General features: G+C 40.2%; 1 protein-coding gene across 4 annotated transcripts; it reads left to right on the forward strand.

Moving 5' to 3' along the window:
- Positions 1 to 62366: 62366 nt before the first annotated feature.
- On the forward strand, positions 62367 to 117108 carry KDM3A (lysine demethylase 3A). Of its 4 annotated transcripts, none has more exons than XM_043468749.1 (26): positions 62367 to 62488; positions 63104 to 63318; positions 71420 to 71575; positions 72767 to 72877; positions 76455 to 76557; positions 77307 to 77431; positions 78113 to 78185; positions 78288 to 78376; positions 85065 to 85228; positions 87165 to 87679; positions 91412 to 91616; positions 94203 to 94417; positions 97534 to 97686; positions 97825 to 97920; positions 98525 to 98652; positions 100014 to 100209; positions 101456 to 101628; positions 102075 to 102311; positions 104352 to 104523; positions 109300 to 109387; positions 110227 to 110357; positions 113573 to 113692; positions 113777 to 113916; positions 115131 to 115307; positions 115388 to 115522; positions 116393 to 117108. In XM_043468749.1, the coding sequence occupies exons 2-26, from the start codon at positions 63133 to 63135 to the stop codon at positions 116471 to 116473; spliced, it is 3969 nt and encodes a 1322-aa protein (XP_043324684.1). In that variant the 5' UTR covers positions 62367 to 62488; positions 63104 to 63132; the 3' UTR covers positions 116474 to 117108. The 4 variants fall into 4 exon arrangements, with proteins under 4 accessions (XP_043324684.1, XP_043324682.1, XP_043324686.1 ...); XM_043468747.1 differs by having other exon boundaries at positions 62377 to 62532; XM_043468751.1 differs by having other exon boundaries at positions 62377 to 62532; positions 94203 to 94374; positions 97539 to 97686.
- Positions 117109 to 121896: the final 4788 nt, after the last annotated feature.

Genomic DNA, 121896 nt, shown 5'->3' on the forward strand with positions numbered 1-121896 from the left:
GTATTCTAGTTTTTTACTTAATTGATTTTTGGCGACAGTTTAGCAAATTTGGACTCTCAGGTAATCCTGAAGTTCTTTGTTAGTTTAGAAGCAAAAAGATATTTTGTAAAACTAGTTACTCATATTATAATTAGTATGTGATACTAACATATAAAGTGTAATAGAACTTTAGTTGCAGATTTTTAGTATATTTGAATCATTTAAACTTTGATTACTGCGGAGCCAAACATGTAGGGGATTTTTCCATCTTGGTTTGAGGAGAACATATACATTTTGTCAGCATGGTGGCAAACAGTTGAAAGTTACTGTGGGTAGAATGGACTTTTTCCTATACCACTCTTCCACCAACACATTTTACTGAACTCAAATTTTGTCACAAATAATTGCACCGAAAAATTGATGCTTTTGAACTGTGGTGTTGGAGAAGACTCTTGAGAGTCCCTTGGACTGCAAGGAGATCCAAGCAGTCCATCCTAAAGGAGATCAGTCCTGGGTGTTCATTGGAAGGACTGATGCTGAAGCTGAAACTCCAGTACTTGGCCACCTCATGTGAAGAGTTGACTCATTGGAAAAGACCCTGATGCTGGGAGGGATTGGGAGGCAGGAGGAGAAGGGAGACAAGGATGGATGGCTGGATGGCATCACCGACTCGATGGGCATGAGTTTGAGTAAACTCCGGGAGTTGGTGATGGACAGGGAGGCCTGGCGTGCTGTGATTCATGGGGTCGCAAAGAGTCAGACACGACTGAGCGACTGAACTGAACTGAACTGAAGAAAAATGAGATTGCTTTTAATAGGCATCCCTTTTTCTTGCATTGCATTGCTCTATTTTTATCAAATGATAAGTATCAATACTTAATCTTTTTTTTTTGGCTGTGCTGCATGGTGTGTGGGATCTTAGTTTCCCAACCGGGGATCAAACCTGTGCTCCATGAAGTGGAAGCCCCAAGTGCTAACCACTTGATCACCAGGGAAGACCCCTTGGTCCCTTCTATAGGTCACTGTTATTCCTAGTTTTTCTTTGTTTTCTCCAGAAAAATTCTATTTGTATAAAGATACATATTTCCCCACCCACTTAAAAAAATCAATTGACAGTGCTCTTTTCATTTAAAATATCTTGGATATATCAAAGTACACAGCAGTCTGCCTTGTTCTTTCAGTGATTGCCTAGTAATGTGTTTATATAGATGCACTGTAATTTATTCAGTCAGTACTCTATTTGTATACTTTTGAGTTATTTCCCGTGTTTTATGCTATAAACAGTGTTGTGCGCTAATGATAACTGAATTTGCTTGGATTAAGACAGCTTTCTAATACTGAAAGCGTTTTTTTTCCCCCCGACTTGGAGTATTTGTATAAATACTGGTGACCAGCACTGGGTGCGGTAGAGTGAGGGGAGCTGGAGGTGAAGTCCTTGCCACCCCTTCCCCTTTGGTGGCATAGAAGGGGTGGAGGGGACAGAATTCCCAGTCGAGTCTTGGGAGACCGATGTGTCTGAAGATGTCCACAGACTGTAAGGTCTTAATCATGCCTTTAAAGCCCAAGACCTGCGTGTGTGCTGCTTGTTATCAAATTATGTTTGTGATTTAGTTTTGAGAAAACCACAGCAGCATGGATCGACTAACAAATTATTTTACTTTCTGGAAATTTTTAAAAAAACACCTTTTCTAATTTTCTTAAGTGTGTTGGTCTTAGTTGCAGCTCTTGGGTTTAGCTGCCCCGCATGGGAGATCTTAGTTGCCTGACCAAACCCATATCCCGTGCATTGCAAGGCCGATTCTTAACTGCTGGGTCACAAGGGAAGCTCCTGGAAATTTTTTTGTATTCTTTTGTTCATTGGCAGTGGACAGCTAAAATTTTTTCTTGAATTTGCTTTTTATCTGAGCTACTTGATAAGAAATTTTAAACAGAATGCTCTGGTTCCAGTATAGTAAATTCTGAAGAAACTGAATTTGGAATCTTGAGGCATTATGTAGCTGAATCTTAGAGTGGTTATTATATTTCAATAATCTGAGTTTTTAGTTTTCATCCCTTTGCTGAAGAACTTCAGAACATTCCCTTGGAGCATACATTCATACTACACGAGTATCTCCTCTGCGTACTGCTGTTGCCTCTAAAAGCATTGTCCTCAACGTAATAGGGTGATGGGAGGGAGGTTCAAGAAGGAGGGGACATATGTATACCTATGGCTGATTCATGTTGATATTCGTCAGAAAACAACAAAATTCTGTAAAACAATTATCCTTGAGTTAAAAAGTAAATAAAACAACAAAAAAAGAGATGGGTAACAATTGACTGTAATATATCCTAACCCGGGACTGTCACTGCTTGCACAGAGGGCGTGCACACCCAGCCTGCGGTGGGTGGATGGGTGCTGCTGGTCCGCAGGCGCTGCTGCCCTTCCCTGCAGGGACTTGTAGCTGCTAAGTTCATTACTGGGCTTTCCAGAGTCAAGTGTGTTTGCTTTGCTGTGGCATTCTTTCTGCCACAGAAAGAATTTTGTGTTCTAGTGAGTAGTTTTGACTCATGAAGGCAGACAAAAGGATGCAACTTGTAGACTTGGGATTGTGGCAAAGAAACAGTATCACAGAGTGTGGCAGAAAGCAAGTTTTTGTGCATTGATAAGGCCCCTTCAGAAAGTGATCTGAGAAGTGTAGAAATTGGCAATTAGGATTAGTCAAGTTCTTTGTATTGTGAATAGCATTGTGAACAACAGGGAAGCCTGGCAAGTTGCACCGCTTAATGTTTAAAGAACAGGTGTAAGAAAATGGTTCGAAGGCTTATTTTAACGTCAGAGGATTTGAAGAGGATTGTAGAGCAAGCAAATTGCCTGTGGATAGTGCCTAATAAATTCACACAGGAGTTCTGCTTTTACGCCCTCTCAGGTGAAAAAGGCACTCGGGGTTGGCCCTTGTGCACACCAGGACTGTCAGAGGTGCTGGCCTTGAGGCAGATGGTGGGCGCTGAATTTCCTTCCCTTAATGAGAATGACATTACCCCTCCCTGGAGGCAGGAACATTACTGTTGCAGTAGAAAGTTCTGGTGTTTTCCTTTCTAGTGAATTGGAGGTATCATGATCTGTTGACATATAAAGTTATTCAGCAGACTGTATAAAGCAGTGATGCCAGGAGTTTAGGGAATGCAAAGATGAGGGAATTCCCTGCCCTTGAGGAGCTTATAGTACCATGAGATGATGCCACACAAAATAGCTAGTGTTTAAATGCTGTTGGAAAGGTACAGAATGCCTCCTGTGGAAGATAGTTTGACAGGGGTGGGTGAAGGGGCTGACATTTTTGTAGGGTGTTATTTTCAATAGTTTTTGTGGAATAATGTTTGTAGGAGTAAAGGTCAGAGAGAGAGTGATCTTTGAATGCTTACTCATATATCGTTATTGTTAGTGTAAGACTTTCTCAGAGTTAAAATATTTCTGTTTTTAATGGAGAAAAGGCCCAGTGTAAAATAAGAAAAGAACTTTGGACTTTCCTTTTCAAATCCCTTTCTAAGCCTTAATCTTTTAGTGCTACTTCCTCCTAAAGCTGTTTAACTTTGGTGAGGGTCCCACCAACTTTCCTTCTTTGAGAACAGCAGAAGAAGCAAAGAACTAGCTCCAGTGATCTGTCGAATCTTAAGCTGTAGGCAGGCTCATTGGGACCTGCCTGGAACTGCAGTGAGCAGCAGTCAGGATATGGGAAGGGAGGGGGAACTGTTAACTTGTGTCCATAAGCAGGCAGCTTGGCAGGAATGAAAGTATGTCCTCAGTGGGCCCCAAACTTTTTACTTTGTTACCTGTTGAGTGCCCCTGATTTGCTCTTTAATTGCTGAGGGAGGTTATTATGCTGAATTCTTATATGTGAGTCACTTGCTGTTTTGATACATTAAAATTTTTATAAGCCTGGCATCTTATACATTAGTTTTTCCTTTTATTGACTATTGCTGAATGTTAATTTGCAATTATTGTATTTTCTTCAGCCAATTATATTCTCAGTTGGTAGGAGTTTCTATTGATGTGGATTTCAGCAAGATTCAGGGACCAGCCCCTGACTTTTTTTTTTTTTTTGGTATTCCTTTTTGGTGTTGTTGTTGACTTTTTAAGCATCAGATAGGAGTTAAAGATACATTCAGAATTTGCTCAATATCCTTACTGTCATTTCTTTGGTCTTACCTGTCATCTAGTCTCATTTGGATTATTACAGTGGCCTCCTAACTGATTCCCCTCCTTCTGCCCTTGCCTGCTCCAGGCTGCCCATGATATAGTGAGATTCTGTTAACAGGTAAATCAGATGATGTCAGTCTGCTCAGAATTTCCTGCTTTCACTCAAGTCTTCATCCTATCCCACAAGGCTCCCATGGCCTAGCCTTCCCACTTTTTAAGAATTCCTCCCCATTATCTGTTGTCCAACAAGCCCCAGGGGACTCCTTCCTGAGGGCCTTTGCGTGTGTTGCATGTGTTCCTGCCTGGAATCCCTGCGTACAGATTTGTGCATAACTAGGTCTCTCACTTTCTTGGAATCTTTCCCCCAAAATAAGCTCAGTGACCTGTGTGATTGATTTCAGCCCTCCTGTTACGCCCAATGAAATAAGTCCATCAGAGAAAGGCAAATACTGTATGATACTGCTTATACGCAGAATCTAAAAAATAAAACAAACTAGTGAATATAACAAAACAGAAATAGACTCGCAGATATAGAAAACTAGTGATTACCAGTATGGAGTAGGGCAAGATAGAGGTAGGTAAAAAATAAGAGGTAGTGAACCTACCTCTATAGTGGTAGGTACAAATTAAGAGGTACAAACTATTATGCATAAAATAAGCTATAAGGGTATATTGCCCAGCACAGGGAATATAGCCAATATTATACTAACTATAAACTAACAATAATATATACTAACTATATATTATTTTAACTATACCTTTAAAGATTGTGAATCACTGTGTTGTACATCTAAAATGAATTACCTGACATTGTAAATCAAGTATACCTCAATGAAAAAAAGAAAATTTCACCCCTCCTCCACCGTTTCATATCCCTGCCTCTGCTTATTATTTTTCTCCTTCGCGTTCATTATCTAACACTGTGTATTTTACTTCTCCAGCCTGTGTATTATCTCCTTCCTCACTTGAATGCTAGCTCTTTGAGGACAGGGATTTTTGTCTGTGTTGTATCTCCAGCACCTCAAACTGGGTCTTATCTGTAGTAGGTGCTCAGTAAGAAGTTGTTGACTGGATGGATGGATGAATGTTTCATACCATAGCTTCCTGCCCTGGTTTGTGAATTATGTAAATTCTGAATGTGGTAGGCTGTCAGACAATGTCTCATCAAGAAACCTCTCCTAAATCTTCAGTCAAAAGGGGGCTATGATTCTGTGTGTCTAACAGTCATTTTGTTACACTGCACAGATTGGCACAACATTGTGCACAAATCAGCTGTACTTCATTTAAAAAGGGGGGGGGTATAATTCTGAGAATTGGATACAAAAGGAATGGCCGGAGGAGCAAAGGGGAAGGTGCTATTACACAGAATCCGCGCACCACCTTTTCCTAGTTATGCTGCTGGAGTTCGCTAACAGCTGAGCAGAAACCTGTCCGCCTGCCAGGGCTTGTGTCCGAGCGGCGTGAGAGCGCAACTGTCAAGGGGGGTGGCCATGTAAATTCACGCCTGTGATTCAGGGAGAGTCTGCAAGGATAAGTGTGGGGCTGACACACTCACCCACTCATGTGTTAAGTACCAACTAACTATCCAGCACAGGGGGTGTTTATTTAACGCATGTGTGGAGATACACTTAGATGTAGGACAGACTAAATTAATAACATGGGGTAAGATCTGAGATCATGAGTGAAAGATTAGAAAGCTAAGACTTAAATTCCAGCTTAGCCTAGTCACATCCATGTGTTGAACCACAAAACTGAACTCAGCCTCTCGAAATGGAACACGACAGGAAACATGTCTTCACTGTGGCCGTGATCTCTTAGTGTGATTAAGTGCTCATTTCCGTGAGTTCAGTAAATCTGTGTTTAGGCCCAGTTGTGTCCCAGATTAGATCTCTGTCACCTAGAAGATCACAGTGGCCTCTCTTATTCTGATTATAGTCCTTCCTCAGAGCACTGTTGTCACTTAAGATTCCAAGAGGTGACAGGCTTGTGTTTATGGTACCTCTGACCCGAGTGCTCCTCCCTTTGCTGCTCAGATCATTCTCACCTCCCTCACCCGCCCCAGGACACATTGCCAGCATCTTGTTGCTCTTCTTCCTTATGAACAAGGGTACCAAGGTCTAAATATACTTTATTTCAAACTATATTCATGTTCGATGCTCGTTAATATTTATGACTTGAATCTGTTACTCATAAGCTTATTTTTGATTACGAATGACAGCATTTAAATCTCTCAAGATGTGAAGGGAGATCACAGTGGAAATGGTAGGAATTAGTGGGACTTCTGCTCGCCTTGCCCAGTCCTCTGCTTCTCTAGGCCCCAGGTAAAGTTGGCCGAGGGATTAGGTTGAACATCTGTCCCTTGGATGTGAGGTCTGTCACTGATAGATCACAAACTACTACTTCCAGTTACCCCCTCAAAGCGAAAGACAAAATGAAATCCGGTGCAGTGATTACATTTACAGATTTGGAATTCTGTAATTTATTTATTTATGAAATTCACATCCCTTTTTTTTTTTTTTTGGTTAAAACCTGAAATTCTCAGGGCTTTTAATGTTAAAAGTTATCTTCAGGAAATAGTTTATCATGTTTTTGAGGAATTAAATAATTTATGTTCAAATGCTAGCTTATTTCATTCATCAGGTTATTTTGGATTTCTATAATGCTAATTATTTTTCTTAAAAGATGATCCTGTGCTACTTAAAAACTAAATGAGTCTTTCATGTGCCGGTTTGGATCTGTCTTATGTTCATGGATTCACTTGTAAGGATATAATCAGTCTTAAAATGGAACTAGCTCCAGCCCCTTACTTTCTTAATACAATTATTTTCTTCAATCCAAACAAACTAGAAATGAATTTCTGTTATTTTTGTTTTCCCATAGACCATCATATTTCTACAGCAAAAAAGTTAGCTACCACCAGAGCAGCTTACATTTTTCTGTTCTTTGTGCCACCTGATAAATGAGGCCTTCACATAAGCATCTCCACCACCACCAGGAGCAACATTTTACCTGCTGTCGTGGAGAAGGAATCCTGGAGAGGAGGGCTGCTCTGGCTGTGGATGCTGGCCTCTGATGGATTTGCATTTAGTCTTCCGTATGAGCCCCCTTCAGAATCTGAAGCACTCTTTAGAAAGAAATACTGCCTCATCCAGATTCTAGGAGAGAAATATTTAAATTAAAGCAAAAATCATTTATTTTCCCCTTCTGCATGCTTCCACTACTTCCCCCTTTTAAACGGTTTTATCACTTCCATAACGTTTCTCTTTTCAAGCTGTGGTTGTTGAACTCTCGTGGAAAGGTACTGGGCTGGAAGCCTGTGACACCGAGCTGGTGGGAGGGCCCACAGACGCTTCCGAGGAGCTGATGTCTTATGAAAACACCTTTAGAGACTGTTATCAATTCATTTAAATTAAGTTTCCAGTGGGCAACAGAGCGTACTTGAGCCAGGCAAGTATCTGTGACCCAGAGGTACTTACTTGGTTTTGACTTCTTAGAAGCATTTATTTATTTTACTTTTTATTATGGTAAATTTTAAACATACACAAAGGGATAATAACATAATATATCCCATTTACCGATCACCCCTTATTAACATCTTGCTCTTCTAGAGGCATTTTCTAATGCATTTAGGCATAAAATGCCTGCATTTTATAATTATGTTTTTCTCCTTTTGGCATTGTGTTTTAAGCAAAATTTTTTCCTCATTTACATTGGCAAATTGAAATGTGCACTAGTTAACTCTTGAGACTAGTTGTAGAGAAGCAATAATTTGATCTTTCAATAGAAATGCACTGAATATGAAATAAACAGACTGCTGTTAGAGATGTTCTTTACAAATTGGTTAAGTTGTGTGTAAAATATTACTCTTAGTTCAGCCAACAGCGAACCTCTTCTACTTTCACTTAGAACATGGAAAAATCTGTTATTATAAAACTCTGATGGAAACTTGGATATAGATGGGAAATGTTTTCTTCCCTTCTCTCTCCTTCCTCCATCCTTATTTCTTCTTTCTGCTACTCATTCTACAGATATTTTTTGTCACTGCAGATACAAAATAAACAAAGGGATGCTTATATTTGGGGAAAGTAGGAGGAAAATAAACTAGTAAGGAAATAAATAGGAGCTAGTATTTGTGATGGGGACTTGCTGGTAGGCTGAGTGATATGTTAGAGAATAAGATGAGGACATACTCAATAGGGTGATGAGAAAAAAATCTTTCTGGGCTGCTGACTTTTAGATTTACAGTGTGAAGGGTGAGAACCAGCTGGGGCAGAGGGATAGTCCTTAGGAAAGACTCTGTGGTAAGTGGGTTAGGAACCAACAGTGGGAGTATGATTGGAAGGAAGATGGAATGGTATGTAGGGACCAGGATCTTCCAGGGTCTTGTGGATCCTGGTGAGGAGTTTGGAGTGTATTTAGAAAGTTAGTGAAAAGCTTTACATATGCTTGTGACAGGATTTGCTTTGCCTTTTTCGGGGTTGGTGGTGGTGGGGGAGGCCTGCTGCAGGGGCTTGCAGGGTCTTAATTCCTGGGCAGGGACTGAACCCGTGCCCTCTGCAGTGGAAGTGTGAGTCCTAACCACTGGACTGCCAGGTAAGTCCTGATGCAATTTTAAATCACCCTTAATTCTTAGGGGTTACTTTTTGGGGGTAAATTCTTGATTTTTTATTTTTTTGCTGTTTCAAGGTATATATGTAATTAAAAATTCTTCACAAGATTTTTAGAAGTCATGACTATATTCTAAAACAAAAGGTCCTTTTTTTGTTATAGTAGATTGTAGGAATGTTTCTGATCAAGGTACAAGGAAATGATCATAAATACAGTGTTTTATTTTCCATCCTTTTGTTGAAAATCATTAATGTCCTTGATGGAGAAAACTGCTCTTTTTTTCTATAAGGTAAGATGGTATCAAGTCATGCTTTGTAACAAGTGAGGTTTGCATCTTGAATTAATGACTCTATAATACTGTTACACTTTGAAAGGATTTAAGAATCTATAAGGAACCCGTTTTCCAGAATTTATCTGATGGCATAGTTCTTGCATTATGTTTGGTATTATGAAATTCTAAAACAGTGGATTTTAGCAGAACACTGCCTCTGTTCAGCTTTGAACTCATCCATATTTAACACCAAGAGTTGTGTTCATGATGACATATTCTACCTATTCTAACTTTATCTTTTACTTTGGTTCCCTGTGTAGAAGAGCTTATTCTTTAGATGAAGGATTGAAGAATGAGTACTTTTATTATTTTGAGTACAAACTAATGCGCAAATTGTTATTTAGCAAGTTTTGTGGTTGGCTGGGACTATCTCTATGTAAGTCTCCACACTGGAAACAGATGAAAAAATATTTTCCATTGAAGCAGTTTTGCCAACATTATAATCAAATTTTATAGCATTACGATTCCTATAGGAAGTTTCTAGATTATTGTGATTAGCCTTGCCAATGTTTTCTTTATAAAAACATGGTTTAGGATTTCAAATAGGTATGTGAAATACTTTGTAATTTTTTTTTTTTTTGTAGCTTAACAATCTCTTTGTGTTTTTGTTATTGGTCTCCTAGCACTCAAAGCTTTTCAGCTGGAAAGAGGGTGGAATATGTTCCAATCAGTATATGTTAATTTGTTATGTTTATAACTGAACTCTATTAGTTGGTTATGGAATTGAGCTTGCAGAGACTAAAATGTATCTGTCATTTTCCTTTAATTCTAGCACCTTGAATAACAAGACGTGTGGGCCCTAACCTTTGACTTTTGGATTTCTTGGTCAATGTTTTCCTAATTACTTCAGTGAACAAAGGATTGTGAGAACTGCTGGATATTGCTGCCCTTTAAGGGGCCATTAAATCTTGTCTACTTGCTGCTTGTTCATTTTATACCTAAATGTACAGTTGCTTCCCATTCACTGCATTCACTTTGTATCTTCACATTCTCGTCTCTGCCACCCGCGTCACAGCCTCTGCTTCTGCCACAGCTCCCTCACGTGGCCAGTGATCTTTGTATTGGCAAGTCCGGTGCCCTTTTCTCAGTCTTCATTCTCCACTGAACTTCTTTTCATATTTGTTTTTTATTAAAAAAAATTTTAAAGGAGAGTTTTGTTTATTTATTTACTTACTTTTTGGCTGCACCCCATGGCATGTGGGATCTTAGTTCCCTGACCAAGGATTGAACCAACATTCCCTGCATTGGAAGCCAGATTTTTAACCACTGCATCACCAGGGAAGTCCTGTTAGGTTCCGTCTTTCCGCACAGTTCTAAGGTCTGCTTCTCTGAGTCAGGCTCTCAGCCTTTCTTCATCCCTGGGCTCTTTTCTGCCGGTCTCCCTCTAGTCCTCTAACTGGGTACGTGTCTAGTCCTCTAACTGGGTACGTGTCAGCTGACAGACAAACTGGAAAAGGTAGTACTCGTCAAGTCTTTCCTGCTTGGGGCCTTCTGTGTGGTATGTAACTTGCTGTGTATGTGAACACCCTTCTGTGTGGCCTTGTCCTGTACATCAAGTTGAACTCTCCTGCCACCTCACATGCAAGCACAACTTCTCCTAACACACACACACAGGCACACACAACTGTTGCCAGCCTCATGCCTGCCTTGCTGCCTTTTGCATCCTGTTTGCTCTGCTAGCGATGTCTTCTGCTCTTTCCTCTACCTTTCCAAGATTCAGTCTATCCTTCGAGATGAAGTTTCTTTACTCTTTTTCTTTTTTTTAGTTTCTTTTTTTTAGTTTCTTTGCTCTTGAATGCCACTTTTATTATTTTTTTTGTAGCTATCTTGACTCACAGTGAACTTTTCCTTCTCTGTGCAGCTGATTTTCTAATATCTTGCATTTCAGAAATTCCCCCAGTGGCTCTGTCTCTGACTGTAAAATCCTTTAGGGCAGGATTGACCTTTGTATCACGATCTTCCATCCCTAGAGCAGTGCTGGGAATGGAGGAGGTGCTCAGTAGTAGGTGGAGGTCAGTTGCGAGAAAAGTTGAGAAAGTATTGTAAACATGTGGGTTTCTGATTGCGTTGGTAAATATTGGAAGACAGTTCTAAAGATAAAGATATAAAACAGATATTTGTAAGGCTGGTGGTCTTTCCTTCACATGGTTTTTTATCTTTTACCTGGTATTATTTTGTTGATGTGGTATAACCAATATTGTGGAGTTAAAACTTAGTGGGGAAACTTTGAGCCAGGTATTTAAACATTATGTTTTATAAGGTAACTTCTATATACAGAGAGAGACTCATTTGCCATTTTCTCAGCTATTGTAAAGCCAGTACTGTGCTATAAATAAAACGTCATTAGCCAGACAGACTGTATTTTGGTTGTACAAATTAAGTGAATGTCGAGAAGGCGCAGGCACCCGACTGGCGCCAGCGGAAACTGAGACTGGGTCCGCGGAAGGGAGTGAGTGCGCCACACCTGGGGATAGCGCGCCCATCAAGCCCCTCGCTGCCTGGACCGCTCTGACGGGGAAGGCACAGAGAGCAGGCGCAGCTTTCCCTTCCGCGCTTTTGTGTAACACCGGAGGGCTGGAACCTAGCGCAGCGCGGGGCGCGCTCCATATAGAACAGCCGGGAGCCTGAGCAGCGCAGACGGAGAAAGCAGCGTCAGCCACTCCCGGCAGCGCCAGCCCGCCCCCGCAGGGCCAGCCCCTCCCCGCAGCGTCAGCCCCGCCCCGCAGCGCCAGCCCCTCCCCGCAGCGTCAGCCCCTCCCAGCAGCGCAACGGAACTAGCTACTGAATAAGAGTCCACCTCCGCCCGCCTGTGTCAGGGCGGAAATGAGGCTCTGAAGAGACCGGCAAACAGAAGCCAAATAAACAAAGGGAACCGCTTCAGAAGGGACTGGTGCAACAGATTAAAATCTCTGTAGAAAACACCGACTTCACCGGAAGGGCCCTGTAGATATCGAGAAGTGTAAGCTGGAACGAGGAGCTATCTGAAACTGGGCCGAACCCACACTGACCGCAACAGCTCCAGAGAAATTCCTAGATATATTTTTACTTTTTTTTTCTAAGTAAGGAAAAAAAAAAAATTTTTTTTTCTTTTTATATTTTTTCTTTTTTATTTTTTCTCTTTTATTTTCCTTTAAAATTCCCTATTACTCCCCCATTACTCCTTAACTTTCATTTTCATAGATTTTTATGATTTTTTTAATTAGGGGAAAAAAAAATTTTTTCTTTCTTTTTTTTTTTTTTTTTTTTTTTTTTTTTTTTTTTTTTTTTTTTCTTTTTTCTTCTTTTTTTTCTTTCCGTTTTCTCTTTTATTTTCTATTTTTCTTTTTCTCTTATTTCTTTTAAAGTCCTCTAGTACTCCTCTACTACTCTTCATTTTCATTTTCACTACACTATAACCTTACCAAAAAAAAAAAAAAAGAGAAGCCCTATCTTTAAACCGAAGATTATTCTCTCCCAGTCTTGACTCTCTGTTTTCTACCTCAGAACACCTCTATTTCCTCCTTTCCCCTTCTCTTCCCAATCCAATTCTGTGAATCCTTGTAGGTGTCTGAGATACGGAGAACACTCTGGGAACAGACAGCTGCGTAGATCTGTCTCTCTCCTCTTGAGTCCCCCTTTTTCTCCTCCTGCTCATCTCTATCTCCCTCCTCCCTTTTCTCCTGTTCATGTAACTCTGTGAACCTCTCTGGGTGTCCCTAACGGGGGAGAATCTTTTCGCCATTAACCTAGAAGTTTTATTATCAGTGCTGTATAGTTGGAGAAGTCCTGAGACTACAGGAAGAATAAAACTGAAATCCAGAGGCAGGAAACTTAAGCCCAAAACCTGAGAACACCAGAAAACTCCTGACTACATGGAACTTTAAGTAATAAGTGACCGTCCAAAAGCCCCCATACCTACACTGAAACCAACCACCACCCAAGAGCCAATAAGTTATAGAGCAAGACATACCACGCAAATTCTCCAGCAACACAGGAACATAGCCCTGAATGTCAACATACAGGCTGCCCAAGGTCACACCTAACACATAGACCCATCTCAAAACTCATTACTGGGCACTCCATTGCTCTCCCAAAGAGAAGATCAAGTTCCACGCACCAGAACACTGACGCAAGCTTCCCTAACCGGGAAACCTTGACAAGCCAATCGTCTAACCCCACCCACTGGGTAAATCCTCCACAATAAAAAGGAACCACAGACCTCCAGAATACAGAAAGTCCACTCCAGACACAGCAATCTAAACAAAATGAAAAGGCAAAGAAATACCCAACAGGTAAAGGAACATGAAAAATGCCCACCAAGTCAAACAAAAGAGGAGGAGATAGGGAATCTACCTGAAAAAGAATTTAGAATAATGATAATAAAAATGATCCAAAATCTTGAAAACAAAATGGAGTTACAGATAAATAGCCTGGAGACAAAGATTGAAAAGATACAAGAATTGTTTAATAAAGACCTAGAAGAAATAAAAAAGTCAATTAAAAATGAACAATGCAATGAATGAGATCAAAAACACTTTGGAGGGAACCAAGAGTAGAATAACGGAGGCAGAAGATAGGATAAGTGAGGTAGAAGATAAAATGGTGGAAATAAATGAAGCAGAGAGGAAAAAAGAAAAAAGGATCAAAAGAAATGAGGACAACCTCAGGGACCTCTGGGACAATGTGAAACGCCCAAACATTCGAATCATAGGAGTCCCAGAAGAAGAAGACAAAAAGAAAGGCCATGAGAAAATACTCGAGGAGATAATAGCTGAAAACTTCCCTAAAATGGGGAAGGAAATAGCCACCCAAGTCCAAGAAACCCAGAGAGTCCCAAACAGGATAAACCCAAGGCGAAACACACCAAGACACATATTAATCAAACTAACAAAGATCAAACACAAAGAACAAATATTAAAAGCAGCAAGGGAAAAACAACAAATAACACACAAAGGGATTCCCATAAGAATAACAGCTGACCTATCAATAGAAACCCTCCAGGCCAGAAGGGAATGGCAGGACGTCCTGAAAGTAATGAAAGAGAATAACCTACAACCTAGATTACTGTATCCAGCAAGGATCTCATTCAGATATGAAGGAGAACTCAAAAGCTTTACAGATAAGCAAAAGCTGAGAGAATTCAGCACCACCAAACCAGCTCTTCAAACAAATTGCTTAAAGGATCTCTCTAGACAGGAAAATGCCAGAAAGGTTGTATAAACGTGAACCCAAAACAACAAAGTAAATGGCAACGGGACCACGACACCTCAATAATACCCTATTAAAATGTAAATGGGGTTCTGAATTGCCCCAACCAAAAGACAAAGATTGGCTGAAATGGAATACAAAAACAAGACCCCTATATGCTGTCTACAAGAGACCCACCTCAAAACAAGAGACACATACAGACTAAAAGTGAAGGGCTGGAAAAAAATATTTCATGCAAACGGAGACCAAAAGAAAGCAGGAGTCGCAATACTCATATCAGATAAAATAGACTTTCAATAAAAGCTGTGAAAAGAGACAAAGAAGGACACTACATAATGATCAAAGGATCAATCCAAGAAGAAGATATAAAATTATAAATATATATGCACCCAACATAGGAGCACCGCAATATGTACGCAAACACTACGAGTAATGAAAGAGGTAAATTAAATAGTAACCAATAATAGTGGGAGAAACTTTAATACCCCACCATCAACTATGGATAGATCAACCAACGAAAATTAACAAGGAAACACAAACTTTAAATACACATATGGACCAGCTAGACCTTAGATTTGATATCTATTAGACATTTCAACCCCAAAACAATCAAACTTCACCTTTTTCTCAAGTGCACACGGAACCTTCTCCAGAATAGATCACAACCTGGGCCATAAATCTAGTCTTGGAAAATTCAAAAAAATTGAAATCATTCCAGTCATCTTTTCTGACCACAGTGCAGTAAGATTAGATCTCAATTACAGGAAAAAAATTGTTAAAAATTCAAACACCTGGAGGCTAAATAACACGCTTCTGAATAACCAACAAATCATAGAAGAAATCAAAAAAGAAATCAAAATATGTATAGAAATGAGTGAAAATGAAAACACAACAACCCAAAACCTATGGGACACTGTAAAAGCAGTGCTAAGGGGAAGGTTCATAGCATTACAGGCTTACATCAAGAAACAAGAAAAAAGCCAAACAAATAACCTAACTCTACACCTAAAGCAATTAGAGAAGGAAGAAATGAAGAACCCCAGGGTTAGCAGAAGGAAAGAAATCTTAAAAATTAAGGCAGAAATAAATGCAATAGATACTAAAGAGACCATAGCAAAAATCAACAAAGCTAAAAGCTGGTTTTTTTTAAAAATAAACAAAATTGACAAACCATTAGCAAGACTCATTAAGAAACAGAGAAGAACCAAATTAACAAAATTAGAAATGAAAATGGAGAGATCACACACCAACACACCTCGCCCCACACCCACACCCACGCGCGATACATAACGCCCCACAACTTACCAGCAGCTCTATGCCAATAAAATGGACAACTTGGATGAAATGGACAAATTCTTAGAAAAGTATAACTTTCCAAAACTGAACCAGGAAGAAATAGAAGATCTTAACAGACCCATCACAGGCAAGGAAATCGAAACTGTAATCAAAAATCTTCCAGCAAACAAAAGCCCAGGACCAGATGGCTTCACAGCTGAATTCTACCAAAAATTTAGAGAAGAGCTAACACCTACCTTACTCAAACTCTTCCAGAAAATTGCAGAAGAAGGTAAACTTCCAAACTCATTATATGAGGCCACCATCACCCTAATTCCAAAACCTGACAAAGATGCCACAAAAAAAGAAAACTACAGGCCAATATCACTGATGAACATAGATGCAAACATCCTTAACAAAATTCTAGCAAACAGAATCCAACAACATATTAAAAAAATCATACACCATGACCAAGTGGGCTTTATCCCAGGAATGCAAGGATTCTTTAATATCCGCAAATCAATCAATGTAATACACCACATTAACAAATTGAAAGATAAAAACCATATGATTATCTCAATAGATGCAGAGAAAGCCTTTGACAAAATTCAACACTCATTTATGATTAAAACTCTCCAAAAAGCAGGAATAGAAGGAACATACCTCAACATAATAAAAGCTATATATGACAAACCCACAGCAAGCATCACCCTCAATGGTGAAAAATTGAAAGCATTTCCCCTGAAATCAGGAACAAGACAAGGGTGCCCACTCTCACCACTACTGTTCAACATAGTGTTGGAAGTTTTGGCCACAGCAATCAGAGCAGAAAAAGAAGTAAAAGGAATCCAGATAGGAAAAGAAGAAGTGAAACTCTAGCTGTTTGCAGATGACATGATCCTCTACATAGAAAACCCTAAAGACTCTACCAGAAAATTACTAGAGCTAATCAATGAATATAGTAAAGTTGCAGGATATAAAATTAACACACAGAAATCCCTTGCATTCCTATATACTAACAATGAAAAAACAGAAAGAGAAATTAAGGAAACAATACCATTCACCATTGCAATGAAAAGAATAAGATACTTAGGAGTATATCTACCTAAAGAAACAAAAGACCTATACATAGAAAACTATAAAACACTGATGAAAGAAATCAAAGAGGACACAAACAGATGGAGAAATATACCATGCTCATGGATTGGAAGAATAAATATTGTCAAAATGGCTATTCTACCTAAAGCAATCTATAGATTCAAAGCAATCCCTATCAAGCTACCAACGATATTTTTCACAGAACTAGAACAAATAATTTCATAATTTGTATGGAAATACAAAAAACCTCGAATAGCCAAAGTAATATTGAGAAAGAAGAATGGAACTGGAGGAATCAACCTGCCTGACTTCAGACTATATTACAAAGCCACAGTCATCAAGACAGTATGGTACTGGCACAAAGACAGAAATATAGATCAATGGAACAGAATAGAAAGCCCAGAGATAAATCCACGAACCTATGGACACCTTATCTTCGACAAAGGAGGCAAGGATATACAATGGAAAAAAGACAACCTCTTTAACAAGTGGTGCTGGGAAAGCTGGTCAACCACTTGTAAAAGCATGAAACTAGAACACTTTCTAACACCATACACAAAAATAAACTCAAAATGGATTAAAGATCTAAATGTAAGACCAGAAACTATAAAACTCCTAGAGGAGAACATAGGCAAAACACTCTCCGACATAAATCACAGCAGGATCCTCTATGACCCACCTCCCAGAATATTGGAAATAAAAGCAAAATAAACAAATGGGACCTAATGAAACTTAAAAGCTTTTGCACAACAAAGGAAACTATAAGTAAGGTGAAAAGACAGCCCTCAGAATGGGAGAAAATAATAGCAAATGAAGAAACAGACAAAGGATTAATCTCAAAAATATACAAGCAACTCCTGCAGCTCAATTCCAGAAAAATAAATGACCCAATCAAAAAATGGGCCAAAGAACTAAACAGACATTTCTCCAAAGAAGACATACAGATGGCTAACAAACACATGAAAAGATGCTCAACATCACTCATTATCAGAGAAATGCAAATCAAAAACCACAATGGGTACCATCCACACCAGTTCAGGATGGCTGCTATCCAAAAGTCTACAAGCAATAAATGCTGGAGAGGGTGTGGAGAAAAGGGAACCCTCTTACACTGTTGGTGGGATGCAAACTAGTACAGCCGCTATGGAAACAGTGTGGAGATTTCTTAAAAAACTGGAATTAGAACTGCCATATGACCCAGCAATCCCACTTCTGGGCATACACACTGAGGAAACCAGATCTGAAAGAGACACGTGCACCCCAATGTTCATCGCAGCACTGTTTATAATAGCCAGGACATGGAAGCAACCTAGATGCCCATCAGGATAAGGAAGCTGTGGTACATATACACCATGGAATATTACTCAGCCATTAAAAAGAATTCATTTGAATCAGTTCTAATGAGATGGATGAAACTGGAGCCCATTATACAGAGTGAAGTAAGCCAGAAAGATAAAGAACATTACAGCATACTAACACATATATATGGAATTTAGAAAGATGGTAACGATAACCCTATATGCAAAGCAGAAAAAGAGAGACAGAAGTACAGAACAGACTTTTGAACTCTGTGGGAGAAGGCGAGGTTGGGATGTTTCGAAAGAACAGCATGTATATTATCAAGGGTGAAACAGATCACCAGCCCAGGTTGGATGCATGAGACAAGTGCTCGGGCCTGGTGCACTGGGAAGACCCAGAGGAAATGGGTGGAGAGGGAGGTGGGAGGGGGGATCGGGATGGGGAATACGTGTAAATCTATGGCTGATTCATATCAATGTATGACAAAACCCACTGAAAAAATAAATAAATAAATAAAGGAGGAAAAAAAAAAAACAATTTTCTTTCACAGAGTAGAACTTGTTAATGAAATACAGTTTATATTTTCATTTAGTTCAAAATATTTTAAAACTTATATTAAGATTCTTTTTTGGACTTACTTGTTATTTAGAAGCATGTTGTTTAGTCTCCAAATATTTGGAGATTTTCCCAGATATTTTGTTGTTATTGATTTCTAGTTAAATTCCATTGTTATCTGAGCAGATATTATATGATTTCTATACTTTTCACCTTGTTAAGGTGTGTTTTGTGATCCCAAATGTGATCTATCTTGGTGAATATAATACATTTTTTTATTATGTGAAAAGAATAGCATAATGAGTTATATTTTCATCACTCATCTCCAGCTGTTATCCACACATGACCAATCTTATTTCCTTACTGATTTCTCCTGGCCATTGTAAAGCAAATTTTATTTATTTATTTTTAAACATCTATTCATTTGTTTGGCTGCATCTGGTCTTAGTTGCAGCACACAGGATCTTCATCACATCACGTGGGATCTTTCACTGTGGTGCACAAACTTTCTAGTCGTGGCCCATGAGCTCAGTAGTTGCAGCTCTGGGTCTCGGTCACTCTGAGGCATGTGGGATCTTAGTTTCCTACTAGGGATCAAATCTGCATCGCCTGTATTGCAAAGTGGATTCTTAACCACTGGACTACCAGGGAAGTCCTTGTAAAGCAAATTTTAGACAATATTATTTTATCCATAAATACTTCAATATATATCACAGTGTAGTTATCACCACTGAAAATGTGATCCTTCTAAGCTCAACAAAATCAGCCTATGCCCACTGATACTCATTGATTTTCATTGATATCCTACCCTTACCCCCCCCACCCTGTGCCTTCTCTCTTGACCAAAGCTGGATCAATCTAATTTGACTCTTTTCATTGAGAAGACTCCGGAAGCTGATGATGTGTACATGATCTTAGGTAGCTACTTTGGATGGGTAAAGCAATAATGTTGCAGTTGGCAGTTTGAATCCAGATTCCATCACTTTTATTAATTTTTTAAAATTTATTTATCTTTTGGCTATACCATGCAGCATGTGGGATGTTATTCCTCCTTCCACAGATTGAGCCTTTGCCCCCTGCATTGAACCCTTGAAGTCTTAACCACTGAACTATCAGGAAAGCCCCAGGTGTCACCACTTTTGAGCCACTTGAACTTGAGCAGGGCCTTTAACTTCTAGAGCCATGTCTTAGTTTTCCTCTCTGATTAAATAGAGATTATAAAACTACTTCACCAAATTGCTACGAAGCTTAACTAAGGCAATAGAAATGAAAACCATGCTAGTCATTATTATCCTGATTTATGCAACAACAAAACCATGTTAAGGATGGAGGCTTTCAGTTAGCCTTTTTGTACAAGTCCCTCTTTTGCATAGGAAACCCTGTGATCCTAGAGAAGCCTAGAAACTCCATGAACCCACAAGTCCCCAGGCACCAATTATCAGAACAAGGCTGAGTTTGGGCCCGATAGAGATTGAATCTTGAACATGGGACACTAGGCATCCCAAACTCTCCCTCATGAACTGGATGTTATTTGATCCACTGAGACATAAAGTTGGAACAGCATTCAGTGTATAATGGAAATAGTAATCAGAAGACAGGGCTCCAGCAGGTCTAAAAGCTAAAGAAAATTGCATGAGCAGGTCAGCTGTACTCGCATGGTTCTTGCTCCCACTGTTCTACCATTTCTCTCTCAGCACATATCCACAGCCTCATGGGGAATTATTGCTAATTGACAGTGGAAAGAAAAGGGCAGGCTTAATTTACAGATGGGTGTATATGATATGGCCTCAAGTGAACAGATGCTGTTTACCTCTTCCTTCAGAAACAAGTCTGATAGACAGGAAAGGAGGGAAATCCTCCCAATAGACAGTGTTGGGTTTTTTGTTGTTATTGTTGTTGTTTTATTTTATGTATCTATTTATTTCTGGCTGTGCTGGATCTTTGTTGCTGCACAAGCTTCTCTCTAGCTGCAGTGAGCAGGGGCCACTCTCTAGTTGCGAGTACACGGGCTTCTCATTGTAGTGGCGTCTCTTGTTGTGGAGCTTGGGCACTAGGGTGAGCAGTTTCAGTATTTGTGGCATGTGGGCTCAGTAGTTGTGGCTCCTGGGGTCTAGAGCACAGGCTCAATTGTTGTGATGCATGGACTAAGCTACTCGTTGGCATGTGGGCCCTCCCCGGATCAGGGATTGAACCTGAATTGCCTGCATTAGTGGGCAGATTATTTACCACTGAGCTATCAGTGAAGCCCTGAGAGTGTTATAAGTGTACATCTGTCATCCTATTAATGGAAAGATGGCCCAGGGTATACGTATCAATTTACAGTCGATAGTTCATGGGTTGGAAGATAGTCATTGGCTTTTGAAGAACAAAACTATAAGCCTCGGGACAAGGAAGTCTGGGTCTCTGTCTCTCCCTCTCTGCCTTCACCTCTTTCCCCTTTATAACCCTGGTCTTCCCACCGCCCCCAACACTGTCTTCTTCTTTCTGCTCCTCACAGTGCAGCTTCCACAGACTCACTGAGCAAACCAGCCCCAATGCCACAGATACTACTCTACACCCATAAACAGGGTGCCCACCTCTTTCCACGAGGGTGAGTCCCCAGAAGTTGGGTTAGCCTGAAACCTTACCTACATTCCTCTTATGATTCTGGAAAATATGAAGTGTGTTTTCAGAAATGAACTGTTATGTTCTGTTCCAACTCAGAGCGGTTCATAATCCACAAACTATGATCCAAGAGCTTGGAACCAAGCTTTTTTTTTTTTTTTTACTGTGCCACAAAGCATGTGGGATCTTAATTCCCCAACTAGGGATCAAACACATGCCCCCTGCATTAGAATTATGGAATCTTGGACTGCCAGGGAAGTCCGAACCCAGGCTTGGTTCTTGAATTCCAATCTACCTATTAGCTGTGTGGCCTTGAGCTTCATGCCTCTGAGCCTCCAGCTCACTGATCTGTGAAATGGGAATAATATCTACCTGACAGGATTCCATGGACAGCAAATGAAAGGGAGGAGAAAGCAACACAAAGCCCAGTCCTGGAAAAATAAGACTTTAAAAATATACTAATTTTTATTCCATTTATTGAATATAATGCTAGATATATTCCCTAAAAAACTTTACTCTGGCAATTTAGCCTTTGACTGTTTCTGTATGTCCAGAAAACAGCATTTATGTGTGTGTTTGTGTATGCCTGTGTACACATGCAAATATGCTCTAGTTCTGCTAAAAGGGAGAAGGTCAAAATCAGTCTGCTGTGTATGTGAGTATGTTTGTGTGTATTTGCATGCTTATCTTGGCGATCCCAAGAAAATGAATCCGTTAAACCTGACTCAGATCATCGTCTGTTAGTTTTTAAAGTGGGTCATCATTAAGACCTTACTCTATGCTTGCTCTAGATTCCATGAAGCACAAATCAATATGAGATAATGCTTTCTGCCTACAAGGATTTACTAGTCAAGACTCTTCAAACTAGCTTCAGGATGCAGAAATATACTGGCTCAAGTAAAAAGACTACAGAAAGAGTAGAAAACTATCTGTTTTCTGATTCAGCTGGATCCAGGGCTTAAACTCTGTCAGGACTTTCTTCTTGTGTTTGAATCTCTTTTCCTTTCTTCATTCTAACCTTTGCTCTTAGACTGGCTCCTCCATGGGGTAGGATATATGGCCATAGGGCAGCCTCAATCTTGCATCTTCAGAACATACAGCCAGAGAGAAAACAAGGCTCTTTCCCACAAGTTCTAATGAGAGAAGTCCTACAGAAAGGCTCTGATTGTCCAGGCTTAAGTTATGTATTCATTGCTGGCCCAATCACTATGCCTTAGGAATCAATAATGGGTTTTTGTTGTTGTTGTTTTGTTGTTTATTTTGGCCATACCGCACAGCATGTGGGATCTTAGTTCCCTGATCAGAGACAGAACCCTCTGGTATAAGCATGAAGTGCCAACCATTGGACCACCAGGGAAGTCCCAGGAATCGATGTTTTTTGGTTTATTTTTTAATTTTTAAAATCTTAATTAATTAATTTGTTTTTATTTGGCTGTGTTGGATTTCGTTGTAGCACACAGGCATTCACACAGCACACAGGCATTCGCTCCATCATAGGGCATCTTGCATTGTGGCGTATGGATCCTCTAGTTGTGGTGCTCTGGCTCAGTAGTTGCTGTGTACAGGCTTAGTTGCTCAGCAGCATGTGGGATCTTAGGTCCTTAACTAGGGGTCAAACCCTCGTCCCCTAAATTGCAAGACATTCTTAACCACTGAACTCACCAGGGAGATTCCAGGGATCACTAGCATTTGGCTTACACTACCCACTCTGATACTGTAATTTATAAGAAATATGTATTTGGTCATTCAGATAACCAAAATACATTTCTCATATATATTAGGTCTTTATCCACAGTTCCTGGTTCACAGCTTCCCCAAATCTTGGAATTTCCTAAGTGATAAAGCTGTCTTTTTTTTTTTTAATAAGAGAGATGATTTTTAGAAGCAGCTATGGATGGGGGTTGAATGCAAGAGGAACCAGTCATGTGATTAGAGGGTAGAACTTTCAGTCCTTCCCTATTCTCGGACTTCAGGGAGGGAAGAGGGGCTGAAAGTTGAATCACTTCTCATTTGCCAACAATTTAATCAATCATAACTATGGAATGAAGCCTCCATAAAACCCCAAAGGATAACTTTTTGGCCCTTTTTGGAGAGCTTCCACATTGGAGAACAAGAACAGTTACAAGTGCCACCATGCCAGGTTTCAGGCTCCATGAGGAGAGAAGCTCCTTTGTTTGGGATGTCACTCTGAGTATCTCTTCATCTGGCAGTTGACTTGCGATCTTTGATATCCTTTTATTGGGGCTTCCCAAGTGGCGGTAATTGTAAAGAACCCACCTGTTAATGCAGGAGACATAAGAGACACAGGTTCCAAAGATCTCGTGGAGGAAGGTATGGCAACCCACTCCAGTATTCTTGCCCAGAGAATCCCATGAACAGAGGAACCTGGCAGGCTGCAGTTCCATGGGGTTGCAAAGTGTTGCACATGAGTGAGCATGCAGAATAATCCTTGTATAATAACTTGGTAATCTAGTGAGTAAATGGGTTTTCCTGAGTTCTATGAGCCATTCTAGCAAATTAACTGAACCCCAAGAGGAGATCATGGGAACCTCTGATTTATAGCCAATCAGTGAGAAGTACAGGTAGCAACCTGGGCTTGTGATTGGTCTGAAGTGGAGGGTGGTCTTGTGGGACAGAGCCCTGTACCTGTGGAATCTGATTCTATCTCTAGGTAGATAGTGTCAGAACTGAGCTGAAATCTCTGACATCTTGCTGGCATCCAAGAATTACTTATTGGTATGGGGAAGTTCATGTGTGCACACATGAACACATACACGTGTGAGCACGTACACATAGGCACACAAAGACACTCACAGACACACACACACACACACACACACACACTGGAATTGGGTCCAGGAATCCTTAGGATCTATCCTCACTGGTAGCTGGAAGTGCAATGTATCAAGAATGACAGACTTGTGTGTCTGGAGGGCAGGGGCAATTTCCCAGAAGGAAGTTACAGTTATGGGCAGATAATATAAATAATAATCTGTCACATAGATGCATGTTAAATGTTGCTATGGAGGAAATACATGTCAGTGACATAATTAGTGAAAAAGGTCAATATTCTTAAATTCTATTTTGATAGTGTCAGTAATTGTCTTCTACACAATTAGAACAAGGTGTTTGTCTTTTGATAATAGAAACTGACAATGTACTTAAAAGTTTTAGAAAGGGCTTCCCTGGTGGCTGGTGTTAAAGAATCTGCCAGCCAATGCAGGAGACACAGGTTCAATCCCTGGTCCAGGAAGATCCCACATGCCATGGAGCAACTAAGCCTGTGTGCCACAACTACTGAAACCCACACACCCTAGGGCCCATGCTCCACAAGAGAAGCCACTGCAATGAGAAGTTTGTGAACTGCAGCTGGAGAGTAGCCCCTACTCTCTGCAACTTGAGAAAAGTCCGAGAAGCAATGAAGACCCAGCACAGCCAAAAATAAATATATAAAACTAATTTTAAAACACTTAAAATTTTTAGAAAAAAATTTATCGTTATTTTTAGCAAATTACCATAGCTTCCCAATTCAATGCATGTCCGTGAGATAAACGTCTCTCATTTAATCTTTATAGTAACCTTTTATAAAAGGCTTTAGTATGTCATGATTTGGGGTAAACTGAATTATGTTACCTTTCCAGTCTACCCCGTAGTGCAAAGGGATTCTTTCTGTGACCCTAAATGCCTATCAATCCTGATATTAACATTTTCTGACATCAATATCATAATGTGAATCTACTAGATATAAGCAGATACAATAGTCTTTGAATTAATTAATGATGCTTTCAGAGAGAAGTTTGGGATCCTGGGATCTATTCCAACTTTTGTGATGTCTTGGAATAGAACCAGAAGTACCCAAGACCACAGAGAATGTGAGGGGCTCAGACCTGGGTATGAACTTGATTCGCTGACGTGGTGTATGATGGGAAAGGTGGGTTAAGAGTCAAGAATTGTGGAGGCAAGACCAATAGTCCTTGGCAAGTGCTTGGAAAAAGGGGACAAAGTAGAGTGAGGAGCCTGGAATGATACTGAAGTAGGGTGGAGGTACTGGTCCCAGAACTAGGAGACGGGGGGGGGGGGGCAAAGTCTGTTGAAGGAGAGTCCCATTTTATTTATTTATTTTGACTGAGCAGCTTGCAGAATTTAATCTTGGTTTATTGAGTAATGATCAAACCAGTGTCACCTGCAGCTGAAGCACAGAGTCCTAACCACAGGACCCCCAGGGAAATACCAAGAGTCCCATTTTAGACAGTGAGAATGAGCTGCCAGTATCTGGTAGTACCACGAGACTGAAACTCAAGAAAGAAGATGGATTTTGGCAGGCTTCCCTGGTGGCTCAGGTAGTAAAGAATCTGCCTGCAAGGCAGGAAACCCGAGTTTGATCCCTGGGTCGGGAAGACTCCTTGGGGAAGAAAAAGCAACTCACTCCAGTATTCTTGCCGGAGAAGTCCCGAGGACAGAGGAACCAGGCGGGCTACCGTCCATGGTGTCACAAAGAGTTAGACAGGATTGAATAACTAACACACACAGTGTGAAGGTAACAGCTGAACTCTGACAGTACGTGAGTTTGTCAAGCGAGGAAATGTAGAGAGAAAAGACAAAAAGCAAAACTTCTGGGGAACACTCCATTCATGTGTGGAGCAAGTGATCTCAGCCAGAGAGGGAAGCAGAGGAGGCGGCATTAGAGAAGAAATGGAAGGAAGGAGTCAGGACACAGGTTTTAGAGAAGATCTGTGCCTAGGAGAGTGACCAGGGTGTCAATTTTTGAGTAGGGCCTAAGGAGGAGTTCCTGAGGGCACACAGAAAAATCTCTGTTAGGTTGGGGTGTCCCCACTTTGGAGAGATTCCCCAGAAGCAGACCCAGAGAGGAGAATTCCTGTGCAAGAGACTTCCCAAGAAAGAAGTCATCACAGAGCGGGACCAGCAGGACAGGGAAAAGAAGGGGAAGCAAGAGTGTAGTAGCTTCCACCATGTCTCAGGGAGGGGCATTGCAGCCTGATTCTGCCTTGGACGCTTTGGGGGTGATCCTGCAGTGGATTTGCTGGGGAGTCTGTTGTGCTCAGGTCAGAGATGGGCTGAGGACTGTAGCGGGCAGGCGACAGATGCCCAGGAACTTCTGGTCTCCCTAGTGTCCCAGGACCAGCCCACCCTCCTACTCCTAGGCGCACATACTCAGGGAGGGTTGACTGCCATTTGTGATGATTCTAGGCTAGTTTGCAGGATGTCCCTCAATGTATTTGTTTGGCTGTTTTCTCATGATCACATTTAAGCTCAATGTATTTTTAAAATATTTATTTAGCTGTGTTGGGTCTTAGTTGTGGCATGTGGGATTTTCCTTATGGTACACTGACTCCCTTGTCTTGCTCGTGGGCTCAGAAGTTCTGGCACACAGGTTTAGCTGCCCCGCTGCATGTGAGGTCTTAGTTCCCCCACCAGGGATTGAACCTGTGTCCCCTGTATTGTAAGGCAGACTCTCAACCACTGGACCACCAGGGAAGTCGCGGGTTCAATATTTTTAGGAGGAATGTTTCACAGATGATGTCATGTTGCTCTTAGGACAGCATATAAAGAGTTATGACAAAATCCTACAGACTTGGTGGATTACATTAATAATAGCATTAGTTATTAATATTTCTCATAGTTCTGGAGGCTGGGACGTCAAAGGTCAAGCTGTGGACACACTTGGTGTCTGGTGAGAGCTCTCTTACTAGTTCATCAATGTCTGTCTTCTCCCTACAAACTCACATGGCAAAATGGAGCAGGGAGCTCTCCAGAGCCTCTTGTTGTTTAGTTGTTAGGTCATGTCTGACTGTTTTGTGACCCCATGGATTCTAGCCTGCCAGGCTCCTCTGTCTGTGGGATTTCCCAGACAAAAATACTGGAGTGGGTTGCTATGCCCTTCTCCAGGGAATCTTCCCAACCCAGGGATCGAACTTGCATCTCCTGTATCTCCTGCATTGCAGGTGGATTCTTTACCATTGAGCCACCAAAGAAGCCTGGAGCCTTTTCTTAAAAGTGCACTAATCCTATTCATGAGAAGCATGAAGTGAAAGTTGCTCAGTCGTGTTTGACTCTTTGTGACCTCATGGACTATGCAGTCCATGGAATTCTCCAGGCCAGAATACTGGAGTGGGTAGCCTTTCCCTTCCCCAGGGGATCTTCTCAACCCAGGGATTGAACCCAGGTCTCCCGCATTGCAGGTGGATTCTTTATCAGCTGAGTCACAAGGGAAGCCCAAGAATACTGGAGTGGGTAGCCTATTCCTTCTCCAGCAGATCTTCCCAACCCAGGAATTGAACCAGGGTCTCCAGCATTGCAGGCAGATTCTTTACCAATTGAGCTATCAGGGAAGCCCCTATTCATGAGGACTCCACCCAAATTACCCTAATTACCTCCCAAAGGCCCCACTTCCAAGCACCATCACATTGGGATTAGGCTTCAATGGAGGGATGCACATTCAGTTTATAGCACACATTATGGCAATGAGCCCCATTGTTAGTGCCATTAAGTTGAATCATTCAGGCAACTGTGGAAACATACTGTGCAACTTGCCTTAAGACCAGACACGAGGATGAGGGTCCATAGACTCAAGGCCTGGAGAGACTTTGCTAACAACCAGGTGGCTGATAGGCCTGTTTGAGATCCCCTAACTTAGAACAGCATTTCCCTTCTGAGGCTTTAAAGGCTGGGTTGGTTTGAGACTCCTTTTTCAGAGTCCTGCAGCCACTGTAACTGCAGCCCAGAGCCTGGGGTGGTGGGAATAGGAGGCAATGACAGCCCACTGTAGTTTGCTACTGAAAAAGCTTGGGACGTACCTTGTGGTCCAGAGGTTAAGACTGCACTCCTACTGCAAGGGTCTTGGGTTTGATCCCTGGTCAGGGAACTAAGATCCCACATGCAGCTTGGCCAAAACAAACAAACAAAAGATGTTAGACTGGACAGGGGCAGCCAACATGGGTGAGAGGGGCTGAGCCTGGCTCTTCCTTCCCCACTTCTAAGGGTCAGATTATCCTGGCACAGAATTTTCTGGACTCTGGAACAACTGCGATTTGGAATCACTATCTAAGAAAACTCTGCTGTGAGCTAGGTCCAGGCTCACAATGGGGTATGGAGGTAAATGCTGTGTGTCGAGTGCCAAGGCCACATCCCAGGCCCTCTGGCCAGGTGAGAACACGATCCCCATCCACCCCACCCCACCTGTCCCTGGAGTCCAAGGAGTTTCTTTGGAAGGCAGTAACAAACAGAGAAGAAAACATCACCTTGGGGAAGCATTCCTGACTGAGGAAGCAGTGCCATCTTGACTTGCCAGTGAGCGGAGACAGGGAGAGCAGGTGGGATATTTTGCTCTCTTCTGGGCTCCCCTGGTGGCTCAGAAGATAAAGAATCTGCCTGCCGTGTGGGAGACCCAGGTTCGATCCCTGGGTTAGGAAGATCCCCTGGAGAAGGAAATGGCAACCCACTCCAGCATTCTTGCCTGCAGAATCCCATGGACCAAGGAGCCTGGTAGGTTATAGTCCATGGGGTCACCAAGAGTCAGACATGACTAAGTGACTAACACTTTCATTTACTCCCCATCCAAGGGCATCCCACAACCAAAGATTTACTAATTGGGCCAATATGAAAAGAAAGATCTTGGAAAAAGGACTTCTGGAGCTCTGTGGATGCACTCTCTAGTGAAACTGGTAAAAATTTTTTAAAAAATCATTTAAAGTCTCTAGAAATGGCCCCAAAGACATACAGCAAATGAACACATATTTTAAATTTTTATTTCTTTATTTTTGACTGCACTGGGTCTTCATTGCTGCAAGCAGGCTTTCTCTAGTTGCAGTGAGCAGAGGCTACTCTTTAGTTGCAGTGGATGTGCTTCTCATTGCAGTGGCTTCTCTAGGGTGTGTAGGCTTCACTATTTGCGGCTCTTGGGCTCTAGAGCACAGGCTCAGTAGTTGCGACACAAGAATTTAGTAACCCCAAGGCCTGTGGGATCTTCCAGGACCAGGGATAGAACCGATGTCCCCTGCATTGCATTGGCAGGCAGATTCTTAACCACTGGACCACTAGGGAAGTCCTTGAGCAAATATTTATTCATGAAAATATTAAAATTCAATATTTTTTAAAAATCAATATGAATAATTCCAAGGTATTTGAACCCAGATGTGCTCCCTGCCTTCAGCTTTCCAACTTGGCAGGATGGAGACTCTACTCCAGACTGCTTCAGCCAAGAACTCAGGGCTCCCACCTCTTCCTCAGCTCCCAGTTGGAGAACTGTCTTCCTGAAAGGGGCAGTGTGTGGTCAGGCCACTCAAAGTGTCTGTTCTCCTGCTCTCTGTACATTCCTGCTTGACCAGTGTTTACTTCACATATATCCTACTCACAGGACTGAACTTACACATACTTACCCCAGGCACCAGATAATGATTATTCTTATCAAAGAAGCGTTGAGGGGTGTGTTCCTCTGCTGGTTTCCCTGGTAACACATGAACCAACCTGATGGCCATTTCCCTGATAACTGGCAATCTCCACTTCCGCCTGGGAGCAAAGACTGCTGCCATGTCCTGCCTGCTGTCCACCGTACACAGTGGTGTGTCATTCCAGGACCTTGCTTCAGATGTGTAAACTCCTCCATCCATTTAACCATTGATGTCTCTGTCACTGATCTGAGCTCTTTAGGTTTGAAGCTGGCAAGGACAGGCCTTGCAGGCCTGCATGGTGCAGCACAACAGGCAGGACATCAGCATTTCTCATCTGGCCCCCACTTACCTGTGCCAGGTAAGTGGCTGGCTGGTGGAGGCTGCCATTTTTCACCCAGCTGCCACTCATAAGGAGGACGCTCTACCTTGAGCATGGTGCCACTGAGAATACTGGGACCCCAGCTGCCCTTGTCCCAGCTCATAAGGCAGTGATTTCACACCAAGAGAAAGAAGACAAGATCTGAGACTACTGCCCTGATTTCCCACCCACCCTCACCCCACCCATCTACCACATGTCAGACTCCTAAATGGGAGTATCACCCAGAGAGAAGAGGGTCTCTTCTGTCTTTACTCCCAGATCCAGAACTGTGACTCAGAGATTTTTGCCTGAGAAGAGAAATAAGCCATAAAACAAATAGTTCCTAATCTCTTCTCAAGGAACCGATTTTATTAGGAACAGAGCACAGAGAACTTGAGGCCTAAGAGCACCATCAGAAACAGTGGAGGTTGTGGTGAAAGGCAGTTAGGAAGATTAGTGGCCTCACTAGGCATATAGGTTAAATTGGAGGCCAGCTGGTTTTTCCAAAAGTCTGACGGAGAGAAACAGCTGAAAGGAGCTTCTTCTTGTTTTGTCACTAAGTCATGTCCTACTCTTTGCAACCCCATGGACTGCAGCACACCAGGCTTCCCTGTCCTTCGCCATCTCCCATAGTTTGCTCAAACTTATGTCCATTGAGTCTGTGATGCCATCCAACCAGCCTGAGATCAAATCTTAAAAACTGACTTTGCTAACTATCCCTTCTTAGAAGCCAATTTTATTGGTTTAGTCTAAGAAGCAGTTTATGCCCTCAGGACATTGTTGAAAACAATGGAGAAATCAGATGATAGTGGAGCTTAACTGCTGAGTGTGGTCAGGAAAAGAGATAGTCAAAAAGAGCCCTACCAAAACTACCTTCATCCCTGGGGGACTGCAAGAACACCCCAAGGCTGCATCCCCAAGGAACAGCATCAGAAGCTAAACAGTGGGGATGGGTGGGATGTTCTTGTTTAGTTGCTCAGACTCTTTGAGACCCCAGGCACTGTAACCCACCAGGCTCTTCTGTCCATAGGATTTCCCAGGCAAGAATCCTAGAGTGGGTTGCCATTTCCTTCTCTGGGATCAAACCTGAGTCTCCTGCATTGCAGAGAGATTCTTTACCACTGAGCCACCTGGGAAGCCCATGGGCAGGATGCTGCTAAGTCGCTTCAGTTGTGTCCGACTCTGTGCGACCCCATAGACGGCAGCCCACCAGGCTCCCCCGTCCCTGGGATTCTCCAGGCAAGAACACTGGAGTGGGTTGCCATTTCCTTCTCCAATGCATGAAAGTGAAAAGTGAAAGTGATGTCGCTCAGTTGTGTCCAACTCTTCGCGACCCCATGGACCGCAGCCTACCAGGCTCCTCCGTCCATGAGATTTTCCAGGCAAGAGTACTGAAGTGAGTTGCCATTGCCTTCTTAGATGGGCAGGATACACTATATCAAATAATCCAGCTAGTCACTAAACACAAAGTTGCAAATAAATAACAATCCTTAGAGTGGGGAGGTTGCTACAATATCCAGTTTCTTAAAAACATTCTCAGGTGTTGCAAATGACAAAGAATCTGCTTGCCAATGCAAGAGACACAAGAGACACAAGTTTGATTTCTCTGTTGGGAAGATCTCCTGGAGGAGGAAATGGCAACCCACTTCAGGATTCTTGCCTGGAAAATTCAATGGGCAGAGGAGCCTCACGGGCTACAGTCCATGGGGTCGCAAAGAGTCAGACATGACTGAGCTTGCAGCAAAACAACAATAACAACAACAACAACAACAACAAAAGGAAAGTATGACTCATACTCTGGGAAAAAAAGCAGGCAAGAGAAACTACCTGTGAATGAATGTCACATTTTACAAAGATTTCAAAGTAGCTATTATAAGTATGTTCAATAAACTAAAATAAAGTATGATTAAAGAAGTAAGGGAAAATGTTATTACAGTGTCGCATCAAATTGACAGAATCCATAAAGAGATGCAAATTGTGAAAAGAAGCAAATGGAAATTCTGGAGTTTTAAAGTACAATAAACAAAGTAAATGACAGCTTAGTTAGAGGGACTCAACAGAAGATTTGAACTAACAGAAGAAAGAATTAAAGAACTTAAAGCTGTATCAAGTAAAAAAAAAAAAAAAACTATATCAATAGAGATAATGCAGTCAGAAGAACAGCAAGGAAAAAAAGGATGAGGAAAATGAACAGAGCCTTTGAGAAATATGGGGCATTATTAAGTACCAATGTACATGTAATGGAAGTAACAGAAGTAGAGGAGAGAAAGGAATAGAAAACATATTTGAGGAAATAATGGCTAAAAATACTCTCATATTTATTGAAAAACAATAATTTACACATCCAGGAAGCTAAATGAATCCCAAGTACGATAAACATAAAAGGCTCTACAAGCACATCATAATAAAAATGCTGAAAGCCAAAGACAAGGCAAAAATCTTGAAAGCAGCAAGAGAAAAATGATGCATCACCTAAAAGGGAACTAAATAAATAGCTTACTTCTCAGCAGAAACAACAGGGACTAGAAGGCAGGGGGGCATACAAAGATCACATATACAAAGATAAAATAAGCTGTCAGCTAAGGACCCTGTATCCAGCAAAGCCATCTTTTTATTCCCAGATAAACAAAACATTTAGAGAATTTGTCACTAGTAGACCTGCTTTACTAAATACTAAAGGAAGTTCTTCAGGCTGAAAGCAAGTGACCATAGAATTTGAATCCATAAGGTGGGCGTTAAGAGTGGGAGGAAAGAATACCAGTGAAGGTAAGTGATTTATAAAGATGATATAAATGCATGTAGTTTCTTCTTTTCAACTGATTTAAAAAACAATACATATATATATAAATAATATGAATATAATGTATTGTTTGGTCTATAGCATAGAAATACATTTGCCAGTAAAAGCACAAAGGAGGTAGGTGGGAGCAAAACTGCACTGAGCTAAGGAAATGACTCAGATGGTAACTGGAATCCATAAGAACAAATAAAAAGAACCAGAAATGACAAGCAAAAGATTAATATAATGGAAAGTATTAATATATACTTGTTCTTTCTTCTCTGTATAAAACATCAAAGTATATAAAGTAAACATTATAACAGTGTATTATAACAATTATAGATGCAATATGTATAACAATACCACAAAAAGGGGGAAAAGGGAAGAGCTATATAGGAGTAATTATTCTACATCTGATTGGAATTAAGTTAATATAAATTTGAAGCTGTCTCTAATAAGTTAAGATGTATATGATAAGCCAAATTAGGAAACACCTAGAAAACTGTAGTGAAAAATCATTATAGTAATCAAAATGCCACATTAGTAAATATTTGCTTAATACAAAAGAAAGCAGGAAATGAGGGATAGAGGAACAGAAAACAGGAAAGTAAATGGTAAATGTAAATCCAACTATATCAGTAAAAATATTAAATGTGAATGGATGAAACAATCCATTGGAAAGACAGAGATTATCAGACTTGAATTAAAAAAGCCAAATAAGATCTTAACTATATGTTCTCTAGAAAAAAAAATGGGTTAAATTCAAAGATACAATAGATTGAAAGTAGAAGAATGAAAAAATAGCATGCAAGCAACAACCATAAGAAAGCTAGAGTAGCTACACTACTACTAGACAAATGGATTTTAAGTTAAAAAAAAAAAATGTTACTAGAGATTTAAAAAGTCACTTAATAATGCTGAAAGAGTTCATCAGGAAGACAAAACAGTTGTAAACATATAGGCACCAAAATATAAGAGGCAAAAACTGACCGAACTGAAGGGAGAAACGGACAATTAAACAATAGAGCTGGAGACTTCAATACTTCCTTACAATTATGCATAGAACAATTAAACAGAAAATTGAGAAGAAAAAGAAAACAGAAGACCTGAAGAACACTGAAAACCTAAGAGGCATTAATGTAACACTCCACCCAACAACACAAGAATATACATATTTCTCAAGAGCAGATGAAACATTCTCCAGCACAGACATTATACTAGGCCATAAAATAAATTAAAAATGATAGAAATAATATAAACACAAATTATATTCTCCCACCACAGTGGAATGACATTAGAAATCAAAAACAGAAATTTGGGAAACTCATAAATATGTTGAAATTAAAGAACATATTCCTAAATAACCAATGGGTCAAAGAAGTCAAGAGGGAAATTAGATGATACTTTGAGAAGAATAAAAATGAAGATGCAACATTTCAGGATTTATAAAATACAGCCAAAGTAGTACTTGGAGGAAAATTTATAGTTGTAAATATCTATATAAAGAAAGAAAAAAGACCTCAAATCATAACCTCATCTTCCATCTTAACACACTGGAGAGACTTCCCTGGCAGTCTAATAGTTAGGATGTAGTGCTTTCACTGCTGTGGGCCTGGGTTTGAACCCTGGTCAGGGAATTAAGATCCCACAAGCTGTGGAGTGCAGCAAAAAAAAAAAAAAAAAAAGCACATTGGAAAAGGAAGATCAAACTAAACCTAAAGAAAGCAGAAGGAAGGCAATATTGAAGATCAGAGCAGAATTTAATGAAATAGAAAATAGACAAACAACATAGAAAATTAAGTTAAAAGTTGTTTCTCTGAAAGTTCAACAAAGTTGACAAATATTTAGTAAATCTTAGATTTACAGAGAAAAAAAAGAGAAAAGACTTAAGTTGCTAGAAACAAAAGTTAAAGAGGGGACATTGTTACTTACCATACAGAAATAAAAAGGATTATAAAAGAATATTATGAATAATTGAGGGTTTCCCTGGTGACTCCTGCCTGCAATGCAGGAGACCTGGATTCAATTCCTGAGTCAGAAAGATCCCCTGGAGAAGGAAATGGCAACCCACTCCAGTATTATTGCCTGGAGAATCCATGGACAGAGGAGCCTGGTGGGCTAGTCCATGGGGTCACAAAGAGTTGAACACGACTGAATGACTATCATGAAAAATTGTATGCCAATAAAATAGATGACTTAGATAAAATGGACAAATTCCTAGAAAGATAAAAACTACCAAAACTGACTTAAGAAAACATCCTGAATAGGCCTATAACAAGTGAAGAGATTGAATTCATAACAAAAAAACTGCACACAAAGAAAAGTCATCTCTGCTGATTCATCTCTGCTGAATTCTAACAAGCATTTTAAAAAGAAGTGGTACCAGTTTCTCACAAGCTCTTCTAATAAACAGAAGGCAAGATTACACTTCCCAAATCATTCTATGAAGCCAGTAATAACCAGACACCAAAACCAGACGAAGACATCACAAGAGAAAAAAAACAAAACACTATAGACCAATATCTCTAATGAACATGGACACAACAGAATATTACCAAACAGAACCATCAACACATAAAAAGAATTATACACCATGACCATGTGGGATTTATTCCAGGAATGAAATTGATTTAACATCTAAAATCAATTATGTAATATACCATATTAATAGAAAAAAACAAAAACCATGTGATTATCTCAATATACACAGAAAAAATTATTTGACAAAAATGCAACAGCCTTTAGTGGTAAAATGCTAAATAAACTAGGAATGAAAGTGAAAGTGTTAGTCACTCAGTCATGTCCACTCTTTGCAACCCCAAGGACTGTAGCCCACCAGGCTCCTCTATCCATGGAATTCTCCAGGCTCTTAAGAATACTGGAGTGGGTTGCCATTTCATTCTCCAGGGGATCTTCCCAACCCATGGATCAAACCCAGATCTTCTGCATCGCAGGGAGATTCTTTACCATCTGAGCCACTAGGGAAGAAGAAAGTCAATTTTATAAAGGGTATCTACCAAAAAAACCCACTGATAACATCGTACTTAATAGTGAAAGACCAAACACTTTCCCCCTATGACAAGGAGTAAGATAAGGATGCCCACTTTCACCATTTCTGGTGAACATTTTATTGAAGCTTCTAATCAGGGCAATTAGGCAAGAAAAAGAAATAAAAGTCATCCAGATTGTAAAGGAAGAAGCAAAGTCATCTCTATGTACAGATGATACATAGAAAATTGTATGTAGAAAAAAATGTATGTAGAAAATTCTAAGGAATCCACTTAAGAAACTATTAGCACTAAAACAAACTAAGCATGGTTGCAGGACATAAGATCAATATTAAAAAATCAATTATATTTCTATATTCTTACAATGAACAATTTAAAAATGAAATTAAGAAAATAATTCCACTTAAAAAAGAATAAACCAGGTGTAAGTTTAGCAAAAGAAGTGTAAAATTTTGGAGGAATGGATATCCTGTCTTTTTTTCAGTCTTGAAAAGATGCCTCTGTCTTTAGAAGGCATGGAATAGGTGAGCAGAGACTTGGCTCAGATGACTAACGACTGGACAGGATCCAAGCATACTTGTTTCTTAGACCAGAGTAAGGCTCTCAAACCACTATATAACTTTGTGGATGTGGGAGCTTGGCCAGGACTCAAGTTAGATTCTTCTGCTAGGCTGGATATAGAATTTAAGGTGAGTTATAGAAAGTACAGAAGCTCTGGGACTTACCTGGTAGTCCAGGTAAAAGTAACAGATCCTGGCTTCCACTGCAGAGAGCTAAATTCAATCCCTAGTTGGAGAACAAAGATCCCACATACCCTGGGGCATGACACCTCCCCTCCCCCAAAAGCAAAGAAGCTTCAATTTCTTACAGACCTGAGATTCACACCTACTTGCTTGCAGAAAGCATTTTTTCCAGGAGCATAAGGACCAAGTGGCTTCCCAGGTGGCTCAGTGGTAAAGAATCTGCCTACCAATGCAGGAGACATGGGTTTGATCCCTGGGTCAGGAAGATCCCCTGGAATAAGAAATGGCAACCTACTCCAGTATTTTTCCCATGGACAGATGAACCTGGCAGACTACAGTCTATTCGGTCACAAAAGAGTCAGATAGAACTTAGCGATTAAACAACAAAGACCAAGAACAGTGAACATCAGCACAAAACAATCCCAGGTGAAATCTCACCATTTGACTACATGTGTAGTTCTGGCATTTTTTCAGTGGCTGCATTCTGACAAGCTGCTCCCAAGCCCAGTGATGGTGTCTGATAAATCCATGCCCTCCACTGATGCACAGCAAACTCTCCATGGTCAAGAAGGCATTCTTTTCAGGAGGGGTCATTTGTTTCCCTTATTGTTATTTTTTTAATCTTTTGAATAGTGCAGGCACATGTGAAATCTATTAAGAGAAGCCTGAGGGACAGCTGTAGCCAGAGCTGAAATCTTGCCAGCTTGTGATGAGAGTTTTTGTGGAAGCTTTCAACCTCCCAACAACTTCTTGATAACTATTATGAAAACCATCAGGAAAATGTAGAAGTTAAGAAAAGAAGAAACAGATGAAACTATTAGGATAAAGTTATCTTTTTTTAAGGAGATAGAGAAATAAAATGAAAAGAAAAGGGAAAGAATTGTGATTTAAATTCATGAAATAAATTCAAAACAAAGGCAGAAATTTAATAATTGATCTGGTAAAAACAATGGTACAGTTTAAATACAAAATTATTTTTAAAGGAATTTAAAATAATGTAAAATATGAAAATAAATACCAATAAAAAAGTACCAAGTAATCTTTTAATAAATCCTAAAGCTAAAATATAGTGTTCAGGTACAAAGGAGAAATGAGCTTGAGAATAAAAATTTTAAAATAAATCAAAACAAGGAATTTAAAATGTAAAGAACTAAAAAAAAAAGAAAAACAGATTGAAACAAGTAAAACCAGAAGATCAAAAACATTGAAGATAATATAGTGACTGTTAAAGTATAGTAGTGAAATTGAAAGTGTCAGTCACTCAGTCATGTCAGACTCCTTGCGAACCCATGGACTATAGCCCACGAGGCTCCTCTGTCCATGGAATTCTCCAGGTAAGAATACTGGAGTAGGTAGCCATTTGCTTCTCCAGGGGATCTTCCCAACCCAAGAATCGAACCCAGGTCTGCATTGCAGGCAGATTCTTTACTGTCTGAGCCACCAGAAAGTTTGAAGACAAAAGAAGGGGGCGGCAGAGGATGAGATGGTTAGATAGCATCACTGACTCAATGAACATGAACTTGATCCAATTCTGGGAGATAGTGTGCAGGGAAGTCTGTCATGCAGCAGTCCATGTGGTCACAAGGAGCTGGACACGACTTAGTGACTGAACGACAACAAAATATTATGACAAAGTATAGCAGGGCAAAATAATAATAATAAAAGATTAAAGAGAGAAAAACAGCAACAAAAAGATTAAAAATCAAAGACAAAGTTATAGAAGTTATAATTTTTTTAATTGCATAAAAATAAAAGTTTTAAAAGGAAACATCTTAAAGCAACACAAATATGAAAAGATTAAAAAGATAAAATTAGAAAACTGTTAAAGACTTGAGAGGTGAAGAAATAAAATAATACCATTTAAAATATATCAGTGTTGGAGAAGACTCTTGCAAGTCCCCTGGACTGCAAGGAGATCCAACCAGTCCATCCTAAAGGAGATCAGTACTGGGTGTTCATTGGAAGGACTGATGCTGAAGCTGAAACTCCAATACTTTGGCCACCTGATTCGAAGAGTTGACACATTGGAAAAGACCCTGACGCTGGGAGGGATTGGGGCAGGAGGAGAAGAGGATGACAGAGGATGAGATGGCTGGATGGCATCACCAATTCGATGGACAGAAGTCTGAGCAAGCTCCGGGAGTTGATGATGGACAGGGAAGCTTGGCGTGCTGCAGTCCACAGGGTCTCAAAGAGTCAGACACAACTGAGGGACTGAAGTGATGATGAAAATAAGTCAGAGCCATATATACACTACTAATTTATAAAGTAGCTAACTAGTAAGAACCTACTGTATTGCACAGGGAACTCTACTGAATACTCTATAATGAAATATATGGGGAAAGAACTTTAAAAAGTTCTTTTTAAACTTTACAAAGTGGTTATATGTATATTTATAACAGATTCACTTTGCTGTACATCTGAAACTAACCCAACAACTCTATTGGAGTAAATCAACTCTATGCCAATAAAATTTTAAAAATAAGTCAGAGCAACATAAATCAGGATTAAAAAGAACAAAGTACAGAGTTAAAAACATTTCAGACTAATCTCTTAAAAAAGAAAGATATACTTATGAAAAATAATCAGAGGTGAGTATTTAAGAAGGGATTTAGGACTGAAGAGGGACTCCCTGGGGGCTCAGACAGTACGGAGTCTGCCTGTAATGAGGGAGACCCAGGTTCAACCCCTGGGTCAGTGAGATCCCCTGGAGAAGGGAATGGCTACCAATTCCAGTATTCTTGCCTGGAGAATTCCATGGATGGAGGAGCCTGGCAGGCTGCAGTCCATGGGGTTGCAAAGAGTCAGACATGACTGAGAAACTTCAGTTTCTTTCTTAGGCCTGAAGCAGCCCGCAGAGAGGTATCTGAAGTGGGAGGGGCATAGAGGAAGAGAGCAGGACCCCTGTGTTCTGGCTATGGTCCCCAGTGTGAGCCCCTTGCAGGGTGCTCTCCGGCAGAAAGCACACTGCGGTTGTAGGCAGCTGGCAGCCAAATCCGTCAAGCCAACTGTGCTGCCAGGAGGCCCCTCTCAGCCCCCTGCATGCTCTGTCACAGCTGCAGCAGTCACTAATGGTCCACAGCAGAGTCAGGCACCTTTTCACACTCAGGGTCACAAATTGTATAAGACAGATCAGGAATATCCCCTGGAATAGGAAATGGAAACCTGCTCCATTATTCTCGCCTGGGGAATTCCATGGATAGAAGAGCCTGGTGAACTACAGTCCATGGGATTGCAAAGAACTGGACACATTGAGCAACTGAGCATGCATTCACAAAGACACACCAAGACACACCAACTCACCCTTCTTAGCTACATGCTCTTAGGCAAGTTTTCTAATCTTTCAGAACCTCCAGTTGCCTATAAGAAAAGTGATAATAATATACCTACCTTATAGGTCTATCTTGAAGATTCTATGAGATAAAGCTTACATATTATGTAATCAGCAATTAACAAAGGCTACCGTTTGTTAGGGGCTTCCCTGGTAGCTCAGATGGTAAAGCATCTGCCTACAATGCGGGAGACCCGGGTTCGATCCCTGGGTCAGGAAGATCCCCTGGAGAAGGAAATGGCAACCCACTCCAATATTCTTGTCTGGAAAATCCCATGGACAGAGGATCCTGGTAGGCTACAGTTCATGGGGTCACAATAACCCTTTGTTATTAACTCATTAGAAGAAAAAAGGTCATTTTCATCACAGTTATATGGGGGGGGAAGCATTTTTTAAATATTAGGATTTTCTTTTTTTTAATTTATTTTAATTGGAGGCTAATTACTTTACAATATTGTGGTGGTTTTTTGCCATACATTCACATGAATCAGCCTTGGATGTACATATGTTCCCCATCATGACCCTCCCTCCTGTCTCCCTCCCCATCCCATCCCTCAGGGTCATCCCAGTGCACCATCCCTGAGCACCCTGCCTCATGCATCAAACCTGGACTGGCGATCTATTTCACATATGATAATATACATGTTTCAATGCTATTCTCTCAAATCATCCCACCCTTGCCTTCTCCCAGAGCCCAACAGTCTGTTCTTTACATCTGTGTCTCTTTTGCTGTCTCACATATAGGGTTATCATTACCATCTTTATAAATTCCATATATATGCATTAATATACTGTATTAGTGTTTTTGTTTCTGACTTACTTCGCTCTGTGTAATAGGCTCCAGTTTCATCCACCTCATTAGAACTGATTCAAATGCATTCTTTTCAATAGCTGAGTAATATTCCATTGTGTATATGTACCACAGCTTTCTTATCCATTCATCTGCCGATGGACATCTAAGTTGCTTCCATGTCCTGGCTATTGTAAACAGTGCTGCGATGAACATTGGGGTACATGTGTCTCTTTCAATTCTGGTTTCCTCAGTGTGTATGCCCAGCAGTGGGATTGCTGGGTCATATGGCCGTTCTATTTCCAGTTTTTAAAGGAATCACCACAATGTTCTCCATAGTGGCTGTACCAGTTTGCATTCCCACGAACAGTGTAAGAGGGTTCCTTTTTCTCTGCACCCTTTCCAGCGTTTATTGTTTGTAGACTTTTTGATAGCAACCATTCTGACCAGCATGAGATGGTACCTCACTGTGGTTTTGATTTGCATTTCTCTAATAATGAGTGATTTTGAGCATCTTTTCATGTGTTTGTTAGCCATCTTTATGTCTTCTGTGGGGAAATGTCTGTTTAGTTCTTTGACCCATTTTTTGATTGGGTTGCTTACTTTTCTGGGATTGAGCTGCAGAAGTTGCTTGTATATTTTTGAGATTAATTCTTTGTCAGTTGCTTCATTTGCTATTATTTTCTCCCATCTGAAGGCTGTCTTTTCACGTTGCTTATAGTTGCCTTCATTGTGCAAAAGCTTTTAAGTTTATTTAGGTCCCATTTATTTATTTTTGTTTTTATTTCCATTACTCTGGGAGGGGGGTAATAGAGGATCATGCTATGATTTACATCAGAGAGTGTAATGCCTATGTTTTCCTCTAGGTGTTTTATAGTTTCTGGTCTTACATTTGGACCTTTAATCTATTTTGAGTTTATTTTTGTGTATGGTGTTAGAAAGTGTTCTAGTTTCATTCTTTTACATGTGGTTGACCAGTTTCCCCAGCACCACTTGTTAAAGAGATTGTATTTTCTCCATTGTATATTCTTGCCTCCTTTCTCCAAGATATGGTGTTCATAGGTGCGTGGATTTATCTCTGGGCTTTCTATTTTGTTCCATTGATCTATTTTTCTGTCTTTGTGCCAGTACCATACTGTTTTGATGACTGTGGCTTTGTAGTAGAGCCTGAAGTCAGGCAGGTTGATTCCTCCAGTTCCATTCTTCTTTCTCAAGATTGCTTTGGCTATTTGAGGTTTTTTTGTGTTTCCATACAAATTGTGAAATTATTTGTTCTAGTTCTGTGAAAAATACCGTTGGTAGCTTAATAGGGATTGCATTGAATCTATAGATTGCTTTGGGTAGTATAGCCATTTTCACAATATTGAGTCTTCCAATCCATGAACACGGTATATTTCTCCATCTATTTGTGTTATCTTTTATTTCTTTCATCAGTGTTTTATAGTTTTCTGTATATAGGTCTTTTGTTCCTTTAAGTAGATTTATTCCTAAGTGTTTTATTCTTTTCATTGCAATGGTGAATGGAATTGTTTCCTTAATTTCTCTTTCTGTTTTCTCATTTTTAGTGTATAGGAAAGTAAAGGATTCCTGTGTGTTAATTTTGTATACTGCAACTTTGCTATATTCATTGATTAGCTCTAGTAATTTTCTGGTGGAGTCATTAGGATTTTCTATGTAGAGGATCATGTCAGCTGCAAACAGTGAGAGTTTTACTTCTTCTTTTCCAATCCAGATTCCTTTTATTTTTTTTCTTCTCTGGTTGTAGGATTTTCTTGAGGGAGAAAGAGTATAGGTTCAACCATGGACTTTTTGTTTGTTTATTTAAAACACAAATTTATTGTCTTACTGTTCTGAAGATCAGAAGTTCTCAAATCAAAGTGTCAGCAGAGCTAAATTCTTTCCGGAGGCTACAGGGAAGTATCCATTTTCTTACCTTTTCCAGCTCTCCTGAATTCCTGGGTTTATGGTCCCTTCCTCCTCCATTTTCAAAGTTATCAGAATATCTTCAAACTTCTTTCTGTCTCTCATTTCCATCATCATACCTCCTTCTCTGATCCTCCTTTTACATGAAGACTATTGTGGATTATATCAAGCCTACTTGGATAATCCAGGATAATCTCCTCATCTCAAAATCCTTAATTTACTCATATCTACAAAGTCCCTTTGCCATATGTATGTGTGTGCTAAGTCACTTCAGTTGTGTCCATCTCTTTGCAAACCCATGGACTGTAGCCCACCAGGCTCCTCTATCCATGGGATTCTCCAGGCAAGAATACTGGAGTGGGTAGCTATGCCCTTCTGCAGGGGATCTTCCCAACCCAGGGACTGAATTTGCATCTCTTGTAAGAAGTCAAAATAACAATAGTTTGAAAAGAGTTTGTTTTTCACTTATGTAAGAGTCGTGGGGTTAGGAACCCAATTTCTTCTCTCTCTTTAACAGATTCCAAAATGGCTGCTCCACTCTCTACCATCACATCCACACTTAGAGTGACCAGCTTGTTCCAGTTTGCCTTAGGCTTCCCCAGTTTTAGCTCAGAATGCCCTGCAACTCAGGAATCTATACAAACTGGGACCATTGGTCACCCTTTATTACTCCATCCAGCAGGAAGGGGAGGGGAGGCTTGGAGGTCGTACTTTCCCTTTAAAGGCATGGCCTGGAAGTCCACCTTACTGTTTCTGTTCATATCACATTCACCAGCACTTAGTCCTATGGTCACATCTAGTTATAGAGCAGGCTCAGAAATGTAATCTTGACCTGGATGACTATGAGTCAGCTAAAATTTGGGTATTTTCCCCTAAAATAGACAGTAATGGATATGCAGAGATGACTAGCTATCTCTGCCCAAATACGTGGTAAAGAGTGATGTATTACATTATAGGGATACAATGTAAGTATGGCGCTTCTCTGGTAGCTCAGATGGTAAAGAATCAGTCATGTCCAACTCTTTGTGACTCTATGGACTGTAGCTCGCCAGACTCCTCTGTCATGGGGTTCTCCAGACAAGAATACTGGAGTGAGTTGCCATTTCTTTCTCCAGGGGATCTTCCCAACCCCCTGATTAAACCTGGGTTTTCTGCATTGCAGGTAGATTCTTTACTGTCTGAGCCAACAGGAAAGCCTATTTTTACCTTTTAAATTAGCCTTAGTATTACTAAAGGAAATCAGTCCTGAATATTCCTTGGAAGGACTGATACTGAAGCTGAAACTCCAATACTGTGGCTAGCTGATGTGAAGAACTGACTCACTGGAAAAGATACCGATGCTGGGAAAGACTGAAGGCTGGAGGAGAAGGGGACAACAGAGGATGAGATGTTTGGATGGCATCACCAATTCAATGGATATGAATTTGAGTAAGATCTGGGAGTTGGTGATGGACAGGGAAGCCTGATGTGCTACAGTTCATGGGGTTACAGAGTCGGACACAACTGAGTGACTGAACTGAACCAGTATTACTATTTATTATTTGTTTATTATTGGCTATGTCAGGTCTCAGTTGTGGCACACAGGCTCCACTCCAGAGCACGCAGGCCCAGTAGTTGTGATGCATGGGCTTAGTTGTTTCACAGCATGTGGGATCTTAGTTCCCAGACCAGGGGTCAAACTCTCATCCCCTGCATTGGAAGGCAGATTCTTTTTTTTTTTTTTTTTGGTTATGCTGGGTCTCCATTGCTGCATGTGGGCTTTATCTAGTTGCACAAGCGGGGGCTTCTTTTCATTGCCATGAGCAGGCTTCTCATTTTGGTGACTTCTCTTGTCATGGAGCACGGGCTCTAGAGTGCAAGGGCTTCAGTAGTCATGGTGTGAGTGCTCAGTAATTGCTGTTCTCAGGCTTAGTTGCCCCTTGGCATGTGGGATCTTCCCAGAGCAGGAATAAAACCCATGTCCCCTGCATTGCAGATGGATTCTCAATCACTGGACCACCAGGGAAGTCCCTACCCTTAATATTATTAAATGTAGCTTTATCTAATCTTTGTCTCAAATGGAGACATTGATTTTGCAATTCTGTTTGGAATTCACCTTGAGTCTTATTTTGAAGCCTGGGACTCAGACTTCCACTTACCTACCAGACTCACTTTTCCTGTCTGCTTTCAGTAGGATTTCTTCTTCTTCTTTTTTTACACTATTGTGAAAAGTATTTTGTTTATGCCTGCAGTCATCCCCTTGACATAGTTATTAGCTAAGTAGGCACTCTCCCCTCCAATAAAGACAAACAAAACAAAACAAACCGTGTGAGCATGGTTTATCCTGGGCTTGTAGTGAGATATTTTAAAATAGATTTCAAGCTCCCAGTAAGTTACTGATCTTTGAAATTCTACCTGTCTTTGTAAAGAAGACATATAGATCAGTAGCACAAGCACTAACTCTCTAACTTGTCAATGGACGAATAATATAAATAAATGATTTTTAGAAAAAAGAAATGTCCAGCCTTACTAATAATCAAATAAAAGTAGATTTGGGAAACCAGATTTAAATTTGGTTACTAGAATATTAGCAAAAACAGAACTTGTAAATCTCCAATTCTATCAAGGATGCAGGAAAGATGTAAGTTGTCCAGTTTTTTTGGAAGGTATTTTGACAATATGTATCAAGACTGTTTATAATGTTACTAATATTTCCACAATTGGGCATTTCCATGTGCTAAACCCTTTTCCGGGCTTCCCAGTGGTAAAGAATGCCTGCTAAAGCAGGACACATAAGAGACGTGGGTTTGATCCCTGGTTCGGGAAGATCCCCTGGAGAAGGAAATGACAGCTTACTCCAGGACTCTTGCTTGGAGAATACCATGGACAGAGGAAAGTGGTGGGCTATAGTCCATGGGGTTGCAAAGAGTCAGACACGAATTAGCAACTGAGCACACAAGCCCCTTTCCTGCAGTTTTTGGCCAGATTTTCAAGTTTTAGCCAGAATTAACAAGATACACAATAGTTCTTCTCTTTCCTGTGTGTGAAAGAGGGTAACAATGGATAATTAACAAGTAAATAAACCAACAGGATAATTTCAGGTATTCTGAGTTTCAGAAGTAGAATAATTGTGTTAGTGGTGGATGAGGGTGGGGAGAGGGAAGGCAGTGAAGAGAGGGGCTTGCCAGGGAAGGCCTTTTAAAAGGAATAAATGCTGAGTTGAAACTTGCATGAATCTTAATCTTAATCTTCTCTGGGAGAAGAGAGTTCCAGATGTGAGTGCAAGTGGCATGGTCCTAGGTGGGGACCCGCCTAGTGAGTCTAGGAAGTGGCTGAAGCCTCATGCAGATGTGTCAGGAGATCAGAGGGGAGACCAAAGGGGGTCAGGGACACAGCAGGAGGATGTCCATGCCATGGTAAGGGTTTGGATTTTATTCTGGATGTGAAGGAAGTCATTAGATAAGTCTAAACAGGGGAGTGATGGGAATTAAGATCATTCTGTAACTCTGTATCTACTAAGTTAAAAGTATATCCATGATACAGTGTTATAGACCTAACCCTGCACTGAAGCTTATAGCATCTTGACGGAAAAGAGGCTTGAAATAAAAATGAGGTGGCATTATTGAAAAAGTTAATACCTGTTGCTTCCCTAAGCTGCTGTGGGCTGCAACTTTTGGGTTTGTATAAAGAGACAGTGTTATTATACATTTGGTGACTTGTCAACAACTGCAGCCAGACTGTCTAGGTTTGAGCCCCAGAAAAATCCCAGCAACCCTGCTTATCGTGACATGGCCTTAGGTGAGTTTATCAGTCGGGATAGGCTAAATGATGCTGTGGGAACAAATGATCCCCAAATTTCTCTTTACAGCTGCTAAGGTTTGTTTTTTATATGCTTCCCTTGGGCTACGTATTTATTGAGGAGTATGCTGTGTCTCTATTCCATGTTGTTTTCACTTCAGGACCCGTGTTGATGGAGCAGCGTCTATATGAAATATTGTCAGTCATTGTGGCTGAGGGGGAGGAAATGCGGAGAAGCATGATCTAATTCTATTTATTCATTTTTGGCTATGCTGGGTCATCATTACTATGAGGGATTTCTCTAGTTGTGGTGAGTGGGGGCTACTCTTCATTGTGAAGCCCGGGCTCTAGAGCACGGGCTCAGTAGTTGTGGCACACGTGCTTAGTTGCTCTAAGACTTGTGGGATCTTTCCAGACCAGCGATCAAACCCATGTCTCATGCACTAGCAGACAGATTCTTAACCACTGAACCACCAGGGAAGTGTATGGTCTAGTTCTTAAAGCTTCAGCTTCAAAGTGATCCACTTCACTTTTGCCAGCAAATATCACTCCTGAGTTCAACAGGATGGGAGTGAGTGCTTTCGAAGAGGAAAGAGAAAGGGGAACATTCAGGGAGAATCAAAGAATTAAATATGTCCAAACATTATGCAGCACATAACAACAGAAAACACATGCTTCTTGAGGACCATGCTCAGAGGATACAGGACATGGATCAATCATTCTGTGGTGAGGATAAAGACACCATAATTGACACCATCAAGCTCAAATTTTCATGGAAATAGACTTTGTGGTGAACCACAGGAGTCAGTGCAGTCACTGAGGGAATGCCACTCAGGAAGTGTATCTGTGAGCGAGGCCACTGTGTGAACACGGAATGAGATCCTGACTCTTCCCTTCTCTCACCCCTCACATTCAATCAGTCAGCAGGGCCTTCAGAATACATCTATCATCTGACTGCCTCTTGCCACCTCCACTGCTAACCCATCTCCCACCTGGATCACAGCAACAGCCTCATACCTGGACCCCTAACTTCCATTCTTGATCCAAGGAGCATCCTGGGCAAACATATATCAGGTCATTTCTTAGCCTGAAAACCTTCCAGTGGCTTCCCATTTCATTAAGATGAAAATCCATGGTGCTTACAGTAATCGTCAGTTTTTATTTTTATTTTTTTTTAATATTTGCTTATTTGACCATGCAGGTCTTAGTTGCAGCATGCAGGATCTTTAGTTGAGGCATTTGAGATCTTTTAATTGAGGCATGTAAACCCTTAGTTGCAGCAAGTGGGGTCTAGTTCCCTAACCAGGTATGGAACCTGGGCCCCCTGCATTGGGATCGTGGAGTGTTAGCCACGGGACCACCAGGGAAGTCCCAGAATATCCTCAATTTTTATATTTATTTTAAATGGTAATGTGGTCTAAATATTTTGAAAATGCACCTCATGATTTGTTCCTCTACATCCTCAGGTCTCTGCCCAGAGGTCTCACTTAGGACCCTATCCTACTTTTTTTTTGTTTTTCCTTCCTAGAACTTATTGTCTTCTCTTATTCTGTACAGTAAACTAATATTCCTTCCATCTCCCCATTAGCACAAAAGCCCCAGAGGGGTAAGAATTTTTTTCTGTTTTATTTATTACTCTATCCTCAATGCCTAGAACAGGGTCTGGCACATAGCAGATGCTCAGTAAATGTTAAATGTTGAATGACTCCATTGTAGCTGATACCTAAAATATTGAGTGGAATATATATATATATATACAATGGAATATTAATCAGCCATAAAAATAGAATGAAATAACGCTATTTTCAGCAACAGGAATGGACCTAGAGATTGTCACAAGTCAGACAGAGAATGATATTCAATATCATATGATATCATTTATATGTGGAATCTAAAACACAATGGTACAAATCAACCTATTTTCAAAACAGAAATAGACTCACAGATCTGGAAATCAAGCTTACGATTACTACAGGGGAAATTGGAGAGTGATGAATTAAGAGATTAGGATTAATGTATGACAAGTGAAAGCGAAAGTGTTAGTCACTGAGTTGTGTCTGACTCTTTGCAACCCCATGGACTGCAGTCCGCCAGGTTCCTCTGTCCATGGAATTCTCCAGGTAGCAATAGTGGAGTGGATATTCCCTTCTCCAGAGGATCTTCCTGATCTAGAGATCAAAGCCGGGTCTCCTGATTTGCAGGCATTCTTTACAGTCTGAGCCAACAGGAAAGCTCACTAATACATACATACTACTATATATAAAATAAACAACTAATAAAAACATATTATATAGTACAGGGAACTCTACTCAATACTCTGTAATGAGTTATATGGGAATAGGATCTTAAAAAGAGTGGATATACATATATATGTAACTGATTCACTTTGCTATACAGGAGAAACTAATACAACATAGTAAATCAACTGTGCCTGCCTGCCTGCTAAGTCGCTTCAGCTGTGTTCAACTCTTTGCGACCCTACAAACTGTAGCCTGCCAGGCTTCTCTGTCCATGGAATTTTCCAGGAAAGAATACTGGACTGGATTTCCATTTCCTTCTCCAGGTGGTCTTCCTGACCCAGTGATCAAACCTGTGTCTCTTGTGTCTCCTACTTGGCAGGTGAATTCTTTACCACTAGTGCTACCTGGGGAGCCCTGAATGGGACTCAGTAGTCATGGCACATGGGCTTATTGCCCCATTGCATGTTGGATCCTAGTTCCCAGACCAGGGACTGAACCCGTGTCTCCTGCACTGGCAGGCAGATTGCTAACCACTGGACCACCAGGTAAGGCCCCCTCCAAATCTTTTCATGGCTTGATGGCTCATTTGTTTTTTAGCCCTGAATATTATTCCACCATCTGGATAGAGCCATTTATCCATTCACCTGCTGAAAGATATCTTGGTTGCTGTCAAGTTTTGGCAATTATGAATAAATCTTGTGCAAACATCTATTTCCAGGTTTTTACGTAGACATAGTTTTCAACTCCTTTGGGAAATACCAAAGAGCATAACTGTTAGATCCCATGGCAAGAGTGTGTTTAGTTTTGTAAGAAATTGCCAAACTGTCTTCCAAAGTAACTGTACCATTTTGCATTCCCATCAACAATGGTTCTGCGTTTTTGTATCAGCATTTGGTGGTGGTGTTGATTTCGATTTTGGTCATTCTGATAGGTGTGCAGTAGTATGAAATGTGATTTCAAGGATGCCACATGGCAAGTAAGTGGACCAGAGGGGATTTCACTTTTCTAGAGCCAGATCATGGCAACAATATCCTCAAACCAGTCTTGTTATTGGTTCTACCAAACAAGGTCTCTGTTGAGTCAAATAATCAAGCCAACAATATGCTTATGTTTTGGAGGTGATATGTTCATAATAATTTCTCCATTGGAAAATATAGTTAAGGTCTATTTTGAAATGAACCTGTTTATTCATTTTTCATGATACATTCTCAAATTTCCAAGGTTAGGTATTGGATTGGTGTGAAAGTAACTGCTGTTTTTGCATTGTTGAAATTTTCTGTTTGATATGGGAATACATTTTTAAATAAATGTGGTTACATTATATATCATTTTTATGCACATTTCTGGCTTTATTTTTTATTTTTATTTTTTTGCTAATGACATTACTTCTTGCTTATTTTATATTTATTTTAGACTAGGGAAATGATGCTAGACAAAAATCAAATTCAAGCAATTTTCTTATTTGAGTTCAAAATGAGTCCTAAAGCAGTGGAGAAAACTTCAAACATCCACAACACATTTGGCCCAGAAGCTGCCAATGAACACACAGTCAGTGATGGTTCAAGGAGTTTTGCAAAGGAGACAAGAGCCTTGACGATGAGGAGCATAGTGACCAGTCATTGGAAGGTGAAAACGACCAGTTGAGAGCCATCATGGAAGCAGATCCTCTTACAACTACACAAGAAGTTGCTGAGGAACTCAACATCATTCTATGATCGTGCAGCATTTGAAGCAAATTGGAAAGGTGAAAAAGTTCATTAAGTGGGTGTCTCGTGAGCTGACTGAAAATTAAAAAAATCACTGTTTTGAAGTGTTGTCTTCTCTTATTCTGTGCAAAAACAATGAATCATTTCTTGATCAGATTGTGACATACAATGAAAAGTGGACTCTACAGGACAAATGGCAATGACCAGGTCAGTGGTTCAGCTGAGTAGAAGCTCCAAAGCACTTCCCATAGCCAAACTTATACCAAAAATGGTCATGGTCATTGTTTGGTGATCTGCTGCTGGTCAGATCCACTACAGCTTTCTGAATCCCAGCGAAACCATTACATCTGAGAAGTATGCTCAACAAATCGATGAGATGCACTGAAAATTGCAATGACTGCAGCCACCATTGTTCAACAGAAAGGGCCCAATTCTTCTCCATAACAACATCTGACTGCATGTCACACAACCAACAAAAGTTGTTCAACAAAAGTTGAACAAGTTGAGTTACAAAGTTTTGCCTCATTTGCTGTGTTCTCAATAATTTTTTGCAGGCAAAACACTTCCACAACCAGCAGGATGCAGAAAATGCTTTCCAAGAGTTTGTTGAATCCCAAAGCATAGACTTTTATGCTATGGGAATAAACAAACTTATTTCTTGTTGTGAAAATGTGTTGATTGTAATGGTTCCTATTGTAATTAATAAAGATATGCTTAAGCCTAGTTATAATTATTTAAAATTCAGACTGAAAGAACAATTACTTTTGTACCAACCTGATATTACTTCCCTGCAGCTCTTGTTAAACCAGGAACTTCAAAGATGAAACTCGTGTTTCTCCAAATATAGAATGGGTAAAGCCAGTTTTAATTTAGCAGAGCCTTGTAATAAGAAATAAAGGGGATACTTCTCTTATTGTAGGCAAAGGAGGCAGAATTCTGAAAGATTATCAGAGTCTAAAATTAGTGAAATTTTGTGAAAATTAGTGAAACAGTGAAAACCTCTCGCTCCATCTCAATTTTTTTTAACCCCTGATCTTACTAGTTCAAACATGAGCCCCTGGATCTTTAAAAATGTATGACTTATATATGTGTTTCATAGTCCACAATGCAAACCATGTCTTCTTTGATATATTAGAAGGAAAATTTTCCTCATTCTTCAAAGGACAGTGCTATTTTAAAATTGATTTTATATTGTAGTTGAATATGTATGCATAAAAGTTTGCATAACTGGGAACTTTCCTGGTGGTCCAGTGGCTAAGACTCCATGACCCCAATGCAGAGTGCCCAGGTTTGATCCCTGGTCAGGGAACTAGATCCCACATGCTGCAACTAAGACCCAGCACAACCAAATAAATAAATAAATATTTTAAAAAATATGCATAACTAATCATCTCATCTTTCATAAAGATAAGATTGCATATATGTTATTTTTAATCTTGTCCTCATGAATAACTGAGTGTGGTAGGTATTACTGGGGCATTTTTATCTGGGAGGAAACTGAGTTCCCCAGAGATTAGATATCATGCTCAATAATCCAGTAAGTGATGGAGTCAGGGCACAAACCTGGGCTCATGAGTCAAAGCCCTTGCTCTTTCCACTGTACCAGTGCCTCTACTGTGTCTGTTTTTCTATAGTGCAATTAAGAACCTCCAGCAACACTGTTAATAACACCTGAAGAAATGGCCCTCACCTCCAGCTCTCTTAATATTTTTTTTTTTTTTTTTTGCCACAGCACACAGCTTGCAGGACCTTAGTTCCTGAACCAGGGATTGAACTTGGGACCTTTGACAGTAAAAGTGCAGAATCTTAAAGCTAAAGGGACTCTGTTGGATATGTAACTGATGACAAAAATAGACACTCTAGAGGGTGAGACTCAGCACAGTTAATTGGTTGTAGATATTTTGTCAATAAAACTGTGTAGACTCTGAAACACCCGCCCCAGACCCTACTAGTACAGCCTATGCCTAAGGCAGAGCCATTGAGTTGGACTTCTGTTTATTTCACAGGTCATCAGCATTTCATTGGTCTGTTTTAGTGTTTCTGTTATTTTTGCTTTTTTAATTGAAGTATAGTTGATTTACAATGTTGTCTTAATTATACTGTAATTACAGCAGTGATTCAGTTATACACATATATAATTCTTTTTTAAAATATTCTTTCCATTATGGTTTATCATAAGATATTGAATATATTTCACTGTGCTATACAGTAGGACACTGTTTTTAATCCAGTCTATGTGTAAAAACTTACATCTGCTAACCCCACCCTGCCATTCCATCTTTCCCCAAACTCCTCCCCCCTTGGCAACCACAGTCTGTTCTCTATGTCTGTGATTCTCCTTCTGCATTATAGATAGGTTCATTTGGGTCATAGTTTGGATTCCACATATAATGATATCATATGGTATTTTTCTTTTTCTTTCTAACTTACTTCACTTAGTCTGATAATCTCTAGTTGTATTCATGTTGCTGCAAATGACATTATTTCATTCTTTTCAAATTAGATCAATTGTCAGGAGAGAAAACTGTCAGTAGAATCAGACACAGAGCTGTCCCACATGTTGGCAAAATAAAAATTCATATTAAAAATAAGCATGAGATATAAATAAAAGATTTAGTGAGAAAAGTGGACAACATTGTTAACTGATAGGGACTTTTTATGGAGAGAGGAAAACCATAATAAAGGGCCAAGTGGACATGCTAGGTATAAAAAAAATAATATAAGAAATAAGGAATTTTTTAAAAGAGGAGGTTAGATATAGACATTAGTTAACTTCAGGACAAGTCATTAGAAATACCCAAACCAAAATACAAAGAAGAAAAGAGTGAAAACAAAATACCTGAGTGCATAAAACAATGTTGAACAGTTTAATATATGTGTGAATGAATTCTCTCCTAAGGAAAGAGATGGAATAAAAACATTTAAGGAGATATTGGCTAAGAATTTTACTAAAATTAAAGATATTAACATGGATCTAAGAAGCTCAGTAAATCTACAGTAGTTTAAATACAAAGAAAACCACACCTAGGCGCATCAGAGTCAAAATGCTAAAAACCAAAGGTAAAGAGAATATTTTGACAGCAAAGACTATAAGATACATTACATACAAGGGAACAATGATAAGAAAAATATCATTCCTACTTCTTATCAGGAATAATAGAGACCAAAAGATAATGTATTTGGCATCTTTAAAGGTAAAAGGGGGAAATTTTTTTGTCAATCTAGAAGTCTGTATCTAGGAAAAATATCCTTTGAAATGACAGTAAAATTATGACCTTTTTTTCTTTGCCACAAAACTTTCAGGATCTTAGTTCCCTGACCAGGGACTGAACCCAGGCCCCAGCAGTGAGAATGCTGAGTCCTAACCACTGTACCACCAAGAAATTTCCTAAAATTATGGCTTTTTAAACAGACCTGAGAGTATTTATCTCCAGCACATCTGCACACTGTAAGATCTGCTAAAATTAGTTCATCAGTGTGAAAGTGCTGAGCTCTACCTGAACTGCAAAAATTAATGGTTTAGGTAAATTTATAATAAATTTGTTGTTCAGTGCCTAAGTCATGTCTGACTCTTTGCTACCCCATGGACTGCAACATGCCAGGCTTCCTGTCCTTCTCCATCTCCCAGAGTTTGCTCAAACTCTTATCGATTGAGTCAATGACGCCATACAACCATCTCATTCTCTGTCATCCCCTTGTCCTCCTGCTTTCAGTCTTTACCAGTATCAGGGTCTTTTCCAGCAAGTCAGTTTTTTGATAAATTTAATTAAACTTTTTCTACATAGAGAAAAATTAAGATCACTTATTTGAAAATAAAGATGAAGTATTACCTTCCAATTATCCTTCTTATAAATTCTTTCCAGAGTAAATTACTAAATATTATTTTGTACTTTACTTCTTATGTATGTGTTGTACCGTACTAACACTCCCCAAATCATTGAGCTACTCTTAAAACTGAAAAAGAAAAGCAGTTTTATATCAAGTACATAATTTTTGTTGTTGTTGATCAAATCACACACATGGAAACTTGTAATACAACTGGGTGGAATATATAACAGATCCTTGGCTTAGTATTATCAATAGAATTATACAGTGAACAATTATCAGATAATTCCTTTTATTGGTACTCTGGAGTGCTGCAGTCCATGAGGTTGCAAAGAGTCAGACATGAACTGGTGACTGAACAACATGCCATCTAAATGATTGAATACATTGTTAATCCATATTTTAAAAGTTCATTAGAAAAAAAATAAAAGTTCATTAGGCTGGAAGAAAATTGTATGAAATAAAAACTGATTTTACAGGAATGAATGAACAATAGCAGAGTTAAAATATTAGAAAGTATAAAGGCAGGACAGATGAGACAAACAGAAGTCAAACACTAAAATAGTAGACTTAAACCCAAACATATTCATAATTATATTATTCATAATAACTAAGAACTGAAAATAGTTCAGATATTTAACAGAGCATGGACATACAAAATATGGCATATTTAGACAATGGAATATTACCTAGCAATCAAAGGAAAAAAGCATCTTACAGATGTAATCATATGGATGAATCTCAAAGACATGCTGAGTAAAGAAAGATAGAAACAAAGGAATACATACATAATATGCTATTTAAATTAAATTCAAAAACAGGCAAAATCAATTTCTAGTAATAGAAATTGGAACAAAGGCTACTCTGGGCAGGGGTATTGACTAGAATATAACACTTAGGAACATTCAAGAGTCATGAAATGTCCTCTATCAGAGTTTGGCAAACTTTCTGTAAGGGGATAAAGAGCAAATATTTTAGGTTTTGTGGGGTCATACAGTCTGTGTTGTAACATAAAATTAGTCATAGATAAAACAAACAAATGGGTGTGGCTGTGTTCTAAATTTTTGCTAGGCAACTCAAATCATTTAATTATGAAAAGCCAGGACTTATCATCATCAGGATATAAAATGAGTTAATCACTTGTTGGGGAGAGGAGTAAATATTAAGAATCCAAATATGTATAATCTTTTATTTGGAAAACTTCTCAGGAATGATTATTACCCTTTGTTTTCTTAGCGGGGAGACAGAAAGATTTGCAAAAATGAGCTGGTTGTTCAACTTTTATGGAAGGTGAATCTCTTTAGTCCCTACTTTATTTTAGAGACAAGGAAAAGACTCAACCTTTTTTTGGGGTGGGGAGCTGCACCACATGGCTTGTGGGATCTTAGTTCCTCAAATAAGGATTCATCTTGGGCCACTGGCAGTGAAAGTGTAGAGTCCACACCACTGGTGTGATAAATTGCTCAGTCACGTCTGACTCTTTGCAAGCCTATGGACTATAGCCCGCCAGGCTCCTCTATCCATGGGATTCGCCAGGCAAGAATGCTGGAGTGGGTTGCCATGTCCTGCTCCAGGGGATCTTCCTGGCCCAGGGATCGAACCTGCATCTCTTGTGTCTCCTGCATTGGCAGGTGAGTTCTTTACAACTACCACCACCAGGGAAGCCCCCGGACCTCCAAGGAATTCTCCAAACTTCTTAGTTATGAATTATTCATCACCTCTTTCTTTCAGGGAATATTTGAGATCCAAGAATGTTATTCTTCAAACTAAACTCAAAATAATTGGAGAAAGTTGAAAATGGACAGGATTTTAAATTACACTAGATAACAATATTATAGTTTTGTAAGGAAAGATTATTTTTTATTGTATGTTAATGCATATATATGGAATCTAGGAAAATGGCACTGATGAACCCATTTGCAGGGCAGAAACAGAGATGCAGACATAGAGAACAAACTTGTGGATACAGTAGGGAAGGAGATGGTGGGATGAATTGAAAGAGTAGCAATGTATACATTACCATATGTAAAGTATCTAGCTAGTGGGAAGCTGCTATATAGCACAGGGAGCTTAACTTTGTGCTCTGTGATGACCTAGAGGGTTGGGGTGGGGGTGGAGATGGGGAGAAACGCTCCAGAGGGAGGGAGCGTGTGTATATCTACAGCTGATTCACGTTGTTGTGCAGCAGAAACCAACACATTGTAAAGCAATTATACTCAAAATAAAAATTAAAGAAAAAACTATTTTTTAGGAGATGCACACTGGTGTATTTAGTGGTGAATTTCAATGATGTTTACAAATTTGCATGGTTCAGAAAAAATATTATTATATCTACATATATGTGTGCTAAGTTGCTTCAGTCTTCTCCAACTCTTTGCTAGTCAATGGACCGTAGCCTGCCAGGCTCCTCTGTCCATGGGATTTCCCAGACAAGAACACTGGAGCAGGTTACTACACCTTCCTCTGGGGGATCTCCCTGACGCAGGGTTCGAAACCATCTCTGTTATGTTTCCTGCATTGGTAGGCAAGTTCTTTACCACTAGTGTCACCTGGGAAGCCCATCTATATACATATAAATGAAATTGCATAAATAAAACAATCATGGCAAAATGTTAATTGTTGAACTTAGATGGTTATCATATAGATAATATTTAAAATCGTTCATAATAAAGCATTGGGAAGAAAAACGAACAAGAGATTGCATTTAAGAACCTGTCTCATGTGAAATTTTCTGTTTTTCCCTTTTCCATTCACTGTACAGATGGTAGATGTGGGGGTGGCAGAGCAGAAAACAGCTGGAGAAATAGCAATATATTCGGTCATAAGTCAACTAACTAAAAGACAAGTTCAACAAAACTTTGAAACAATGTTATGTCATTTTCAGAGTCATTCAGCCAGATGCTGAGAAGTCAGAAACTGAAATATATGATTTTAAGAAAGAGATTCTTTCATGTGGGGGCTGGAGGGAGTATGAGCCTTTTTGGGAAGTTTAGGGATATTTAGGGATCACATTTTGAAGACATTAAGGCAATTACAGGAGAAAATAAATTATAAGGTCCTTCTGTTTAGAGGCTGTGTTCTAATTTTATTATAGACACTGAAATTTGAATTCTGTATGATTTTCATGGTCATAAAATGTTTTTACACTTCTGGTTTTATTATTATTGTTTTGGGCTGCACTGTATGACTTGCAGGATCTTAGTTTCCTTAGCAGGGACCAACCCCAAGTCTCAACAGTGAAAGCACTGAGTCTTAACCGCTGGACTATCAGGAAAGTATCTAGGCTGTAGAAAACTAGGCTGTTTACCAGATTTGACCTGTAGCCTGTAGTTGGCTGACCCTTGTTCTGTTAATACATCTTGATGGGGATGTGAGTTATACAGATGTTCTCATTTGTATAACTGAAGAAACTGGTCATTTAAGATCTGTCCATTTCTCTGGAAATAAACTATTCCTCAATAGAAAAACGTCTCAAAAAAAGAAAGAGACAAGGAACTCAGTACTGATGTTTTGCTTTATTAACAAAATATTAACAGAAATAACATAAGACATTTAAATTTTCACACAAAACACTATTGTGCTATTTAAACAAAGCAGATTCAGACAGAAAATTGTATTTTAATTGTTCTGCAGGTGAGGAATCAGAGTCCAAATAAACTCCAAATTTCTAGTTGCTAACTTTCTTTTATTTATTTAATTTTGGCTGCACTGGATCTTCATTGCCGGTCATGAACTTTTCTCTAGCTGTGGCAAGCAGGGGCTACTCTCCTGTTGCAGTGCATAGGCTTCTCATTGGGATGGCTTCTCTTGTTCTGGAACACAGGCTTTAGGTGCAAGAGCTCAGTAGTTGCAGCTCGAGGGCTCAGTAGTTGGGGTACAAAGGTTTAGTTGCTCCTTGGCATATAGGATATTCCTGGACCAGGGACCAAACCCATGTCCCTTGCATTAGCAGGTAGATTCTCAAGCACTGTGCCACCAGGGAAGTCCCAATTGCTAAATTTCCTAAGAGATTTTGGAAACTTCTGATGTCCCTTGGGGTAAGTCAGTTCAGTGGCAGGATTTTTACTGTAATTATATGTTGGAATTTGGATGATAGTTTTTATGAACCAACAGAAATGATTTATGGCAATACATCCAGGCTAAAATATATTTGGTGGAAGTGTCAACATCCTGTTTCTCACTTTTCCATTTGCCTTGACTTCAGCTTATCCTTTGACTTCTCTGAATAGTTTCCCATATTGAAATTCCCTTCTGCCTTGTTTCTAGGATATACCTCTGTCCTGGTTCTCCTACTACTTCTAAGATCTTAGTCTTTTCAGTGTCTTTTGCTGATCCCTGAGTGAATGCTCTCATTACTTTCCTCAGCCTCTAATACCAAGTGGCAGGCTCTCCCCCAATGAGGACAGTCTCTTCACCTTGTTTGGACTCTAACGCACCACAACCAGCTGATCCCCATTCATGCATGTCCACCTCACCTCACTTGGGCTCTAGGTATCTCACTCTGGGTTAACCTTCTTGATATCTACTATTGTCATCCCACTTGGGCTCTGACTCCCCCCACCAGGACTAACTTCTAATTAGCTCAAATTTCCATGCCGGACAGCCTCTTCTTATGAAAACCTACCATACTCTGCACTCTAATATCTTTAGGACTGAAATATTCAGGAAGAGGAAGAGAAAGGGACAGAGGAAGGCAATGGGTGGAGAATCTTTAAATATTTTACTCTTTTTTTTTATATTGAGCTCTTTGATCCACCTGTAACTTATTTTTCTGACATTGATGTAGGGATCTGACTTTGTTATTTTTTCTAATAAATGCTGTGCTTAGTTGTTCAGTCATTTCAGACTGTTTGTGACCCCATGGACTGTAGCTCACCAGGCTCCTCTGTCCATGGGGATTCTCCAGGCAAGAATACTGGAGTGGGTTGCTACGCCCTCCTCTTCCTAATAAATAACAAACCCCAAGCATATATTGAATAGTTTATTATTTACATTCATTTGAAATGCTGTGTTAGTCATAAGCTCATTGTTTATATATCCATAGGTCTGTTTCTGTATTCTCTTAATTACTTACATACTGTATTTTGATTCTTTCACTGAAATTTAATTTGAAATTAGTTTAATATGAGACATGACATCTTTATCAAGTAATATAAGGAAATGGAATTTTTCAAATCTTATGTATTCGTTTTATGAATATCTTTCCATTGGTAAAGTCCTACAGTTTTCTTCTTATAGGTTTTGTTCATTTCACATTATGTTTTTTTTCTGTAGTTTTTCCTGTATTCTATGGTTTTCATGATCATAAGTGGTTTCTTTTTCTTCTGTTTTCTGTTCTAATTAATGCTTGTTCAGGAATAGGAATTCCTTTGATCTTTTTGTTGTTTCTGATCTTTTATTGTACCACCTTCTTGATTCTGGTATTAGTTCTAAGAATTTGTCATGAATACTTTTGAGTGTCAATGTAGAAGATCACATTTATAGGATTTTAAATAGAGCTTTAAATTTCAAAAGTAACATGAATACTTTTGTCTTATAAAAGTGGGAGAATTACAATGCTAAATCATCTTTGACCGACACCCCCCAATACTAGAGTGCACTTTGCAATATTAGTAGCCATCATTATGAATTTTAATATATATATTTCATAGAACATATATACTGTAATTTCTGTGTGTGCATTTTCAAATATTGCCAAATGCAACTTTCTTTTTCATTCAAAATATGCTTTGCTAATCTATTCTCATTGGTACATCTAAATATCAATATATTTCATTCCCTTTCAAATGCTCTACTCACTTTTCATTATATGTATCATATTTTATTTACTTATGACCCAACTGAAGAACGTTTAGATTATTTCTAATTTTTCACAGCCACAATATTGTTGTGAAAACAATATTGTTTTTCACAGCCAAATAATATTGAAATGAACAACCTTGTTGATGTCTCCTAGTTCACATTTGTGGGTGTTTTTCTAGCATGGGTGTCTTTCCAGGGTAGGTGTCATATTCCTAGGCTTGTAGGATGTTTAAAAATTTTTAATCATGAATAAACATTAAATATGTGTGTGCTCTTAATATTCCCAGTTTTCTAGGTAGTTCGGAGTTTGTTGTGAGTGAGTATTCTTTTCAGTCTCTACTAAAGTAAACCTGATTTTTCTCTTTTCACCTATTGTGGTGAATTATAGAAAATTTCTAAACTTGAAATACCTCATATTCAAATAATAATCCTAACTAATCATGTGATTACTTTAAAAATAAAGTAATTAATTAGCAAAAATAAAATAAAAGTAAAAATAAAATAAAAGTAAAAATAATTAGCAAGCTGGACTTGCTAATATTTTATTTAAGAATTTTTGTTCTTCGTGTACAAGTGTGGTTGAACTATATAGCTTTCCTTTCTTGTACTCAACTGATTCATATTTGATAATAGGGGTTCACAAGTTTTATAAAATTGGATAAAACATTGAATATCTTTCCATCTTTCCTAAGTTCTGGAACCATAATGTAACCTAGGAATTATATATTATTGGAATTTTATATAATTCTTCCTAGCTATTGCTTTTCAAATTAATAGTTAATTATGTAATCTAAATCCTCTATACCTAATTTAAAAAAATCTGAGATGCCTATTTCTGGGATAGATCTATTTATATCTTCAGTACACTCTACTACAAATTATCAAAAAATTTTTCATGTTTAATCTTAGCGAAGGTTAGAATATGTTCCCACAGTCACAAAAGTTCTAGTGTATGTTATGCTGTCTTTGTAGATTTCATCCTTCATTATTATAAAATCATTTTTGATGCCTTTGCTTTCAACTTTATTAACATTGCTCTATTGCTGTCCACTGATTACCATTAGATTAGAAACTATTTAAGGGCCATTTTCTCATGTTTTGTGCTGCTGTTGAAGTTTGCTCAAGGTCAATTTATAGGTTGTTTTTAATCCAGTGAGTCTTTTTAAAGTCTGATTAAAATTAACCCACTTACATTTATTGTAAATACTGATATTTATACTTACTCCTTTAATTTTAAAAATCAATTTAGCATATTTCTGTCTAGTAGTTGTTTATTTTTCCCCTCCCTTGTTCCCATTCTGACTTATGTTGGACTGGATATGTTTTTTTCCATTTCCCCCCTCTTTAATGGTCTAAAAATTGTAAATCAATCAAACTAATTCTTGTGTTTATTCTTAAAATTTTTTATTTAATGTCAAGTATTCAGAACATACATGTTTAAAATCAACACCTGGATTTAACTTGCATCTATAATTCCTTGAATATGTTTCTGAACTTTTTCTGATTCTCAGTTTTCACACTTATAAAATGTGAGCTTGAGTTCTCCACTTAATCTTATTTAATCTTAAAGATTAAACATGATACCACATCAAGCACCAGCCTTTATAAAATAACAGATCTTCAATTCCTTCATTGCATTTTTTTCTTCATTCAACCCAAAATCTTCAGGTGGAACAGACACAATCACCTTTCAACTCCTTTGTCCTTCAAAGTCACTTCCTCTTCATATCTCTTACATCATTATGACCTTGATCTTGTCTTTCATTTTCTTTGTAAGACTCAGAATATCTTCTCATTCTCCCTTTACATTAAAAAAACATAAAGAAAATAGCCCATTCTTGCATTGTACCAATGGCCTCTTTTGCTTTAGATATAATTAACATCATTTCCCAGTGACTCCATGCCTTTCTTCATTTTTCCTTCAAAATGGCGGACTTCAGACGTTCCATGATCATCACCACGTGCGCCTGCGCCTCCCGCGGCCATTTCGCCCAGCAGCCCAAGCTCCAGCCTCTACTCCGCGAAGCGCCTGCGCACGAACCTCTCGAGCACTGTCGCTCCTCCCTCTAGCTGAGTACGCTTCAAACCGCACGTTCCAGTCCCTTCCCTCCCCCGCTGACTCTGCACCGCCCTCACCCCTTTCCTGTGAGATTCTTCCGCCAAGTGGAAAGCATATCTTCGGTCGACAGCCTACGCACTTGACAAGCAATCCAATAGGCACTTACAGCCCTAGGGTTCGCCATCTAGTCTTATCTGTGCACCACCGTAATTTTCCTCTGGGTCCTAAAGTTGATAACCGATTTCGCGGGACTTTTTTGCATCCGTGAGGCAACAAATGGAAAGAATGGCCCTGGCGGAGGAATCCCTCGCTTACGCTCGGTGTACTTTAACCTAATGGGGGTCGTCCGGGAGTCGGAAGGGGGAGGGGAGAGGGAGGAGGCAGCCAAGGAATTGTTTTTTTCTCTCGCCCCGCCCTCGCTCGGACGGCCAATGGTGATGGGCTCTTTCCCTACTAGTCTCGCCCAGCTCCTCGGACTCAGCCAATGACCGGTGGAAGCGGCTCCGAGGGGGCGGACCCGGGAGGCTGTGCGTGTCTTGTGAGAGCTCTTGAACCAAGTCAGAGCTAGAGTCGGCTGGGCGGCTGGAAACGGCGGCCGCCGCCGGTGACTCAGGGAGGCGGGAGGCGGGGTAAGAGCGCCGCGGCCTCGGCTGAAGGGAGCGGAGGAAGAAAGGTGAAGGCGCCAAGCCCCGCGGCCCCGCCATCCCCGGGCCGGGGCGCCGGCCGGGGCTTCTGCGGCCGGGAAGAAGGGTGTCGGGGCGGGGCGGCGGGGCAAGTGCGGAACCGCGGGCTCGCCCCTCCCGCGGGGCCGCCCGGGGCGGGGACCCGGCCGCCTGGGACAGGCCCTCTGCTTCGGGGCCTTTTCTTTTCCGGGGTGAGGGGCGAACACTTTCAAATCCACTTAAGCCGCAAATAATTCTCCTCACTCAGTCTGCGGTGAGATTTAAGGTTTTGGAAAAGCGAAACTTGGGAGAGCGAGGGTCACGCGGCGCTTGGGGCCAGTGTTTGGGGTGGGGGAGAGATGGGGGGGGCGGGGAAGGCGCGGGTGGAGAGATCGGGTGCTGAGTCTTAACGTCCTCGCACCCGCCGCCCCCGCCGCCGGGGGTCCGGTCCTCAGAGCGGGGTTAGAACCCTCCCTCCTCCCTGGCCTCCTCTCTCCCCCCCCCCCCGCCCCCCACCGCCCTCTTTTCCCGGCCCCCTCCTGCTGGCCGCCTCCGTTGCATTTTGTTTTTGTGTTTTTGCAGGGAGGAGCCCTTCCTGCAGCGTGGAAACCATGGTGCTCACGCTCGGAGAAAGTTGGCCAGTACTGGTGGGGAAGCGATTCCTCAGTCTGTCTGCAGCCGACGGCGGCGACGGCGGCCACGACAGCTGGGACGTGGAGCGCGTCGCCGAGTGGCCCTGGCTCTCCGGGACCATTCGCGCCGTCTCCCACACCGACGTTACCAAGAAGGATCTGAAGGTATAACCGGCTCCCGGGGCTCGGCAGTCGGACGTTTCCTAGTTACCTTGGTAACGAGACAGCCAGCACACCCCCATTCCCCCCCTCCCCTTTTCTGAAAAGGCGACCAGAAAGTTGGCATCTGATCTGAAGGTGCAGAAAACTAGACCTTCAAAGTCTTTGAAATGGTGTGTAGAGCGAGGTGTGTTTGGCCTGGAGTTGCCTGTTTTTAATAAGGGGCTTAGGGGTTGCTCAGACATGCTTAGTTGTTGCCCGCGCTGTGCCTCCTTGCTCAGTTGCTATGTCTTATCCGACTCTTTCAACCCCATGGGCTGTAGCCTGCCAGGCTCCTCTGTCCATGGGGATTCTCCAGGCAGGAATATTGGAGTGGGCTGGCATTTCCTTCTCCAGTGCTTCCTCAGGATAGTACGGTTCCTTCTAGGAAGGGGGGAAGTGTTGTTAATGCTATCTTGGGCAGGTGGGTGACATTTGGAATGTTTGAGAATCGAACGTTGAGAATAGTGGGTGCAAGTGCCTTTAGTTGGGTTTTTTGGTGCGTTCCTCCGAATTTCTTCCCTCCAGCTTATTAAACTTTCGACTTGTGAGAAGAAAAGTGTGTGTAGAGGGAGGAGCGTAGTCCTCTTTTCAGCGTGTTGGGGTGGGTGTTTGCCCGTATATGGTGGGTCAGGGCAGGAGTGAGTTTCCTGGTTGTCTTTGAGGAGTCTGTAAGTGGGTGTGGGATGTGACCATATATGGAGGGCTGGGGTGGAGCTGCCCCTTATACGGTGTGCCAGAGGAATGACTTCAAACACTCCATTGGAGTGTTGGAAGGGAGAGAAATGGGAACAATTGCGGCAGGTGATTTTGAATCGGAATGACACGCAGAACCTTTTTTCAGTTAGATCTTTTCAGAAAGAGATGAATTCTGCTCTTACTCCGTAATAGAAGTATGGGTGTGAAAGGGTGTTGGAAACTAGCAGTGAGGAAGCCATTGTACCAATAAACTCTCCTTTGTGCAAAAAAATAACTGGAGAGGGGTCCCCAACACAGACTCAGAAGTGGTGATAACTTGAAGGAAGCTTGTCAGAACAGAAGAGCTTTCCATCTTGGGTAATGGATTCATTTGATCATTATCTTGGCTTTTTCTTGCAAACTGCGCAGATAAGGGAAGCAAGCTTTCGCACTGGCAGTTGAATACGTGTTGAATTCTGAGACACTGTTCAAGGAGAACACTTTCAAGGTGACAGTGCATGCCCCAACTAGTAATTAGTCTGCAAAAGGTTCTAGGAAAGGATATGTGGTCAAATATTTTCAAAGCTTCAGTAGTCTACTTTATCTTCATGTGGAAAAAGGAGTGACCATTGTGTGCTTAACCATGTGCTAGGCATCATGCTGAACAGTTGATAGCTGTGTTCATATTTAATCCTTACAGAAGTTCTTTGGGGGTAGGTACTAATATTCCCCACTTTACAGACAAAAATACTGGGCCTGGGGGAGATTGTCTTGTCTAAGGTCAAAATTGGAATCGTTCTCAGAAAGTTTTGACCCTTGAGCCCACTTTGTTAATCATCGTGCTCCCTAATCAAAGGCTGTGCCACTGAAGGACTCCTGTCATACAGGAGTGTGTATGACCATACACCACACTGTCATACAGTGTGAAATTGGTTTCACTCCTTGCAAACTGGGTTTTGAGGTTTACAGAAAGAATTAGTGTGGTGCAGGGATGGCCAGCCTGTTTGTTTTAGGCTAATAAACTTTCTCCATAAAAATGGGCTTTGGGGAGTAGATGTTAATTATAGTTGTTACGGTTTATTTCACAACAAGTAAAATTTTCTCTTATTGCCTTTGTTTTTATTTGATTTGAATGGAAACGAGATTAAGCTTCACAGTTTTTAGTTCTTTAGCAGCTGATGAGACACTAGGTGTTCCCTTCCCCATCAGAAATCAAGGACCTGTTGGGTTAGGAAGGCAGTCTAGGAGGTCCTTTGTGTGTCCTCTTCTCTGCATCTTCCTCACCCCCAGCCTTTGAAGTGGTGGTGATAGCTTCATTTTCAGAAAGAAATAGATTTTAAAAAGAAGTCTTGTCCAGACTTGCATAGTTAGCTACTAAGGGACAGAGAGAGCACTTGAATCTAGGTTCGGTTGTTTGTCTTCCAGTGGGCTAAGGTGCCTAACCTGGAAGCCAGCGGGGTTTAATTCAAGAACAGTTTCAATTATAGTAGATTTTTTAGCTTTACCTACATTCTTCACAACTCAGCCCTCATGTAAGAAATCTACTCAACTTCTCTTTTCTAGTCATGCTTTATTGCTGCATTCCTTAATGGAGTAGCAGATAAAGTAACTGGCATAAGTGTAGGGACATGTATTACCAAAAGCAGTGTTGGAAACTTTGAAACCAATTGTGTTTGGCAAGATACAGGCAGAAACTGAGTAGGAATTTGAGGAATGAGTTGGGACTGGGGGCAATAATGAATAAGAAGGAATAAAATTCAAGTTGTGTGCACCTGTTTTAGCACTGGTAGAGATCCAAGTCTGTCTAGACTGATTTGCTTCCTTGGTTGAGGAGTTAATAAGGCCAGGGCTTGTTAACTTTGTTTCACTTAGAGGAAGACTTTGTAACAAAGCCACTTACTCAGTTACATTATGTTTAGTGGTTGATTACAAAGAAGTTAGGTGAAGACAGAATTAACAAATACCTCTTCCCAGGTGGATCAAGCAGTAAAGAATCTGCTTGCAATGCAGGAGACTCAAGAGACAGGAGTTTGATCCTTGGGTCAGGAAGATCCCCTGGAATAGAAAATGGCAACCCACCCAAGGATTCTTGCCTGGAGAACCCCATGGACAGAGGAGTTTGTGGGCTACAGTCCATGGGGTCACAAAGAGTTAGACATGACTGAACAACTGAAGCAGTGAATGGTTTTATTTTATTCTCACAAAAATTTTAGATAGTAAACCACACTTTTTAGTATTAGAAACTGAGGCTTAAACAAGTTAAATAACTTGCCCAGTTTTGTCTCCAAATCTTAAACACTAAGCTTTAATGTTCAGATAGAAGGAAATTAGCACAGCTCTTATTTTGCTGGCTTCAGTATCCTCAGAACTAAGAACATTGCTTGTCATGTAGTTTTTGCTAAAATATTTGAATAGATAAGTGAAGGAATCAAATAGTTATTGCTTATATATAGAAAAGCAGTTTAGAAATAATCTCGCAATGGAACAGTGATATTCTCTTTATCTGGAATAACAGCAGATCTTAATTAGGTGTGATTGGAACAACTTCTTTAACTTTATTTTTATCCCACTCTTCTTTGAGTGTGAGGCAGGTTGCTTTCTAACTGGCTTTGTTCATTAGGCATGCTGAGAGTGTCCTCCTTCTCTGCCTTGTTTGTCTAGGTCTTTCCCTTCTTTGCTTTTGTTGTTCAGTCACTAAGATGTGTCAGACTCTTTGTGACCCCATGAACTGCATGCAGCATGCAGCATGCTGGGCTTCCCTATGCTTCACTATCTCCCTGAGTTTTCTCAAACTCAAGTCTATTGAGTTGGTTATGCCATCCAGCCAGCTCATCCCCTGTCCCTCCCTTGTCCTCTTACCCTCAATCTTTCCCAGCATCAGGATCTTTTCCAATGAGTCGTCTCTTCACATCAGGTGGCCCAAGTATTGGAGCTTCAGCATCAGTCCTTCTAATGAATATTCAGGATTGATTTCCTTTAAGATTGACTGGTTTGATCTTGCAGTCCAAGGGACTCTCAAGAATATTCTCCAACACCACAGTTCAAAAGATCAGTTCTTCATCGCTCAGTCTTCTTTATGGTCCAACGCTCAACATCCATACACAACTATTGGAAAAACCATAGTTTTGACTAGATGGACCTTGGTTGGCAAAGTAGTGTCTCTGTTTTTTAATATGCTGTCTAAATTTGTCATAGCTTTTCCCACTCATTAGGAGCTGAATGCTTTGACTACTGTCGTCTACCTGGTCTTTTCATCCTTGCATACAGTTAAAACTTGAATGTAGGTGGATTCTGTTGCCTGTCAAGCCATGTAAAATGAGAAACTTTTAGCACAGTGTAATAACTGTTTACCCCTATAATTGAATGCTTGACTCTAGGATTTTAGATAAAAGTCTGGATGGAAGAAATAAATAGAAGCATAATGAGATAATTTCTGATTTGTGAAGTAGTGAAATAAGTGGCCTTCTGCATCATCGTGCTGGACATAGAGTAGATAATGTCATCAAAAACTTCGGGATTAAAAAACATGCCATTGTGTAAGTGCTTATTTTTAAACCTGGAAACATTTTACTTGGCCATTCTGATAATTTTCATAATCATATACTCAGGTAAGATTAGTGTATACTAAGTGGGAGGTTTTGAGATTAGTTTGATTAGATAATATTAATTCATGTGTCTTAAAGAGATTTTCTTTTAGGGAAAACTAGCTTGAAATAATTAACTTGAAATATCCAACATCTGGTCAATGAATTTGATAGGCTAATAGGCACACATTTATTAGATGCCCTATTAAAAATCTGGAACTTTGGGAATTACAGGTAGTAATCATAATTAAATAGGCCTCTTGGAGTTATACAACATAAATAACATCTCCTTTCTGGACCAAGAGATTGTGAAGGGAAGAACACTTTTTACGACGAGAACTAGCTGCATCTGTCAGCTTGCAGGAGCTTGGTCAAATCATGTTAGTTCCCCCTGAATTTGAATTCTTACTGGTACATTTTTATAGAAATTTCTGCAGAAGAGACTTTTTTGGGGACGGTGGCAGGGGGATGTCCTTATATATAGCACATTAGACCTCAGAGCACAAAAGAAAGATGTGTGGTTATGATAGATAGGAAACTTTTGAAAGCATGTTTAAGAAAGCTCACAACTTGTTGGTTTCATTATATGTATTTAAAAAGCCATCTTGTTAAAATATGAATTTTTGATTAATGTGATCTAATACTTCAAAGTCATAAACTTATTTTTAAAGAATTAAACTTAGTTTTTAAATCACCCTAAAACTGAGATATAAAGAGGAACCTTGTCTAAATTTTGGTTTAGGGTTGATTATAGGCTTTGTAGATAGTGATATGATAAGAATTGTGATAGTGCTTAAGTTTTGAGAAACCACTTAAGATCTTAGATTACTTCTTTTTTTCTGAATTGATGTTAGATGATCATATTGAAGTCTTTCTCTCCCCCATTCCTAACTGAAGTGATACTCTGATAAATTAGGATTTGAATTTCCATGAAGGTCTTAAAGCTGCCTAGTCTGCTTGCCAGACACTTAATGTACATTGCCTTTAAAATCTACCTAACAGTTCTGTGAAGGGTAGGTGTTAGTACTTGCATTCTGAAGCCACCAGAACACTGAATTCAGAGAGCTTAGATTTTGGCAAGCATTCTTGACTTGGGTACAGTTAATTGGTTGCTTTTGTAATTCTACATATTTTATTTTATGCATGTAAAACCATTCTAAGAAAGCTTCAGCAAGGCTGGCATTCAAACCCAGATCTCTGTGGTTCTGAAGTTTGTAGATGTACATTCCTGGTATACTACATTGATGGGAAAGCTCTGTTGTCCAGAGCTAGGTTGGGTTTGAAGTTGATGTGATGTGGGGCTGAAGGACTGGGGAAGATATCAGAAGACACGGATTCTGTGGCTAGAAACAGAAAGGAATATGCTCAGTCTCTGAACACCTCTGTCTTGAAGGACCATTGGTTGGTTATGGTGATGGATGGAATACATAGAACCAGTGGAAACATAGAACATGGGGCCTTGTCACATAATAGGTGCTTACACATTTGCACTTACTCTGTAATAACTGCAAGGATAAAAGTCTGTCATACAAAGAAGATACGCGCGTCTCAGGGGAAGTTGCCTGAGAAATTAGGCGTGTACATTTTGTGATTGGGAGAGGAGGATAGGACTGGTCTTAAATTTAATTGATTTTAAAGATTGATATTATATAGCCATAAATCTGAAAAAGTTTGGGATTGAGGCTAGTGGTATATCCCTTGGGAACTCCCTGCCTTCCAAATGGATGAGAGAAACAGAAGGTAAGAGCCCAGTTCAGGGAGAAATTTATTCACTGAACAAGTATGGAGACCCATGAAATACAATGGTAAGTAAAAGCCAACACAGACTTTGACCTATCTGAGTTTTTAATGTCAGTCAATTAACCACAAATAAATAATTCAAAATGTGGGTAAATGCTGGGAAGGAAAAGGACAGTTTTGAGCACAGTTAGCAAGGGACTTCTCTTGGGGTAGAGAGGGGCTCTTTGGTAAGGGACAACATCTTTGAGGAAAGGATTTTTGAATTGGATTCTGATGAGTGAATGGAAATTAAGTAAACTTTTTTTCTTTTTCTAAAGGCTGAAAAGGAAGATAGAATTGTCTATGAAATTATGAAGTATTGATGGATTTACTGACTCTTTGAAGCCAAAAATGAGGGCTTTTAAATCAAATAAAAATGGTGATTTTTACACTGGCTATCGAGGGAATATATCGTATCTCAGTTAAAACATAAAAAAATTTTAAAAGACTTAGAATAAATTAAAGGAAATCCTAAAGGCAATCACCCAATGAGTATTTCTTGGAAGGACTCATGCTGAAGCTCCAGTACTTTGGCCACCTGATGCCAAGAGCCGACTCTTTGGAAAAGACTCTGATGCTGGGAAAGATTGAAGACAAAAGGAGAAGGGGGTGACAGAGCATGAGATGGTTAGTTAGCATCACTGGCTCAATGGATATGAATTTGAGCAAACTCCGAGAGATAGGGAAAGACAGGGGAGCCTGATGTGCTTTGGGGTTACAAAGAGTCAGACGTGACTTAGCAACTGAACAACAATAAAAAGGGTAATATATTCTTAATGGGTTAAAGAAGCTAAGGTGTTTTGGTACATTTATATGAATTTTAAGGTTTTGTGACTGATTACTACTGCATTACTGTCAGAGACCCACTTTTGGACTGAATTCTACCTTTATATCTTAAAATATCTGTACAGATTTTAAGGGGGGTAATGTTGGAAACTTTTAGGTCGGGGTTATAACTAAGGCTAAAAGATATTTTACAAATCAGAAGCAGGAAATTTCATAGTTACTTGGAAAATAGTATTTTAAAAGTAGTTTAATTTTCATATAAGAAGTTACACAGGTAGTTTAGGAAAATTCTGGTGTCATTTATCAATTACTTCTGTATTTAGCAAAGTTGTCTTGGAGTTCGAACTCTGAGGTAAATTTCCCAGTTTATTCAACTCAAAGCATTGAAAGTGCCTCTTGCTGAATTCTGCTGCTATCAGAGGAATGGAAAAGTCAGTGGTGGATTGTGTTGTTGGGGGTCATCATCAGCTTACTGACAGTGTCAACACAGAATTGCAATGCCCTGTGACAAGTACATCTTAGGGTTTCAGATTTCTGTCTTTCAGTTCTGCAAGCTCTGATGTGTAATTAACATATGTAAAAGCCTTCTACATGGGGTTTCTTTTCTCTTAGGTCTTCCCAGAGATTACTTGAGGACAGATTGGCCCCCATATCCTTTGACTTCTCTTCCCAAAGTGGCCTGGGAGCCAAAGCTTGATAGTTAGACTAGTCTAACGAATCTGGTTATTCTTATTTTTTTAATACTTACTTTTGACTGTGCTGGGTCTTCATGTCTGTGCGCAGCTTTCTCTCGTTATGGAGAGTGGGGCTTGCTCTCTAGTTGCGGTGCACAGGTTTCTCCGTGTGCTGACTTCTCTTGTTGTGGAGCACATGCTCTAGGCATGTGGCCTCAGTAGTTGCAGCACGTGGGCTCAGTAGTTGTGGCTTGCAGGCTCCAGAGCATAGGTTTGGTAGTTGTGGCACACGGGCTTAGCTGCTCTGCGGCATGTGGAATCTTCCCAGACCAAGGTCGAATGCCTGTCACGTGCATCACCAGGCGGATTCTTAACCTCTGGACCACCAGGGAAGCCTCATATCTGGTTATTTTATTGTGGGTTGAGAAGGGAAGTAAGAGAGCAGGAGTGGAAGCAGCGTATTCACAGACACAGATCTGAATAGACTGATCAGGGTCTAATTTTATCTTAGGCATTTTTCATGTTCTTGTTAATCAAGTCTGCTTTCCTTCAATTCTGTTTGTCTAGGTGTGTGTGGAGTTTGATGGAGAATCTTGGAGGAAGAGAAGATGGATAGATGTCTACAGCCTCCTAAGGAGAGCCTTCTTAGTGGAACATAACTTGGTTTTGGCTGAACGAAAGTCTCCTGAAATTTCTGAGCGAATTGTTCAGTGGCCTGCAATAGTAAGTAAAACTCGGGCTTACTGAACCCCTGAGGAGTTCTTTAATCCATTATGAACGAAACAGGGAAAATCTATGTAATATCTGTAGTTGGCCTTCTGGAAAATAATAGTACAGATATATGACATTGCAGAAGATTCAGAAAAAGCTCCAGGATCTCCTGTCAGCCCTGCTAGGAGGCCTGCAATTCTGGACCCTTGACTTCTGTGTGTCTCAGTTTCCTCACTTGAAGAGTAGGGAGTGAGGGTAATTTGGGGAACTTCTAGGTCAAGGGTTAGAAACCAGCAGATATATACAGACATACAGATCTTTTTGATTTGCCCCTTACAGTGTTTTTAAAAAAATCTAAATTAACTGTCTACTTTAAAAAAATGTAGAGAATGTTCTTAAAAATCTAGATTCCCATTTCTTATTAACAACAATAAGATATGGCCACACTAAAGCCTGTAGCAATTCCTTTGGCAACAGTAGGCTGAACCTGAATAGTAGGTGTTGCCTGGCCCCTGTCAGGGTTTCCACTTCTGGTCTCATGATCTTTAAGGTTCCCCCAGCTCATATTTCTTTGACTCTAAAGACACCAGCAGTCAGTATATGATTGTGCCATTTCTGCACCAGAAGTCTGGTGCAGTTAAAGGCAAAGAGTGAGCCCTGTATCTGGAAAGGACAGTTAATGCTGTTTGATAGGTGAGCTGGGACAGATTTGGGTAGTTGAAAGGCCAAGAGGATGATTAAAAGGCTGACCAGCTTGTGAAGGGCCTGCATGCTGTGTGAGCCAAATTGAGATTTTGCCCATGGATGAAACGAGCCCCTGAAGGGTTTTGAGAGATGTAGGGTTTTGTTTAAAGTTGTATTTTGCTTTTTGTATTTTTTCCCCCATCTATTAATAATTTGCTAAAAATATGGCCCATTTCCCCAGAAAAATAAACTTAAAACAGTATTCTGCATAAATTTGGGGCAAGCCATACATCTGTAAACCCAGACCTATATGACTCTCAAATGTGTATCTGGTTTAAATGATTGATTCTGGATAAAAACTGTGTACTCTTGTTTTGGTTGCATAAATAGTTATTACTGAGATATTGGTAGTAAATAAACAAATGAATGGTTTAATCTCTGTGTGGAACATTGCCAGTCCCCATTTTCACAATGATACTAATAGCAGTTATGATGCCAAAACATTTTCTTTTGTTTCAGATGTACAAATCTCTGCTGGACAAAGCTGGTTTGGGATCCATAACATCTATTCGCTTTTTAGGAGATCAACAAAGAGTATTTCTTTCTAAAGACCTTTTAAAGCCTATACAGGTAAACCATTAGAACCAATATTAGACCCTAAAAACAGAAGTATAAACTCCTTTAATGTGAGAACTGACATATTGACGTTGATTGTTCCAGATCAGATATCTAGCAGAAAAAAGGACCCATCTTATGAGCAGATGTTAGACATTAATGCTCAATGTTAGCCATTGGGTTGACTGTTTATTGGGTTTGGAAGGACAAAGGTACTACTGTTGATGGCTTTTGTGTATGATATGAAATAATTTTTAAAATAGATAATATGAAAATAATTTTTAGATTAACTGTTACTCATATATACATATATCTGTATGCATATATATCAGTCCTCATTATTTAAGAATTCTATATTTGAGAACTTGCTTACTTGATGAAATATATTTGTAACCCCCCAATCAGTATTTTGGTGCTTTTATGGTTATTCACAGACATGTGCAGAGTGGTGAAAATTTTGAGTTGTCTGACACCTCTTCCCAGCTGAGGTTTGAATAAGGTTCCATTCCACCTTCTTGTTTCATCTCTTCTACTGTAAACAAGTGTCCTTTTCAAAGTCTATTTAGTACTGCATTGTTGGTTACTTCAGTGTTTAAAATGGTCCCCTGGGATAGTGCTGAAGTGGTCTGTATTGTTCCTAAGTGAGTCTTAGAGAGAACGTGTGTTAGCTAAGCTTCATTCAGCCATGAGGTATGGTAGCTGTGAGTTCAAGGTTAGTAATGCAGTAATACAGCTTCCCCGCTCGCTCAGGGGTAAAGATTCCATCTGCAGTGTAGGACCCTCAGGAGTCTTGGGTTTGATCTCTGAGTTAGGAAGATCCCCTGGAGGAGGGCATGGCAACCCATTCCAGTATTCTTGCCTGGAGAATGGGGGTCAGAGGAGCCTGATGGGCTGCAGTCTATAGGGTCGCACAGAATTGGACATGACTAAAGCGACTTTGCATGCAAATAAATGCAGTTATATATGTTAGAAACTTGTGGAGTTTTTTCCCAACAGAAACACATAAAACAAGGCTATGTATTGATTGGTTGATGTCACTTGTGACCAGAGGCTTCAAGAAACCTAACCCCATCTTTCCACTAGGAATGGTTCAGTATTCACTAATTCAGTGTTTATGGTGACCTATTGCAAACAGTATGAATCAAGTGTGTGTGTGTTCCTGTTCTTTCCAGTTAGCTTGCAGAACTACCTTTTTCTTCACAACATTTAGGCTCTTGGGTCTTGCTCATATGTTTGTTTTTTTCCTTTATTATAAAAATGTTGGGAGGGAGGGGAAGAACATGCACATTAACTCCACAGATCACTACCTTGGGAGTAATGTTGGTCTTACAATTAACATTTGTTGTTTTAGATGTCATTTGTGAAGGTCAGTTATCCTCTTCACTCTCTTTGGTTTTGTGACCTGCCTTGTTTCTGTGGCCTGTAGAACCATTAAACCAGTTTATGAGCTATAAGACAGTTTAGGACCAAGGGTCATTGCCATTGCTGGGTCTGTATTGGAAAACCCAAAGCACTGGCTTTTCTGTGCTCAAGTCTCACTTTTATTTCCATATCCTGGAAGTGAGTGAAAACAAGATTCATACTCTGAACCTTATTTTATAATGTTTAGGTGAATGGAATAGAGGAAGATGCTTTTACTTAGTTGTGGGCACAAGTTATCTTCATATATCAGGTAGATGGGGCTTCCCTGGTGCCGCAGAGGTAAGGAATCTACCTGCAGTGCAGGAGCCACAGGAGACACGGGTTTGATCCCTGGGTCAGGAAGATCCCCTAGAGGAGGGCATGGCAACCTACTCCAGTATTCTTGCCTGGAGAATTCCATGGATGGAGGAGCCTGGCAGGCTACAGTTCATGGGATCTCAAAGAGTCAGACGATGACTGAAGAGACTGGGTGCACGTGCATGCATGCTAGGAAGGTTATCTTGATATTTTTCCTACATTGAAATGAGGAATCCTTGCTTTTAAGGACCAGGGAACGAACATACAGGAGGGGCTGTGGAAGACTACTACTGAGCAGAGAGTAGTTTTTACTTCTTAGCATTGTTTTCGGGACAGTTCTATTTTTCATCTTTAATGTGTCTCATCTTTTCAGTTAAAGTAGAGCTCAGTTTTGTTTCTTGAGATTGACAAGATCAGTAAGTTTTTATTCTCAAGGAGGTGCACTCTGTGCTGTCAGTGTGAGTGTTATTAATATACTGATTGAGGGAGACTCTGCATGTGTTCTTGACTTTTACTGATGATAATTTCCAAAGTTAAGTGCTTCAGGGCATTCTCTTGTAGAGGCAGGTGATAATGTAAGGCTTCTACTATATGAGACTCTATGTTGGCTGATACGGTTACCACAGTAGGAGGCTTGTTCTAAATAATGAATAGAGAATCTGAAAATTATTTGGGGTATGCAGAAGTTGGAATTGAAACCTAATGTCTGTCTTTTGGATTGAATTCATCTCAGTTATAGGTGGATAAGAAAAACGACTTAAGTGTCCAGCTCAGTTACCTGGCACCTTTGATGAGCCCTTGAAACTCTTCTAGGCATAATCCAATTATTCTACCTTATTTAAGAGCTGTTTAAGGTTAATGGCTCTCCCCATTAATGCTCTTTTACCTTGTAGTAGGAATTGGTGAACACATTTAAATTTTTTGAAATTGCAGTAGCATGAGGGGGAAAAAAACAAAAACATGGCTCATTCTGGTAATTAATATTGCACTCTTTTGAAGCCCCTAGTTTAATGTTACCTAAGAAATTCTTTCAGCATGGTCTCTCTACAAGGCTATTCTTACCAATGGGAGAAATGGATGAACTATTTTTAGCCACTCTGTACCCATTTCACATGCAGAAAAGCATGAAGGCCTAGTATTGGAAGGGCTTCTGTACTATATGGTTTCTCGGGTCTGACAGGTTATTCCTATTGACAGTCTGTATACATTTATCATAACTGAGTATACACACAAAGCCAGAACACTGGAATAATGCCAGAAATAGAGCTGCCAAGAATTGAATGTTTCAAAACTGGCTACTGAAGACCTAGGCTGTTCGTTCATTCAGCTTTTGTCCCTCCTCACCCCACCTTTACCATTTGTAAAGAAGAATGCATTTGGAATTCTGGTTAGGGTAAATGAATCTAGTGTGAAATGATGTTTGTTAAAAACAGCAATTTCAATGAAATGATGCTACAGATCTAAGTATTTTCTTATGTGTGTCTTCCGCCCCTTGCATTTGGATCTGTGACTTCCCTAATCCCTAGAGTTTGGGATACAGAGTATTTTTGGCATGACTAGCTGCTTTGCTTATTATATGTCCCATAGCCTAAGTTTTGTCATGTTTAAAATTATGCTTTGAGCCACTCTTAATATCTGTCTCACTCTTAGCTTCGAGTAGCTTCACTTCTATCTGCTTTATATTTGTGATCATTTGATGGTTTCCTACTGTTTGACTTGTCTAGTTCATTGGAGTTGCAATGGTTTGCTGCCATCAAATGGCTAATTGACACTATATTAATCCCTGTGATTAAATGAATTGAAATAATCCACTGGAATTTAAACAACTGTTCTTATTTATTACCTTAAAATATAATGATTTTCAATTTTTCAGGATGTAAACAATCTCCGTCTTTCACTGATGGATAATCAGAGTGTCAGTAAAGAATTTCAAGCTTTGATTGTGAAACATTTAGATGAAAGCCATCTTTTACAAGGTATGTGGATTGTCTGTTGGTGATAGCTCATGAGTTGACCAGTGATTAGTTTGTAAGCTGTGTTTTAGCCCTTCTCACTCATTTGCTCATTAAAATGTCTCATTTTTTAGTAATTCTTTAGATGCATTTCCCATGCAGCTTGATGAGAGGCGGACTGTATTCTATATTGTATTCTAAAGCCTCTGAAATGTGGAAAGCCCAAGGATCATGTGAACAACATAAAAGTGAAGTAGATACTGAACAAGCTCAGCTATATTTTGACATGAAATTCCATATGTTTGAAAGTTCAGTCTTATAAAATGAGTAAAACATTAATTTGGTGATCTTGATCTTGCCAGTTACTGTTATTGATTTTCTTGGTCAGTTTCATAATTGTGAATGTTTTAGGAAACTTAGAAGTTCTGACGAGGTTCCTGAATATGGATCCTCTAATTAAACTGCATAGCAGAGTGAGTTAGGTCTCAATGAGTTATCTGATACTACCTGGTCTGATACAGGTGCTAGGATAAATATACTGCCAAGTCTAGATAAAGCAATAGGAAATCAAAGCTTTAAAATGGAAAGTTTACATTTTCTCCTACCTTTGCTGAAATGTCTGTCTTAAGTTTATAGCAATATCTTTTAATGTTTCCTTTTTGTCTATTGCATGTTTTTTTAAAGACTTGGGAAAAAATTATGCTGGATAAATGGTGCTATTCAGAGATAATGCAAATTGCTCTAAGGATTTTTTTTTTTAATTATTTTTTAAGGTGACAAAAATTTAGTTGGTTCGGAAGTAAAAATTTACAGCTTGGACCCATCAACTCAGTGGTTTTCTGCAACTATTGTAAATGGAAACCCAACGTCAAAAACTCTTCAAGTCAACTGTGAGGAGGTAAAGATGATGATAATTGCATGTAAGATAAGTTGACAGGGGAAGATAATTATAAAAAGGAATTACAGTATCTTATAAGAGCTAAATGGGGCTTCTCTGGTGGCTCAGACAGTAAAGAATCTCCTGCTTGCAGTGTAGGAGACCTGGGTTCGATCCCTGGATCGGGAAGATCCCCTGGAGAAGGGATTGGCAACCCACTCCAGTATTCTTGCCTGGAGAAATTCCATCGACAGAAGAGCCTGGTGGCCTACGGTCCATGGGGTCACAAAGAGTCAGACACTACTGAGTGACTAACACTTTTACCTTCACATACCTTTGTTATTTTATATTAAAATATCAGACAGAGTAGAAGAAAAATCAGTTATTTTTTCAAAGGAAATTATATGTAAGAAACCCCTATTGTTAACTAGTTTCTCTAGTGGCTCAGACGCTTAAGAACCTGCCTGCAATTCAGGAGACCCAAGTTTAATGATAATTGGGTCAGGAAGATCCTCTGGAGAAGGGATTGGCAACCCACTCTAGTATTCTTGCTTGGAGAATCCCATGGACAGAGGAGCCCGGCGGGCTATGGTCTGTGGGGTCGCAAAGAGTCAGGACACGACTGAGTGATAGAGGTAATTTCTGGTATATTCCTGAGCATTTTTAAAATTTCCTGGTATCTTTGTTTTGTTTGTTCTTAAGATTCCAGCACTGAAAATCGTGGATCCATCACTGATTCATGTTGAAGTTGTACATGATAACTTTGTGACATGTGGTAAGATACTGATTGATTAAAACTTCTGTTCTCCTTTCCCCTTCATCCTTCTCACCTTAATAGAAACAGGGAGGCTGACTTACCTGTTTTTAATTATTTCAGGTAATTCTACAAGAATGGGAGCTGTGAAACGCAAGTCTTCGGAGAATAGTGGAAACCTGATTTCCAAACAGGCAAAATCATGCTCTGAGGTAGCCTTGCTTTTTTTCTGTCACTTGTGTGAAGCTCTCTTTAATTCTTGCACTGCATGGCCAGTATGTTTAGTGGTAATAAGGCTGTTTTCTCTGCTCATCCGTGCTGTTGTGTCTGTGCTCTGCTAGTCCCAGATCTTGGCCATAATTTCTGTGCTCAAGCAGATGGAGATAATATAAGTTTCTGGTTCACTATTTTTGATGTTGGTTGAAAATCCTCAGTAGATTTGACAATTCCACCACATGGAGGTATTTTTAAAGATAAATTGAGTTGTGTGTATCAAATCAAAAGAATGCCATCCATGAGAAGAGGGGAGGAACCTTAGAATTCTGAGTAGATTGGTGTTGAAATAGGACTCCCACCTGGACAATAGGTCTGGATTGGTCATTCATGATTGGGTGAACCAACATACTTGCTTTTTGAAGGAAGCAGTTGGTTTGCCATTACTAATTTCTGCCGAGAAAAGTACTGGCTTCTATGAGTGGAACTGTTGAGTTCAAGTACTGGATTTACTTCTATCCTCTTGAAGTAGTTAGGATTTGGATCAAGAAACTTAAGGCTGTCAGCTTTTCCATCTCTTCCATGCTGTGGAGAAGCTGGTCTTCTTTAGCTCTTCAGGTACCTCATGTTCTCTCCAACCTCAGGATTTGCTGTTCCCCTTTCTCTTCTAATGCTGTCTTCATTCTAATTAACTCCCATGTATCTTTCTAATGTGATATTGCTTCCTTGGGGAAGCCTCACTTAACATCTCTACCATTGTTTTAACCCATATCCCAGAGTAGGTCAAATTGTCTGTTTTATTATGCTTTGTAATTACTAGTACATGTCTTTAGAACATCACAGTGTACACACTGGGGACAGTTTTAGTCAGAATTCCCAAAAGATTGGGCTAGACACACTAGCCTAATAAGGGGATGGAGGACTGGGATAAACTTCTCAAGGGAGTATAAATACCAGGGTCAAAATTTGAAATCTGGGTAAAAAAAACTTCAGGCTCTTTCTTTAAGTGAGTTGAATCCTTAGGTCTTATTACAATACAGATAACTTTCTCACAGCTTAGGTATCCAAATGTATTTAAGTTACATGGATATGTTACTGTGTTATAATTGTCAAAAATGCCTTTATGATGCTCTGCTCCAGGCTGGAGTTTCGAATTTTAAAATTGACCATGTTGAGATTGTTGGCAGCATTTTGGAGGGAAATTAGGTGTCTGGAGGAAGAGGGCAAGGAGAGACGGCATGAGAGTGGTCAGAGTCATTGAATGAATCTGAGATTCTGAATCAGGGCAGACTGGACTACAACATCAACTAAAATCAAAGCAAGCACATACCACACAAATACTAAAGAAATCTGGGTAGCTAGGATGATCAACTTTCCTGAACCTTAAGCCTATGTACAGGCCACAGGAGCTTTGATACTTGAGCAGAAACTTTGTAAACTGAGGTATCTAGTACCTCTGTTTTTCTTCCATATGTGAAGGCTTGACCTCAGGTGGTCCAGGAAAGAATGGAGAGGTCATTTTGGAAATTAATATTACTCCCTTTTCATTTTGCCTTAATGTTGACCAGATTGAAGTAGTGTAGTAAGGATTGTAAATTGAGGATGTCAGGCAAGTGATTACTGCCTCTTAGAGGCAAGCTTATGGGATATTGTCAAGTGATTCAGGGTATTAGAAGCTGAAAGAGAAGCAGTAGAATAGTAATCTGTCAGGTTTTGGCATTGGATAAATTGTTAGCAGTCATGGATAGAGATAATAAAAGATGATTTGGAGAAGTTATTTGAGTGTTGTCTGTCATAGAGAAGGCATCAGTGTAAACGGTCAGTGAAATGAAAAGGAGAGCCACATGATGTTCTGTTGAGGTGGGGACCGTGACTCAGGAAATGGCATCCTAATGGATCATGGAGGAATCAACCTGGGGTACAGGTAGGACTGGGGTCATTGGGGATGTCCTGTTGGGAAAGGTGCCAGTTCTTTAGAGTGTCAAGTTTATCAGTGAAGTGATAGGCAACTGAGCAAGTAAATTTATGACCTTGAAGGCAAAGGTAGTGCCTGTAAAATATAGTAACATACATATGTAAGTGATCCTCTCTTCCTGACTCACACTTTTTTCTTTTTTTTAATGGAGACAATCATGAAACTATTGAACGAAGCACAAATTAATGAAAATATATATCATATTCATAGATTAGAAGCTGATCTATGGATCAATAAAATATTAGTCTTTTATGCTTTAATATTATTTATTGAAAATTCATCTTAAAAAAAACTTTTTATTTTGTGTTGGGGTATACCCAATTAACAATGTTGTAATAGTTTCAGGTGAACGGTAGAGGGACTCAGCCATACATATACATGTCTCCATTCTCCCCCAAACTCTCTTCCCATCCAGACTGCCACATTACATTGAGCAGAGTTCCATGTGCTATAGAGTAGGTCTTTGTTGGTTATCCATTTTAAATAGAGCAGTGTGTACAGGCAACCATAAATTCATTCTCTAAGTCTATGAGTGTCTGTTTTATAAGTTCACTGGTATCATTCCTTTTTAGATTCCACATATAAGGGGTGTCATACAGTATTTTTCCTTCTTTCTCTGACTTATTTCACTCAGTATGACAATCTTTACTGACTCCCACTCTTGAAAGGCAGGGAGCATGTCTCTCTGCTGTCTGTCAGCATCCTATCCAGCTCAGTAGGTTTGTGTGAACTTATTACTGGGAACAGTAGAATCTATTTTCAAAAAGGCCTGAACTTTGGCTGGGAGATAAGTCCCTCAACCTATTTGAGCCTTAACTTTTACATCTAAAATGTGAAAATAAATTTGATGTATAAAAGCATGTCTGTTTCAGCTCGTAAGACCTATCCTAGAAGATGGTTATTTTGAGACATTAGTCTGCCATCTTCTCAGTCAGCTGGCTTTCCAAATAAAGCCACACTCCTTGCCTCAACAAACAAAAAAAAAGACCTATCCTAGTTATCTTTTCATTCTAAAGGAAGTTGGAGATGGTAAATTTTTACCTAGGTATTGATGTTTTAGAAATTATTACTATATTTGTAATTATGAAAAGTTATTCTCCTTTCTATTGCACTTATTTTCAAAATAAAGATTCTTACATTTTTTTAAAAAAGTTACTGTCATTGAAAAATATATAGGTAACCTAGAAAAGCATAGTAAAGAAAAGATCACTCATAATCATACTTTTCAGATACTCACTATTCACATTTTGGAATACCTATCCTCCTCCTGTTTTTGTTTGTTTTTCTTTTTCATGTATATTCATAGAGACTTCTTTAAAAAAAAAAAAACTAAAAGCCATACTCTTGTGTAGCTTCCATGATTCTACAGTATATTGTGAATGTTTTTCCATATCAGTAAATATTCTTCTTTGTCATGGGTCATCCTTGTAATCAGACAAGTTTTTGGAAACACTGGCCTAGCCTAAATTTCAGGAGAGATGGAGAGGTAAAGAAAGATGTGGGGAGAGAAAGAGAGTTCATTTAAATGTGTGAGTGAAAGGTGAGTACAGTAACACATTTGGTGCGTGTCTCACTGTGTTTCCACTTTGCAGATATGTTGGATGTGTGCAGAGTTGGTAGTCTTTGGGTGACAGGAGTTTAGGATTAGGTAGACGAGAGTCTTTATTGCCTTGATGAATACTTCTGGATAAGGTGAACCTGTTTGCCAGTAGCATCTGGCTCCTTGAAGGTCTTCTCTGCCTAGCAGACTATTCCTCAGAGTTAGGATGTTGCCTGGTTAATTGAGACAGTCTGCTGAATAGTATGAGCCAGCAGTATCCTTTTTGGAATATCATTATACACTCAATTATATTATCTCCGTCTGCTGGCAGGGAGGAACTATTGCCATGACTGGTATAGAAGACCTTCAGGGAAAACTCTTCAGGTAAGAAGAAACTTTGACCCTTGTCAAGTCAGAGGCCAGTGCAGCGGTGTGCACATGGAGATGGGTTTGGAATCAGAGTCCTATGCCTATTAAGCTAAACCTTAGGAAAGTTATAGAGTGATGTACTTCAGTTTCTTAAAGGAAATGATCCAGGTTATGATCATTCTAACACATGGTGGCTGAACCGAGGAATTTTGCATGATGTATTTCTGCTTTGAGATAGCTAATCAATGTGCTAGGCACTGTGGTAAAGCACTGCCGTATACAGTATGCTTCATTACTCGCCTTTTTTCTCATTACTCTCCTTTATTACTCCTCACTACGACTGAGGAAACCGAAGCTCAGAGAGCTTAAGTAATGTGCTAGCAAGTATCAAGAGACTGGATTCCAACCAGGGTCTAACACCAAAACCCAGCATTCTTGGCCACTGTGCTGTTGTTGCCATTGCTCTCCAGAACTTTTGCTTGGTATGGTGAGGCACCATTGTAAAAACAAGAGTCCTCCTTCCTTCCATCTGGTTCTCCATCCCTATTTCCAGTTAATACTTACTGAGCATATAATATGTGCTAGACATTTTTGAGCATCACTGCTTGGCTCTTGAGTTAACTCAGAATACAGTTGTAGCTATTAATATTTTCAAAGAAGAAGTGCTAAGAGCATTTATCCATTCATGCCCTCCAGCAGTCTCATTTATTGAGCATTTGCTCTGTGCCTGGCTTTAAAAGGTGTAACAGTGATGTAAGAGCAGGGTCTCTGCCCATAGAAGCTTATATTTCATTGTGAAGAGACTGACAGTAAAAAAAAAAAAAGTAACTTAAGGTATTTGCATGGTGTGTTAGTACAATGGAAGATAGAAACATGATAATATAAAGTATAAGGCAGTTATGCTTTGGGACACTGCTTTGGAAAGAGTGATCAGAGATTCTGAGGTGACAGTTGAGCAGATCTGAGGCTGAAGGGATGGGACCAGCCACATGAAAATGTCCAGACCCAGAGGGGAATAGCAAGTACAAAGGTGCAGGCAAGAAAGAACTTAGAACATTTGGAGACCAGAAAGGAAGCCAGTTTAGTTGGAGCACCTTTAACAAATGCAGTGATATGAGGCGAGGGGGTTGGCGGAGACCAGACCATGTAGAATTCTAGTCGGCAGTGGAGTGACTGATTTATGTTTTATAAAGATTGCTCTGTGGTAGAATTTTAACTTCAGAGAAGAGGCAAAAGGTTCAGGCAAAAATGGAAGGAAGTCAGGCCAGTTAGTATACACGTGATAGTCTAGGGGAAAGATGGTGGTAGGGGTGGCCTGGAAAGAAGTTGATATATTCCACAAACATTTTGGAAATAGAGGCAGCATTTTCTGGTTGACTGATACGGGAAATGAGATGGAGGGTTTTTGGCTCGAGCAGTTCAGTGGATATCATAACAAAATAAAAATATCTTATTTCCTTAATTCATTTTAAAAATGAGGAAACTGAGGCCCAAAGAGGTAAAGTTTGGCTATCCGAGGGATGTCCTTAGACTAGTCAAAGCCTCCCCCCCAGAGATCCTTCTGGGAAACACTAAGCTAATATTTAACCAAAACTGAGCTCTCATAGTGTAATTCACGATCAGATAACTTAGCACCTTGACATAGCGGAAAGCTGTGCCAGAACTTTAATATTGATTAAGTAAATTCTTATTTTTCAGATGTCTTTATTTAGTGTATACTAGACAGTATTTTCAAGGCCATCAAAGTAAATGTCTGCAAAGAAGATTCACATGTAGGCTACATGGTTTACATTCAGAATCGTGAGGTTTTAAAACCTGTGGTTTTAAAAACTATTACTAAGAGAAGTTCTACATCATATTTTAGGAGTTAGTAACTAGAAGATGAAGACACTTGAAAGATTCTACAAGTTTAGATCTGGTGGTAAAGTGAATGTAAAGGTCATTGAAAGAGATAATGGTTGAAAAGGACAAGTGACTTTAAATTTACACACATGCGAAAAGGATGGTGAAAATGGTCTGTGGATTTCACCTGGTTTAGCCATAGAATGTTCAGTTGTCTGGAGTTGAGTTTAATCTCTCCCTTCTCTTCCCATGGTGGGAAGATTTGTTTTTTTGGGTAGTATAAACTGGGAAGAAGTTGGTCTGTTAGTCATATTTTTGTAAAGGTAAAAGTACACAAAAAGGGAAGGGGACAAGTGTCTTAACTTTGTCCCACAGGCCTGTCATGACTTGATATTTTTTGCAGCTTGGGATGACCTTTGTGACTTGATGAGCCACTTACAAGCAAGAACCATGTCCTCAACCTTTATTGCATTGTAAAGGCTTATGTTGGTACCCAGTAGGCTCCACTGCCTGCAAGAGCCCTATGTGGTCTGGTCTCCTGCCAGTCCTCGCAGTAAGTGCGTGGTGGGCACTCAGTAACGCTGAACTGAATGCATGTGAAGCTGCCACCATTTGAAGACAGTTGATAAAAAGCTCACTTCTGTGCATTGCACTAGTCAAGTAATTGCCACATGGCTGCGTTTTCCTGGTATTCAAAGGTCTGTAAGAGATCAACTTGTGGTCTTTTCTAGGAAGACACAAGTTTTGTGAAAAGCTGGAGTGACTTGTTTGTTAGTCCTCAGGTATAAGTCCTTAATTTGTGATTTATTCATTGTTCTTCTGTTCTTTTCTTTTTATTTGGTGGTGGTATTGTGCTTACTGACTACTAAACCAAGCAAATAAACTTGAATCTTGCAAGCATTTTGTAATTCTGCCACTAGGGGCTTCCCTGTTAACATCTGCTTGCTTTGGTATCTTTTAGGCCTCTCCCAGTGTGTGTCCTGTACAGTCTGTTCCCACAACAGTTTTTAAGGAGATACTGCTTGGCTGTACTGCAGCTACTCCACCAAGTAAGGACCCAAGACAGCAGAGCACTCCCCAAGCCGCCAACTCTCCACCAAACCTCGGAGCAAAAATCCCTCAGGGGTGAGTCAGAAGTTAAAGATGTTTAATCTTGCAACCCACTGGAATGGGTTGCCATTTCCTCCTCCAGGGAGTCTTCTCAACCCAGGGATCAAACCTGCATCTCTTACGTCTCCTGCATTGGCGGGTAGATTCTTTTACCTCAAGTACCACCAGGGAAGCCCATACTGATGTTTAATCATAATACAGAAGGGTTATTTTAGCCATGGTTCTTTCTTGTCTGAGCTGATATTGCTTGGGTGGCAAGATTGACCCTACATTCAGTGTTTATAGAGAGAGTGTTAGTGCAGTGAAAATTTGATGTAATGACCTGCCATTCAGTGTACCTCAGGTTGTCAGGGGAGGTTAGAGTTTCCAGTTGGTCATATGCCTTCAGAGGTGATAACGTGTAGTTGGCATACAGACCTACATACAACAGGTCACAGGAAAGAAAGGGGTGTGAGGAAAGAGGAGCTTTCTTGACTTTGTATAGAAAGAATGGTCCACTGAAATATTACAAACAGCTGGAGAATAGATGTCCACTTTCAAGGAAAGGGGAGCCATTTGGTTGTGTGTGGAAGACTGAGATCCATGGGAGTGTGGGGTAGAGGGAGATAGGGTTCCAGTGAATGACCTTCAGCCTGGATCTCAACTATAGCTGAGAGATGGAGCAGTAGAGAAAACAGTAAGACATAAAATCAAGGAAGCAGTAATTATGACTTATAGTTACTATTTACAGAAGATAGTGGAATAAGAAATGTAAAATCTAATCAGAAATTTAAAGTAGCCACAAGATTAATGGAGAGATGAGTTTTAAGGGAAGGATCTTTTTTAGAAGGGGTGATGACCTGTGTAAGCAGTTGTAAAGACCTAAGATAGGGCTCAGAAACTGGTGTAGAAAGGTGGGCTTAGAAGACCACTGTAGTAAATGGGACAATGCATGAGCAGCACAGCAGTTCACAGGGAGGACAGCAGGCTGCAGGGGAGGGAGCTTAGAGGATGACCACAGAAGAGTCAGAGAGAGGGCAGGGTGGGGAGAGGTGGTTTATTCAGAGTAGAAAGAGGGGAACAGTAAGAAGTTTGGTGGTACCCAAGCAAAGATGTCTAATATGAGTGCTTCCCAGGTGGCTCAGTGGTAAAGAATCTGCCTGCCAATACAGGAGACTTGGATTTGATCTCTGGGTCGGGAAGAATCCCTGAAGAAGGGAATGGCAACCCACTCCAGTATTCCTGCCTGGAGAATCCCATGGACAGAGGAGCCTCGTGGGCTATAGTCCCATGGGGTCACAAAGAATCGGACACAACTGAGCAACTCAGCAACAACATGAGTGCATCAGTGAGAACTTCTCCAGGATGAGGTCCTTTGGTAGAGGCAGGAAAACTAGTGTAAGAGGGGAAAAGGACTTTGCATTCTGCTGAGGAAAGAACTTTTGGACAAATTTCAGAGAAACAAAAATTCTTTAAGGAAAAACCCCTATTAGGGGTGGAGAGGGTATCAGATTGTTCTGTGAACAAGCACATCATCAGCTGGCTTTTCTGTTTGCTTTGGGTCCTGATCGCTGACCAGACAAGCATGCGATTGTCCAGTGCCTAGGCTGGTAACATGTTCATAGACGGAGTTTTATGCTTCTCGTGATTTTGGTTTCATGTGATATTCTGTTTTGAGGGAAAGCTAAGTTTCATTTTGCTATAAGAAATACATGAAGTAGTTAACTATGAGAACACACAGATAGAATTTAGCGTTGTGTGTTTTTCTTAGTGTCTTAAGATATTTTTGCATAGCCATTGACTGATTACTTTTAACTCCAGCCCACAGAAACCTATCCTGAATTCTCTGATATAAGCAGTTTTCTTTTCTCTTTCATACTGGTAACTTTAGGGAAGCAAGCAATTATTTTTGGAAGGTAGGGAAGAGATGAAAGAGGCCTACATGCTAGTTTTCCATATTAATCTTTTTCAGATGTCATAAACAGATTTTACCAGAACTTTCTTCCTGTCTAAATACAAAGCCTGAAATACTGAGAACAAAACCAGATGTTGCCTGCAAAGTAGAGCTGCTCTCTTCAAAGTCCTCTCAGATTGGAACTGGAGACTTAAAAACCCTGAGTGAACCAAAGGGAAACTGTTCCCAACTGAAGAACAGCACTGATGAGGAAAGCAGTGTGGAATCTCTTCCTCCATCAACTGACCCTCCTAAGGAGTGTGTACCAACAAAGGCGTCTTCTATGGCAGAATTGGAAATTACCAACACTCCTGAACTGCAGAAGCATTTCGAACATGCACCTTCCACATCTGATGTCCTTTCAAAGAAGCCAGAAGAGAAAGCAGCTGTCAGTAGTAATGGTCCTAATAGTTGCATAGAAAAAAGGGGAGAACCTTCAACTTTAGGCTGCCAGTCACAGAATATAAAGGCGTCTTCAGCAAAAGTAGATCCTGAAAGCTGCTGTACAAGAAGCAACAATAAATTCCAGAATGGTAAGTGTTTCTGCATATGTTTATTGATAGAAGGTAAGAAATGGTTGTCAGTACATACACTATCTTCTTCTTACCTTATGAGAAAATAATAAGAAAATGACTGTAGAAAAAGTTCAAAGAAGAAAGTAAAACCCCTAAATCTTCTGAGAAATGATTACTGTTCATATTTTGGTGGAATTGGTTCTATGTATATGGAAACACAGATGAGCTGTGAGACACATGGGTTCATACCAACAGTTTTACCCAGTGTATTAGTTGTAGATGTCTGTCAGCATTTTAAAGGCTGCAAGGATGCCCTTATATGCATTTTACCATATGACTTAGGTGGGTCCCAGTTTTTGGTTGTAAGAAAGTTTTGAAATAAAATCTAAAGTGATCTGATTGCTTTATTGTCATCCTATAACTGATTTTTCTGTAACATCTGTGTTGGAGAGAAGGAAGTGATTAAAGTTTTATGCTCACACAGGTATGGTTCAGATTTGAAGTTTTTTTAAAAAGGGAGTTGCATCACTGCCTCTAGCAAAGAGATTTTTAGTTAAAGAATTTAGGGGACAGTGCTAACTTAGGATTCCCCTCTTTGCTTAAGGGAAGGTCCTGCTGCACCCGTAATTTTTGTTGGTTTGTCTTTTAAGTTTTTTGGCCGCGCCACACAGCATGTGGGGTCTTAGTTCCCCAGTGGGGGATTGAAGCCGTGTTCCTTGCAGCGGAAACAGAGTTCCAGCCATTGGGTTGCCAGCGAGGTCCCTTTGCACGCACAGTTTAGAGTTCAGTGCTCTTCTTACAGAGAAAATGGTACATTGTGTTTCACAATACTTTTAAGTTTGAGGATGCATTTCAGTGATGGGAGTTGTTAGAAGCTCTCTTACTAGAATTAACAGAGCTAAATGGCTCCAGTATGTCAAAAGGTTCAGTTTAAAAATAGATTTGATAGATGTCAACTGGGTGTAAAAAAACTTGAAAAACACTTAATAAAAACGCTGTTCATTTGGATAAGTAACAAATGGATAATCCACACTAGCTCTTCCTGCAGGGCTCTGAAACTGGAGGGCAGGATGGGTGGATTTGACTGGGGGTCTTCCTGAAGTAGAGTTGGAGGAATTGGAAAAGAACTTTCTTTGCTGAGTAATTCTTCTAACCCAGCTTCTTCATTCTTGAGGTTTAAGTTGATATAGCTGGTAATTTGCATGAAATTAATTGCATAAGATTATACTGTTCCTCAGGAGTTATGTAACTCCCCAAGAAAGTGAATATTCATGATCATGTCCCTGTTCTATTTCTTTATTCTTTTTGAGTCACCAACCTTCACATTCCACTAGTTTTTAAGGCAAATTATTTTAATATTATGTGAAGAAGCAGTAAAAGTTCTAGACCAGTAAACACATTATAGATGCAGAAGTGAGTTTCAGAGTCCAACTTTGTCTTGCTTAATATGTTGTGCAACTCTGTTCCAATTAAAATGATTTTGAGGGAAATGAGAGGCCATGTCACATCCTGGTGTGTGCTGTCTCCTGGGACCTCTGGCTGAGGAGTAAGGCAGTGTGATTAGAAGCCTACTGAGATCTCTGTACTGTTTCCACCATTATTGCTTGTGGATACGGAAAGACTCCACTGGACACTGCTTCTCCACTGTGTGACCTTACTTAGGGGTTAGGAAACAAAAACAAGCTGGAGTTGAGCAGCCACCCTTTTTTCTGTTTGGAAGATGCATGGCTTCTCAGAAGTCAGTACTGCTTTTTTTTCCTTGGTTCGGTTCTAAGTTAAGAGAATCATTGATGAGGGAGCAACCGCTGATCTCCTCAGTACAGAGCTAGCTTTAAATAATTCAACTTGCATATTTCTAGATATTTCCTCTTTTCAGCCCAGGCAAAACAGTTGTAAGATAATCTCTGGACTCGGCTTGGGAAAACCTGGTCCCGTTCAAAGGGTGATGTGTTTTCAGTATCAGGATGGAATTTTATAAATTATATAAAATTTGTAATTATAAAATTCCATCCTGAACTACTGATTATTTTCTCTCCTTTCTTACTTTACCTTCTCTTTCACTGAATAAGAATGTTTAAGGAGTCGAGGCCTGGCGGCATCTATTTAGCATTTTAAGGTGTGCTCTAGTCCTGCTTTAAAAGAGAGATAACATCAGGACACATCAAAGATGATTTATTAAAGATGCTTATTTTATTTAAAGCCTTCTTTGGTTTGAGGTCTTTCTTCTAGTTTCCTTCAAGACTGCTTACCAGCGTCTCCCACCTATCTCTTGACTGGTTCCCCCAAAGTTGTGTTTTTGTTTTTTGTTTAAGAATCTACTTTCCTCTTCCAGCCCCCTTGGACCTCAAGGTAAGGTCTTTTTTGCCGGTTTTATATGAAATACAGTTGTCTTTCAGCATTCAAGAGGGATCGGTTCCAGGACTCCTGCAGATACCAAAAATCTGCAAATACACAATGCTACGGTCAGCCTTCCCCATCTGACACTGGGGTTCTGCATTTGCAGATGCAACCAGCCACAGATTGTGTAGTGTTTTCTTTTAATTTTTAAAAAAAAAAAAATTGGGTTGTAGATTGGACCCATGCTTTCTGCATTGAAAATGTGGATTTTAACCACTGGACCACCAGGGAAGTCCCTGTGTAGTATTTTCAAACCGTGGTTGGTTGAACCTACAGATGCAGAGGGCTCACTGCATGCCCGAGGGCTCTTGACTTAGAAATAGATTTCCCTTCTGTGTTATTTCTGCTAACAGAGTGATTGCTCTTTAAAATTAGGTTTCTACTTTTTTCTCCCTTTAGAAACTATGTTACCATTACCATTGAAGTTCTCCTGCTCCTAAGTTAAAAGTTAAATGTGAGTTTACTTAGAATGGAAATTCTGTCTTTAGCCAAGGCTCTTAGTCTTGAATGGAAAGTATGTGTGAAGAAAATTTAAGATTGTTTGAGGGCCAAGGGTCAATGCTCTTGGAATCACTTAGAAAATAACTTATAGACTGAGGGGCCTATGTTATTTGGGTTTTGTAATATTTGGAATGGTTAGCTTTGCAGAATGCCTTAGAAAACACATCTTAAGCCAGTCTTTTTTGAGTGTAAAAACTGACAGAATTGATTTCCACGTGGTCCTCTATTGAGATAAACCTATCCCTGTGTATTGTTAAGTTTGCAGTGAGTTTAAGTTAAGTGTCTGCTTTGGAAAAGTCTGCCTGCAATGTTTATCTGTTTGGAGGTTTTTTTTGTTTTTTAAATTATTTACGTATTTTTTTTAATTTTTGGCTGCCTTGGGTCTTCGTTGTCACACATGGGCTCCAGAGCGTGTGGGCTCTGTAGTTTGCAGCGCACCAGCATAGTTGCCCTGGGGCATGTGGGATTTTAGTTCCCCAACCTGGGGTCAAACCTGCATCCCTTGCATTGGAAGGTGGATTCCTAACCACTGAACTACCAAAGAAATCCCCAAGATGTTTATCTTATCTAGGGTTGTGAATACAAGTATGCATTACCTTGGAATTGTGAGTCTGGGGTTTTACGTTGCCAAATGGATTCACCAAATGGGAAGCATTTTAAAGAGAGTAAAACTTCCAGTTGTTCTGATAGTTGTCTTCAGTCATTTTCAGAAACTACAGTTGAACCAGTAATTGAGAAGAGCAGTTCTCCCTTTGGGAAATCTAACCTTTTCAGTAGAATTCAGTTAAAGATTGATGTGATTTTTAAAAAAATCTGAAATGCCATTTCCTTCATTTTTTTTTTTTTTACTAGCCCCGTCTCGGAAGTCGGTCTTGACAGACCCAGCTAAACTCAAGAAGCTGCAGCAGAGTGGCGAGGCCTTTGTCCAGGACGACTCCTGCGTGAACATTGTGGCACAGCTGCCCAAGTGCCGTGAGTGCCGCCTGGACAGCCTGCGCAAGGACAAGGAGCCGCAGAAAGACTCGCCTGTGTTCTGCCGCTTCTTTCACTTCAGGAGGTGAGGCCTGTGGGGGAAAACGGAGGTGCTCTGAGCCCTTTAATGTACTTTCTCCCTCCTCTTCTATCAATAGTAAGTCTAAAACTGGGAAAAGTTAGAGATGATACTTCTAATCTGTGAATTTAGGAGTCTAGATCTTGTTACATGGTATTTCCTACTCATACTCGTTTTCAGTTGTTTTTTTTCTTTTTTTTTGAAGCAAGAAGCTTGACAATACAAACTTCTGATTTTAGAAATAACAAATACAGAAAAATTCTGAAGGTTCTAAAAACCACCACGCAAATGACTACTGTTAACTTTTCAGTGCATCTTAGTGTTTATGTGGTCATAGAATATATTCAAGCATACCTACTTGTTGTATTGTATAAATACTGTTTTAAATCTTACTTTCCCCAATAGTACTTTCCCAGTATGTAATAGGAACCACTTGATCATGTTGACTTTTTAAAAAAATTATTTATTTTTATTTTTGGTTCTACTGGGTCTTCATTGCTGCATGCGGGCTTTCTCTAGTCACAGCGAGTGGGAGCTACTCTTTGTTGTGGTGCACAGGCTTCTCTTTGCCGTGGCCTCTCTTGTTGCAGAGCACAGGCTCTAAGGCATGAGACTCAGTGGTTGCAGCATGTGGGCTCAGCAGTTGTGACTCATGGGCTTTAGTTGTTCCGAGGCACCTGGAATCTTCCCACATCAGAGATCACACCTGCGTCCCTTGCAGGCAGGTTCTTATCTGCTGTGCCACCAGGGAAGTCTGATCATACTAACTTTTTTCAGCAAATACTTTTGAATAACTATGAAAGAACCCATAGATGTTTGAAAATTCCCTTAACCTATTCCCTTGTTGGTATTCAGATTATTGTGTATTTTTTGCCACTAAATACAGAGATGATCATCTGTTGTCCGTATCTCTGATTATTTACTTTGGATGAGACACTGGAAGTGCCCTTACCGGGTCAGAAGGTGTGTGTTTTAAGGCTTTGATACATGAATTCTGCCAAATTGCCCTGGAGGAATGTTGCATCTGCCTCCATGCCCCCTGGCAGCTTTTGAGCATTCCCATCTCTATGCCAACAGGAAGGAGGTGTATCTTTTAAAAAAATTCTTTCTACTTTTATAGGCAAATCATTTTTGCATTGCTTTTTTAATTTTAAAGTCAAATTTAATTTTCTTGAAATTCTTCCATCCTGAGTGAAGAGAAAGGTAGCCTTCTGGTCTTTTTGATATATAAATGAGCAGTGTTGTTCTGGGTATAGATGATCTGTTAGATATGATACATTTTCTCAGAAATCTAGGTAGAATTTCAGGCTCAACTAACTCTAATCAGTGATGATCGATACTGTCATAAGTACCATCAGGTTTGTTTCGCATTATGTTCTGCAAATGAAATAGGAGAGGGTAGGGTCTTGGGGAAGTTCAGTAGCCATATCCTGTTCACCGTCTCCTCCCCATTTGAAATGTCTTCCAAATTTATTTTTTAGAATTACGACTAGCTCTCATTTGGACTGTCAATTAAAAACTATGGGCTCCTAGAAACTCGTTTGCATCTGTTAATGCAGCTCCCCATGTGCTTCCAGTTCTGGACAAATAATTTTCCTAAGGCGCAACTTTGTGCATCTCACAGGCTCAAAAAATTTTGGCAACTGCCTAATGACTAACAAAGAAATTGCAGTCCCTGCATTTTTCTTGCCTTTATATGTAATAGTGTTTCCTTGACATGCCCTCTGTTACATAATATCTACCTTTTCTTGCAAGGCCAAGCTTAATTACTGTCTCTTAACATGAAGTCTTCTTAATATTAGTCCCACCAAACTTATAGTCAGCACTTCTTCCTCTGACTCGTATAAGACTCTGTGATTGCTGTGATACCTGTCATATCCTGCTTTTATGTCTCCAGCTAGATTGACATATATTGTTGTGTTTAAATAAATCCCAGACTACTACACAACCTAGAAAAAAGCATGATAGATGTCAAAGATGTATTAGAAAGAGAATGTTGAGAAAATACTCAGTTTTTGGCTGCACCTTCCTAGGTACCAAGGCCCATCTTAACACTGCCTGTTATTCCGGAAACTTGCATGGTAATTTATAGCTAGAATTCCTAAGGATTCTGAATACCTCATGAATTCATGTGGTTATGGCTTTAGTGATATCTAGGGTTAGCCTTCCTCTGCTGAGCATTAATCTTTTAGTAGTAGTTATATTCAGATCTGATCAGGTTATTTATCACCTTCTGTTTGTTGTCAGTTTACTTCTGTGATGTCTTGTGATGGTCCTTGCTATTAACTTCCACATCAGGCAGGTTCAGTAGCTGTCCCTGGAGGTGATAGGATTAGATAACCGGTTGGAGTGTAAAGCACACCTCCTCTCCCCTCCAGTCTTTCATGTCTTTTGGGGGAAAACCTGAACGTTTTAATCTTTATACTGTTGCTACCACATAGCAAATTGGCTGTAACTAGCCATGGAGATTTATAGAAAGCTGGGAAGGAAATGGGGTTGATTTTAAATATTTAAATAGTAACAACAAGGTGTAAATCAATATTTTATATATGTAACACGCTTTTTTTTTTCCTTTCTTCCTTTCACTTCTAGGTTACAGTTCAACAAACATGGTGTGTTGCGGGTAGAAGGCTTCTTAACACCAAACAAGTATGACAGTGAAGCAATTGGCTTGTGGTTGCCTTTAACCAGAAATGTTGTGGGGACTGATTTGGACACAGCAAAGTATATTCTGGCCAACATTGGAGACCACTTCTGTCAAATGGTGATTTCTGAAAAGGAAGCTATGTCAACTATTGAGCCACACAGTAAGAGCATCTCTTAGGGGGTAGGATTTTTGAGTCCAACTTGACTTTCATTCCTAAATGACACCTAAGTCCTAGTTGTGTGGGTTTCATTTTCACCTAGAAGTTTAGATGACTTTGGTATACTGAGGTTGCATTTTTTTCCTTGTGACAGGTTCTGCCTATTGATTTAATCAGAGTCAGTTACCTCTCTTTGGAGGTTGTTTAGGTTGTTTACTAAAGGAGCGGAACTCCTTTTTTGTTAAGAATGCTAAAGGGAGATGGTGGTGGAATTTGCACAGCATTACCAACAGTATAGGCTCACCTAGAGGGGTGAGACAGTCTCAGACTTCTTCCATCATTGTATCTTTCACAAACGGTTGAAAGTAAAAAGTGAAGCCTTTTCATTTTTCTAGTAGGTATCTTTTCAGACTTTGTATAACCAAATACGTTTCAATATAAGCATCTGTACATACCAGTGTTAAGAATTTTGATTGTAGGAACCAAAATTGGTTCCAGAAATTAACTGAAGCTAGTTTAAGCACCGAAATAATATATTAGATAAGTTTGATTATTCTTGTATCTCAAGAGTTCAGGGAGTGGAAACTGGGGCATTCCCAGGAATGAAAGTTCAGCGCTAGGTGGGGAGTGGCATTGTGAACTCCACGGTGGCTGAAGTCCTACTGAATTGAAAAACAGCTTTAGAATCACTCTGTTCTGTTGGTCAATAGAGACCCTGATAAGTCAAGAATCATATTAAAGTTTTTTTCCTGTGATCTTTTATTTAGGACAAATGACTCTGGTGTTTCATTTTCAGTAAAGTTACGGAAGTTTTCTTCTTATATACTTTTAAAGACTTAAAGAATTCTCAAGTAACTGATGTAGAGGTGGTATATGAGTAATTGGAATGTAAAAACACTTCTTTGAAATATGTTAGTAGCTTCCTGAATCAGCTGGGCTGTTTTAAACTATGGATGTTTTTTTCTGTGCTTAAGGTGAGTTGTCTGAAAAATGTGGGTTTTTATTTTTTCATTCCCAAAAAAACACAGTTGTCTTTTTAAGAGCATAATTAAGAAACTCAGTCGTTTAAGATGATTATGTTATTAGCCTTTCCTCCTTGATTGTCATATTCCTCTTCATTTCCTCTGTGACACTCTGGTCAGTTGGAGAGAGGAACTCGCTGTGAGTGATCCTGAAGGATGCTACCACAAGGTGTTCCTAGAGAAGGGGGTGAGACAGTGCCCTCTGCTCCTGAGGTTAGGAAGCAGGTCCCAGCCTTCATACATTTATTCTGTCTTTTCAATGACAGTCATTGAATAATAGATGGCTAAGAGGTCCAAGACTACTCTCTAAGAAAACAGTCTAATCCAGTGACCAAGGTGAAGTTCGTAAAATCTCGTCTATAAAATGCCTGAAGCTCTATGTATTATGCTCTGAGCTTTCACATTGTAATGAAATGGCAGAGGTCAGGAGTTGGATTAATTTGAAGCAAACTGAAGTTAGTCATGTGTTTTATGGTCAGTCTGAAGAAGAAGTCACCACTGACTGGATTAGGAAAAGATGTATGTTCTCCTTAGAACACGAATGTGACAGTGTTGATCCTATCTTGTTCAGGAGAGAGAGAGAATGATCTTCTGATCGAGACATTGGGCTTTTCTATGACCCAGGAAAATGTCCTCCCTTTGCTCCTACTCCTTGAAGATTTCTGATGCTATATTTGGCACTCCTCTGTCGCAGGGAATGCCCCTCCCTCCAGTTCTCAGAGCTTGGCCTCTGGAACAGAAGATGCTACTTTGTAGAAGTCTAGCTTATGCCTCCATCTGTTGAATATTTGGTTAGTGTGAGTCGGTCCTGGGGGCCTGCATCACTCCTGGCTCTAGCAAAATTGACTTTCTGTCTCTGGTCTGTGAAGGAGTCAACTTTGGACCGTTGTGCCTTCGCTAGTTAATGTGCTGCTCCCTCCAGGTTCCCTAAGCACCCAGAGGGTTTTTAATGGGCAATCTGAGAGGTTTCGGGGCATCTGTGAATAACCAGACACTCTGTACTGAAGGTTGGATTTGTGGATTTGAGTGAAATGTTTTTTCTTAGGAGAAAGGATGGTCCATGCTGCCTTTATAGTTTCAGAGGATCTCATGACCCAAAAGGTGAAGAACCACTGCTCTCTGATACCTGTGTCTAAACCTCAACTTGCATAACCAGTGCTGCTTTCTTCATTGACTTACTCAGCAGGGCTTCCTACGCACCAGCAGTGTGCAGAACTCCTTGGAGGGTGGGGTGGAGGTGGGGTCTGAGCAGGAATTCTGCTTGCATGAAGTTTAGTCTCCTTGTGGTTGTTCTGTTGCTGAGTCGTGTCTGACTCTTTGTAACCCCGTGGACTGCAGCACACCAGCTTTCCCTGTCCTTCACTATCTCCTGGAGTTTGCTCAGATTCATGTCCATTGAGTTGGTGATGCTATCTAACCATCTTGTCTTCTGCCATCCTCTTCTCATTTTGCCTTCACTCTTTCCCAGCCTCAGGGTCTTTTCCAATGAGTCGGCTCTTCGTATTAGGTGGCCACAGTAGTAGAGCTTCAGCTTCAGCATCAGTACTTCCAATGAATATTCGGAGTTAATTTCCTTTAGGATTGATTAGTTTGATCTCCTTGCTGTCCAAGGGATCTCAAGAGTCTTCTCCATCACCACAGTTCAAAAGCATCAGTTCTTTGGCGCTCAGCCTTCTTTATGTCGAACTGTCACATCCATGCATGACTACTGGAAAAAACCATAGCTTTGACTAGATGGGCCTTTTCTGGCAAAATGATGTCTCTTTTTTTAATACACTATCTAGGTTTGTCATAGCTTTTCTTCTAAGGAACAGTGTCTTTTAATTTCGTCACTCCTCGAGAGAAGCGAAACTGCTCTTGACTGTGTGCCATGTACAGAGGCCCGAGCCTGGAGTGCAGATACGAGCTGATGGGAATGCTGGAGGAGTCCAGGAGAGCTTCATGCCTGGGGTGGGGGCTTGGGATGGGCTCTGGAGGCTAAACAGTTACTGGGAGCTCCAGTGAGAGGGGGGGAATGGCACCAACTCCCTCCCCCTTCATGTTTTATTTTGGGGGCCCTCTCCTCCCCAAGACTAAGTGTCTTATTGATTTTCGTAGGACAGGTTGCTTGGAAGCGAGCCGTCAAAGGTGTGCGGGAAATGTGTGACGTGTGTGACACCACTATCTTCAACCTGCACTGGGTGTGTCCCAGGTGTGGATTCGGGGTGTGTGTGGACTGCTATCGGATGAAGAGGAAAAACTGCCAACAAGGTGAGAACTGACTTCATTCTTCTCTCAGCCCCTTCTACGCTTAAATTAAGCCTTTCACTGATGTGCAGGTGATGGATTGCTGAAACTTGTGGGGCCAGAGTCCATAAAGAGCAGTGACTACAAATCAGTTCTTTGCAGGTGCTGCCTATAAGACTTTCAATTGGCTGAGATGTGTGAAGAGTCAGATACATGAACCAGAGAACCTCATGCCTACACAGATCATTCCTGGAAAAGGTATTTCATGGGGTGCAATGATTTTCTTTTGCCTGTGTTTTGATTAGCTCATAGAGGCTGGTAGAGTGGTTTTACTTTGTCGAATATAATTACTTGCTGTCTTTATTTTAGTGTGTACCATAAATTGTCCAGAAATGTGTTAAATAACGCCCCCAAAGTTTTTGATTAAGGCTTCGTAAATAGTTCTTTAAAAGGAAAAAAAATGGTGCATTTAGGGGAAAGCATACTTAGGATGAAAAGGAGGGAGTGTGAGCACCCTAAAATGCATGCTAAGTCACTTCAGTCCTATCTGACTCTTTGCAACCCCATGGACTGTAGCCTGCCAGGCTCCTGTGTCCATGGGATTCTCTAGGCAAGAATACTGGAGTGGGTTGCCATGCCCTCCTCCAGGGGATCTTCCCAACCCAGGGATCGAACCCGCGTATCTTCTGTCTCCTGCATTGGCACGTGGGTTCTTTAGCTCTAGCGCCACCTGGGAAGCCCACCCTAAAATAAGTGCTGCTAAAACAAGTTATCTTGTTAGAAATACCAGCTTCTGCTTTGTAATGTTGAGGTTGAAAGTACCTATTTCTTGTTCAGATGTTTGCCTGTGCCCTTTTTTTAGCCCTCTATGATGTTGGAGACATTGTTCATTCTGTAAGAGCAAAATGGGGAATAAAAGCAAATTGTCCCTGTTCAAACAGGCAGTTCAAACTCTTTTCAAAACCAGCCTCAAAGGAAGACATAAAACAGGTATTACTGTTTATGCTGGATTCAACCATCCTTGTTAATTGTTGTCTGTCTGTTTTCAATAACCTGAGGATTTCTGTAGTATATTAGAAAGGAACATGGGGAGAGCTGTCAGTGGAAAGAAATGGTTCACTGTTTCATGTGGCACTTTATAGACCCATTCTCAAGTTTTACATTATTTTTGTGGACTTTATTTGTAGTCTCTTTTAAGTAGGATTTTAATTTTCATTCCTTGAAAAAGAAAAACCTTTTCTGTTACAGTCTACTTAATAAATTGCTTTCAAATTTGTATAGGTTTTTAAACTTACCATTGTTTTACACAGTTAAAATTTTTCAGATAAACTTAACATTTTTTAATTACTAAATATATTTTACCTGTAATAAATATATAAAGAGTTGAAGGAAATAATAACTGAAATGATCCTTGCTGTATCTCTCACTCAATGTAAAATATGTGTACATTTCCTTGGTGCTCACAGGCCTCTTTATGGTTGACATTTCCTTCACGTCTGTCATCACATCTACCCCCCTTACTCTTCCTCACCCCAGTAATCATTAGCCCACTTTATTTTTAGTAATCAGAAATTACTTTACATTTTCATGAAGCTGTGGTGTGGAAGGCAGCATTGGTAGAAGAGTTTTGATCTTTGGAGTCAGAACTGAATTTGAATTCTTTTTCTGCCACTTTCTAGTTGCATAACTCTGGCTCAGATGAACTGATGTATGTGTGCTTTAGCTTCCTCATCAGTAATAAAGGAATAATAATGCCAGTAAAATAAGTGGGGTACTCTGTCTGTGCAGTTTGTTTGTCGTTTTTATTGTTATTCGTGTTCAGTTCATGTTTTGAGTTCTTGTTAGGGCTCTTCATCACTTTTTAAAGCTTCCTACACTACACTAAATCAAAAGAGCATGTCCTTTTTCTGCATTTTCCCACTTCTTCTGAATTCACAGCTGTATTTCCTACCCTGCCTCATTTACTTGTTCAGTCACTGGTTTCTGAGTGCCTACTCATGACACTGGGTGATGGGAACAAACTGGGCATTTTAAAGAAACACAGTGGATGGAGTGATAGGAATATGAATGAATATGAGATGCTGCTACAATGGTGGAGGCGTATCTTGCTGTATTTACATCCTTCACGTCTTATACTTTCTGTAGTAATACTTAAAAGTTAAAAAATTAAAATCTCTTCTACACAGTTTGCTCTATTATTGCAAGATTACTGCAGCTGTGATGATTTCCAGGGCTATTGGGTGGTTTTGTTGCAGATATTTCTCTCTTACTGGTGAGCAGTTAGGGGAGAAGATAAGAAGAAGATGCAGTTTTCCAGCCTGTGTCAAGTTCTCCTTTTATACTCAACACAGACTTCCTTAACTGGAGAAAAAGCGACTCTCGGTACCATGCTCCAGCAGAATCCCTCAGGGTTGGAGCCAGTGACTGTGGGTGGGGAGGCCGCTTCCAAACCGGCCAGCAGTGTGAAGCCCGCCTGTCCAGCCAGCACGTCTCCTTTGAACTGGCTAGCAGACCTGACCAGTGGCAATGTCAACAAGGAGAACAAGGGTGAGTGTTTCCTGCCTTCCAGAACTTTGGCCTGTTCCAAGAGGGACTTGGCAACCTCAGTTACTGGGAGAACAGAGTGGTGAGAAGTAGTGTGGAGGGTTAGGGGTTCCCTGTAGTCACCTGAGACCTGACACAGTTGCAGGCCCAGAAAGAGCTTTCGCTGCTGATAGAAGTCATTGTTGAGCTTCTGTTTGGCAGGAGTAGGGTGGGCTGAGACTTGTTAGTTTCAATAGTAATTTTTGCCTTTCTATCTCTACCCTGTATATATTTCCTATTCTGTCTAAATGGGAACACTCTGTCTTCAACTTTATTTTTCTCATCCGTGCTGTTGTCTCAGGATGCTTGATTATAGTATAAAGAGCATGGGCTTGGAAATCAGGTATTTAGAATTTAGGTGATTCTGCTGTTTTACAAGAAAGAAAAATTGCAGATCCATTTCTTTCACGCAGAGATATTAAACATCTCAGTGAATAGAATTCAGCATAATAAATAAAGGACTTATATGGGGTGACCCAGCAGGGCTTGAGAAATGCAACTGCAGTTTTAACATTAAAAAAGTGGGAAAAAGTCATGTGAGGAGATATAGAAAAAGAGTAAAATTCAAAACCTGCCTATAATTAAAACAAAAACACTTAGGAACAGAAGGGAATATCCTTAATCTAATGAGTTTCTATGATAAAATTGACAGCAAACATGTTAAATTATTACTGAATTTTTTATTCAGTTGAATAATTTTTAAACCATTCCCTCTGTGTTCAGGCATGAGACGAGGATTCCTGTCTTCAGTCTTTCATTAAACATGGTACTGGAAGTCCTGGCTATTGCAGTGAAGTGAACAAAAAGATGTTAGGATTGGAAAGAAAGAGATAAAACTGTTGATATTTGTGAACAATCTAATTATGCATGTGAAATTCTAAGAGAATCTGTATTTATAAATACTATCAAGGTTGATAGTTACAATGTTATTTACAAAAATCAGTTGTATTTTACATACAGGAACAAATAAAAACTACAGTTTACCATAGTATCACTTTGGGTATTGAATGTTTTTATATATATATATACTATATGTGTGTGTATATATATATGTAATAGCAGTTGGAAATCCTTATCAAAATCAATAATATCATTAGTATTTATCCTCTTAAGTTTCCTGGTTCCATAGTAATTCTGTTAATAGAAGACTAGTAAGGGCTCTGCCTTTCAGAACACTTTTTCATCTAGATGTTTTTGGTTTCCTTTTTAGAAAAGCAACCAGCGATGCCAATTTTAAAGAATGAAATCAAATGCCTTCCGCCGCTCCCCCCCTTGAGCAAATCCAGCACAGTCCTCCACACCTTTAACAGCACAATTTTGACACCTGTAAGCAACAACAATTCGGGTTTCCTCCGAAATCTCTTGAATTCCTCTACAGGAAAGGTATGTATTTATCTTACTGTTTATGCTCTTCACCACCCTGCCCCCTCCCCCCCCCCAATAAAGATGAACAGAGTCAGAGTAGAAGAGAGTAGAGAAACTAAAATAGAAAGTAGAAAGAAGGATGTGAGTCCATTGCTTTCTTCTTCATGGGTACAGAGGCTGTATCATTGGCAGATGGGCTTCACAGCTTCTAATTCTTGGCTGATAGGCTTTTGAGTATACTGATGGGCTGATTCTAATTCTTGGCTGATGGGTACACTTTTTTGTGTACCACTTCTGAGAGTTGTGATGTCAGGTAGAGGAAGAAGACTTAACCTCTGTGAGAGTCCTGGCCTGGGTTCTTCCCTGAGTGTGTAACATGTACTCATCCTACTGTTATAGAAATATAGGGTTTATTGATGGTAGGGAATGACATGTTTAAGACTTATGTTCTTTTTCAAATTCAGACAGAAAATGGACTCAAGAATACACCAAAAATCCTTGATGACATCTTTGCCTCTTTGGTACAAAATAAGACCTGCTCTGATTTATCAAAGAGGCCCCAAGGACTGACCATCAAGCCCAGCATTCTGGGCTTTGACACTCCCCACTACTGGCTGTGTGATAACCGTCTGCTTTGCCTGCAAGATCCCAACAACAAGAGCAACTGGAATGTGTTCAGGGAGTGCTGGAAACAAGGGCAGGTAAGGGGCCTCTTGCCCGGTCCCAGCACAGCCCCTTCCCAGTGCCTTTGGTAGACTTCTGACACCCTCACCCCACAGCCCCTCCCCTCCCCCCTTCCTGGATTTTAAGTGCTGTATACTTTCTCTCTTTTTTTCTGTACTATACTGTTTAGGGTGAATACAATCAGAATGTGGCTGAGTCTTTCTTTTTACCACAAACTTTCCTGGGCTGTATTCTCTGATGAGGTTTTTGTTTGGATTGCTTCTAACCAGTCATCTTTGGATCTTTTATTTTTTTATTTTATTGTTTTTGACTGTGATGGGTCTTCATTGCTGCACATAGGTTTTCTCTCATTGCAGAGGTGGGGGCTACTCTTTGATGTTGTGTGCAGGCTTCTCATTGCGGTGGCTTCTCTTGTTGCAGAGCACAGGCTTCAGTATTGTAGTGCTCGGGCTCAGTAGTCGTGGCACACAGGCTTTACTGCTCCACAGCATGTGGGATCTTCTCAGACCAGGGATTGAACCCATGTCCTCTGCATTGCATGGCGGATTCTTAAGCACTGGACCACAGGGAAGCCCTGTCTTTGGATTTTTGATGAGTGCTTTCTGGGCTCAGTGATTCTTATGTGGTAAATGTCAATTGGAGAATTGGGTGTATGACTGAGGCTGGTGAAGTTTGGGGGATTAGACAAAATAGGATAAAAATCAGGCGTCCCTCTTCCATGAATTATAACCTTGTACTGAAGACAATTTTAGGTGGCCCTGAGCCATGTAGTGTCAGCCTGGAACTGGTGTGTAGTCTCCCAGGCCGGAGCTTGCTTTAAAGGGCAGTGATGTTCCATCTTAAGTTTTGGTTGATAGTTTAGGTGATGCTTGGCTTTGTGGACCTGCTTCTTCGCTTTCTTCTGTTGGTTTATGTTTTCTGGATTTCTGTCTTCTCTTCCGGGCCAAACAGAATCCTCGCTAAAGGGATAGTTTGCTCTTGGACAAGGCCAGGACTTGGGAATTGCCAAATAGAAAAATGTATCTATTTAACAACAAAAAAAATTTTTTTCAGTCCTGTTTACTAACAAGATTTTCTCATGACAGACTGGATACAGTCCACTGAAATGTTTTGTTTGGATTATGTAATGACTTGCTTGATTTTTTGTTTGTTTTAGGTAACTTTTATTGGAGTACAGTTGCTTTCCATTGTTGTGTTAGTTTTTACTGTACTAACACAGAGTGAATCAGCTATAATGCTCCCGTTTTAGTGTCTTAGTCATGTTCAGCTCTTTGCGACCCCATGGACTGTAGCCCGCCAGGCTCCTCTGTCCATAGGATTTGTCAGTCAAGGATACTGGAGTGGGTTGCTGTTTCCTTTTCCAGGGGATCTTCCCTACCCAGGGATCAAACCCAGATCTCCTGCATGGCAGACAGATCCTTTGCCGCTGAGTCATGGGGATAGCCATATAAATATATCCCCCATTTTTTTGATTTCCTTCCCATTTAGGTCATCACAGAGCACTGAAAAGGGTTCTTTGAGCTGTACAGTAGGTCTTGTTTGGTTTTTTTAGGATTACATAATGGTTTTTAAAAGTTGAACTTGTTGCTAATATTTTAGTCAGGCTATTTCACATGAAATTGAGGACTTCTGGCCTATCTTGGGTAACCAAAAGACTGGGCGATCTCAGGGTCATGTTCCTGGCTGGTTAACAAGAGGCTGCAGGCCAGTGGCAACACCCCCCTCCAACAGGGCACTCTTGCTGCCTTTGTCTCTCCTGCATGTCCCTTGCCCTGAGCCGTGGCGTTGGTGTTCTGTGAATCATGGGATCTGAGTCAGAAGGTGTGATCCTTCCTTTTCAAAGCTTGCTAGTTAATTTGAGAGCAAGGGTTGTGTGTAGCAGGTAAGCGAAGACATGAAATGCTGTGGGAACACAGAGGACTATGATGTCATTTTGGGAGCTGAGCCTAAGGACCAGCCGCAGAGAAAAAATCAGCAGCTGTTTGAGGAGGGGTGGCCTCAGGAGAGGGGACAGGGCTGGGGGAATTCAAACCGAAGTCTTCATTCTCCTCTCCTAGCCAGTGATGGTGTCAGGAGTGCACCATAAGCTGAACACTGAACTCTGGAAACCGGAGTCCTTCAGGAGGGAGTTTGGAAACCAGGAAGTTGACCTCGTTAACTGCAGAACCAATGAAATCATCACAGGAGCCACAGTAGGAGACTTCTGGGATGGCTTTGAAGATGTTCCGAGTATGTATTACAGACTCTTTAAGGGGCTGAGGGTGTGAAAAGGGCGGGGGTGGGTGGGCTCAGGAGCAGCAGGAGCCGACTGTCCTTCAGTGGGAGCAGCATTATTTTCTATGAGTCTGGAGTTTAAAATTCCTCTCTTACCTCCTCCTCCCTTTCTTTTTACAGATTCTGTGCATTTGAACAGAGGCAGATTCTCTTGGTATTTCCTTTGAGAGTGAGATTTTAGTCACCTCTTCTTCAGGTGACGCCCTGTCTGTCCTGTGACAGACGTGTGCCCAATGGCGAGGGGCGGGAAAAACAGAACCAGGGCTTGTGCCTCCAGGGTGGTGGTTTTATGTAGCTTTGCTATTTAACAAGAAGATTGTCAGTATGTTTAACACGACAAGCTGAGCTGAAAGTGCCAAAGAATGAATCCTTTTCACACAGCTGAGCCTGGTTACTGCCTCCTCACTTGGGCAAGGGGGACAATGGTGGTCAGGGGGCCGTGTTTCTGGTGCTGAGGCTGGCGCTTTATGTGACTGGCCAGTCAGTAACGTGTTTGTTTACAAGTGCTCTGTGAGCCCCAGCACGTGTCATCAGGCTCCCGCCCCCTCGAGAGGGTTTGGCCAGTTCATTCTGTAGACTCTCAATTCAAATTTGCTCTTTTTTCGTTCTCATTCTTTTAAGGCATACCTTTACCTTGTAATCTCTTGCTTCCTTTTCGCCTGTTACTCACATTTACAGGTTATGGCCCACACTTTGAACAGACTTTATTACCAGGTATAGCTGACTTTTAAGTAGAGTGGGATGGGGGTTTCCACACATGAAGGTTAAGGTGGAGTTTCAGACGTTAGATGTTTAGCTGGGAATCAAAGTCTATGAAATGAAAGAGGAGGCAGGTGCAGTGTAGAGTTAGTGAAGCCTTGGCACACCTGCCAGGGAGCTCTGGAGCAAGTGTTGCCCCTCATGGTCTCAGACTGGGCTAAAGTGAGGAAGAGTTAGGGCCTGTATCCCCTCACCTCCCTCAGGCCCTGGGAAGGGCAAGACCTGGCAGGGCAGCTCTCTGCAGCTGAGGCTGACCACAAAGCTGTGAGGGCAGCAGGTTCTTTGAAAGGGGATCTTGTTGTCATTCAGTTCCTCAGTCATGTCCGACTTTTGTGACCCCATGGACTGCAGCATGCCAGGCCCCTCTGTCTTCTTTTGTCTTCCCTGAGTTTTCTCAAACTCATGTCCATTGAGTCAGTGATGCTGTCCAACCGTCTCATCCTCTGTTGCCCCCTTCTCCTCCTGCCCTCCATCTTTCCCAGTATTAGGGTTTTTTCCAGTGAGTTGACTCTTCACATCAGGTGGCCAAAGTATTAGAGCTTCAGTATCAGTCTTTCCAGTGAATATTCAGGGTTGGTCTCCTTTAGGATTGACTGGTTTGATCTTGCAGTCCAAGGGACTCTCAAGAGTCTTCTCCCAACACCACAGTTCAAAAGCATCAATTCTTTGGTGCTCGACTTTCTTTATGGTCCAACTCTTACATTCCTGTATGACTACTTGAGAAACCATAGCTTTGCCTAGAGGGACCTTTGTCGGCAAAAGGGGATATAGAGGCACACATACCACAGTGTGCATTCCAGTTAGGCCTGGGTTCAGATCCTGACTCTTGATATGTACTTGCTGTGTATGTGAAGTTGCTAATTTCATTTTTCTAGGGCTCACACTTCCTCATGCCTGCAGATGGTTAAGGTGCCCCAAAGTCCATGGCAGCCTGCCTTTTCCATATTGATCATTCTTCTGCCCAGACCCCAGCACACCACCCACACTGAAATGTCACTGATGTTCGGAGCAAACACTGTACCCTGTATTTTCCTGTGTTTGTTGTGCACTATTTAAGTTAGATTATGAGAAAGTACTTGGTTGACCATCAAACACTTGTATACAGACATTAGTCCTCAAGAATATAGGGTTTGAAGTCAAGCCTGGGTTCCAGTTTCAGTTCTTACTGCTTAATAATGGATGACCTCAGTCATCTTTCAGTCAATTGATCTCAGTCAATTTCCTCGTCCAAAAGTAGGAATATTACGTAGTGCCAGGAGTCACTGGGATATTGGATTGAGTTGTAAGAACTAAATAGTTTTAAAACACTTAGCAGAGACTAGAACACAGTAAGAGGTGTGAAATAATAGTTATCATTGCTGTTAATCATAATGAGTCATGGCTATAAATCATAATTTCAGCCTATCTTTTTCAGTTAAAGGTTCTTGGTTCCTTGACATGACCTGCAATGGTTAATTGTCTATTACAGGAAAATAGTCTGACTAAACCCTCTATGTATCATCCAGAAGATGGGGTGGGGGCGGGGTTGGAGGGTGGTTGAGTGGGCCCACTGTCTCCGGACGGAACATCAGGTTGCTTCAGTCTCTCTGAGCAAAAGAAGTCATTTCTATTTCATGCTGGCCTCAGAAAATGGGGGTTTCTAGACATCTGTGACCTTTGATTGTTAAAGTGCTGTGCTGTTTGTTATTTGGGAAGCTGCTTGCTTCTTCTGGAATACTGTATAGGAGGAGACCGGATCTATCAAAACACTACCTATGTAACATGGACAAAAGGGAGCAGCTGAAATCTCAAAGAAGCAGTTTGAGACAGGGCTCTCAAAGAGAATTCAGAGAAGACAGGGCTCTAATACAAATTAGTCAGTGATCTTTATTTTACTTCCTTGCTGGGTGTAATGGATTTCTTGACACTGAATAAATAAAATGGATGGTAATTTGCAGGATGTGAATGTTAAAAGTTAATATTTGTATATCAAAAGAAGAGAGGTGAAAGGTAAAGGAGAAAAGGAAAGATATATCCATCTGAATGCAGAGTTCCAAAGACTAGCAAGGAGACATAAGAAAGCCTTCCTAAGTGATCACTGCAAAGAAATAGAGGAAAATAATAGAATGGGAAAGACTGGAGATCACCAAGAAAATTAGCGATACCAAGAAAACATTTCATGCAAAGATGGGCATAATAAAGGACAGAATGGAGCAGAAGCAGAAGATACTAAGAAGAGGTGGCAAGGATACACAGAAGTACTCTACAAAAAAGATCTTAATGACCCAGAAAACCACGATGGAGTGATCACTCACCAAGAGCCAGATATCCTGGAGTGCGAAGTCAAGTAGGCCTTAGGAAGTATCACTATGAACAAAGCTAGTGGAGTTGATGAAATTCCAGCTGAGCCATTTCAAATCCTAAAAGATGATGCTGTGAAAGTGCTACACTCAATATGCCAGCAAATTTGGAAAACTCAGCAGTGGCCACAGGACTGGAAAAGGTCAGTTTTCATCCCAATCCCAAAGAAAGGCAATCCCAAAGAATGTTCAAACAACTGCACAATTGCACTCCTCTCACACACAAAGTAATGCTCAAAATTCTCCAAGCCAGGCTTCAACAGTACGTGAACCAAGAACTTCCAGATGTTCAAGCCAGTTTTATAAAAGGCAGAGGAACCAGAGATCAAATTGCCAACATCTGTTGGATCATAGAAAAAGCAAGAAAATTACAGAAAAACATCTACTTTATTGACTACGCTAAAGCCTTTGTGTGGATCACAACAAACTGTGGAAAATTCTTAAAGAGATGGGAATACCAGACCATCTTATCTGCCTCGTGAGAAATCTGTATACAGGTCAAGACCAACAGTTAAAACCAGACATCGAACAACAGACTGGTTCCAAATTGGCAAAGGAATACGTCAAGGCTGTATATTGTCATCCTGCTTATTTAACTTATATGCAGAGTACATCATGAGAAATGCTGGACTGGATGAAACACAAGCTGGAGTCAAGGTTGCTGGGAGAAATATCAATAACCTCAGATATGCAGATGACACCACCCTTATGGTAGAAAGCAAAGAGGAACTAAAGAGCCTCTTGATGAAAGGGGAGGAATAAAAAGAAAAAGACCTCTTGGTGAAAGAGGAGAGTGAAAAACCTGGCTTAAATCTCAACATTCAAAAAACTAAGATCATGGCATCTGGTCCCATCACTTCATGGCAAATAGATGGGGAAACAATGGAAAGAGTGACAGACTTTATTTTCTTGGGATCCAAAATCACTGTAGATGGTGACTGTGGCCTTGAAATTATGACACTTGCTCCTTGGAAGAAAAGCTATGTCCAACCTAGACATTGTATTAAAAAGCAGAGATAATACTTTGCTGACAAAGGTTCATATAATCAAAGCTATGGTTTCTCCAGTAGTCATGTATAGATGTGAAAACCAGACCATAAAGAAGGCTAAGTGCCTCGGAATTGATGGTTTTGAACTGTTCAGATGGCGTTGGAAAAGACTCTTGAGAGTCCCTTGGACTACAAGAGATCAAACCAGTCAATCTTAAAAGAAATCAGTCCTGAATATTCATTAGAAAGACTGATGCTGAAACTCCAATATTTCGGCCACCTGATGCGAAAAGCCGACTCATTAGAAAAGACCCTGATGCTGGGAAAGATTGAAGGCAGGAGGACAAGGGGACAACAGAGGATGAGATGGTGAATGGCATCACCAACTCAATGGACATAAGTTTGAGCAAGCTCTGGGAGTTGGTGATGGACAGGGAAGCCTGACATGCTGCAGTCCATGATGTCGCAAAGAGGCAGACACGACTGAGCAACTGAACTGAACAAAATGTGTCAGGTTAAAGATTTTGCAGAGACAAATACACTTTATTTGTATTGTTAGGGCATAAAGTGCTAATTTGCCATTGATTTTGATCTATTTCCGAGTTATGAATAGTAACAATTCAGTAATTCTGGTTACCTTTCAGACCGCTTGAAAAATGAAAAAGAGCCAATGGTGTTGAAACTTAAGGACTGGCCACCAGGAGAAGATTTTAGAGATATGATGCCCTCCAGGTACGATTATGGGGAGGGGAAAGAGATGGTCCCTTTCTTGAGAGATGATGATCCTGGTGAGATGAAGAAGTTACTGACTTTTAAATCTGGCTCACTAATGAAAATCATCTATGTTTCCCTGTGGTGCTCCACCAGAGAAGAGGCTGACTCAGGCATGCATGCACTCATTTGTAGGCAGGAGTGAGATCAGGCATGTTAGGGTTGGGTAGAATATAGTGACATTGCTTAGACAAGAGAGCGGAATGGCTCGATCCGTTTTCCTGATTTGCGCTTGAACCTTGAATCCTCAGAACTAAGGAATAATATATTCCTTAGTGTTACTTCCTGTCAGGAAGTTTTTGCTCAAATCTTTTGTCTGCAGTGTTCTAGATTATTTTGATATATCTGTGTGCTGTAGGAGAGAAAGAATACTTTGCTTATAAGCACTGCAATTCTAACCTTAAATGTTTTTTTCATTTATATTGAAGTACAGTTGAATTACAATGTTGTGTTATTCTACTATACAGAAAAGTGATTCAATTATATGTATGTGTATATATACACCCATTCTTTTTCATAATCTTTTTCATTGTGGTTTATCATAGGATATTAAATATAGTTCCCTGTGCTATACAGAAGGACCTTGTTATTTATCTATTCTATATTTACCAGTTTGTATCTGCTAATCCCAAACTCCCAATTCAACTCTCTCCCACCCACCTCTGCCTTGGCAACAACCAGTCTGTCTGTGTCTCTGATTCTGTTTCATAGATAGGTTCATTTGTGTCATATATAGATTCCACATATACGTGATTAGAAATGCAAGCTTATTTTGCAAATTCATTGTCTTCTTGTTCTAGATTTGATGATCTGATGGCCAACATTCCACTGCCTGAGTACACAAGGAGGGACGGCAAACTCAACTTGGCCTCACGGCTGCCAAACTACTTTGTTAGGCCAGATCTGGGTCCCAAGATGTATAATGCTTATGGTAAGAAAGAAATGGCCCAACTTGAAAAGATTATTAACAGAAGTAAAACACGTTAAAATATTTGTAACATTGGTTTTGGGGGAGGGAGAGAAGATGTCTGTAATCCTACCCCTTAACATAGCAGTGGTCTTCATTATTGCTTATTTCCTTTCATTCCTTGGCCACGTGTATGTATATTTCCCTTTCTTAATTGCAGTTGTAGGGCATATGCAATTTTTTAATAAAAATTTTCCCTTACACTTCATATTATATAGGAATATTTTTACATATTGCTCAGTGGTTTTTAGTGTGATCAGTTTTGGTGGTTGCATTTGATGGTACATCATTTAATGAATGTCAGTTTATTCATTGTTTTAATGTTGCTGGACATTTAGGTCAGTCTGCTGGAATTTCAGCTGTTTTAACATCAGCTGCACTTAAATACAGTGTTCTGTGCTGGTGGGTAGTATTCAGTTATTTAAGTTAGTATTAAACATACTCTTTGAATTTGTATTTCATTGTTATTCCTTCCTCACGTAATCTCAACTCCAGTGTCTCAGACTCAAGGGTGGCAGACCAGAGTCTTTGGCATCTTTGCCATGTTTTCCAGACACCGTTGGGGGAGTGGGAGTGAGGGCTTGGACCTCAGCCCCCAATTCTTTTCTTATGGTGGAGTCTGCCCGGGAACCACCCGGAGTGAGGTCAGGGAACAGTCCCAGAGAGGCCTTTATTTTGGGGAGTTCCCACAGTCCAGGTGCCCAAGATAGTTCTGCCAGGGTGGGCTGAGAGGTGGTCTGGGGAGAGGACACCGCTGGCAGTAGCCCATTTCCGCTTACTCTTCAGGTCTCAGTTTAGAGAGCTCTGCCTGTGTTGGGGGGCAGCAGCCTTTTCTGCAGCTGTGCTACCTTCCCCTGAGCCTTCCAAAGCAGCTGGATGGCTGGATTGCAGGGTGTGTTCTGTTTACAGTGAGAATTTACAACAAATTTACATGAACGGAAGCATTTTTCTACTAAAGCAAATGGTGTACAAATCATGTTACATCATGATTATCCAGGTCTAATAGAAATTAGAAAGCTGTATAAGGTAGAAGTGGTTACCTGAGATGTTTTTAATATAATGAGTCTATTTATTTGGTTTAAATAGCTTGATAGAGGTCTTTTCCTCCTAGATACCAATTGATAGATGGCATTGTCACTCTATAATAGCTTTTCCTATCAAAATTGTTCCATTCAGAGTAACCAGTTAGGGGTGGAAAAATGTGTTCATTTTCAAACACCTTCAACCTTATGATAAACCTCATTAATGAGCAGTCATTTTTCAAAAGTTGGGTGACTGAGCAGTGACTTCTCCGTGAGACAAAGTAGAGTGAAAGGCTCTTTGGAAAGATCATAAGTCAACCTCTCTCCAGCTCCACCACCACCAGCAGTTTTACAAATAGGAACCAGGACTTGAGGATGATAGAGGGGACACTGACCTAACTAGGAGACCCAAGGGGCGTCTAGTAACAGGTCTGGGACTAGGTCTTAAGTCTCCTAATTTCCAGGCTTGAACCAGTCTCCAGCCCCAGTGGTCTGTCACGTAGCAGCCCCTACTATGTCTGCTTATGTTCTTTGCTTGAAAGTCCATGGCGTGTTTTGTTTCAGGATTTTCTATTTTATGGGAATCCTTTCTCTGGGACCATTGTTTTTGGTTCCTCTGGCCAAACCAGCAAGCAGCTTCGGATATCGCTCTGAGACGTGTTCACCTTTCCTCACTCCAAACTTCATTTAATTCAGTTGCCACCTATCACATTGCTTTTTTTTTCCTCAAATTATACTTGTTTACTTTTTACTATAGAAAATTAAATGCACTGAAAACCTGAATCTAGGACAGTGACTTCCCATGTACTCGTCTCCCAAGTTACAACCACTCTCAGATTTTTTTCCCATAGTTGTTTCCTTATTTCCTGTCTTCATACTTTTTCCTTTACTCTTTGAAAGAAAATCTCATACATCCTATGATTTTGTCCAATATTTAATGCTTTACTCACTCCTAGGGCTGGCATTTCAGCAAACTGGAAAGAAGGGAAACTAGCTGAGCCCCAGGGCCATGATCCCAGGTTGAAATGATAAGGTGTTGGCTGCTCCTAAACCACAGGCCCCTGTGAACCAGAGAGAAATTCCTTGGCCTCCAAACAAGACAGGGCTTAAGTTGCAGGGCCTGGCAGGTTAGAAAACAGCCTTATCCTGAGCCATGCTTGGCTCTGTGCCCAGTCAAGAAGCAGTGTCCTCATGTCAGGATGGGGATCCAAGGTAACCGCCGGGCTTGACAAGCCTCAAGGTGAATGCTGAGCAAATGGGCCTTCTCCTGAGGGAAGAGGTTAGTCTCTGTTATGAGCACCAGCATGGACCTCATGCTTTGGCTCGTGGGTGCGTGCTAAGTCGCTTCAGTCACTTCTGACTCTGTGTGACGCCATGGACTGTAGCCCGCCAGGCTCCTCTGATCATGGGATTCTCCAGGCAAGAATACTGAAGTGACTTGCCATGTCCTCCTCCAGGGGATCTTCCCAACCCAGGGATCGAACCTATGACTCTTTATGTCTCCAGCATCGGCAGGTGGCTTCTTTCCCACTAGCGCCACCTGGGAATCCCCTGCTCTGGTTTAACCTTTTCCATAGTTGAGGGATCCAAGTGTGACTGAGTACATAGTCATTTGAGGTCCTAGTTTTCTGTGTTTGGGGCAGGGGTAGAGAGGTGTTCTGTTAGACTCCCCATCTTATGTCTTACCCCAGAGTCCTTGGCTGTGACAACCAAAGCTTGAAAGCTTGAGCTCGCCTGGTTGAGCAGACATCCTTTTGGCAAATCCCAGCCTCAGTAGTCCACTTTACCATCCGAGTCCTACTTTCTAGTGTTGACTTTCTTTTGCCAGCATATTGGCTTATTTTTAAAAAGCCCTTTTGTCCTTTTTTTTTTTTTTAATTTCATCCATATTTTATTTAAATTTCATCCAGATTTTCAGGTATTTTGCCTATCACCAGAAACTAATATTAGGACTTACTTTTTTATTCTTACAAAAGTAAACATTTAATATTTATTCAAAGTTGAAAGGATAAAATAACTTAATATTGAATATTGTTCTATTACTCTTCCTTGCTTAGAAAGGTAGATTTTAAAGTTTGTGGCCAAGTATTCCAGGGAGTGGGAAAGACTATGGCAGCCTGTGCGGTTTCAGTAAATTTCAGGCTTTTCTGCCTGCAGGATTAATTACTCCAGAAGATCGGAAATATGGAACAACAAATCTTCACCTAGATGTATCTGATGCAGCTAATGTCATGGTCTATGTGGGAATTCCCAAAGGACAGTGTGACCAAGAAGAAGGTAGGGTCCTAAGCATAAAAAAAGTGGGGCTTACTCTCTGAGCTGGAACATACGCAGTCTGATATTTGCCTTTTCTTGCTCCAGAAGTCCTTAAAACCATCCAAGATGGAGATTCTGATGAACTCACAATAAAGCGATTTATTGAAGGAAAAGAGAAGCCAGGAGCTCTCTGGCACATATATGCTGCTAAGGACACAGAGAAGATACGAGAATTTCTTAAAAAGGTGTGCTCCTTACCCTATGGCATGTGAAGAGAGAAGCATGCAGAACGGCAGTATTATTAATTACTACATGTCTAGACCTCACTGGGTCACTGACGAATAATCAACCTCAAACTTTAAACCTGTGCATCTCAGATTGGGTAGGCTAAAGCTGGTTTCTAAGGATCATTGGTTTCTAGATGATTAGGCTCACATCTTTGAAAAGGGGGGAACTTGTTTTGTTTGTCATGTCTGTGTTTTATGTTCCAGTGAATTTGAAGGGTTTTGTGCTCTGCCTTTACCTTCATGGTAGTTCCTCTGATCATCACATAGTATCTGTTTTTACAGCCCTAAAAACCTAAGCCCTTCAGAAACCCATGTATCATTTCTTCACCTGTGATAGCTGTCTTCCAAGTTACTCAGGTCTCTGTTGTCTTTGTCCACCCTACTGGTGGCCATCAACTTATGAAGGGTCATGGGAGAGGTATACTGGGACTTTGACGATCCCAAGATTCCAGTAGTTAGGTTATTTGGCAAGGGTTCTGTGTGGAACCCTTTGTTTTAGACACAGATGGGCATGTTCAGTTTTTAACCTGTTCGCCACTGAGGCTGCTAGTTTTAGCGTAGATATTTATGGCCAGTACTCTTCATTTGTTCATGAGGAATGGATATTCATGGTAGCCTGATGCCAAGTAAGATCCTTAACCAGTGTTTCCTTCAGTCAAGATGTCTTTTGCTAAGGATAACTTGGTTCTTCAGAGGACCTGCTGGTCACCATGTTGTTCCTTTGATAGGGTCACCCTGAGTCTGTGCTGCCCAATACTGGTCTAGAATAAACAGGTTTCATCTGTAGCCATCTTTGGGACTATTTCATAACTCAAATTGTTAAGTGAATTAGAGGTTTTTAAGAACTGCAGGGCAATAAATCTACTTATAAGGAGCTCGAGTCTATTTACATTCAAAAGTCTAGGCCAAAATATTGTCCAGACACAGTATTTACAAAATAATGCAGACTGCCAGTCATGGTTTATAGGAAATGACGAACCCACATTTTCTTTCAGTCTCCTCTTGGTTCGTTCAGTTATTGTCTTTGAGTACTATTTTCTTTTTCTGCCAGCCAGGGCTTATGTTGAAGAAGGCCTGACGTTTACTGACCGTCCACATTGTTCAGGGGGCCAAATGCCCTCCTGGAGCCCTAGCACGTAACTCAGTTTCATAACCTTTGGAATGTATTCTAGGTGTCAGAGGAGCAAGGTCAAGAAAACCCCGCCGACCACGATCCTATTCATGATCAGAGCTGGTATTTAGACCGATCATTGAGGAAGCGTTTGCAACAAGAGTATGGAGTTCAAGGCTGGGCTATTGTGCAGTTTCTTGGAGATGTGGTATTTATCCCAGCAGGAGCGCCACATCAGGCAAGAACCATGACTGGACTCTTTATTCTCCATCCACTGCTGATGGGGCTTGTGTTACGATGTGTCTTCTTGTTTTCCAGGTTCATAACTTATATAGCTGTATCAAGGTGGCTGAAGATTTTGTTTCTCCAGAACATGTTAAGCACTGCTTCTGGCTTACTCAGGAATTCCGCTATCTGTCACAGACTCATACAAACCACGAAGATAAATTACAGGTAAAAATAGCTGTGATCCCGGGCATTCTCTGACTCTGGCTTCATGGCCCTTTATCAGTGAATGTCCATCCATACCAAGCTGTAGAACAAGGAGCATATGATTGAAGCCCTCCACAGGGCCCAGTTCAAATTCCCTGGCCGCGAGAAGATCCATCCACATCTCCAAAAAGTGGGGATTTACTAAGTTTAATGCGGATGAATTTGAAAACATGGTTGCAGAAAAAGCAGCTCATCCCAGATCACTGTGGAGTCAAATACATCCTTAATCATGGGCCCCTGGACAAATGGCGGGCCCTGCACTCAGGAGAACCTTGGTGCTGTCCCCTCCTTACTCATGCCCACCAATAAATCCTCATTTCCTGTCAACAAAAAACATAGTCCATGAACTTGGCCATATCACACTAGGTAACAGTGAGTTGAAGAACTGGCTGGTTCTACTACCTACTTAGGCAAAGGAGGAATAAACCAGAAGGGAATCTCACTTTGGTTTAGAGGCTTGCAGTAGTGAATTATCTAAAACATGTGATTTCATTTAGAAAACTAGGGACATATATAAACCCTGAAAAAGAGAGCTGTACCCTGGGACTTGCTTTTCTCTGCACTCAGTGAGGGCAGGGCCACATAGGATCAAAGCCTCTGGAAGGGGGAGAATGAGCTTTTCAGTTCTTCAAAGGAGGCGTGGGTTTAAAATGTGTATAAAAGCCTCAAGGATCTTAGGGACCTTTCAAGTATTATTAATGTTTCATATTGAATTTTGAGTCTTAAGTTCCGAGAGCATGGTAATGAACTTGGTAGGGGGAAAGTTTATTCTCAGTTGACAGATTTTAAAGTTAATGGTAAACTGACCATATTTTCTCTCATTTCAATCAGGTGAAGAATGTTATCTACCATGCAGTAAAAGATGCGGTGGCTATGCTGAAAGCCAGTGAATCCAGTTTTGGCAAACCCTGAGGGTCCCAGAGGAGCCTTACCCCTGCACATTGGAAGTGAATTACTGGCAGCTGTTCAAACTCTTCAGGCAGGATTCCTGTGGACTTTGAGACTCATGTTACCTCATCTTCTTTTTTAAACTGTACCCACCTGGTAAGGGGGTACTCTGTCTAATGTATATTTCTAGTGTTTACAGACACTAAATGTGTATATGTAGTAACTATTTACAGAACATGCATCCTTTAAAACTGTGACTTCTCACCTAGTGCAGAGCTTCTACCCAACTGTAAAAACAGAACCCCTTCTCAGTTCTGGAACAACATCTGCAGTTACTCCCCAGCTGTGTGGTTGGACAGTTTAGTCAAATGGATTATAACTCTTAGGAACCACCACACAGTTGATTTGGGTTGTGTTTTGTTGTGTCTGTCTGAGTACCCTCTCCCCCAGCCCTTAGGGTTCAGAAGAACAGTGGAGGAAGCGACCACCAACAGTGCAGTTCTTATACTGTATTGCATTAGGAATGGCATTATATAGCAGAAGTCAACTACTGTACAATTCTTGGGGTTAACCATCTTTAGTTAAATGGAGTTTTAATTTAAATTGAAGCTTTGCTAATTTTAAGTGTTAAGCATTTTGCATTAAAGTATTCATATAATGTTTTGACTCAGTTTATTGGCATTATTCTCTGGTGGCAGAGTCAACACACACTTCATCAATGTTAACAAGTGTAAGAGTTTACGCCAGGAAGTTGTCTTAAAAGCCCAGAAATTCAATGCTATAGTGATTTCTGAGTGGGTATTACAGTGCTCACATGGAAACAAGTTCCTCCCCAGCCAACTGGAAACTCCTGTCACATTTTTGTAAAGAAACACTGCTGATTAACTAACTTTAGAAATGAGAATTAACCGAAAAACCAAATGGTGACTAGCTAAATGATTCTAAAAAGTTAAGAGGTCAAAATACTTTGTCTCTCTTTTGACCCTTTATAATTCAAGAGTTTACAAAAGAAAGTGAAATTATTAGAAGTTTTAAAACTTTAGTATCAAAAATAATCATATCTATGAAGAAAGGAAATTCATAAAGAAGCCAGTTTTGTCTACCTTGTTGATTCTCCTAGACAGCTCTAGCTATACTGAAATGAATTAAATTGAAATCAAATAACATAGACAAGGCCTGGAGCCTGGGTTTTTACCTATGAGCTCAGAGTGGTAAATCAAAGATGCATACCTAATGCCAACCCACCTCAAGCCAAAATCTTTAATGGATGAACTTTCAAAAACAAAGTTTTCTGAAAAGAGTAAATGGAAATATCTATTAGTGGGAAACATCTTCCCTGGGAATGTCTTACGAGAAGCTCCTTTATACAGTTTTGGATCTAGAATTGGCACTGTTGATTAGAAATCTCCAATAGCCAAAAGAAGATGAAAAGTTTAATTTTCTACTGAAGAAGTCACCATCAAGCCAGACCTCAAAGGAATCCCAGAGATAGTTCCAAGGACTTATTACTCATAATTAGATGTGTTGTGCCCACAAATATAAAAATTGAAAGCTCCCATGAGCAAGAGTGAATGCAAACCGGCAAACTGCTATATTAAACCTGCAATGTTTGTAGATTCTGGAATGATCCAGTACTTTATATTCTGAAACGTTTAGTATGCATGAAGAAATGGGTGTATGGGATATGATAAAAGAATGAGATTGCCAGAAATGACCAGATTGGGAAAGAAGATGAATAGAATTTACAGAAATGAGACACGATGATTAAAATTAGAAATTCAGCACATGAGTTAAGGAGCAGAAAAAAGTTCTTTTACAAACCAAAAGATTGGTAAAAAGATACATCTTTGAGTAACAAGGAACTATAGAGAAATGTTTACTTACAAGCCGGACAGAGGGAAGTACAGGTTTGACAGTAAGTCAGAGAATCAAGAGATTGGTGAGGGACGGGATAAGTCTAGACACCTAAAAATTATTTCCCTTGTTCATTACTGACATTTTCAGATAAAAACCAGGATTTCTTAGGAAAGAAAATTAACCCACATCATGATGCAAGAAAAAATGGTACACAAGGGAAATTGTAAAATTCCTGGATAACCTTAAGCAATTTTAACAGTATTTTTGTCCTCTAAAAGTTAAACAGAATTAACGTATGATCCAACAACTCTACTCCTAGGTTTAAACTCAATCAAAAGCAAGGATTCAAGCAGATACTTGTACACTCATGTTCACAGCAGCATTATTCATAAGAGCCGAAAGTGGAAACAACCCAACAGGTGAACAGATAAGCAACGTGGCATTTATATACGGTGGGATATTTCCTGCTGCAACATGGACAAGTCTTGAAAATATGCTCAGTGAAATATGGCAGACACATAGAACGAGATACTGTATGATTCCACTCATATGAGGAACAGTCTTATTCCTAGAATAGAGCAGGAAGTAGAGTGATGGGTACTGGGGCTGAGAGGAAGGGGAAGTGGCAGTTACTGTGTAATGGGCACAGTTTCTGTTTGGGATGATGAAAAAATCCTGGGGATGGATAGTGGTGATGGTTGTCCAACATTGTGAATGTCCTTACTACCACTGAATTGTACACTTAAAAATGATTAAAATCATCAATTTTGTGTTATGTATGTTTAAACCAAAATAAAAATTAACTCCCAAGTAGGAAAAACCTTTGGAGTCGAATGAGAAAATGACATTCTTATTTTCAGTTGATGAAAAAGGTAGAAGGAACAAGTGGGCCTTTTCTAAGTACAGCTTTCCCCCACTATTTGAAAGGAGAGGTTTCCTGTGAAACCTTTCACAAGTGTAGAAGCAAGTACCTTAGGACACATCTTGCTAATGGACACACAAAATAAGTCGACATCAAGCACAGGTGCTCACAGACACAGCTCGTAGCTATGGTGCCCTGATGCTGAGTGTAGTTTTCTGTAAAGGAGCATGGCAATGGCACTTAAACGGCTCCGCGTGTATGCTGCCTCTGTACAGCTTGTTGCAAAACAAACGCTGAATGCTGTTTTCACATTTTGCCTTTTTTTTTTTGTAAAAGCAAAAAATCCTCTTCAGATTTCTTTGCATTAGCAAAACCAGGTACTAACGTAGGTATTTCATAAATGTGAAGTAGTGTAAAGCAAACTTTCAAAAAGGGGGGGATAGGGACTTCCTGGTGGTCCAGTGGTTAAGACTCTGCACTCCCAAGGCAGGGGGCTTGGATTTGATCCCTGGTCAGGTACCTGGATCCCCCAGGCCACAATAAGAGTTTGCAAGCTGCAACTGAAGATCCTGCATGTTGCAATTAAGACCTGGCACGGCCAACTAAATATTAAAAAATAATAATATGTTCTATGATGACTGTGGAAATAACTACAAAATCCTCAAATGTTGAAAAATTAAGCAACATACTTCCAAGTAAATCAATGACCAAGAAGAAATCAGAATGAAATTAGATAGTTGAAACAATAATAAAAACACAACCTTCAAAAATGAATTCAGTTTACATCAGTCCTTAGATGGGAATTTACAGTTTAAATGTATTTATAGTAATATTTCTAAAATGTGTAGTAGAAGCATTTCATCAGTGAAAACATGCAGTTGATTTTAACTATAGATTCAATTTTTTCAACAGATCTAAAACTTCAGATTTGATATATTTTTTGTATGTTTTATGTTAGCTCTGGCCCTGTATGACACTATATAATATATTCAGGTACATTCCCTCTACATTCACTTTTTTGAGAGCTTTAATTAGAAATGGATGTTGACAGCTACTTGTCACCCATATGATCTCAAGGGTAAACAACCAATACTCTTCAGTGTACTGTGTTGCTGGCATTTTTTTTTAATGTATCGTGGTTTGTGTTTTTGCATCCTGTGATGTCTAAAAAATGCCCATCTGCATCTGCTGCTTCTAGTGGGAAAAAGAAGAGGAAGGCAATTACTCTGAGATAAAATTCAGGATAATTGCCCAACACAAAGGCGGCAAGCAAGTCAGTAATGGTCACTGCACATGAGTTAGGAATTTCCATTGATGATTTCAACCGTCTTAAAGGTTAAGAAGTGAATCAGTGATGCAGTGAATAGCATCAATTAAACACACTGTCATCACAAAAGAGCTGATCTAATGATGATACTTAAAAGTTGTCACGTGCTATACCACTTAGCCAACTGATGCCCTCAGCAAAGGCAAGAAGGCTTTTTGATTCACTCTTTATACCCAAGTGTTTATAGCAACCTGTGGTAGGTTTCAGAGCTTCAAAGGGCATCATGATTTTCACAGTGTGAAATTCAGCAGTGAGGCAGCAAGTCCTGATGCTAAAAGGTGCTGATGATTTGAAGGAAAAGCTATATAGGATAATTGTGGGTGAGAAATATTCGCCAGAGACTTCCCTGGTGGTCCAGTAGTTCGGAATCCACATTGCAATGCAGGGTATGCAGGTTCAATCCCTGGTTGGGGAACTTACCCCACATCCCACAGAGCAACTAAGTCCACATGCCACAACTAGAGAGTCCCTGTGCTGCAACGAAAGATCTGTATGATGCAATGAAAATCCCATGTGCTGCAACTAAGACCCCATGCAGCCAAATAAGTAAATGTTTTTTTTAAAAAATTGCCAGAAGAAAAAGTTAATATTGATGAAATAAGCTTATTCTAGAACTGTATGTCAGGACATATATATATTCAAGAGTTCAATACAATGCCAGTATTCAAGGCATTCAGAGACCATTTAACACTGCTTTTGGGTGGAAATGTTACAGGGTTCAAATTAAAGTCTTTCCTAATGTACCACTTAAGGAACCCTGAAGCATTAAAAAATGTGAACAAGAATACACTTCCCATTATCACAATAAGAAAACTTGCAGTACCACTGTTTGAAGACTTTAAATAAAAAAAAAAACTATTTGTCACAGGCAAGAGAATATTGTAGGCAAAACAATATTCCATTCAAGCTGACCTTAGACAAACCTCCAGGGCATCCACATCATATTTGTGACATGTATCCTGATGTAAATGTTGTGTATTTGCCTCTCAACATGGCCACACTCCAAATGTTAACCATCATTGCAACATGGGAAGAAGTCACACACCAATGGCATTTGGAAGAAAGTTTTGAATACATACAGGAATGCATTCAAAGGCTTTTGACCAAGGTTCTGTTGCCAATACAGTAACAAGATAGAAGTGCTTGGGAAGCAGCAAGAATTGGACTTTGATAAAGAGGGTATTCATGAACTTCTCGGCATTGAGGCTGAAGAGCCTTCCAATGAAGAGCTGATTGAACTGGAGAAAGAAAGGAGTTGAGGTGAGGAAGAAGTAGTTTATCTGAGACACCAAGAGTTCACAGCAAAGAAGCTTAGCAGAGGTGTTTGCTACTGTCACCAGTGGTGTACAGATGTTAGAAATAGTTGTTAATTATAAGAGACTGGCAAGACCTGGCAGGTAG

This window comes from Cervus canadensis, chromosome 5 (genome assembly GCF_019320065.1).
Source record: "Cervus canadensis isolate Bull #8, Minnesota chromosome 5, ASM1932006v1, whole genome shotgun sequence".
Lineage (NCBI taxonomy): Eukaryota > Metazoa > Chordata > Mammalia > Artiodactyla > Cervidae > Cervus > Cervus canadensis.

What these genes read in the sequence shown, in the direction of transcription:
- KDM3A (XM_043468749.1), top strand. Translation starts at nt 63,133, where the DNA reads ATGGTGCTCACGCTCGGAGAAAGTTGGCCAGTACTGGTGGGGAAGCGA. An exon ending in CGCTTCTTTCACTTCAGGAG is followed by an intron (nt 91,617 to 94,202) that starts GTGAGGCCTGTG and finishes TTTCACTTCTAG; the next exon opens with GTTACAGTTCAACAAACATG. An exon ending in GTCAACTATTGAGCCACACA is followed by an intron (nt 94,418 to 97,533) that starts GTAAGAGCATCT and finishes TGATTTTCGTAG; the next exon opens with GACAGGTTGCTTGGAAGCGA.